This window comes from Hydra vulgaris, chromosome 14 (genome assembly GCF_038396675.1).
Source record: "Hydra vulgaris chromosome 14, alternate assembly HydraT2T_AEP".
In the NCBI taxonomy this organism is placed as follows: Eukaryota; Metazoa; Cnidaria; class Hydrozoa; order Anthoathecata; family Hydridae; genus Hydra; species Hydra vulgaris.
Window position 1 is genome coordinate 31,065,022 of NC_088933.1, and position 118,535 is coordinate 31,183,556.

Sequence of the window (118,535 nt, forward strand, 5' to 3'; positions counted from 1 at the left end):
ATAAGACAAAAAATGTGAAAACACTCCATTAATAACAACAGCAAACAAAAATAAAAACAATTAGCAACAACAGCACAAATAAAAACAAACTTTACGCAAATGAAATGGCAAAACACAAAAACTGCAAAATGAAAATGCAAACACAAAAACTTCTACAAAACAAAATAAAAACAATCTTTAGTTATTTTTGGCGAAAAAAAATGGTGTAATAAAGTTGGTAGCGATAAGCTTTTATTTACAACTTTATATAAGTTATAAAAAGTTGTAAATAAAAGGTTGCTTTTTAAGATTGCCCTAACTAGTTTTTTTATTAAAGTTGATTATAGAATTTGTATTTTTAAGATAAATAGCTTTGTCGTGTCTTAATGCTTCATTTTCACAATTCAAACGCCTTTATTTTATTTCCGTAAAAGATTGTTTTTTAATGAAAGGTTCTCTCTAAAGAAGTCTTCGTTTTGCAAAGGTATCGATGCCTTTCAGACGATACGATTCTTTCAATATTCCTTTTTTTTTTTCTTTTTTTTGTGTGTGTGTGTTTTTGTAAGTTAGGTATTATTATCACCTTCGGTTGTCCATCTTTTTTCAATCTAATTCGGTGAACACAATTTAATAAATTCCATCAACTCGTAGATTTATCTTTGTAATTTATCTTCCAAATTTCGTTTGTTTTTTTCATAATACTTTTTTCATAACTTTTCCCAAATCTTGGTGTGTTCTATTTTTATTTTAAATATTTGTTGTTACAACATCTTTTCAAGATGTAATTGAGAACTTGAAAGTTGTAATTAAGAAAAGTAAGATGTTATTGAGAAATACAACATGTAATTTAGAAGTCGCAATATGTAATTAAGAAACACAACATGTAATAAGGAAATTTTAAAACGTTATTGAGAAACCCAACATGTAAATAAGAAATCGTTATTTGTAATTTGAAAAAAAAAAGTTGTAATATGTAAATGGAATACATTATTTGTAATTGCGAATTCACTGTAAGCCTAAAGGTTATTATAAAAGATCTTCTTGGACAAGCATTTTAATAAGTTAATAATATCAAATTTAGAATTTGTATGCACCAGCAATACAGTAATATAGTAATAGAATTGAAGATCGTTGTGTTATTTGTCAATACACTATGAATAGAAAGTCTATTATTAAATTGAATCCATGCAAGCATTTATTTCACCAAATTTGTTTACAACCACTTCTGGAACAACCAGAACCACCTTGTCCAATTTGTAGACATGAAATACATACAACTAAGAAAGTTGAAAGAAAACATTATGCTTTATCTTCATCAAATGATAGAAGAAGAGTAATTGAATGTGCTGAGCAAAACGACGATTGGATGACTCTTTCGCAAACTTTAGGTGTCAAATATAAGACAGCATACAATTGGGTCCGCAGCGGAAATTCGAATTTTATTTGAAGAGGTGGTTTTACACCAAAAAAATTAACCGATGATCAAATCGAAGAAACACTAACATGGATTGAAAGTGACAGTCAGTTAACATTGGTGGTCATTAAAACAAGGATATTAAAACAATTTAATATTAGCGTCAGCACATCTACAATTGCCAATTATTCAAAAGGCAGACTATTTTCATTTAAAAATATGCACAAGGAGCCTACTACAATGCATAGTAATGAAAATAAACAAAAAAGAGTTTAATATGTTAGAAACGAACACATCACAAGTGGTCATCAGATGGTTTGGTTGGATGAAACAAATTTAAATCTTTTTTGTAGAAAAACGCAAGAACGTGCCAAATAGGGGAAAAGAGCAACAATGAAAATACCTTCTTCAAAAAGTGCAAACATACATTTGATTGCAGCTATATTAACAACAAATGTCGTCATGATAGAAACTCGCAGAGGATCATTTAAAGCAGATTCTTGTAACGAGTGGATGTTGGCTTTGTTTAACCAATGGGTTATATCCGGGAATCGTTTAGAGGATTTGGTTGTCGTTAAAAACAATGCTTCATGTCACGCTCGTTTGGAAAGGGTGTTCACCGGCTCAGTTGTTACGATTAGGACCCTACAGCCCAATGTTAAACACAGTGGAAGCTATCTGGTCCAAAACAAAAATAAACGTTAAAAATGTTGTTCGCATTCCACCTGTATTCGGGGCTGGGATTATGGAACAACGAATAGAAATAATTGTAACTGCGGCAAAAAATACATTAATGGGAGGTAATTGTACACGCGCTGTACAATAGACGGCCACGCATTACGCAACGATTTTAAATATGGAAAACGTCCAAGTTGGTGCTTAACTGAATATTGCAATGATTTTTAATGACGTTGTTTAAATCTAAATTTTAAATTTTTATGTAAATAAATTATTTTTGTTTTATTTATTATTCATCTGAAATCTCAATTCACAAACATTTCACAAAATTTTCACAAACAAAAATAAAAGAAAGTTTTAATTGACACCCAATAGGATTTTTCCAGTTACTGCCTAAACCTCAAATGCCTTTTTCATGACTTTTTACATTTTATTAATATTATATTATTATTTCCAGCCTTAAATTACAAAGTATGTTAGGACTACATAATTCAAAATACAAAGAACTTTGTATTCTTTATACTTTTCTCAATTACAACTTTTATCTTCTCAATTACATCTTACAGTTTCTTATTTACAACTTTCATGATCTAAATTACATCTTACATTTCCCAATTACAACTTTTATGTTCTAAATTACATCTTACGTTTCTTACTTACAACTTTCATCTTCTCAATTACATCTTACGTTTCTTAATTACAACTTTCAAGTTTTCAATTACATCTTGAAAAGGGGTATAAACTTTTTTGATTAGCTTTTCGTTAAAGTTCAAATACCTTCCAACCATTTGTTAGTTCTTTTCTTTCACTTGCATTTTTGTCAATCTCTACTTTGTCCAATCTGTTGTTTTTTATTTAAGCATAAGTGCCATTAAAATCAGTTAACAGTTAACAGTTAGCTCTCGCTTACGGAACATTTTTCCTTTTCAATTCTTTAAATATCTTAACATTCTTTTGATTTCTGGAAGTGATGTCATATATGTTTGATTAATAAAAACTTTTCTTCAAAGTGTAACTGCAAAAAAATAAAAAAAACTATAAAACGTGTTTGTGTTAACTTATTTTTAGCAAAGGTAAATATTTTTGAAAACTACAACTACTCTACATAGTAAAATTGCGTGTGCTCACATGAGCATTGCGTTGAAAATATTTTTTACAAAAGTATTTAAGCTGTCTGGTTGATGCCAGAAAAAGTTTTTAGAGCCTTTATCTTAACTTTAAAAGATTTAAGAGCCTTTATCTTAACTTTATCTGCAAGATAACAAAAATTTTAATCAAAGAAAGATTAAAATAAAACATTTTAATGAATGAAGCCCTTAGTTAAATATTTGTTCTCTATCGTATCGTGAAGTGTTGTATCGTATCGTGAAATGTTCATGAAACGAACAAGTTATTAAAATTGGTTTTATTATAAAAGAGAATTTACAATTTACAATTTTAGTTTGGAATTTTAATTTACAATTTTTATTCTTATATAAATTTACAATGTATACAATTTCAAAATATCAAAATAAAAAAAATAGAAATTAATAAAATGTTTTTAAAAAAGAATTACTTTCTAACTAAATCACGTTGTATAACTTTGTAACAACGAGTCTATTATATTTGCATTTTCTTTTTTAAACGCTCCTGATTCTAATCGAATTCCAAGTTTTATATGGGTTACTATGTATTTGAATAATGAATCCCAAGCCCCTTCTGTTATCATGTCGGTATTTGGGCATATCTGGCTAATAGCAAACACGAAACTTGAACCGAGTGCCTAAATTTATGAATAATTTTTTGAAATATAAAGTATTTATAAAGTATGAAACAAAGTATGGAAAAGTTACAAATAAAATTAATACAAAAATAAACAAAATTTTTGTTAAGAAAATTATATTTTGCTGAAATAATTGCAATACATTATTGTTATTTTTTATTATTTAAACTTTCCAGACATCAAAACGCTTTTAGTTTTTAATTTACCTATTGATTATGAAAATTAAACTAATATTGCTTAAACTAACATTAGTTAAACATTATTTAAACTAACATTACTTTTAGTTTTAATACATTTACATTTTAATATAATTTCTAGCATATGTGAAATAAGAATTTCTTTACCATTTTAGATTTTCTAAAAAAAAGGTTAATTAAAATTATTTTAAAATATTATCAGCATTTCATTAATAGATATCTTTTTTAATTTCTTGTATCTATATTTTTTTCCTCCTCTCAACAGCCTATTCCAAAACAATAAACTATTTTGAAAGACGATACTCGTCGCACAATTCTTGCTATTATATGGTTGTGCAAAAATCGAAAGACAATAGTGCAACCTTTTGGTATATATGGAAATCAACCAAAAGGCGGGTTATTTATCAGTGCCTAACAACATTTGCATGTCAACTATGTTTTTATATAAAAAAACAATAAATCGGTTAAAAATTTAATCTTTTTTAATTTAGTTAACAAACAATTAGCCAATTAACTATCCGTTTTAAAAATATAAATCTTTGGCGTTTTTTGAACAAACAGAAAAATAATAACACGAGTAATTATTTATGGTTAAAAAGTTTCATTTATTTCTATTAGTTAATACACAAAAGTTCTAATGACTAATTAGTTTAACCTTAAGAATGAGTTCATTATTCATTGAGAACGTTTTTATAGGGTGAGCAAGAATCTCTCTGAATGAGGAAGAGTATGGAATGAGAACTTAGAGTAATCTAATTCAAGGCTATCTAAGTAAAACATGCAAAGTTTCAACATTAGCTCAATGGACAGCAACTATTATATCAACTATAACGCTGCTTTGATCAACGTAACATCTAAAACTAAATTCTAACTGCGGCGCAATGTCAACCTAATTACAAAAAAATTACTGATACGTATTAATTAAAATTAATTCATACGTAAAATTTGCTTTAATTAGGTTAACCTAATTAACAGCATGTTCTCCACCGATTGCACCCTCTAACATCGTGTGCAATTTCTGTCCGCTTTTCTTTATGCTATCTTTCTAATCCGACTTCTTCTATCTTTCATTCTAACATATCTTCGTTCTTCCAAAACTCACTCTACTCTTGGCCGTAGAGCGGTAATGACGCTCCCCTACTAGGGGCTGAACATGTCTCTGCGTGCCATGGTATAGTGGTCTCCGTATGGCAATTAGCTGGAGGAGAATAAACCACCATACCAATAGTTCTAACTTTCATTTCAAATTCTTTTAATAAAATGATGTTGTTTTTTCAAAAAAAAATTCAGTTTTGCACTTTTAATATTTTTAGTTTTTTTAGTTTTTATTTCTGTTTTTCTTTTATATATATTTTTATTCTGACTTGAACATTTAATTGATATTTAACTAAATATCATGCTAAGTGTGATTATTCTCACTTGTACAGAACCTCCGATAAGTAATTACTAGAATTTTTAGTATATACTTATCGTATTTATTTACTATCTTTTTTTTATTTCTTTTTTTTTAAATTATAGCAACTAAGATTTGCCAATGCAGCTTATAACCTTTGGACATTTGAATCAGGGTCGAAAAAAAGTTCTTTAAAACTAAAAATCACCTGACTAAAATGTGTCAAATGCCCAAAAAAACTCTAGTTTTTTGGGACAAAATTAAACAATTTTGTAGGTCATAAATTAAAAATTCTGACGAACAAAAATGTTCGTCATAATTATTTAGTTAAGCGATTTTATATTATTTTACAAGTTTATTTAACCAAATTATTAATTATTATAACAATTATTATAAAATTTACCGTAGCATACTTTTGCTCAGCTCCAAATTTATGATGCAATTTTCCGAGCTCTATGAGATACTCTGATAACTCATGACGTTCATCAACTTTTTTAATAATAATTTCAATCAACTCCACCGATTTTCGAATATGAATGCATAAAGATTCGGAAGCCAAAACTTCATCCATTGTTAAATTGTTGCCATAAACTCCGAATTTGCTTTGAATTTCTGGGTATGTTGAAAACCACCTTAATAGTAAAAAATTATTTAAAAGTAAAATTTATTCTTAACTCACATAATATTAGTTACACATAAAGGAGACTAAAATTTACCTGCTAAACGCGCAGGTACATATTTCATTCCAAAATTGTTTAGCTGTTATCCATGATTTTTTAAGAGTTTCAATCTCCTTACAAGAAAGTGGCATTTTTATAAATTTTATTTCCGAGTTAACTAAAACAGGAATAAGTTCTTTTACAGCTGAGCATTGGATGTTTTTTGAAAAACGATTGTGCGCCAAAGAACATCCGTTTCCCATTGCAAATTGAATTTTTGAACGTATTATAAATCCTCTAAAAAAAAAAAGAACAGCAAAATAACTATATTGCTAAGATGCAACAGCAAGCAAAAATTTTTTGTTAAACTCTGAACTATAGAATGTAATTCTTTAAATAACGATGAATGCCCTGTAAACGTTTTATATTAAAAAAATAACTTACTTGAGCTTTGGAACCGTAGCGGGACCTGATGATGAATAAATGAATTTTTAAATGACAAAAATGAAAAAAAAAATCCAATTTAATCAAAAAAAGAATCTGGTTCAAAATTTCTTTGACAAATTCCTTTTTTAATCCATTGTTCAATCTTAATCGCCTCTCCGTGGAGCTCCCAGAGCTTCGTTTGTAACTAAATAAAACAAAAGAGTTAGGACTTCACGCTTGAAACAATATAAATGAATTGCATAATAACTGTGCGCTACGTCATTAATCAAAACTATTTTGTTTTAATTTTATCTATCGCAGTCTTTTTTGCAATGAAATAAGAAAAGTATATTTGAAATTCTTTAATACTGTTATATTAATATATTAAATATTAATTAAATTATTTATAGAAATCACGTACTCCATTATATTTATATAAGCTTAGTTTATCTAGTTTATATAACAATTTTAGTTGTCAGAGTTATATAATAGATTCAATATTTTATGAAGATTAAATAATAAACGTAATCGTGCAGCACTATTCTGTTAAACCGTAACATTTTAAAAAAGTTAATTAATTTTGCTAACAAAGTGTTAACTTTTCAGGGAACGCGGTGACGGTGAATAGAAGAGGGAGTCGGCACTATCTTAGCCCCACTTTCTTCAAAACTTTTAAAATGAAATATAATATAGAAAATAAAAAAGTATTTAAAATTTTTAAAAATCTTTCTTCAGTCCCAGATAAAAATCGGCGCCGCGACACTATCTTTTACTTCATAATTTAATATTTTGTTAAAAACTTATATATAATGGTTATAAATATAAGACTATACATTGTCTGACTATGGACAATGTATAGTCCATAAGCGCAAAAACTTACAAATAGCTTATAGTTAAAAGAATTCTTTTATAGAACTGCGCGCAACTGTTGCAAAGAAATATGCTAATTTTCTTATAAGATTGAAATTTTATTAGTAAGTTATGCAAAATTCTCTCGTTTTCCACGAAACATAAAAAGACTTTATATTTTTTACAAAAAGGTACATCAACATGTGTAAAAAAATAATAATATATTAGAAAAATAGTAATATATTTCTTTTCTTTTCTAATATATAACAATATATATTATATATTAGAAAAGTTCAAAAAACAAGTTTATTATCAAACAAATTATCTTATTTAAAGATTAAAAAACGAAGAATAAAAAAACTACTAATACATAAGTAGCCAGTGGTTACAGTTCTGGCTAAGAACCTAGATGTTCGAGGTTCGATCCCAGCTATGGCCATTTAAGCGACACGCGTAAGGCGTGAACTTCCTGGTTAAAAAAAATGCTCTTTTGCGGTGCTTTGCGATAAGACAAAATGGTCTTTTAAAGGTATTTATGCTAAAATAGCTAATATAAAATCAGCTAAAATAAAAAGGAAAAAAAAGTCAGCTTCATCCACCAACATCCTCCGGTGCCACATTGTATTGAAAATATTTTTAACAAGAAACTTATAATACGAGAAAAGAAATATTAGGGTAGATTAGGGTAATATGAGCACCTTAAGCAAAAATTGGAATAATTTCAAAAATAATTAAGCTGGACCCAAAATTTTTGCGAATAAACAATATTTAGATCTATTATTCGATGCTATATGCTTAATCTTTTTCGCTTCCGAAAAAGATTAAGCATATAGGCTTATGCAAAAGCATTAGAAAATTTTTTTTTTTGGTAAAGTTTTTGAAAAACTTATTTTAAGCTTAAAAAAAAACTCAGCATTTCGAATCAAAACTGTTTAAAAATATATTAGTTTGATGATTAACAACAGTTTAGCATCCGTTAACTTTATCCTGGTCACTCTTTGTGGGCAGGACTTTTTGATGTTTAATGCTTTTGTATTAATTCTAGACTTATGTATATTTATATTATGTTAAATGAGAAAAAAAGTAAATTTTAGCCACCACTACCCCCAAACTTTGATTTAATAAATTTTAGCCACCTCTACCTTAAATATAAGTTTATTGAGTTAACATGCTTTGCATCTTGTACTAAATTTAAACTCATTGACATTTTTAGTAATTTAATAATTTTTTAGTGTTTAAAAATCATGAACATGTAAAGCTTCCATCCTCCCAAAAAGGGGTTGTAAGTTTTACATAGACAAACCAAATTTAATAATTGTTTGCGTCTGACTTATCGTACATATGACATAATTTGAAATATTTATATAATAAGAATAATTTTGGGCTTATTCTTTTTTGAAATGTTTTGATCATTTAAAAGTATTTGTACAAAATATGAAAATAATTAAAAGAAAAATTTGAACTCACATCGCAGTCGATGCAAAACATTGTGCTACCCGCGCCATAGATGCGGTAAAAATATCGCATCTATGGCGCGGTTTTGCAACAAATAGTGCTTTCCGTATTAAGACATTGTTAAGTCAGTTTTTTTTTTTAAATCTTTTGAATATGGGGTCATCCATATTGGACGTCACGATAAGTTTAACTAATGGCTAGAAGAAGGAGAATGCTGGCTCTCGTGCGCAGAGATTTTTAGAGTATTATAGCGTCTTATGTTCAATAAAAATCTCCGCGGAAGGAGAGTCAATAAACTTCTACTTCTGGTTAGTATTCTGAATGACGTCCTTTACGGACGACCGCTATCTTTAGTTTTAGATCCGAATAAAGAAGCCATATTTATAAATTTAAGGTCACTTCAACTAATGTAAAATAAAGATTTGATTTTAAATCGTTTTAAATCGTAGGAAATTTCTAAGTCTTTAATTACTGTAAAACATAATTTAATAATAAATAAAACAAAAATACGTGCGTAAAACGGCGTACGAACTCGCGATATTTTAATCTGTTTTGTAGTGATCGCCATCGCAAGAAAAATAAAATAATTAATTCTTTTTAATTTCAGAAACTCCATCAAAAATTCTATTTAATTTCAAAAACAATATTCTTTTTTGTTTTACTTTACTTCTGATGACGGCCTGTACAAAACAGATTGACATCCCTCTAAAAAATAATTTGAAAGCCGCTGTATTTAATCTTTTAACCTTATTAATTACGACGAGCGAAAAAAGATGTACAGCAATTAATCTTTTTATACTTTTTCTAAGCGCACGAATCGATTTTAAATTCATTTTTAAAGTCATTTTGCAATTTAAAAACCAATTCGCAATTTTACTTCTGACGACGGTCTGAGCTAATCAGACTGAAATATGACTGAAATATCTATGTGATTTCAGTCTGAGCTAATCAGACTGAAATCACATAGATAAATTAAAAATTTGTTATTACTTGGCTCTATTTTAAGTTATTATATATTAAATAAATTAATAAATACTACAAAAAACTTAATTCTAAAATAAATCGAAACAATTTATGAATAAAAGTTTTCGTAATCCCACGTTTCGTAATGTCACGCAACCATTACTTTTACTCTTAAAAAGATGCAGATTCTTATAGTTTAAAACTCAAGCAATGTGAGGATAGGGCTGTTTTAGACCTTTAAATTGAAAACAATTACTTGAGAAACTATTAAAAGAATTAGGGATAAAAATGTTTCAAATAAATAAATTTTTCAACATATTGAGGGGAACATTTTTTTTAACATAAAAACTTATACAAAAATATAAAAATCAACAAATCAAAAGGTATGTTGTTAAAAGAAAAAGAACTAATTCTTTTGCAATTTGACTTTATAGATTTAATTATTACTGCTGCAAAAAATTTTTTATAAAATCCTCATTAAGGCTTTTTTTTTTCCATATAAATTTATTCAAGCCGTAAAACATAATATAAATACAAATAACAGGGGCAAATAGAAGACATAGTTTGTCTTATCACCAAGCCCCTTAGTCTATACCGTAAATACAAAACAACAAAAATTAAAAAACGTAACACTGTGTAGTATAAAACGTTTTTCTAAAGTCTTTATAAATAAAAATCATAGGTCTTTATGTCCTACTTTAACTTTTGGTTTTTGTATTGATTAAGAAAGTTAAAAAAAAAAAAAGAAAAAAAAGGTATTTAGTATAACAAAAACTATATTATTAAGCATGCAAGCAAATATGCATAATACTGAAGCTTTCCTTTTTCACCAGCATATACCTTGAACTATCTAAATAATTCTTGTAAATTATAAATTATTAAAAAGGAAGAATTAAAGCAATAACAAGTGGCACAATCCTTTCTAAGATCGTCAAGCCGATAAAGACAAACCTCTAATTGTTGGGTAAGTTTATCAGTCGAAACCATTAAAACTTCAGAAAAAGCTGAGGGCTATATTGTTCATCAATAGTATTTGCTTCAATTTGTTCTTAAACTTATTAGGTGTAGCAATTGTTTTAAGTTCATAAGTTAATATTTTATTCCATAATTTCGGCCCTCAAGTAGAAATTGAAAATTCAGTCGCCGCAAAATAACTTTTGGGTTGAATATAACTATTATTTGAAAATCTTGTTAAGTATCTGTTCTGATTTATTTTTAATAGCGGATAAAATATTTTAGGAGAAACATTTTTATCAATTTTGAACATAAATATAAGAATTTATTTGGTAGACATTCATTATATTTAAATTAACAAATAATACTTGGGAGTGTATAAAACGACCACATTGGAAATGATTCTGATTACATGCTTTTGTTTATTAAATAGTTTTTTTAATTTATTTTCATTTCTACTGTACCAAGCAATGTTTGCGTAATTAAGATGGCAATGAATAAACGAAAAAAATAAAAGCTTCAACCAAGTTGGATTTAAAAAAGGCTTTACTCTGCAAAGTAGACTTATGTTACTTGAGATTTTATTTTCGACATAATGTATGCGATCTCTTCACGCCACATTTTCATCAAGAAGTACGCCGAGAAATTTTAAAGTGGTTTCTCTTTTTATGTCCTAATTGGTAATACAAAGTTTTAGAAGTTTTAAAGGAATTTAATCTCGGTCATAAAAACGATGGAAAATATTTATATCATTATGTGCATAAAACAGATTTGTGTCATCTGCAAATAAAGTTGTAATTTAGTTCAGTACAAGCTTTGCTTAAATCATTAATATAAATGATAAATAGGAGAGGTCCTAATATAAAACGCTGAGGAACTCCACATTTTATATTCATATTGGTTGTTTTATCTTCATTATAAGAGATGTATTGCTTTCTTTTTGACTAATAGCTTTTAAACCACGCAATATTTGTATGTTTAATACCAAAGTTTTCTAATTTTATTAATAAAATGTAATGGTCGACAGTGTCAAAAATCTTACTGAGATCAATAAATACTTCCAAGGGGTCGTCCATAAATTACGTCATGCTTTAAGGGGGAAGGGGTTTGTGGTTTTTTGACGATTCATACAAAACATGCTACTAATATGTTACGATTTTGTGACAAGGGGGAAGGGAAGGTCAAAAAAGGTCGAAAATTGCGTGACGTAATTTATGGACAACCCCTTAGTTAAATTTATTATCGTCAAATGATTTAAAGATATCATGAACAAGATGAACAATAGCCTGATCGGTAGAGTGTCTTTTTTTAAACCCAAATTGCTTTTTATAGAGAATTTAGATTTATGTAAATTTATGCAAAAGCGGGATTTGAAAATATGGCATTGATTTAGTTATTACATTACTGCTTACATTATCAACTCTATTACCTTTATTTGGGTTGAGTAAGTAAAGTAAGTAAACAAAGAGCTATTAAATCTTACTGAATGGTTTAATGCAAACAAATTATCTCTAAATGTAACCAAAACAAAATATACTTTTTTCCATCGTTTTCATGACCGAGATAAAATTCCCTTGAAACTTCCAAAACTTTGTATTGCCAATCAGGACATAAAAAGAGAAACCACTTTAAAATTTCTCGGCGTGTTTCTTGATGAAAATGTGACGTGGAGAGATCACATACAATATCTCGAAAATACAATCTCAAGAAACATAGGCCTGCTATGCAGAGCTAAGCCTTTTTTAAATCCAACTTGCTTAAAGTTTTTATATTTCTCGTTCATTCATTGCCATCTTAGTTATGCAAATATAGCTTGGTGCAGTACAAATAAAAATAAAATAAAAAAACTATTTAATAAACAAAAGCATGCAATCAGAATCATTTCCAATGTGGGCCGTTATACACACTCCCAAGCATTATTTGTTAATTTAAATATAATGAATGTTTATCAATTAAATGTCTATCAAGTTCTTATATTTATGTTCAAAATTAATAAAAATATATCTCCTAAAATATTTTACCCATTATTCAAAATAAATCAGAATAGATATCTCACCAGATTTTCAAATAACAGTTATATTCAACCCAAAAGTTATTTTGCGGCGACCGAATTTTCAATTTCTACTAGAGGGCCGAAATTATGGAATAAAATATTAACTAATGAACTTAAAACAATTTCTATGCTAAATGAGTTTAAGAATAAATTAAAGCAAAAACTACAGATGATCGACGTAGCGCTCAGCTTTTTCTGAAGTTTTAATGAGGTAAAAAGAAAAAAAAAAAAATGCATTAGGCATGAGATTGAAAAAAATTAGAAGCCGAAACCACTTTTAAATAAATTACTAACACATTAAAAAAAAAAACAATAATAATATTTTAGTCAAGTAACGATAGCATTTGTCAAACAAACAAAAAAAAAGGCTTGTCTAATAGAAAAAGAACTTAAAAGTTTCTTATTTTTTGGTAAAGAAAGTGAAGAAATCTTTTAATTACAATTCTTTCCGAACATTTAAATACCCAAATTGTTTTAACTAACAAAATTCAAAAACACAAACACGGAAACTTTTCACCGAAGTGTTGACAAAAATAAATAAATGCTTTTTGATAGACAATAAAACTTAAATAAGATGTGACTTTAATCAACTTCGTGGTGACAAATATAATACTTCAATTTTCTCGGTGGTGCAAGCAAGTATAAACACCAACTTGTGTGCATATATGGAAAAAATTGCTCTTACGGCAAGCAATTTATAGTTGTGGAAAAAAAAGGCTTTTATGACGTCATCAACTTCGACATCAGAAATTTGCATTGATGTATTATATATACTAGATCTCTAACTTCAATCCGAAATGTGAAGCCACTTTGGCCCTTTTTACAAACAGCGGGTTAAATTTGTTAACAATTTTTTTTTCTTTGTATTATTTAGGTGCTTTCAGAAGTCTTTACGGTCTTACCACAAAACACCCCGGGAGAGCATTTCACGCCTCCTTCTGTACCAATGACGCCTCATCCAGATGATTTGGCATTGAGTTGATTAAATTTTGGTCCCATCTGTTGTTATATTATCCCATGCCCTCATTATAGCTTCTTTCAAATGGTCTTTGCGTCTAAATGCTCGGTCGCCAATTTTTCTATACAAAATATACCACCAATTTTCTATTGGATTCAAGTCCAGACTTTGAGATTGTCATTCCAAAACATTGATGTTGTTTATGTCAAAGTGTAACTTCGTTTTCTTAGCGGTATATTTTGGATTGTTATCCTGCTGGAGTATGAAATCGCTTCCTATTCTCAATTTTTAAGTATATGGTTGCAAGTTAGCTTTGAGAATTTCACAACACATTGAAGCATCCATTTTGTCATCAATAAATGTAAACTTCCCCACTTCTATTCAACTTATACTACCCCAAACCATCACATTTCTTTCTTCATGCATTACACTACCTTGCAAAGAATTCAATTTATAAGCTTCTCCTTTTTTTCGTCACACTTTTTGGACTCCATCCGATGAGACGAGATTGTATTTTGACTCATCTGACCACAAAATTTTTTTCCAATATGATATCAGTATTTTAAAGTACTTCGATCCAAATTCCAATCGACGTTTCATTTGTTTAGAAATTAAAAAAGGTTTATTTCGAACCACCCTACCTCTATATCCAGGTTCTCTTATACAATTTTAAATTGTTTGAGGAGTCACTGTGATGTTATGATCTTTTTGAATTTTTAAAGCTAGTTTAGCTGCTGAAACAAATCTATTTTTCTTACATTAATGATGACATAAATGATATTTCAATTAATTGCACTTGTGGTCTTGTGTTTCCATCCTCTACCAGCCATACTAGCAACGGTTCCAATTAGATTATGCTTCTTAATAATTAAGAAAATGAAGTTACGTTTTGACACAAATAACATCAATGTTTAGGAATGGCAAATCTCAAACTCCGGATTTGAATCCAATTGAAAATTGGTGGTATTTTTTGGACAGAAAAATTGGCAAACGAGCATTAAGACGCAAAGACAACTTGAAAGAAGCGATAATGAGGACATGGGATTATATAACAACAGAAGAGACCCAAAATTTGATCAACTCACTGCCAAATCATCATGAGGCCATCAAGGTTGAAGAAGGCCCCACTCGATACTAATTTTTATGGAATTTGATTAATTTGACATTATTTTTGAACTGTACGATTATTTTTTTTGCAGTCTATTTTATTCATCATTAAATCAATTGTGTAAAATTCAATAGGTTTGAAAAGAAATTCACCAATACACAAATAAGTTCTTAAAAAAATACTTGATAAGATATCTAAATAAAACCTTTTAAATATTTTATCGGACAACTCATTTTTTTGAAGCAATCTTTAAAATTATGATTTTTTTTTAAGTGTGCGATTATTTTTTTTTGCATACTGTATGCTTTTAGCTTATATTCATCCAAAATGTTTACTAAAGTATCATGATGAGATTTTCCAGTAATGTGTTCCATTGGCGGAATGCCAAGAAGCTTTAACTCGCCATCGATATTTACAAGTACAGCAAAAACGATCTCTTTTTTGTTTTGTACTGTTGGTAATATCCTTTAAAATTTTTCCCTCAAAGTGTGCAATTATTGGAAACTTACATTGCCTTGCAGCTTTTATTATATCCTCTCAATAATAAGCTGAACTTGAACTTACTACTTTCTTTTTTGCACGTCTGATGGTGGGTTCAGAAAGCGAAAAACCTGTCAAACTGCACCCAGAAGTAACTACTATGTCAGAGAGCAAGTGCATCATATTTCTAGATGATATGTTTTTAGAAAAACTTGCAGTTGCAACTTCTTTTGTAAATGTTTTTGGTAATACTGTTGAAGTACTAGTACCTGAATTATTTTCGTTTTCTGAATAGTCGGAATCCTGACAGGAAGAGACCTCAATTTGTTCTGATGATAAAAACTCAGTTTTCTCAGTTTGATCCTCTTGTCGCTCAATAAATGTTAAATATCACAATCTTCTTTCTGCTATCTTTTTCATCTTTTGGCAATATGCTAAATCCTTTGAACCAAGTGTCATTTTAAGTTTCGTCATTAAAAATTGCTTATCTGAATTGTATGAATCTAGGTTGTTTTTCATGTTTCTTCCAGAACACGCAATATTTATTGAACTTTTTTCTGATTCCTTTAAAACTTTTTAATGCAGCCTCGTATCCTACATCAATCCACGTTTTATTTAAAGCAAAAAGGATGCAGTTCTGAGGATATATTGCTAAAAATCTCTGCGGAAGGGGTCTCGTGATTTTTTATAGCATCTTTACTTCTTTTTATTTTTGATTTTAAAGTAAAAGTAAATGGCAGTTTATAATAAAAAAAAACATTCTTAGGTTAATTAAAAGTATGGCACGAGTTCGTTTTATAATCTTTACTAATTTTTTTTTGAGAATAATTTTTTTGAAATAGTTCGAAAAATAAAGATTTTTTTTGTTTGTGACAGACGTGAGTTATGTATTACGTGGCAGACGTGAGTGGTATTCTATCGCAAACGTCATTCTATTTAAATATACTTAAATATTATACTTAGTGCATTTTAAGCTATTTTTCTTCGTCTAAATTAGTATTTATTTTTTTCTATGCAAACTTCCCAACTAATTACAAATTAATATTTAGGCCTTTTAGAGTTTATAGAAAACAAAATTGGTGTTTTATTTCAATGTTTAAGGTCCCCGTTTTTCGGTTAAAAAAGAGGGGGTTTTGGGGGCACAAATTGTAAGAGTGAGGACCTTTAAAATGGATTACAAAAATTTTTTTCAGCGTAAAATTATTTTTATACGACTGGTCAACTAACCCAGGGGGTTGGGATTTAATTAGAAAAAATTGTTGAAAAATGACGCACCGTAATGTATACATATATATATATATATATATATATATATATATATATATATATATGTATGTATATATATATTATAAAACTTTGTTACTATAATGAAAGCAATGCTTTATCAGTAAAAAAAATCCTAGATGACTATTTTTTCAATATGATTATTTTTTTATATTCTTTACTTTCACTTGTTATAAATTGCATAAAACAGTTTTAAAAACAATTTAATTAAGTTCAACACTTTAACTTACAACAAAAATGTAAATAAAAAATGCTAATGGGAAATTAAAAAAAACACCAGAAATATGAAACTTATTTAACAGTAAATTACGTATAATTTGTTTATAATTGAAAAGAAATATAGGTTTATTGGTAATTTTTTTTGTTAATTAAGTACATTTTATGAAATATAGTTAGGGAACCTGTAAACTCCATAAGTTACTTGTAGATATTATAAAAACCATAAGAAACTTACAGAGGTCTTTTATTGCCGCCTAATTTAAATATAATTAACTCAAATTAACTATAACATTTACTTGTCTAACTTTTTAAAGTTATGAAAGTATAATAATTTGTTATCAAAATTAACTTTAATTAAATTATTTACTTTTGTTATAAAAAGTTTTAACTAGGGTAGAGCAGGGCTAGTTGAGCATAGGGGCAAGTTGAGAAATTAAAATAGATCGAAAACTACGCATCGCATGACAAAACATTTTTAGGATGAAAGTTTGGGGAAAAGAATGGTAACGCAATGCGCTACAAAAAGACGGCAATCAAATAAGATGTACGAGCACTTTTTTATTATGAACGAAAACGTAAATAAAAAAATTGTTGCCATTTTTCTTTAAGATGCTTATAAATTTTTTTTAATCTGCCATCACTTAAGCATTGATATTTTACCAATTTATCAGGCTTTCGATTAGAAAGGGTCGTCCCCTTTTAATCGAAAGCCTGATAAATTGGTAAAATCTCCCTCTTCCCCTCCGCCCGTACGTACTTTATGGAAGATCCCTTAGTGCGTTGTCCTTAATTTTATCAAAAAAAGACTTGTAGTAGTGAGAAATTGTGAGAAAGATTTACTGGTTTTCTTATAGTATATATATTTATGCATGTATAATATTACATTCACGATCCGTTTATATATTAAGTTAACTTACTGACCTTCACACTTCATTTCGTTTGTATATAACATTATATAAGTACAACTTTTTGCATAATTTTAAGTTTATTGCATAATTTTAAATTTAAATAAGTTAACATATCTACATATCTGTATAAATTTATAATAGTTGTTTATAGCATAGTGCTAAAAACCTTTTGTTCCCCTTTTCTTTCTTTAATAGATGCTGACAGCTCAGTGTCAAAACGCACGAATATTATTATTCTAACTAATAAGTTCAACAGTGTTAGTGTATATTTAAAAATAAAGTTTCATAAATTTTTCAAAAGCAGAATTTCAAAAAATGTCAAAATTTAAAAATCAAGTTTTTCCATATGAATAAGTTCCACATTACCTCATTTCTAACGTGTAGAGCTTCTGTTGTAATATGTGTATTTTTTCAAAACTCCATATACGAGATTGTTATTAAATGCCAAGCAAATAAATTTTTAATTAAATAGCAGTACAAAGTATATAAGGCATTATAATAAGAGTAGTTTTTTGAAATAAAGAGGTTTTTACGCAAAAAGAGCGCAGCTATTTGGTTTTCAATGTAAAAGCTTAAGGCGGTTATTTTCGATTTATATTACGACTTAAGAAGAAATGTTAAAATTTTATTGGATGAGTAAACTTATTTTAACAACACAAATGCATAATTAAAATTTTTACAAAAAAATACTTTCAAACTTGAAAATTTTGACCATCTTGAGGAGGTCAGCGAAGAAATTTGCTCAAGCTTGATTATATCTAACATTAACTTTTATTTTCATATAATTAAATACACGATTAAAAAATTTAAATAAAAAAGACCTTCAAACCTTTGATTAAAAATTTATATAGTTGTTAAATTTTATATTCTTATAAATTCCAATCTCAAGTAGAGTGCCTCAATCCGAAACAAAAAAAAATTTTGTATCAAAATTTGTAATCAAATTTTTTTTTTAACCAACTGAAGTTTTTGTTAATTACAAACATAAAGTTTAATTTACTTTTGAGTGAACTGTAAGAATACATATAGGTCGGTAGTTTGACCTGTTGGTTGGTTGGATTACTGTTGGTTGGTTGGATTACTGTTGGTTTGTTGGATTACTTTTTTCAGACAAGTTATGGTATCAACCATTTTGAAAAAGAAAGTGTTTGCAATTAAAGGTGCTGTTTACATTTATTTTTTTTCTAAACTTTTAGGGTGTTTGATAAAGTAGATTTCAAAGTAGACCTAAACAACGCCTTCCTTACCAATGCTGCTTATATGGCCAGAACTAATTAAGTTCTCACGTCAAAAAAAATAGTTTTGTATTTTTTTTTAAAAATTATGAATTCATTACACAATAGACAAAGGTTCTAGTAAAAAATTCCTCTGAAAAAATCCGCCGGCTAAAAATCTCTGCTCCTCAAAATATACGTATGAAAAAAACAAAAAATTTTAAAATTTTGAAATAAAGTCTCTAAATCAAGATTGTAAGGGGTGGGCAAGGAAATGTTAAAGATGCTAAGAAAATGCTAAAAAAAACTATTTGAAGCTTTTTTTTTTTCAGGAGGATATTTTTCTTGGGAGATTTGTCCAGGAGGATTTTTACCTGCTACCGTAGATAAAACACTTTAAAATATATGTCAAAATATATATTTTTTGACTTATGAAAGTATGACATTTACAATTTAGATAATGTCTTTTAATATTTTTCACCTAAATAAAAAGTGTTGCGAAAAGTTTTTTATTAATACGTTTTTAGATATTTTGTTTCTTATTTTATAAGAATCACAAGTTTACTTTTTACCTTATAAATAACTTCAATGCTATAATGCTAATATTAAAATTTTAAAAAATATTTATTTTCTGTGCATTTTAAAGAAATAATTTTAAAGATACTATAACAAACAAAATCGAGAGAGTTTTTAAAAAAGTTTAAAATTTCAATAAACATCAAAACAGCCGTAGAAATATGTTGCCCATATGTCACGATAGATAGGAGTGAGCAAAACCGGATATCCGGTCCGGTTTCCTAAAATCGGATTCGGATTTTAACTAGGGGTAACTTTAATTAGTCTTTTCCGGATATCCGATTTTGCTCATCCATAGTTGGAAGTTCCAACTACATATTTTTACAAATCGGACCAGATATCCAATCTGATTGTTAAAAGCCGATTTTAAAATTGTACCAAATATCCGGTTTTGCTAAACCCTAACGATAAATTTCTTAGCGCATACTCCTAACGCAAGTAGAAACAATGGTCAACTATGTTCTTTAGATCATGGTGGTTTGACCAGTAACAGGTACCAAGGGTAAAAAAAAAAGGTCTAGTTTCTATTAGCATTTAATAACAGTTAGAACCTAAGATAAAAATTGTAATAAAAAAAAATAAAGTTAAAAAATGGTTTAAATAGCTATTTTGTTTTTTATTTTTATGTTGAACAAAATAGCTATTAAAACTATTTTTTAACTTCATTTTTATTACACTTTTCATCTCTGGTTTATTACACTTTTCATCTAAGGTTTTTGCTAGAAAGTTTTTAGATATACTAACAATATTGCTATTATTAATTACAATTTTTCAAATTTAAAGGGTGTCTGGCAAAGGTTTGCCACCATGATAAGTGGTCTGGGAATGGATGGCATAATTTTTGATTTACTGATTAGCGCCGCAGCAGTTTTATGCCCATTAGGGTTTTTAATTTAATACCTATATTCTAATAAAAATGTATAAAGGGGCTCTATGAAAAGATTGCGATGACGTATTGCCATTTTCATCTTCTTTGAGCCCCTGTCTGTTTAACGCTTTATTTTGTAAAGATCATTGTAAAAAAGAACAAATTTTAGTCATGGAGAAAACCTCAAATGAATTGGGGTTTTCTCCATGACTTCCGAAGTGTTTAAAATTTTACCAAGTTAAAGATTGTGTTATAAATTATTTTATTCATAACTTTAGGTAACTATAGGTAGACAATATGTATAGTGTTTCTACCGCTTAAAAATTTTTTAAAAGTTTTTCTACTTAAAAATATTGAAGTAAGGAATAAGTATAGAAATGGTTGGTGTAGAATAAGCCGGTACCAACACCGGTATTTTATAGGTCCGGACAGCTTAGTTATGTATTATTAAACACCAGTATGATATTAATATTTATGCTGTTATTTATATAAAAATAAACAATGATCGTTTAGGCAACCTCTCGTCATTCTCTGCATCAAAATCTGTATTTTGCAAATTTTGATAATCTGCTATAATGTAGCACTATTTGTTCATGGTTAAATGCCAAAAAGAGTATATATACATGGAATCATACTCATCTTGTCAAATAAAAGTTTTTTTTTCTTTCATTTATAAAACTTTTAACGAACAATCTGTTATTCATCTCTCAACTCATAAAAAGAGAGAGTGGATAAAATGTTTTTGCTTCCTTCTCCTCTAAAGAAATTTTACCCTCCCCCTTCTTTTTAGACTAGGCCTGAGACAGACGCGCCCCCTGCTTTCGCATTCTCGGGGGGGGGGGGGGAATTCTCTAATAAAATCTTCAAGTCATGGTGTTAGATAATAGTGGTGAAAACAAAACAATGGAACCTATAAATATACAAAATTCTCTACTTGTTTAGAACTTGAGCCTAACACCAAATAGGATCTAATAAATATCAGCAACAAAAGTACGTCTGTATCTGGGGAGAAAACATATCATTCTGAAAACGGATTACATCTTGCAATATCAAAGGCATGGAGCACAAAAAGAGAGTTCCGCCTCTTCTTCGGCTTAGCAACTTAATATCAAACTAAATATATTTTTAGTTATTTTTAATTCATATGTAAGTGAAAAAATATCTGTATTTGGGGAGAAAATATACCTTTTTTCAATAGTGATATAACAAGTTGTTTAGCGAAGTCCTTAAGAAAAATTTGAATTAACAATTTTCCTTTTAAGTTTAAGTCTTAAACAAATCTTTTTTTTTTTAAATCACAAAAAAATCTAGCAAAACATGACAGCTCTCCGAGGCTTTGTCGAAATCAGATCTAGAGTCATTACCGTGAATTCGAGCATGATAGTCTGGTAATTTTTAAACATTTGTTAAGTAAAAACAGCTTTTGAATATAAAGTAACTTTATAATCAATGTTTTCTCTGTATTATTTTTTGTCAAATTTCCAATAGTAAATACCATTATCATTTACAGCATTTAAAAAAAAAAATAATGGGAATGTTACCGCAAGTTTGATGTAAAACAACAATAATAATAAATTAAATATAATATATTTATATAAAACAAGCAACAACGAAGGTGTGGAGTACTTTTTAGGGTTCTTTACTGCTTATAACTTTACTGGTTTATGATTTTATTAGACAGGTTTAAGTTTTTATTGACTTGCTAACTAAGCATAAACATAAACTCGCTAACTACAAAGTCAAAGATAATTAATAAATATGAATGATTGAAAAAAAAGATTTTTAAATGTTGATCCGTTAGCATTATGATTCCTTGCGACAGTCATAATTTAAATTTTTTAATAAGTGACTCGATGTATCTTTATGTAATGAATAAATATAAATAGAGAAAAAAAGAATTTTAAATATCAATCTTTTAGCATTATGTATTTTTTGCGGAAGTTTCAAGTGTGTAATAGGTGACTCTGCAGTCTTTATTAAAAGCTATATCAGAAATTAAAAGATGTGATCACAAAACTGTGCAAACAAACAACAATACTAACAGATCTATTAAAAGATTTTATTTGTAACTTCTATTTAATTTGGTGTGACGCACGACGATGGTGTGACGTTCATTTTTAAATCTTGATAAACTAATCTTGATAAAAATCTTTCAATTTTTTATAAACATCAATATGTTATTAATGATAAAAACATCATTCAGAAATGCTTGAATCTAAAAGTTTCCCAAGGCTCCATTCCAGCTTCCCCACTTTTTTTGTTATACAACAATAATCTTTCGAAAGCCTCAATCAAATTAATTATTTAGTACCAAATAATTAATTAGTACCATCTGCGAACATAATGTTCGCAGATGGTACTAATTTACTTGATCAGATGATACTAATTTATTTTATACATCTACTTTTATTGCAGATATTTTTGAAACTACAAGTATTAAAATTGAAAAACATAATACTTGGTTCAAGTCTATCATTTTATCATTGAACTGAGAACTCCGTTCTATTCCATTCCAGTCAAAGAAAAAAAAGCAATCATATTACCATTGCTATAAATAGAAAATAAAATTATCAAAAGAACACAACTACTAAATTTCTAGGAATACTTATCTATGAAAATATTTTATGAATATTTCTTTTGATCAAAATTACGATTACCCCAAACCCATGGTAAACTTTTTCACTTTAAGCGAGATTTTGTATTAAATATATATGATTGTGATTAAAGACAAGTTACATAACAAGTTGAGGTAAAATAAATCAAACAAGAAGACTTCAGAAAATAAAAATAAAGGATAAAGCTATCGCAGAGTGTGCAAAATCTCATCAAGCTCTAATTAAGAGAAAAATCAGAAAGGTTTATCATACTGATGAAAACAAGTTTTCTTAATTAGTTTTTGTAGCAGACTTCACCAGCTTTCTGTTAAGAAATAATCTTTTTTTTTTTTTTTTTGCATAAAATTTTTTTTTTTTAAATCAACAAAAATTTATTTAATCTTAATAAAATTTTATAAAGTTTATTTAAAATTATTTAATAAAATAATTTAATTATTTAATAAAATTATTTAATAAAAATAATTTAAAAAAGTAATTTAATAACATTATTTAATAAAATAATTTAATAATATTTATTTAAAATTATTAAAGTCAGTATTTTTCTTAAATTTTGGACTTGATCTCTAGTTGATCCATAGTTTTCAGATACAACTTTAAAAATAAATTGCCATAACCCTCTTATAAAATCTTTATTTCTTCTTCTTTACAAAGTATAAAATCCGTGATAGAAGAATTTCTACCACTTATTTTTTTGTTTGTTTGAGCTTCCTGGAAATTTCCGGTAAGGTTAGCTTGAACTAAAACATAATGATGAAGGAAAAATGTATAAAAGTAAATCCATTGGAAGCAAGTGTTTAAGCATTTCTTAGACTACAAACTATTATATTTTAAGAATATTTACAACTGTTTGGCCAACTTAGGTATAGTTACACAAAATAGCAACAAATTGATATAAATCATAAAAAATTGTTTAATGGTGTTACCAGAAAACAAAGTTATTCTTACCTCAATGGTGTTGAATTCAATTTTATTACGTAAACTGTTGGTTGTTCATCAAATTTTCTAAATTAAAACCGTATTTCTACAGTAGTTAAATTAAATATAAATAATGAAGTAGGGCAGAACCCTAAGGTCGAACTTAAAAACGAAAAAATAATATAATATAATAAAAAAATATTTTTTAATTTGCATAAAATAAAATGTCCTTTTTATAAAAGTATAAAAGAATCAATACCAGTTTACCTAGAACAAAAGAAATGGTTACAAAAAAACTTAAAAACATATACACGTAATAAAAAATTAATACGCGTAATTTTGGATAAAAAATAAAAATTTTATAACATTACAATATCTTTAAATTAGGCTAAAATGATTATAATATGTTGGTAATAACAATACTAACTGAACTAAGCTCTAGTCTTTTTCCAATTTATGTGTTGCTTTCCTTGATCACCAGAGAACCCAATTTTATCAAAATTTCTCAAATGACATAAAGTGTTATGGTTCTTACCTGCTTCGTTGAATAATCTTTTTGCAGTGTGTTGAAATAATTTTCTACTATTTCTTGTCTGCAAGATCGGCTCTGAGTGATGAAATATTGCCAACGGTTCTGATGCTTAACTTATTCCGTCGGTTGTTGAAAAACTTGTACTAATCTTTCCTTTGTATACCATTAGAAAACAGATAAGATTGACCTAGGTGTTCCAAATACTCGGTAACTAAAGTGATGACGTCATTGAAAGTTATATTAAAGCCCCAATTTTTTGTGATAATTTGATGAGTGTACCTACTAGAGTTGATTTAAAAAGTTAGGTAACATTGTGTTTGAACCACTGCTAATTGTTTCACCTATGCCGTTGGTACGCCTATAAAGAATTGCTACTAGTATTATTACGTATTTCACCCTAAAGAAAAATTAGTTATAAAATGAAATATACGGCTGAATGATTGAGCAACAAAATGATTAAGCGGCTTTGTTTAGCGAAAGTTCGCCACTTTTTATTTTCTTCTTCAGTGTATGCTTTTTTTTTTTTTTTTTTTTTTTTTACGTGCGAGTTTTTATTAAGAAATAATTATTAATAAATACTAGAATTTTCTTTTTTGTAACTATTAAGGTGCTCCGAGAAGTCCTTACGGTCTTATCGCAGAGCATCGCGGAAGGGCGTTTAACAAGGAAGCTTACGCCTCCTTCCTGACCGATGTCGCTTATTAGGCTAAAGCCGGTGTTGAATCTCAAACCTCTGGGTTCTGAGCCAGAACTCTATTCACTGCGCCACGGCTTCACAAAATAGGTTTGATAATAATTGATTTAAAAATCAAAGGAAAAATTTGTTAAGATCCAATGGTCAGTTTAAACAAAATTAATTAATAAAAACCCTTTTTACCAAAAGAATAATCGGTGTATTCCATTCAACACCATAGTTCACTATATTCGTTTTAAACTCCTAACTTTTTAACGGAAATAGCAAATTTAATTTTTTAAGTGACAAATGAAATGGCAGCAAATTTCACTTCCGAGAGTTTTATGCCCACTTTTTTAAAATAACATTACGCGACCGAAAACTGACCGTTCATAGAAAAATTTATTTTGTATTAAAATTTTACCTCATCTTATTCAGAAAAAGATTCTCAATAATATGATTAAAAAATATTTGCAAAATGCTTATTCAATAAATATTTGTTTCTTATTTATATAAACATTTGTTTTATATAAATAAGGAACAAAAATTATTTATATTTATATTTGTTTCTTATTTATATAAACGATCTTCCAAACGCCCCTAATATCTTTAAAACTATAATGTTTGCCAACAATACAAACTTATTTTACTCATCAAAGACAATTGAAGACCTCTTTGAAAAAACAAATGCTGAACCAAAAAAAATTAATATATGGTTTAAATCAAATAAACTGTCACTCAATAAAGAAAAAACTATGGATATACTGTTCCACTCTAATCAACAAATTAAAAAAATACCTCTGAACCTACTAACAATTAATATAGAAAATATAACCATGAAAAGAGCTCTGAATACAAATTTTTTTGGAGTTCTAATTGAGGAACACATCTCCTGGAAACCCCACATAAACTACATAAACACAAAAATATCAAAGAACATAGGTTTACTTTACAAGGCAAGACGATTTTTGTCACAAAAAGTCTAAAACTTTTTTACTTTTCATTCATACATAGCTATCTGATGTATGCCAATATAGCATGGGGCAGTACCCATAAATCTAAATTACAACCACTTTACTTACGTCAAAAACACGCTTCAAGACTAGTATACAACAAAAACAAATTTACTCATGCTCAACCTTTACTGGAACAAATGAACGCACTAAATATATTTCAAATAAATACTTTTTTAAATATACTTTTCATGTTTAAATATAAACTTAATCTAATTCCAGAACATTTTACAGCACACTTTTTTAAAAACAATATAAATAAATACAATGCAAGAGAAACAGGCAACTTTAAGATACCAATTGAAACAACAAGACTCTCAAATTCTCAATTACATATCGTGGTCCTTATTTATTTAACAAATTAGTTTCCAGAAACGAACCATTATTAAACTTAAACAAAGAACACTCTCTGAAAACAAGGCTAAAAACTAAAATAATGGAACTAAACAACTATAAGGATTTTATAGAAATAATTTAAATAAATAAATGTAACTTATCTTTTAATGCAAATCGATATAAAAAAAATAATAATAATATTAATAACAAGGTATATATGTAACACATTCATGCAACCAATTCTTTATGTGTATTACACGTCTCTGAAAAAGGAACTCGATGACAAGACTAACTTAAGTCTTTTGCGAGCTTCCAACCACTACAAACAAGTAATTCTTTTTATCAATCTTACACAATTTTCTTTTTTATCATATTTATACTCTAACATTATTTTGAAATGTGGTAAATAAACTTATAGTGAAACATGTAAACATTCTTCCAAAAATCAGCAGATTTATTTTTATGTATTGAATTTTTTATTTTAATTGGAAGAATATAGAGATATGTTTCTCGGATTATTTTTACGTACACGTTATTATATTGTTGTGATGGGTATTTATTTTAATCATATCTCGAAGTTGTATGCAACTATATTTTTATTTACTTCGTATATTTCGAACTTTATATTTATGATATTTATATTTGTATATCTTTACCGCCAATCTGCGATTGGTTACTTGTAAATATTTTGTAGTTATAAAATAAACATGTATATATAAAAAAAAATGGGCGCAAAAGAATAAACATTGTAACAACTATTTCGTTCTATCCTCTTTTTTATTCTTCCCATTTTACTCTATTAAACAATAGAATTATATATTTTTTCAAAAGAATTTAAGAATCAAAGAAAGTTTGGTATTTCGTTAAATATTAAAAAATATAAACATTTTATTGTTGTCTATATTATTTTTACAGAACAAAATTATCTGTATTATTTCAAAAGTTATTAAAGTTTAACAACACCCCTTGAGTAAATAATTTTAGTAAAAATAACAAGAAGCCGTATGTTCACTTTAAAATACCCGTGGGTTATAATTCAGACATAAATGTGTTTATAAGATATTTTCATGTAACTATTTCAGACATAAGTGTGTTTATTTTCTATCGCTATCGCTCTTTTTTAAATCGCTTTTTTAAATTACTTTTCGAAAATATGGCTTTAGAATATCACAACAAATCAAGTAAACTTTATTTCTATAATTCTTGTGCGTCTTTTCTTCTTGCTTTGTTTATCAAGGTAGTACAAACGTTATACGTACACTAACAGTTATACCCTAATAGTGCATTCTCATTTTGAAGTATTTTATAGGGGAATAGAATAATTCAGGCGGTGGGAATAATCTGCTACAAGGCGCACATAAAATAATTTTCTCTAAAAATGTTATTATAATAAACTCGTTATAAACATAAACTACTTTATGGACAACGCCATAAGGGAAGGCCGAGGGCACGTGCCCACCTACTTTTTTCAAAAAGACTTTTTTTTTTGGCAATTTTTTTATTTGTGTGTAGTTAATTACTTAAAGTTTTCTACAACCAATAAGAAAAAAAATTTTAATTTTTATACCTTAAAAAATATTTAAAAAACTTCTATTAATATTAAAAACAAACCAAAACTGCGTAAAAACAGCCAACCTTAAACCTACATAATAAGATTTTTTTTTTAATTTATAGGAGGTTTCTAGATAGAGAATACATTTTTTAGTTTCATTTTTCACCTGTAGTCTAGAGGGGTGACACTAAAAGTTTACCGCCCTGGGTGACATCAACCTCAGTGACTCCACTGCTTTTTCTTGTTCTTCTTCTTTTTGTTTTCCTAATCTTTAGGTGTCACTCCATAGGCTATATAAATGACATCCAAGTAATTTCTATTAATTAACAATGAATGTCGTAAACTTTATCAATGGTTGTATTAAAAGTAATAATAATAAATCTAAAACATATCGTGTGTAGCGGATATTTTAAAAATAAATTTGAAATGGTACCGGTCAACTCTTACGGTTGGCAACGCCGAATAGGTTATCAACGCTATCCATGGTTACGAAAAACATGTGTCCACTGATTTCTCCGAGGTACCTTTCACGAACAATATTTAATATCCATGAACAATATATGGTAAATTTTTTTTGAATTTGCAATTGTTATATATTAAAATATTCGTAAGGTTTTAATGTGGATATATAAACACAACATTAAAAATAATACTAGTAATGATTATATTATATTATTTTCTATCTTCCTTTTGTATATTAATAATACAACAACAGCACCAACAGCAACAACAGCAACAACAGCAACAACAGCAACAACAGCAACAACAGCAACAACAACAACAACAACAACAACAACAAAAACAACAACAACAGCAACAACAACAGCAGTAATAACCACAAACAAAAACAACAGCAACAACAAAAACAATAAAAAAACAAACAACAATAACAACAGCAACAACAACAGCAGTAACAACCACAACAAAATCAACAGCAACAACAAAAACAATAAAAACAACAAAAACAACTACAATAATAACAACAGTAACAACAACAGCAGTAACAACCACAACACCAACAACAAAAACATTATATTTACCAGAAATATAGATGTTTTACATAAGCATGTAGTAAAAGTAGAAAAAGTAAACGTACAATCTATATTCTGGATGGTTCACTGTCCTATAACCTGCCTAAATAGAAGAGAGCAATTATAAGCTAAAATTAAACAAAAAAACAGACCGAAAACTAGTACACACAAAAGATTCTTATTAGACAACATTTATACTTATATCATATCTCATAAAAATCTTTTATCACCAATAATACTATTAATGTTTCTATTTATCTTGATGTAACAAGTATAATTTTAATTCACTTTTGAGCACATATTTTTCGAAAAAAGATATTGTCTTTAGTTTATTTTGAAGATAATTCCAGTTTGTGTGTAGTTAATTACTTAAAGTTATATAACAACAACCTATAAGAAAAAAAGTTAAATTTTTATACCTTAAAAAACATTTAAATAATCTCTATTAACATTAAAAAACAAACCAAAAAAGCCAAAACATTACAGTGTAAAACTTGCAAAGCTATTACTAAAATGTTATCAATTTTTATTTAGATAAAATACTAATTAACCATGAGCTTTTTTATCTAAATTTTAAAAACGCTCGCAAAATGTTTATTGCTTGCTTTGCCCGCCATATTCTTCATTAGAGATGAGCAAAACACTGCTTGTACTCTCACTTATTCATGTTGAGGCCTTTATTTTATATATATATATATATATATATATATATTTATATATATATAAATATATCTATATATCTATATAAATATATATATATATATAAATATATATACATATATATATATATATACATATATATATATATATATATATATATATATATATATATATATATACATATATATATATATATAAATATATCTATATATCTATATATATAGATATATATATATATATATATATGTATATATATATATATATCTATATATATATATATATATATATATATATATATATATATATATATATGTATATATATGTATATATATGTATATATATATATATATGCATATATATGTATATATATATGTATATATTTATATATATATATATATATATATATATATATACAGTGGTGTGAAAATTATTAAGACCATTGTTGAAAAAGTAAATTTTTTGAATATTTCCTTTAAAGACACGCACACAATGTCATAAAATGGGCATAGTTCAGTATTTTGTGGATGCTCCTCTAGCTGCAATAAGTTTTTCAACCCTCTTAGGCATTCCATCAATCAGTCTTGGACACATGTCTTGTATTTCTGGATCATGTGTCCAAACCTCTATGAGCGCCTCAATCAATGCGACTTTTGTTGTTGGTTTTCTGTCGGCAATTCTCTTTTTGACTATCATCCACAAGTTTTCTATCGGGTTCATATCAGGTGAATTACCAGTCCATGGTAGGATAGGAACATTATTACGATTCAAAAAGTTTGTAACAGAGAGTGCCCGATGACACGGTGCACCGTCTTGTTGGAAGATGAAATCACCATCAGGAAAATGAATTGGAAGTTGAGGTAGAAGGCTTTTCTCTAATATGTTGATGTATTGATGTTGATTCATTCTGCCTTCAACAATTCTAAGGGCTCCTACACCATGGGAACTTATCATTGACCATATCATTACTGAGGTAGGATGCTTGACGGTCTTTACCAGACATTGCGGATGAAATTCTTCCCCAGAACGACGGCGCACGTACTGACATTTATCATCGAGTATCTCGAACATAGACTCGTCACTAAAGCAAACCTAAAAATACAAACACACTGTAAAAGCCTTGAGCTTACATTAGATTAACATCCTGTAATCACTGGTTACATGTTCAATTCATTTTGAATTCATGAAATAAACATAGCCATTGCTACAATGTTCGATACATAAAACAATTGCACTAGTGGGTAATGATATTAAACATCATTATTATATGAAAAAATATGTTACATTTTGCTTCAACTTAAAGTACATGATTGTAAGCTCTTATATAAAAAATGGTAAAGGGTAAAATACCTTTCTCCATTGTTCTGTGGTCCAATCTTTGTGATCCATGGCCCATTGCAGCCGTCGCATTTGTTGAGCATTGGTCAAGAGCGGTTTTTTGCGCGGTCGACGTGCTACAAATCCATCTTGTATCAGCCATCTCCGAACACAACTTGTTGAGACATTGATCTGGTGCTCCTGCAGCACACCCTGGAGCTGCTTGCTGGTCATTCTTCTGTTTTTTCGAACGTTTGCAAGCAGAACCCTTCTTGCACGTGGCGTCATGACTGGTTTTCGTCCTGAAGTGGAACGTCTTGGAGAGGATGTAAAACCAAAGTCCAATCGTTTCTTGATGGTAAAAACTGCTGTTTTACTTAGTCCACATCTCTTGGCAATTTCCCGTTGTGAAAATGTTTCCAACTTTAATAATGCTTCAACTTTGCCTCGCTTTCTGGGACTAGGGTCAGCAACTTTACCCATATTTTGAAAATATAATATAATCTGACAAAAAAAAATGCTTAAATAATCAAAATCACATATTTAAAATCAGAAAAATATTAAACTGTATCACTAACAACAGCAATAATCTAACAAAAATCACTTATAGTTCGTTTGAACCATACATATTCACTTGTCTGCAACTTACATTTCACAAGGCAAAATATACCAAATGTTTACTAAAACACATAACTCTACAATAAAAGTTAATAAATTAAAATTAAAATTAATAATTTCAATACTCAGCCACAGCACGTTTATAATAAAATAAAGTAGTGCTGCAACTTTTTTAGAATCTAAAAAGTGGTATAAACTAAAAAAAAAGCTTTTTTTCTTGGTGGTCTTAATATTTTTCACACCACTGTATATATATAGATATATATATATATATACATATATATATATATATATATATATATATATATATATATATATATATATATATATATATATATATATATATATAGAGAGAGAGAGAGAGAGAGAGAGAGAGAGAGAGAGAGAGAGAGAGAGAGAGAGAGAGAGAGAGAGATTTTTTTACTTACATGTTATTCAAATCATAGGCTACATTCTCTATTGAATTTGAAGCAAAAAAATAAAAACTAAGGGGCCAATTTAGGGATTAAAGAATACCCCTGCTATGTAAAAACAAGGAATGTATTGCTGTTGCTACCGTAAAACCAGGAATGTCAAATTTTTTTGTTTTGAAAATATAAATATGGCCAAAAAAATAATGGTAGATGCACATCCTGAAATTATAAAAAAAACTAGAAAAAGACAAGTAAATGGCAGAAAACGAGATAGTATAAAAAAAGAAATGAAACTTTTAAATCATATAATGGGCAAGTCTTGTAACTGCATTCCTTTAAAGTGTTTTGAAGTCATTAGTTTGCAAGATAGACAAATAATTTTGGACAAGTTTAATCAAAAATCATGTAAAGACCAACAGGATGCTTTTATAAATCAAGAAAGAGATCGATTATAACTCCAATGGAAGTGAGACAAAGAAGACCTAGAATACGAAGTAAAGAGAAAGATTTACACTGTTATTCTTATCATTTATTAATAGCAAAAGACTCCCTTGTAAAAATTCAAATTTGTTATAAAATGTTTCTTTCTATATTTAACATAAGCAAATCTAGACTTGAAAGAATACAGAAGGTCTTAACAACGACTGGTAAGTAGTTGTACATTTTCATAAAGCAAGTAATTTTTTTTTCAAAATATTTTCAGGGTACACACAAACTTATTGGCAAGTTAGTGCAAAAGCAAAGTCAAAACTAATTAAAAAGTTGTCAAGTATATTATTAAATGTTTATTGGATTATGATTAAAAAAATGTTCATAAGTTTTTGGTGTAATATACCACCATAAACCAATGAGCATATATTGGATTTTTATTTGTAATTTATAATAAAATTAAAATAATTTAAAGTTTCAAAGTATAAATATAAAAATGTTTTTCAGCCTAGTAATCGTAATCGTCATATCCATTTTCCACTTTCAGTTTTGGTTTTTTTAGTTTAAGAATTGGTTTGCTCTTTTTTTTTAAATTCTGTTAAAACATATTACTTTTTTTATAGGAATGTCTCCCAAAGATCAAAGAGGGAAACACATGAACCGTTCTCGATGTTTTACAAAAGACAAAAATGAGAGGATCATAAACCATATCCGATCTTTAGAGGGCAGCAGTTTCATTACACTCTCAAAAAATCTATGAAAGTCTACCTTCCTGAAGATCTTGATCTTAGCAAGTTGCATGCAATGTATTTAGAAAGTCACCCAGATGAATCCTGTTCAAGAGAAAGTTATAGGTAGCAAAAAAAAAAAACTTGATTTTTGAGCAATGTTTATAACGTTGTAAACAATTCTTATTTATCTTAATCATATCAAATTTTATTAGTATTATTTTTTTTTTTATATTCAGATGCATATTTAATAAGAAGTTTAACCTTGCCATTGGTTACACAAGAAGAGACACATGTTCGACATGCAATAGATTTAAAATAGATTTGTCAAATAGTCATCTTTATCATGAACTAGAAAAACTTCCAGCTGAGTGAGAGGAAAGGAAAAATTTTTTCTTAAAGGAAAACTGCTGCTGTACACAGTGCACACTCTTTGACCTGGTTTGCTGCAATTGCGTTTGATTTTTGGAAGAATCTTTCTTGCCCTAATATTACAAACAATGACACATATTACAAATGAAAACTTTCTTTGTATACTTTTAACATACATAACCTGGGAGCTAATAAGATTTACCTTTTTTTCCTATGATGAGACAATAGGAAAAAAAGGATTGAATGATGTAGCATCAATGTTGTTGCACTACTTTATTGAAATCCTGTCTAAAGAATATATTCTTGTTATTATTCTTTGAAATATATAAATTCGTTGAATACATATATTTGTATATATATATATATATATATATACATATATGGAATATATATATATATATATATATATATATATATATATATATATATATATATATATATATATATATATATATATATATATATATATATATATATATATATACAATATATAAGAATATATATTATATATTCTTATATACTCTTTTGAATATTCGTTGAAATAAAAAGTAACTTAAAAAAAAAAGATAATATTGGTTTGTGAAAGGATATTTAAGCTTAAATCGCTCAAAGGTAACCCTAGTTTTAAAGAAATGTGTTGTGCAAATCAAAAACAGGGAATGTCATATTTAGAGACAGGTTGCAAAATTCAATAGCAAACCAACAGTTTTTGTAACTATTTGAAAACATTACGTTTTTGCATTCATTTAAAGGTCAATAAAAAATAATAATCAAGATCAAACTTCTTCTTGTAAGTTTAAGGGGGTAAAGGAAGTCTTTGAAAATTGATTTTGAGTTTTCTCAGTTTGCGAAAAACTGACATACCCTGTTTTAACCATGACCCCTTCATATATATATATATATATATATATATATATATATATATATATATATATATATATATATATATATATATATATATATATATATATATATATATATATATATATATATATATATATATGTGTATATATATCAGGGGCTATTCTAGAATGTTTTCGACAGCGCCAACCGTATTTGGGCGTCAATTTGGGCAGTGCCCAAGTTCAACTTAGAGAACCTTATTGTTTTGTTTTTTTACGGGTTTTTTTTTTACATTTTTTCAGCAAATATTGTATGTTTTAAGGGAAATATCTTTACAATGAATGCTGGTCGGGGAGGAGGGTGGGGTTATTGATGACCAAATTTTTTTCCTAAAATAGCCCCCGTATATATATATGTACATTCTGATTTTTAAATTGTTGACTTTATTCTAGATAGATTCTAGAAAATATTCAGACTAAGTAGATCTTTTAATCTTTATTTAATCTACATACTTATATATAATGTGCCTAATTTTTTATTGAAAAATGAAAAAGAGTAATGGTGAAAATATTAATTTTAGACTTGTCTTTTTAATAGTTCTACACTACCTTAATAGTTCTACACTACCTTTTATTACTTGTTTATTTTATTATTTTATTATTATTTTTTAATATTAGTAATATGTTATATTACTTTTTTTTAATTTTGAAGTAAAAATGATATCAGAGTCAGTTGTTAGTAAAGCAAGAGATTATGATAAACTACCCTGTACAGGAGAATGTGATCAGGTATATAATTTTCAGTAATAGAAATGATATATTTTCTAAACAGTATTATTAGTTCCTGATTGTATAAAGTATACTAGATTTTATGATAATAACTCTTTAACTATTTTAATCATGAATTTATTTGCATAATTAGGATTAATTTAGCGTGAAAATGGAGCTAACATGTTCAAATTGTTATTGGTCAGATTTTGTACTTTATAAAATATATGTATTTCAAGAAATAACAAAGAACTTTTTCAATTTTCATGTAATGTAAGTCAACAAAAAAATTTAGTTGAAAAACTTGAGCTTTTTAATAATATATGCGAAAGAATATTAAATGTTATGTTTTTAAATTTAAAGTTTTGAATAATGATACTTAGTTAAAACACATTTTTATTTTAAATTTGTGTAACATAAGTTAAAACTACATGCATTTATTAAAGATCTGGTGCTTTTTCATTAAGTTTTTGTTTACAAAATGAATTATGTCACGTAATTCTTATTTCATCGCGTTGGTTTGACAAGGTTCTAATTAAAACTTTTTATATTAAGAAAATTTAGAAATAAAATCTTATTTAAATGTTAATTAAAATTGTATTGTTTTTTTACTTGTTTATGTATTCCTATTTTGAAATATAAATATACATAAATAAATAAAAATAAGAATTATATTTATATAATTCTATAAAAAAAATTATAAGTATTTTTATTTTGACATTAAACAAAAAAAAAGAAAAGAATAATTTGCTATTCTTCAAATATAAAAAAAATTGGTTAAAACCTTTTTGTATTTTTGTTTTAATAAAACAAATCGTTTGTAGAAGCAATTAAGGGGGGTTATCCATAAAGCCCATCACCCTATATTTTTCAGTTCTTAGCCCCTTTCCTCCTGTCACAAATGATCACATATATCTAAACCCCTTCTCCCTTCTAAACTGTGGTAGCCGTTTTTACATCTAAAATACTTTAAAAGTTTTAAATGTAGTACTTTGCAGCATTATAAAAATTCAACCTACTGAAAGTAATGCATAAATAAAATACACAACAGAATAAAATGCACAAACAAAAATAAAATGCGCAAACAAAAATAAAATGCACAAACATGAGAAGTGTAAGTAAAAACTTTGACAAACCAAAGATTTTCTTATTTAAATGACTTATTATGTACCAATAAAGTTGTCATACTGAAGTAATTTTTTAAAGTTGCTCTTGGTCTTGTGGAAAAAATGTTTTTGATTTGATAACTATCATACCATATAACATTTTGAAGTTACGTCTCAATTGGTTACAATTGGTAACAAGGTTACATTTAATTTTTTTAAATTAAATATTAAATAAATAAACTTGATAATGCAGTAATGGTTTGTTTATCATTGCCGTATCTTTTATTTTATTTTTATTGTAAAATAGCTTTGTCTCAATTGGTTACTTTGTCACAAAAAAACAATAAAGTCTCAGTACCCAATATTATGTAATGTAAGTTAAATATATAGTATCTTGAGACTTGCTAGAAGAGAGCAACAAATCATTGTTTGTTTTTTCAGTAAAAATGAACATTGGTTGGTTGCCCCTCTCAAACAAGTTTTAAAAAACAATCCAAGGGACTCCGATGTCTGACGCTTACTTTGACCCATGTATATATATATATATATATATATATATATATATATATATATATATATATATATATATATATATATATATATATATATTATAAACTATGTTAGTGTATTCTACAAATAGAGTGCTCAATGTTCTAAAATGAACAGAGCAATAATAAATTAAATTAGTAAAAACACTTATCTAAATTTTGATTACTTCAACACTGTGTTTCACCATCAGTAGGTTCATCAGGAAGAATGTCTAAACATAAAAAAAATTTCAAATTATAGAAAAATTAGTTCACAGGAAGTTGGGAATTGTTATAATTTTTAAATCCGCTTTTTTTAAGAGCATCTTCATACACGCGTTTGGAAGAGTTAAAATTATTTTAATTAGAGGAGTTTTGATTAAGTCTATTGCTAAAACTTGACTGCCCTATGAATGGCAAATGCTTACCAAAAAATATTATTTACAAATGCATTGTTTCCTTGCAAAACAACCCTGATAAACATTATATTGGCTTAACCGAGGCTTAAACATATTGGCTTAAACATATTGGCTTAACCGAGGGCAAATGGAAAAATTGCCAATTATGCCAATCACAAACAATCTTTTAAACATAAAAAATACTCAAAAGAGACTATGCTGTCTAAATATATTTGGCAACTAAAAGAAAAAAATATTAATTTTAAATTAAACTGGTCTATCCTAAAAACTGCGCCTGCCTATAACAACATTTCCAAAAAATGTATACTATGTTTACAAGAAAAAATTGAAATTATTACTCATTTAGATCAAGAAAATTTACTGAATAAAAAATCAGAATTAATTTCTAAATGCAGACATGTTCCTTTTAAAAAATTATAAAAACAAATGACCAGTCCAAATTTATCCTAGAGAGATGCAAATTTACAATGATGGGAAAAAGCTCAAGCTTAACGAATAGAGTGGGTCCAACTATGTTTGCAATGCGTTTTTGGACCTTGTCTAGAAGAGAAAGAGCATCATTAAAAGAACCCAAAAATGACAACAATATTCCATTCCAGGGACAAATAAGAAATTTATTTTTAGTTATATTTATAAATGCAATTGGTTGGTATTGAAAGGGTTTATGCAGTTGATATTTTTGAATCTTTTGTAGATTTTATATTGATAGATTAGGTCACCTCTTGCTCCTTGTGTTTCTAAAGACAGTTCCTAAAATTTTTAGCTGGTCCTCATAGCTGTAATTTCTTAACTCATTAATAATTTTTGCCGCTCTTTGTATGTTTTCTATAGTTTAATGTCACCTTTTAAGTATGGACACCTGATAGGCACTGCATATTCCAAATGAGATCTTACTAAAGATAAATACAATTGTCTTATTACGATTCTGTTATTACTTTTGAACATTTTCCTTATTAATCCTAAAAAATGATTTGCTTTATAAGTTTTAGTTGCAATATGTTCCTTCCATTTAAGGACTTTTATGAGAAATACACCCAAGTCTTTTTTCTTTTCAGTTGTTTCCATTTTCATGTTTATTTAGTTCGTAGCTATAATTCTTGTTATTTTGACCAAAATGCATTACATTACATTTTTCCTCATTTAAAGTCACAGACCATTTCTTAGCCCATTTCCATGTTTCATTAACAGCATATTCTAAACTTAAACGGTCTGTTTCATTAAAACAGCAACTAATATCTTTATGTTGTCTGCAAACAATTTGCAGTGACATGTAATATTGTCAAACATATTATTAATGTATAGAACAAATAGAATGGGTCCCAGCATCAAGCCTTGAGGTACTGTGCTAGTTATCTATATCCAATTTGATGTAGAGCCTCCTAATTCAAAATTTGATGTAGAACCACCTAATTCGAAATATGATGTAGAACCTCCTAATTCAAAATTTTTTTTCATAAGTTTTTGTGTATATGTTTGACAAAATCAAGTAAAGATTATGTAAGATCCATTAGAATAGTTTTGGAAACTAATTAAATTTTATCGTTTTTTAAAAAACCACAAAAATGCAACATAATAAGCTAGAATGCTGTTGTTCTTTTTTTTAACTCAGAATGTTTTAATTTTTTTATTTTTGACTGTTTTGGATATTTAATTTTTGTTTGTTTATAATTGTTTTTTTAGTTTTGACATTTTACACAAGGTGTAAGGTTTGTACATTCATTAACTTAAATAGGTAGAACATGCACGTAGAGTGTATAGGTATGTACTGATATAAATAGGTAGATATAAAAAGAAGTATACATACATTGATTGACAATGCATTTGTAAATAATATTTTTTGATAACATTTTCCATTCCTAGAAAAATCAATTTTTTTATTGCTTTTGGAATTTTCAGTTCTCTTTTATTTAAGAAAGTCATTTTTTGTACAGCTATAGCTTACTTTAATACTACTTTTGTTAAAAACTTCGTGCAATTTATTAGAGGTAGGAAAATATTTTTCTAGGGACAGATGTAAAAAATGTCAAATGTAAAATATTGCTAAGGTAAACTTTCTAAAATAAAAAGTCTTGTATGGAAGCTTTTTAAATAAATAATCCCTCTGAATCAACAACAGTTTTTATTCTATATAAAAATCAAATAAGCAGGGAATCGAATAATTCTAGTAAAAAAGCGCTTTTCATAACTTTACTGTGCAGTCACGTCAAAAAATTTTATTTAAAATTTTATGAAAATAAAAATAAAATTTAACCTTCAACTTCTTTAACACCACAAGATTATTCAAAAAGGTAGCTTGTTGGTTGTAAAGAAAGTGTGTGAAGTGAAAAAGCAAATATCTATCAATATTAGATATTTGCTTTTTTATTTCACAATTAAAGTTAATTTTAATTACAGTATTCATTAAAAAGATATGGGATATTTATGATAAAAAGTCAAAGCAAATAAAAAAAAAAGTGCTATGATGATTGCTTTAAATAACCAACCAAATTTAGGTCTCAAATTAAGTGATTGTTAATTGCAAATTAAAAACCGTCAACTCTATTTTTATCACTTAACTCAATAACTTCTATTCATAAAGATATTTATATTGATCTTGAGTTATGATATAAAATCTCATTATAAAACCATCTCTTTATATTAATAGTAAACTTAATGCTGTTTGTAGTATCCTTTCAAGCGTGTTTGACATGGAACTTTTGGAAGCGATTGTAACCAAGGTAATGGCGAGAAAGAGTCACAGCACTTTTTTTATAAGAAAATGTGAACCTAAGTGTATGCAAATATCTAGCTTACGTAAACTTCAAATTATGTAATGTTAAAACACATATCAAGTTTAGGAGTTTTACTTTTATTTAAAAATTGCTTTGTGGCAATATCTCCTCAATTTTAATTTATAACATTTTTTTGCTGCTTTATAAAGTCTTTTGTTTATTAAATACTATTAAAACCTTTGTCATACAATACACCTTAATGGTTGAAGTGGTTAGCTCGTAGCATTTCTAAAGTACTTTTGTGACTTTTAAAATACAAAATAAAACATATTTTAAGTTCTATAAATATTATATACATAACTAGGGTTTACAATACTGGATACCAGGATCCCGTCTTATTTTATAACCCCAAATTCTCGGGATTATTAAAAAAAAAAAATTTTCTACACATCTTCGCTTCCAACAAGGCTGCAAGCAACCACTAATTAAAGTTGGAAGTTACTGAAAGAGAAAAGATGAAGATTGTAGAGATAACGATTGATGGATGACTTAAAGGATTGCAAATTATATGAATCAGGAAAACAAGATGAAGTAAGCAAATTCCAAAGAGCTGATGTTCAAGGAAAAAAACTAGACGAATAAGCGTTTTTGGAGCACTTAGGAACAGTCACAGAAAAAAGATGGCTTAATTGAATGACGAGTAACACCAGAATGAATTTTAGTAGATGGCACAAGAGACGCTAGTTCTTTAGAGCAGTGCCCCTTATAGTATTTGTAGAAAAAAGAAAGAGAAGCAACATTACGACGATGTGATAATGGTTGGAGGTTGGCTGCAAGAGCAGGTCCAACTATGTTTACAATGCGTTTTTGCACCTTGTCTAAAAAAGAAAGGGCATCATTAGAAGATCTGCCCCAGATATGACAACAGTATTCCATACAAGGCCGGATTTGAGATTTATAGAGATAGATAATAGAATCTGAAGTAAGAAAGTGTCGAGCTTGATAAAGAGATGCAACCTTAGTAGATGCTATTTTTGCAACTGATTTGATATATGGTTTCCAAGAAAGATTGGAAGTAAGAGTTATTCCTAGAAGATGAAGAGTAGATGACACATCGAGTACATCACTGTTCATAAATATAGGAAGATCTAACTTATTGCGATAACAATTGGCTGAAAAAGATTGAATTTTATTTGTATTGAAGTTCACCTGCCACTGTGAGTCCCATGCTCTAGCAGAAGTGAGATCCTTTTCAAGCTCAAATGCCCCCTTCAAGCAATCAGAGAGTGTTAATTTCTTATCATGACACGAATAAATGGTAGTACCATCAACAAACAATGCCACCTTAGATGTAAGAATATCTGGAAGATTGTTAATGTAAATTAAAAAGAGGCCAAGAATAGAACCTTGAGGAACCCCTGAAATTACAGAATAAGAAAAAGAGTGCTGTCCATTGAGGACAACTTTTATACTACGATTGGAAAGGAAGGATTCAATAATCTTAAAGATGTTGCCAGATACACCATAAGAAGAAAGCTTATGGATAAGACCAACATGCCAAACTTTATCAAAAAATATCCCAGGATTTAGAAATTATAACACTACAATTAATACCTGTGTTTCCCGGTAATACCTGTGTTTAAATTGCGTTAAAGTAAAACAAAAGTAACAACAAAATTATAAAATTTAGTACCAATGCAATGTAATGTTTTTGTTATTGATTTATAACTTTAAAGTAAGTTTAATCAATCCTATATATTGTGACCATTACTGGCGTGTTTATTAAGAAATAGTAAGAAACTAATTTTAATTATTAAAACTTAATTATAATAATAATAATAATATAAATAATAAAACTTATAATATCAATAACAATAATAATAATAATAATGAAAAAAAATTAAACATTTATTTCTATTGATTTGTATTATATTTTTGTAATAATAGAGTGTATTTATTTAAATTTATTAAACTTTAAAAATTCAACTTTATAAGAAAGTTAAAATAGTTGATAAATTCTAATATTTTCTTTGGTTCATCAAATTAAGATACCATGTCAAATTTTATAGAGTTCAACAGCAAAAGCCCTATATAGGAACATTTTCTGCGCAATAAAGAAAGTGAAGCAACAATGTGTAAACTAAGCCATTGCAAAAAAATATTCAAAATTACTGACGTCATTCACATCTACTTCGGTCACATAGAATAAATTTAAAAGCAGAACTGGCTTGTTATCCGACATAGGAATAAGAACCACAGATTAAAAAAAAATAAAATTAGTTCATATTTTTCATCGAATATGAATAAAGACAGCTTGTCTGAGGTGCTTGCAAGATTAACAGCTAAATATGGGATTTCTTTTAACATAATATGCACTTCTATTGATATATTGATATATGCTGGGCTGGGTATGAGGCGATTTCTCAACATATCTTAATCTCCAAACACTGTTAAAAACAATGGTACTAGATTTCTCTAACAATATAAAGAATGTTATAAAAAATGAATTAGGATAAAAAAATTAACAGTGGAACTAAGTTTTCAAATTTTTGAAATGTAAGTTTAGTAAGGATTGTAGGGACAATGCCAGCTAGAATGTGTGTAATTTTACTTAAAGAAAAACTCTCTGTGTTTGGTTTAAATCTTGAAAATAGTATTGCGTGCATAATGACAGGTGGAGTCAGCATAATGAAAAATAAACTATTACAGATTAATCAAGAGATATGCTTTGCTCACGGTATTTAACTGGATATTATTTCAGTTTTATATAACACGTCAGCATCAAATTCTAGACAGAGACATTTACTCGAGGAAGTTGATGATCACGTTGAAAATTTGGAAAATGAATCTGAGTGAAAGCTGTGAATCAGATAACAATGATGATGGTTATGAGAGTTGCTTTATAGTGGATAATCAAATAATTGAAGATGTAATAATTAAAAACAAAACAATTGGTCTTGTGATTAATAAAATTAGAAAAATTGTGATGGTTTTTAAAAGATCACTAACTAAAAATGATGGCTGTCTTCAAAAATACGTAAAAAATGACTTTAAAAAAAACTTCATTTAATCAAAGATTGTAAAACAAGATGGAGCAGCTTAACATCAATGCTTGAAAGGTTTCATAAGTTAAAAAATTGCTTAAAAAAGGTGCTTGTTCATATCAGTATTAATGATTCTATAAAAATGTCAGATAATGAGTATAAAACTGTTTCTGAACTAGTAAACCTGCTAATTTCAGTAAAAGCAGCAGTGGAAGCGCTTTATCGATGCCGTGAAAATCTTATAACTGCTGATATTGTGTTAGAGTTTATGCTAACTAAGGTAAAAGAACTAAATACTAAAACAAGCTGTCAACTTTTTAATGTATCAGCCTCCAGAATTAAAGAGCGAAGGACTTTTTTTAAAGAATTAAGTAGTCTACTGTACTATCTTCATTACAAAGAAAACATATTAATGCCCATAAGTGAATTTTTTGAAACATCTTTAAATTTTAAAAATAAAAAAGTTATGTTATAACTTCTTAATAGATTAAATGTAACAAATTTAAATCACCCTACAAATTACTTAAACAATTTTGAAAGTTTAGTAAGTAAAGATGATGAAATGCTAAAAAGTGCAGATAATAAAATGGCAAAAACTATTAATGAGCAACTAAATGAAGCCCTAAAAAAAGATTTTCTAGCAACACCCAGAAATTCTTTGTCAAGTTTAAGTGAAACTCTTACTTCTAAATTATCAAAAGAAAGGTCATTGTTTGAAACTGGTTGTACTCAGGGTGATAGTCTTCAGAAAGTTTATGATTTTTTAATGACAATTAAACCAACAAGTGCAGAGGCAGAAAAGGCATTTTCCTCCGCAGGACTATTTTGCAATAAAGTAAGAAGTCGCTTAAGGGATAATAGTTTAGATAGTTTTATCTGCAAGTTTTCTAAAGACAAAATAATTAACTTTATGTACATGTTTTACTCATTTTACTGCAATGTACTTAATTAAATTATGACTTTTCTTTTTGTTTTAAAACATAAAATAATGCCAGGATTTTCCAGGAAATTCCAGGAATTAATTATACAATCCCGAATCCTAGGAGTAGAAATTTTCTGGGTTTTTGCAAACCCTATACATAACATATATAAAGATATTATATACTATAACAAACAGAAGGGAGAGCATTTTTAAAAAAGCTTATTTACCATTTTATAGAGTCTTTTGATTTTCAACTAGTATTAAAACTTTTTTTCGGATAATATGGCTTAGTGGCCAAAGTAGTTAGCTTGCAGCATTTCTGAAATACTTTGCCATGGTTCAAATCCTTGCACTTGCATTTTTTTTTTAAATCTTTTTAAATTTTTGAAAATATAAAATAAAATATTTTTGAAATATATATTATATACACGTTTAAAAAGATATTATATATTATAACAAACGAAAGGGAGAGAATTTTTAAAAAAGCTCAAAATTTCTAATAACATCAAAAGACAAGAAAAAATTTGTTATACATATGTCATGGTACTTATATTACTTATGATAATGATGTTATTATTGTGCTCAGGTAATTACTAATGTGCTCAAGTAAGTCCTAACAAGATGTAGATGGTCTGAAAAATATTAAAGATGCATACAAGGAATAAATTTGGTATGTATAAATACCATTTCTTTAAAGGGGGAGCACTTTTTCAAGAGGCAAAAAAATAAAATAAAAATAAAGGTGCCTATGGGCAATTTTTTTTAGCGTCTATATTCACCTATTTTTTGATAAGATTTTGCATAAATTTAATAAAATGATTATTATTATTACTTTATTTTTTATATTTTCAAGACGTTTTTGCCTTACCCTTTTTTGTGTTGTACTAACAATTTTAAAATATATGTTTAATTTCAATTTTTTAGTGGCCAAAAAGGACAAAGCGCAGGGGAACGCGTCCCCCCCTTGCCTACAGCCTGGTTTAAATGGGTTTTACTAAAAACTTGTTTATTTATTTTAAAATAGCATGTGAAGTAACTAAATTATGGAAAAAATATTAAACAATATTTGCATTTTCAAATATTTTTCATAACAATGAATTGTTTTCAGCAACATGTCATCTTTTTCAATTTTTTCTGCAAATTCTGAGCAGCTATATTTTCTTAAATTAAATTTAACAAACAAAATAGCTGCCAAAGTTTTCATTGTATGTTGAGATTTCCCTTCCGTCCAAATATCATAGGCGATCAAAAACAATTGCTCTACAGAAGCATTTGTACCTGGCAAACATAAAGCAGCTTTCACCAATTTTAACGAATTATTTTTAAGGAATGTGATTATTTTCAAAATGAGAAAAAATTTCAACCTATCGCTTGTCACATTCAACAGACTGTAAGTTCGAAGAAGAAAACTTTTCCTTTGTACAATATAAGTTAGTTCTCCAAATTTCGTTGAACAATTCATTGTCATTGAATTTGATTTTTATTGATTTTTTTTAAAGAAGTTATAGTTTCAATAATTTCAATCCATTCAACTTTATAGTTAAGTAAAGACCATATAAAAACTTCAACCTGATTAAAGTGACGCGTCCACTTATCTATATACTCTAGACAGACACTGTAAAAAATGTCTACTTCTTTCAGAATTTGGAAATGACTACTTTCTTCGGTAACTTGCAAATGCTGTCTTACCATGAAAGGTAGAAATTTTTCTTCTTTTCTAGATTTTATCTGGTCTTTCAAATCCTTTAATACTATGGCAACTTCAGCAGCAGAAATATCATCTTTCTCAATTTTTTTTTACCGTGTTATAAAAAACATTGGCTTGAGTATGAGCAAAAAACAATACTATTTAACCCATTCCATTATTGAAAAAGTCAAATAAAAGTTTCGGACAGTTTTCTAAACTTAAAAAGTATGATCTTAGTGGCTGATATAACTTAAGCACTCTTGCGATAGCTAGAAGTAAGGCCAACCAATGAACTTTTGAGAATCCTAGAAATTTTTGATATTCCACACCAGCCTCATTGCAGAAATTTTTTAAACTAGAAACTCGAACAGTAAAACGGTAAAAAAATAAATAAATTTAAGGAATAATTTTTTCTACAAATAAATAAATTTGAGGAATAATTTTCTCTACATAGATAAACAACCAGATGCAGTGTTTATTGCATTTGATAAAATATGAGCAATGCAACCGATACCAATGATTTCACGGTTTAGCTTAACGATTAACTTTTTATAAATATTGTTATTACCGTTTCGTTTTAAACCTCCGAAATTGGTATTGGTGTTGTCTGCAGAAATAGCCAAAACTTTTGAAGAAATATTGTTAGCACTAATGCATTTAAAGATAACTTCTGATAAAATATCTGATGTTTCTCCATTTACGCAATCCATGTTAATCAGCTGAATCTGCACTCCCTTTTTAACATCAAAATAATGAACCCAAAATTGGATACATTTTAACGTCCTTGTGGTTTGATGCATCAGAAAGAATTGATACATGATGCTTTTAATAAAGCATTTTCTGAGTTAGTTTCACAATATTTTTTGAACACGTTTACAACTATTGCTTCACGTTTTGTACAGGCACAAACAAATCTTAGATTATAAAATTTACTAATTACCTTTGATGTACAATTAGCACTTCTAAACTAATGGTTGTGTTTGATTGTGTGGAATGCAATTGTTATTTCTTGAATGGCTAATATTTTTTCATTTTAACCATAGCTCTGACTCTTCATCATATTTGTAATTTTGTTTGACAATATAGAAGCATCCAATACCATTTTGTGTTTGATAGATTTGCAATGATCTTTAATTGCAGACTGTCCACGACTACTAATGTCAAATAGGCATTGACAAATAGTACATTTGAGGAGCTCATGTTTGGTCTGCGTTAAGGAAGGAAACATTTTCTTTAAATTATCATTAAATATATTTAACCTTCTCTTCTTACTATTCATTTTTTGAATTTGATGTATAAATAGTTATAAAAACCTTCAATTACTTTCTTATGAACATTTATTTTTATGAACTTCTAATTAAAATAAATCGCAAAGTGTTATTTACAATAATTAGAGAGAAAAAAAATTACAAAGCAAGCAAAATTTGCGTTAAGAAAAGTTTTTTTACTTAGGTTTTTTTCCATAAGAACAGAAAATTTTAATGAGTCCTAAAAGAACAAAACAATTGTTTACAATATTGTTTATATACTTATATGTTACTTGTGTTGTTTTAGAAAGAAATTGAGGAACGTTTGAATGACGATATTAATGTTATGTCTGATGGACTTTTCCACCTGGGATACACAGCAGACGGATCAAGTTTAGCATTCCTTAATCTATCATTAAAGGTAAAATATAAATATAAAACAGAAATTTAAGTTATTATATTAAAATACAAATATATTACAAACATAAGTTAAACAAATAGAGTAGTTTTAAAAATCAGTTTAAAAAAAATGTGTGTTCTGTTATTGTTAATTATTGTGTTCCGTTATTATTCCATTATTGTGTTATTTTTTTCCGTTATATTTATTTCCATTATTATTCCGTTATTGGGTTTCCTTTATTGTATTCCGTTATTATGTCTCGTTTATGTGTTGAGTTATTATGTTAAACATTTTTAATTATATTTTTTCTTTTCTATAAACATAAATGCAACCTTATGATTTAATAAAATATATTATGTCAATAATAATGATTTTTGCATTAACAAATATATATGAAATTCTTGATAAGAACAGATAACATATATGAAATTCTTGATAAGAACAGATAACATATATGAAATTCTTGATAAGAACAGATAACATATATGAAATTCTTGATAAGAACAGATAACATATATGAAATTCTTGATAAGAACAGATAACATATATGAAATTCTTGATAAGAACAGATAACATAAGATATTTTTTAGAAATGTTGTACCGTATTATCTGGAAAACATGAAAACAAGAGAGAATAATTATGTATTACTCAAAATAGATTTTTTTAAATATTTGTTGAAAATTCAAGTTAGAGAATAGAACCAGGAGTAAGGAAAAAGGCAAGTACAATAAGCAGAGGCAACTTTAGCAATTGCTAATTTTTTAATTAGAGGTCAGTTATTAAAGATAACACAAAATGATGTGAAGAAGAGGGCTCAATATGTGCATTAGTATAATAATGACTGTTCTAAGCAATTAAAAAGTGATGATATTTTTGTCAAGACTAGAGTATATAACTGTGTTATCATCAAGTATTTTCACTTTAGTGGTTATTAGGTGGACCATTAATTTAGGTGAGAGACAAAACTGGACCGAAGACCGTGGTATCCCTAAAGTTACTAAAAAAAAAGAAGAATGTTGTAATACTGATGTTGGATTTTCCAAGATACATTTCCAGAGCTTATGGAGAAGACCAGCATGCCAAGCTTTTCGACAATTTCTTTGTTTCCATCTGATGCATTATAAAATCTCTGTTTATAAAAGTCCCCGTGAGACATAAGGAAAAAAGTTTTAGCAAGTTATTAAAAGGAGCAAATTCTATCTCATCTTGATTCATTGTTTGATTTAAGATGAGAAGTTTGTTAATCAAAAGCTCAAAGACCTTGCTAATTGAAGATAAAAGTTTTTTTTAAGTAATTTATCTATTTTCAATAATTGCTTTCCAATGTGGATTGGTTAACGTGTTTTAATGGCATATCAGTCCAAAAAATGTATAATATATTTATATTTTACATAAATGCAGTGTATAAACTATACATTCCAATTAAAAAATTAGATATTAATAAAAAAAAGCCAATATTTTGGATAAACGATGATCTTAAAAAGTTAATAAAATTAAAAAAGACCCTTAGATTTTGCAACTGTTCCTCAGGGTGTAAAGTTTCTTCTCTTGTGAATGAATACAAAAATATTTGCAAGAAAAATGAGTCAAGAAAAGCTAGACAAAATTATAAAAAAAACCTGGTCACATTGGCTAAGAAAAATCTAAAGTTAATTTACAAATATGTGAATAGTCAACAACAGATCAATAACTCTTTACATAATAAAAAAAGATAAAAGCTTTACATAATCAAAATGGAATAGTGACAAATGACCTAAATCCGATCATAAGTTTACTAAATAGCAAGTTCCAAGATGTATTTGTCCGTGAGAATGACTTTAATTTGCCAACATTTGCATCTGGAATCAATAAAAATTTGGATTTTGGTATAGTTTCATACAAATTTAGTTTAAATACAGAGAAGTTGTGTGGAGCAGATCTTATTAAACCTTTAATCTTAAAAAATTGCACATATGGAATAGCTCTACTGCTTGCACATATATCTACAGCTTCCATTTTGCTTAGTGAACTACCTGTTTAGTGGAAATCAGCGAATATTAGTCCCCAATTTAAAAAAAGAAGTAAACTTTTGCCGTTGATTTGTTGTTCGATTTCACTCACTTCTGTACCTTGTAAAATTCCAGAAGCAGTTGTGCAAGATTTAGTTATGAATTTTCTAAATGCTAATAATCTTCTTTCAAAAAGTCAACACTACTTTGTTAAAAAAAGATCTTGTTCAACCAACCTTATTGAGATATTAGATGCAATTTCGTATTATTTATCTCAGAATATGTAGATGTAATTTACTTAGACTTTGCAAAGGAATTTGATTCAGTCCACTATAAAAGACTACTGATAAAACTTAAGTGATATGGGATTTCTGGTACATTGTTAAAATGGGTTGAAGCATTTCTAAAAAATAGAAGACAAAGAGTTGTCATGGGAGAAATTGTCTCTTGGAAGGATATATTTAGGGGTGTGCCGCAGAGTTCAGTTATTAGTCCTTTACTATTCATTATTTATATTAATGATTTGCCTGAAAACTTTGTTAATATTTTGAAAATGTATGCTGATGATGTTAAAGTATTATCAAAGGTTGATTGTGAAGCAAGTGTTAATCTATTGCAAAATGACCTAGATAAAGCTGTCAACTGGTCCAACAAATGGCTATTAAAATTTATTTTTGAGAAGTGTGTGATAATGCACTTTGGTTAAAATAACCCCAAAAGAACTTATTTTATGCAAAATATAACTTTAAATACCACTGTCTCTGAAAAAAATCTTGGTGTAGTATTTACCTCTGACTTGAGATGGAAAAATCAAATAACTTTATGTGCAAGTAAAACAAATAAAGTTTTGGGTATGTTGAAGATACATTTTTAAGTTTAAATAATGAGTTACTAAAAATTATATACACAGCTTTTGTAAGACTGTTAATTGAATTTGCTGTATCTGTGTGGTCTCCATATCTTAAAAATGAAATTATTCTCTTAGAAAAGGTACAGCATCGTGCTACAAGAATGATATTGCCACTAAAAAAATTATGTTATGAGAAAAGATTAGATAAAATGTGTCTCACTACTTTGGTTGTAAGGCAGATTCAGGGTGACTTGATTCAATTGTATAAGTTATTCAATGGAGTTGAAAAAGTAAATTTAATTAATGAAATTTTGCAAAGAAGTTATCAATCAGCAAATGTCAACAAATAAAATATAATTGCAAAATAACTAGTTTTTTGCCTCAGCATTATTTTTGAAAAAACAGAGCATCTTTTTACTGGAATTGACTACCTATTGATGTTGTTAATGCTATTTCTGTGAATTCTTTTAAAGTTAAACTTGATATATAGATTTTAAATAATGTAACTATGCTGAATAATGATATAGCTGTCTAAGTGTACTTGATACACTCACCGAATTATCGGTTACAGCTCAAATATATTACTATTACTATTACTAATTGTTAGAAAAGTCAGAGTAATCTCCTGAGTTTTTAAAAGTTGCAACCATTAAAAGTTGCAACCATTAGAAGTTGCAACTATTAAAAGTTGCAACCAATAGAAGTTGCAGCTATTAATACAGATGACAAAGTTAACTGAATCGAATTAAAACTTAATCAAATAATGATTAGGAGTTTTAGTATTTTGCGTTTTAATTATTTTTTTTTAAGTTATCAAGTTAAATTTTGACATAAATTCATATTTATTTTCGCTGTTTTTTGTTGTTAAAAATAGGACCTTTTAGATTGTTACATAAGAAATTAATTAATTATTTTTTTTAATTGCAGACATTATAAATAACAGTTTCATTTTTAATTTGGTTAAATGTTAGAGTGAGGTACATGTGGTTCAAAAGAGCATAATAGTATTATTATTTACTTTTGTAATTTATATATTTTTATGAATAATAATAATAATACTAACACTAACGTTTATTTGCATTAAAAACCATACAAAAAGAGTTTTAATACAAAAAGGTGAGACAGGTAATCACATGATTACGCTTACGTAACACCACTAATATAAAATAATGCATAGATAATTGCAATACAATTAATAAAGCACACAATTACGTTTTAAATCATAAATATTTAAATTTTTGTTGAACATAGATAGTGAAAGAGAATCAACAATGTGAGCTGGTAAGGAATTCCATAATTTTACAGTTCTTTTGCTGAAGAAGAATCTATGAGAATCATTTGTACATATATTGCGTGATATAAATTTTTTGGTGTGACATACACCAAAAAATTTATATCACGCAATATATGTAATATAATTAGTGTTGTTGTGACAGTTGGAAAAGGTAAAGAAATTACATAGAGGTAAATCAACAAGATTGTGTACAGTTTTGTATACCATAAAAAAATAATATTTGACTCTACGATATTCAAGAGAATCGAGATCTAGAAGAATTAGTCTCGATGAATAATCAGAATAAGTAATATGGCATCTTTTACAGGTAATTTTGCTGAAATATCTTTGGACTTTTTCAATACAACAAATATCTTTTAGAAGATAAGGACTTCACGCTGGGCTGCAAGATTCTAAGATAGGTCGTACATAAACTTTGTTGGCTTTTACTAAAAGATGAAGATCGTTACTGATAAAAGTTTTGAAAAGTAAGTAAAGACGAGAGTAGGCTTTTTTATCAATATGAGAACAATGCTTGGAGAATTTTGTATCAAATGATACAGTAATACCAATATCATCAATACAGTTAACTGTGTTTATCGCGGTATCTGTGAAAAATGAGTATGAGGGAACAGGTAATGAAGACTTTCCAAAACATATGTAAAAACATTAATTGAACTCTATTTTTAGTTGCCAATAAGTTAACTAATAGGAAAAGGAATTCGTAAGGTCTGCATTAATGCTTGTGTTTTTATCTCTCACTTGGTATAATTTGCTGTCATCTGCAAACAGCTTTATTCCACAGTCACCCTCAATAATGAAAATCATATTGTTGATAAATATTAAAAATAAATTGGAAGCCAATGCGGTTCCTTGGGGTATTCCACTCCTGACAGGGACATAATTTGAGTAAGACTTACTAATGCAAACACATTGAGAACAGTCGATTAAAAAGTTTGTAATCCGCTATAGAAGTTCATGCCTAATGCCATAAGATTTTAATTTGTGCAATAATTTAGGACGTGAAACAGAGTCGAAGGCCTTTTCAAAATCAATATAGATAATATTAACTATCTTATGCTTGTTAACAGCTGTGGTCCATTCATTTAGAGCAGCTAACATTTGTGTACATATAGATCTGCGTTTTAGGAAGCCAAACTGATGGATAGAGATAAAGTTATTAAGCAGAAGATAAGTTTTTAAGCTTTTGTCGATAATAGACTCCATAACTTTGCAAATGATACAAGTAATTGAAATAGGTCTGTAGTTGGAAGGTAAGGAGGGGTTACCTTTTTTGAAGATTGGATGCACAATAGTGGTTTTCCAAATTTTCGGAATTACACCAGTTAAGATAGATAATTCAAAAAGGATTGAAAACGGAAATGCAATAGTAGTAGCAAGTGATTTCAGAAATATATCCAGAAAACCGTCGGGTGAATTTGATGACTTAGATGGAAGGTTTTGAAGAGCAAATACAACAGAGTCGTAAGAAAAAAAGAACATTATTCAGAGAATTATCATGATGTGGAAGATCTAACACTGGTGTGGTAACGTTGTCGGAGACAAACACTGAAGCAAAATAGTTATTAGGAAGGGTCGATTTTTCAAAATCATCAATACAAAGAAGGCCGTCGGATTTTACAAGAGGCAGAACAGAATTTAGACAGGTTGATTTGGACTTGATGTAGGAGTAAAATTGCATTAAGTTTGCTTGTACTGCAATGTTTTTTCTCCAGCAATACAATTTTTAATAATCACAGCATCGTATAAACAAAGAACAACTCTTGTAATTGGCAAGAACGGAGATATCATGTGATCTTTAATAATGTCTGTACAAAATAGGTTTTTGGACACTAGTTTGCAGATGGCAAGGGGTTGAACATGGTTTGTTTTAGAACAAAGTACTGAACATTATAAGAAATAGAGGAATTCAAGACATAACAAATAGATTGCCAGAAGGATTCAACATCTTGGTTTTGTTTGGCCAACATAAACCAATTTACATTTAGTAAGTCATTTTGAATCGAATTATAATCGGATTTAAAGAAGTTGTGTATACTTGATTTTTTATGGCCTTTAATTTGTTATATGTTTTTAATATTGTTTGTTAAAATGAGGTCTAGCAGATTGTTAAGTCTAGTAGGGTCAGCTATGAGCTGGGTGAGAGCATTTACAGAGCAAGTTTCAACAAAAAAATCATTACACGCATCACCAAAGCTAATTGGAATCGACCAGTTTATGTGTGGTAAGTTGAAATCACCTGTTATTACACAAGTAGAATCACACGTTGACAGAAGAATGCAAAGAAATCTGCAAATGGATTTGGTTTTAAAAATATTTGATGCTGCACAATAGTATATATATATTTTTGTTAATACCTTGTATAAAAAACTTTTTTATAAAAAGATGACAAAAATTGAATCAAGATCACAATATATACAGTTTTCCAAATTGATAAAAACTTGTTTCTGAACTAAAAAATTTATATTATTATCTAGCTACTTATATTTTCTAACAAAACAGCTACATAAAAGTTATAACTTCAGAAGCTCTGCTAAAAGAAATACAATGTACTTTTTATAAAATTGTTAAAAACATCTAGTTATAATTTTTTTCATTTTTATAAAAAATTTTTATTTGTATTAAAGTATTTATTTTTTTATATTTAGAATAAGAATTTGATGGATATTAGTTTTTTGATAAGTTACGTTCATTTGCAGACTGTTGATCTTTCTCACAATAATATTAGTGGTAAATTTATTCAAAATTTTTTATCTAGTAAATTAAATATTAGAAAAAACGGTACGCATCTCTTAATAACTTGATAGAACAACTAAATAAACTAAAACCTTAAATTTGTTAGTATTGAGATTGTTACATATACTATGTTTTATTGTTACATATACTATGAAATTATTTTGCATACATATGTTTACTTAAGCAAAAAAAGGAGTTATATGATAGAGACTATGCTTTACTATAAGCTTATTAAGTGGTGTGTTGTATCAATGATTTATGGCATATTGTATGATATGACTTGATTATTTGTGTTTAGAGTTTGAAATATTTTTAATTAACTGATAATAAATGCAATATATGAAAATTTCAATACTGGAGTGTTGAAATGACATGCAAAATTTGCATGCCGTTTCAATATTTAAATTGGTAGTTATTTAATGCTATAAAACTAACTTTAATGAATAAAAAATATATAAAATATATATAATAGATGGTCGCATATAGGTAAAGTAAATCATGTTTATAAAAAATAAGTCAATTTAAATAATTTGTCTTATCCTTTTTACTTAAAAATCGTATGCATTATTAAGTTACTTAAAAGTTTTCCTAAATTTTTAAAACTGATTTTCAACTAATAACAGCATATGAGCTCTTCAAAATTTATTTTAAGCACTCTGCATATTTATAAATATGTTTAAAATAAAGACTTATTTTTTGTGCTTTTAGATGCTATATAATTTTAGATCTATACTTTTTCAAATGTTTATGTTTAATCTATGTGTCACTCTTTACTTGAGCATGCTGTAATTACATGTAACAATCTCCTTGTCAAACTTTAAAACATTTTGAAAGCATCTGTTCCAAATTAACCAGAATAATAGTTTCATTAACCAATCACTATTTTTTTACTAAGAATTACTAAGAAAACTATGCTCTAAGTTCTTAAAGGGATCCCCAAGTGCTAAGACAAGTTGTGTTCATATTAAAGAAAATGTTTAAAAAAACATTTGGCCTAAATTTTTTTTTGATTAAATCTAAATAATGAATGTATACCAACAAAAATAAAGTTATTGTTTTAGTTGAAGTCTCCATTTTTTTGGTTCTCCAAGTCTGTATAATGTTAGCCCCAATCTCCAGACTTGATAATTTATTTCATGTGTGTTTAATTTATAACTGTTTCGGTGTATGACAACATCAAAGAAATAATTTTTTTTGAAGATATCTTGTTATTTTTTCTGCCGCAATCAGCAAATCGTTTTTATCAGTATAATTTTTTACTGAATCCCAAAAAATAATTGTGAAACAGTTTAAAATAGAATAATATATTTAGTTTTGATACACAGGAGTGTATGTATTAAGCAGGAGTGTAAAGTATGTTCTTTACATTTTGATGCTTCATGTTTTGACATGTCAAAACAACAAATGACAAAAAGAATCATTCCAAAATCAGTGACTACTCTATTTCTTGGTGGAAGTAATTTAGCAGAGTTTGTTCTAATAATTCAAATTTTATTTTCTATCTTTGTCTATCTAAATATTTATATTTTAATTATTTATTATATATAGTTAATATTAATTTAAATTAATTTATATAAAGTAGTAAGTCTATATAAATTCTATATAAAGTATTTATAAAAAACCCTTAAATTTTGGCCTCCACAGCCCTTAACGTGGGAGCAACAACTTTATATAATAATTTCTTTACTGTTTTTATCTAAGTTTATGTTTATTGACAAATTTCAAATTTCATGCAATAATCTCTTAGTGAACGGTTTTTATGACCCTGCAAAGTCTACAGCCCCTTTAAATTGAGAGGTGTTAAAATTTTATATGGTCATAATTTCTAAAAAATAAGAGATTATTGCATGAAAGTTGATATTTGTTGATGAACATAAGTTTTGATAAAAACAGTAAAAAAACTTTATAAACATTTTTTTAATTTTTAATAAACTTAATAACTATTATTTTGAATTTTAAGAAAATTTTATATTTGATTCAAAAATGCTTAAAAATGAACACAGAAAGTGAGTTTTTGTGAAGGGTATTTTTACAAAAATAAGCCACTTTTTTCATATTTTAGACATAAAATATGACGGTAGAGTGCGTCATTTTTTCCTTTTTTTATTAAATTTTTCAAATCAAGGGTGTACAAGTGTAAATTTTTGAAATCAAGGGTGACATTTTTGTGAAGAATTTTATAAGGAATCTGAATGTAGCAAAATATTCAAGTCTCTAAATAATAATTTTTTTGAGTATTAAACACAAATCTTAAACTAATAATTAGACAATCAATTTTTTTTATAAAAAACAATATATTATATACTAATACGTTTATAATATATGTATATAAATATATTATATAGTACTGTTATCTTTTTAAAATTTACATATAATTAACAAATAATGGTTTATTAATTTTATTTAAAATTTGTAAGTCCAGCTAAGTTATATTTAGAATTGTTTTTGCTCATGAAACCTCTGCTGACTTTTTGTGCTCTTATATACAGGGTTTACGGCACTCAGGGAAAAACCTGGAAAACAAGGGAAAAGTTTTTAAATTCTAAAAAGTCAGGGAACACCTGGAAAAGTCAGGGAACTTTTTTTGAAAATCTTTAAAATCATGGAAAACTCAGGGAATGTTTTTTAGTTTTACATATAACTTGAAGTTATTTTGGAATATACAAATTTGAAGTTTTTATTTTTATTGAAAGTTGCTCACTGCAGTTGTTTTATAACTTCTATAAAATATGTTTAGATAAATATTTAATTAAATATATTAATATAAGATATGACTTTAGAAAAGACCTATTTTCAAGAAGATTGATTACAACACCATATTTGTAAAGATTTTTAGGTAAATTCATCAATCTGCTGCAAAGCAGATTGATGAATTTTACTAATCTAAAAATTTACCTTTTAGCTGTTTCTTTGTTAATGGAAAAGAGTTGCAAGCTGAGCCACCAAAAATCAAACAACTATTGATTCCTCAATTAAATCAACTTAATCAACTAACAATGAGATCATTCGAGCACTGAAATCTACATAATAATTCTACTACTCTAATAATCGATGTTGCAAATTTAAACAACTCTTTTAAAAAGATGTTTCCTGACAGCAAGGTAGCAGAAGATACACCATCAGTTCCTCAAAACTATCATACATTGTTACCCATGGGCTAGCGCCATACTTCAAGACACTTTTAAAAGAAGAAATCACAAAATCAGACTGTCACATCATATCTTTTGATGAGACTCTTAACAACATAACTCAAACATGTCAGATGAACCCACTTGTTTGATATTGGGATGTCAACGACAAAGTTAAAGTAAGATATTGGATAATAGCTTTTTTTGGTCATTCTACAGCTTCTGACCTTCTCCCTCATTTTAACGGAAACTTATCAAGATTTGATTCAAGTAAAATTTTTCCAGTTTATATAGATGGACCCTCTACAAATTGGAAATTTCTAGATCATCTAAATAAACATAGAAAGAACAATGAGATGTCACAGCTTATCAATATTGGATGTTGCTCCTTGCATATTAGTCATGGTGCCTTTAAAACAGCTATTAAATCAACCGCATGGAATATTAATAAAACTCTAAAAAGGTGTAGGCAAATTTTTCATGACAGCCTGGCTTGGCGTCAAGATTATGAAACAGTCATGCATGCAAAAATATACCCTCTTTTCTTTTGTGCAACAAAGTGGGTTGAAAACAAATCTGTTGCAGATTGTGGAATTGAAATCTGGCCTAATATATGCAAGTTAGTTGAGTTTTGGGAAAAGTTACCATCTTCAAAGCAACCCAAATCAAAAAGCTTTTTAATTGTCAAAAAATCTGTTAAAGACAAACTTATTCTTTTAAAATTTGAAGTTTTCAGCTTTTTTGCCATCATATTAGAGCCACATTAATTGATGTACCAAACTGACAAGCCAATGATTCCATTTATGTATAGTGACTTAAAAAGACTGTTGATTGTTTGTGAAAAACAAAGACTGAGATTGTTTGTGAAAAACAAAGTTATTGATAATTGGTCTATACCAAAAGTTAATTTTCATAAAAAAGATTATCAAATTAAGGAAATTCAAATCAAACAAGGATTTGCAGCTGAAACAAGATTAGCTTCTTTACAAAAAAAAAGATATAATAACATTTACTGATATTCAAAGTTTCCAAAAAGATTGCACTAACATGCACTTTTGATTAATTAGGGTCTATCATTATATACTATTCTCAGATTTTGAACCCTAATGCATTGATAACTATGACTGCAGAAAACGCTTAGAAGGAGTAAAAATCTTTATTGACCCACTTGATTAGCTTAAATTATCTTTCACCAGTCTTTTCTGATAAAGTTATAAATCATTTTTTAAATTTCTTTAGAGAATCAAGGTTTTATCAAAACAACTTTCATTAATGCAATAGAGATGCAGATAGTTTAGATGACTTCTATTTTTTGAAAGTGCAACCTAAATAAATATAGCAAGTTGGCATCAACTGTCAAATACTTTTGACACTGAGTCATGGAAAAGCTTTAGTTGAGAGAGATTTTAGTATAAATGCTGCAGTACTTGAACAAAATTTGAATGAAAAACACTATTCAGTTTTGAAATTATAATATCCTTCAACTTTAACATTGAAAGTTATATACTTTTTACCACCCGAAATCAGGGAAAAAGTACTTGAAATTGGGTGAAAATCAGGGAACAATCAGGGAAAACTCAGGGAAAATGAATTTTTAAACTGCCATGAACCCTGTATATATCCTTCAAGCTAAATTATTTTGAATGTTTTTATAGGTTGCAGATAACCTATAAAAACATTTAAAATAATTTAGTTATTGAAAACATTTAATAAATTATTATATTCTTATAATTAGATAAAAAAGAAACCTGCTTAACGCAACGTTTGATGGATTGTGAATGGCATGGCCAATCTGGAACAACCATTGGCTTGTAAAAATATTTTCTGAATTCATGGGTTGTGAGGCTTGTGGTAAGAAGTGGTTCGTATACTGAATCTTTCCACTCAATTAGATTGGTCAATTTATCAGCATCAGTAATTATGCATGGGGTTTTGTGACTTCTCACTGAATCATCTCCAAACTGGGTATTTTTATCTCCTTCCCCTCTAATTTCTAGTATCTTTTGCACTCCGAACTTTCGTTCCTCTTCATTGTTGGAACACAAATGAGTCTGAATAATGCATTCACTAAAGGCAAACCATGCAGATCTCTTTACAGTTTTTATTACTATTGCAACAACCTCTTTTTTTTGACATTTTAGTTGTTTCAATTGGAATAAAATATGCCTAGGTCCATCTATCCAGGAATGTTTTACCTTTATTTGAAACCAGCAAGAAAAATATACACCATCTATAAATTCAATAATTAAAGGTAGGTTTCTAAGGTTCTTTTCTGTTAAAAAATGAATTGAAACCCACAATCTACAGAAACGGTTGGCTGTAGTAAGCCATCTTGAAAGAAAAATATGACCTATTTCAAGGTTTATTAAATTTTTAGGTAAAACTCCAGATCTTATTGCTGTTACAATTCTGTATCCGTAAGCTTGATCAGCTGAAAGATCCTTAACTATTTTGTCTGGCAAAGCAATAAGTGGTTTACCTAAAGTTACCCTTCAAAAGTTTTTGTTTACTTCCAGATCTGTAACTGTATCCAGTAGTTTACCTAATTCACTGGACCATTTGTTGTTTGAAAGTGTTTTTCTGTCTAATTCAACTATTAGATGTCTGAGGGGTTGTTCATTAGTATGAAGAGCAGATATTATCCAGTTCAACTTTTTATTAAGTTTTAATTCAACAAATTTTATGACACCTCTTTCCCATCCAGTACTAACATTCGTTGAATCACCGCCCAATGCTTGAATCAATTTGTCAACGCCATTGGCAACTATTTTGGCATGCTTTTTTTCTTCAGTTGTTTTTTGTGGAGTAAAATGAAACAAAAATCTGCCACCTGGTTCCATGCATGTAGTATAATGTTCCTCTTTAATAGATCTGGGAAAAAAACGACTGGATCTTTTTACTTCTATCTTTACTTTTGTAACGTCTTTTCTACTATCAAACAAAATACAATTGATGTTCCCATTGTCTATACATTTTAAAGTTTCATTTTTCAACTCCATCATTACTTTATCTTGAGCTCTTACAATTTTTTTATGGTCAACAATAAATTGTGTATCTTTCTCAGTAGTCAATCCTGCATCAACCCAGGCAGCTGTAGTCAAAGCCACAGCAGTTGAAGAAACTCTGTATCTAAATATATTTACATTTTTTTGTTATATTAAAATGAAGAAAGTTTTTTTTTAATTTAAAATAAAAAATATATATTTTACCTTAGACTATGTATTGCAACATTTCATACACTTTTAGAATTATATTTAGACTTTTTTACTTTCAAAATTGAAGTACTAGGTTCTGTTGAATTCTTCATCAGTGAGTTCATCTTCAGTCATTGAAAAATCATTGTTTAACGTTTTATTTGTTGTTATGCTATCTGCCCTTTTTCTTTTTTTTTTAAAAGCTTCTTTATACGAATGGTTATATAATGTTTTAACTTGTCTGTTGTGTTCAGGCATATCTTTGGAAGATATTTAAAGCAAACCTTTAGCACCAACTTTATCTCTTTCGGTTTTAATATAAAAAATATCTATAATAGGAGTTTTATATTCCTTAGAGCAGTTGCATGTAATGTGGGCTTGTTGTTTACAAATAATTTTGCAACCAAACTCTTTACAACCAGAAATTATACACTTACAATTTAAAATATCAAAAAATTTATCCAATTTCAATGTAAACTTTTTTTTATTTTCTTTATTTTCTCTGTTCACTGATATTAAAAATGCAATGTCCCAAGCTTTTATAATTTTGTACACAATATTCTTTTCAGAATAATTTATAGGAGCTTTAAAATTAGTGTTTGCCTTTTGCCACTGCGTAATAATGTGTACTTATTTCCTATGTACCTATTTTATCTTCTAGACAAACAAAATTAGTTATTTAATACAATTATATCTTGTTATTTATTTTTATGAATTCAGATTCCTTGTGAAGTTATTCACAAAAATAAACTATCTTATTTTTAAAACTTAATAAAAACATGAAAAGACAGCACACAACAGTAATTGTCTGAAAATATAAAAAGTTTCTCCTTAATTTCTCCTTAATTAGCTACACTTTAGTAATTCTTTAGTTGTTTAAAACTAAGCGTGCCCCCTGACTAAAATCTTTAATTTTATTTTTTGATTCTTAAAATTTTATTAAAAAATGAAGAAACGAAACATTCTATCGTCACATTTTATGTTAAAAATATTAAAAAATGGCTTATTTTTGTAAAATTAGCCTTCACAAAAACTCACTTTCTGTGATCATTTTTATGAACTTTTGAACCAAATATAAAATTTTCTTAAAATTCAACATAATAGCTATTAAGTTTTATAAAAATTGAAAAAATATATATTTTTTTAATTATTATTTCTCCTCATTAATTAGTTGTATTTTAGTCATTTTTTTGTTCAAAAAAGTGCTGACCCACCCAGCAAAACATTTTTTTTTTAATTTTTTGCTATTTTGACTTACAAAAAGCAAACCCGCCACTTCTGGTTTGAACTATTACTTAATTAAAAATTCGTTATTTACAATAATCAAGACGATATTTTGTCTGACTTTTTTATCCCATGAACTTTGGGAAGTAAGTTAAGAAAACTTTGGTTTTTGTGCTAAGGAGTCATCCAAAAACTGTCATGCAATTTTCGACTGCTTTTGACTCCCCCCTCCTCTCGCCACAAAATTGTAACACTTTAGTAACAAGTGCTGTACGGAGTCGTCAAAACACCACTAACATCCCCCCTCCCCATCCTTTAGAGCTTGATTTAATTTTTAAACAACCCCTAATGAATTTTACAATCTACCATAACAAATATGCTCCTGCGGCTTTAATTTGATGTTAAAAAAAAACAATATAATATTAGGTTTTTTTTTTGTTTATTTTCTAGCCTTTTAAAAAGGTTTTAATTTTGTTTTAAACAAGGTTTTTACAGTTGCATTATAATAAAAGAAAAAAGATGTTTTAGAATAGGAAACAAATTAAATTTCTTTTTCTTTTTTAACATCTTTGTTTCCAAAAAAGATGCAAGCACCACTATTAGAGTTGGAAATTACTGGAAGAGAAAAAATGAAGTTTGTAGAGCAAGATAACGATTTACAAACAACTTGAAAGATTGCAAATTATATGAATCAGGAAAGCAACATGAAGGAATTCCAAAGAAATGATGTTTGAGGAAAAAAACTAGACAAATAAGAGTTTTTGGAGCACTTAGGAACAGTCACAGAAAAAGGATGAGACTCAATTGAATGACGAGTAACACGAGAATAAATTTTAGTAGATGGCACAAGAGAGGCTAGCTCTTTAGAGCAGTTCCCATTATAGTATTTGTATAAAAGAGAAAGAGAAGCAACGTTACGACGATGTGATAATGGATGGAGGTTAGCTGCAAGAGCAAATCCAACTATGTTTATAATGTGTTTTTGCACCTTGTCTAAAAGAGAAAGGGCATCATTAGAAGATCCGCCCCAGATATGGCAACAGTATTCCATACAAGGCAAGATGTGAGATTTATAGATATAAAGACGAGAATCCAGAGTAAGAAAATGTCGAGCTCGATAAAGAGATGCAACCTTAGCAGATGCTACTTTTGCAACAGATTTGATATATGGTTTCCAAAAAAGATCAGAAGTAAGAGTTAATCCTAGAAGATAAAGCTTAGATGACTCATCGAGTACATTACCGTTCATAAATATAGGAAGATCTAAATTATTGCAATAATGATTGGTTGAAAAAAATTAAGTTTTATCTGAATTGAAGTTCACCAACCACTGTGAGCCCCATGCTGTAGCAGAAGTGAGATCCTTTCAAGCTCAAGTGCTCCTCCAAGCAATCAGAGAGTGTTGGCTTCTTATCATGACAAGAATAAATGGTAGTATCATTAGCAAACAATGCCAACTTAGATGTGAGAATATCTGGAAGATCATTAATGTAAATTAAAAAGAGTATAGGGCCAAGGATTGAACCACGTGGAACCCCTGAAGTTACAAAATATGAAGAAGAGTGCTGTCCATTGAGGACAACTTTTGTACTATGATTGGAAAGAAAGGATTCAATAATCTTAAAGATGTTACCAGATACACATAAGAAAAAAGTTTATGGAGAAGACCAGCATGCCAAACTTTATCAAAAGCTTTAGAAATGTCAAGAGCGATGGCCTTAACCTCTCCACCTTTATCTAATGCACGATAAAACCTATCAGTTATTACTGTCAGCAAATCAGCTGTAGAACGAGAAGATTGAAATCCATATTGATGATCAGAAAGTTATTAAATTCAAGATGAGAGATTAAGTGTTTGCTAATTAAAGATTCAAAAGCCTTGCCTATGATAAGAAGAAGACTAATGGGATGGTAGTTAGGCAAATCAAATAGTTCTCAAGAATTTCTGAAAATAGGGATAACAGATACCGCTTTCCAGCAGGCTGGAAAACAAGACTCTGATAAGCACTTGTTAAATAGTTTTGAAAGTATAGGCGACAGCTCCGGAGAACACTTCTGCAAGACTACAACAGGTATGTTGTCTGGACCACAAACTTTAGAAGAGTCTAAGCTGGAAATCACTTTAGATACAGAAGCTAGATTTATAGGAATGTCAAGCAATGGATCAACCTGTTTGACGTCTATTTCAGGTAGAATGCAACTAGTGGAATCAAATGATGGTATTGATGAAAAGTTCTTAGCAAACAATTCACCTTTGTCTTTAGGTGAGGTGACAAAGTCTGAACCAGACAAGAGAGTTTGAATAACAGATTTGCCCTTATTATTGATACTGTTGAAGACTCTTCAGAAGTCGGGAGAGTCTAATTTTTGTGATGAAGTATGAGCTATAATGACCTGAGAATAGCAAGCTTTGGCGTTCGACAAAACTTTTTTACAATAATTTCAAACAATAGTAAACAGACTTCTGTTTTCTGGAGAATTGTTTTGCTGATAGATATTGAAGTAGCGGTTTTGATTGGAAATTGCAGCATCGCAATGCAAGGAAAACCATGGAGAAGAGTGAGGCTTGACCTGGAATCGTCGAGAGGGAATAAAAGAATTTATGCCAGCCTGATTTTATGAAGTTATGTAAGAAGCAAATTCATCAGTAGGAAGACAAAGGATTTCTACCCAAGGGCCATCATAAAGAAAATCACAGAAAGAGTCCCATTCAGCTTTAAGATAGTTGTAAGAGGTATGATGATAGGGGGATTCAGATGATGAAGAAGAATGAGATAATGGTTTTAGAGAGATCAAATCGTGATCAGAAGCACCTAAGGGTAAATGTGGAGAAACTGAGCACTGACTAGGATCAGAAACAAGACATAAGTCAAGTAGAGAAGGTAAATAATTTGTGTTGTCTGGAGAGCGAGTTAGAAAGTTGACTATTTGAGTTAGAGATTGAGAAAGGCAGAAGTTGAAGGTCTTAATGCCAGCAGAGTCACTGACACTAGAGCCAAGCCATTCAGTGTGATGAGCATTAAAGTCACCAACAACAATGATATTGGCTTATAGATAAAGAGAGAGGGCTTGGCCAATTTTATCAGAAATAACATCGAAAAGAGTTCAGTCTTGAGATGAAGGAGAGTGATATAGAACAAAGAGAAAGGTAATCGAGTGAAGTGGTGCTAAGCAAAAGCACATAAAAGAATAGTCTGTGGATTCAAACCTAGTTTTGCGATAAATGGGTGAATTCTTATGAATGTAAATGTCCAGGCCAAGCATGTGACTATTGGAGTCCTTAAGAATTAAAGAAAGATAACCATCAACACTAAGATCACAAGATTTGACAGCTGAACTCAATAAATCTCACAAAGAGCAAGTAGGTTTGGTGAACTTTGCAAGAGATAAGACTCAACAGAAAAAAAATTACCTCGAAGACCACGAATATTAGTGAATGAAAGGTTTTAAAAACTTGGTGATGACAATGGTTTTTTGTGTTTTATAGTTTTTGTTATTTCATTCATTTTAAATTTTTTATAGAACTTGACTCAAAGCATAGATAGTACTCAGTACACTATTTAATAGTCCAAGCAATCGCCTCATTACTATTAATAAACTCTAAGTTGTAACAAAGGGCCCTAAATGTGGCCTCAACAATGCACATCAAAAGTAAGAAGAGGGACACCATCCATGTGCAACATGACACTGTTAGTACTCTGATATTTTGGCTGTTGATGGAATCGGCCTCTCTGAGAGCTACCACAGAGTTTGGGAAACCTGACTACCAGCCGGCCTCAGTACCATAAAACTGAGTTTTAGAGCTGTACCCTCATTAGGGGATAATAGAATGAGTTGCCTAGTCATAAAAACAGAGATACAAGCAAAATTCATGCATTGAGTGAAGAAGATCCAACATTCAACATATATATCTGTGCCAGCCTAATAGATGGGTTTAACTGAAGCAATTCAAACTAGAAGTGTTCAAGTTTTTAATAACCTTTTGTTAAAATATATACCAAAACAATACCACTTTGAATTTGATCACATGGTAATAAGTGCGCATTTGGCAGCTCTAGATCATAATTTTAATGCTGAACATAATTATAGACTTAATAGTCATGGAGAAATTAATTATCGGATAGCGTACCGAAATACTACCCAAAAGTTTAGCGCTAGAAAAATTAAAGAAGAAAAACATTATGACTACCTCTTGATCATGAAAAAAAGTGTTTTAAAAACAGCGATCATCAGAAAAAAAAGAAAATGTGAAAAACGAGTTATGGTTTCAACATTAACTGCAACCTAAGCTGAAATTATTGAAAGAACAAAAAATTTTGCTAGATTTTAAATTAAAACAAACAATCATAAGTAACTTTTGAATAATGACAATTTGTGTTAATTTATTTGGATTTAAATTAATTTATTATTTTATTTGATTGTTTATTTATTTATTTTTAGTTGGTTTTCAATATGCTATAATATATGCCATAAGCAAAATGTTTTAGAAAATATTATTTCTGGAAATGCAATCGATAAAATCAAATTACTGAGTCCTTTTAAATGATCTACTTTCAGCTGAGATCTCCATTCTACTTTGAAATTATCAAGAAAATTTATTTTTAAATGCAGCTATAAAAATAAACCCATTTATTATTAACTTTTATGTTTGATCTATCAACAGAATCACCACATGCTAGACAGCAACTTAGAAGTTCGTTCAAGTATTTTCAAACAAAAAAAACTTTGCTTCAGTTGTTTGTTATATTTTTTTGTTTTCCTCTATGTCTTCATTGTTTGATTCCAATGTAACATAATCGTTGTATTCCTTGAAGACATTTGCAAGACTGAAACATGTTCTTTATATATTTCATCCTCATTACTTTTTACAACCTCCGCATTATAGATTTGGTTTTAAAGATATGATTTTATTGGTAATGTAAAGACATTACCAATAAAATCATATCTTTAAAACCAAATCTATAATGCGGAGGTTGTAAAAAGTAATGAGGATGAAATATATAAAGAACATTTGAAGAAATTATTTAGCTGCAATGCATTTTTATATGAAATTTATAAATTTTTTATATTTTGCTTTTATGCTTTATTATTGTAGTTGTTACTGTTGTTTACTTTTTTTATTTACTGGTATTTATTTATGCACTTTTATAAACATATTTTTTAGTGGTTTTAGGGAGACAAAATCATTCGATCTTAGCCGTGTTCTTGTTATTATAAATTTGTAACTTAATATTTGATATGTGGTTTTCTATTTATTATTTGATATGAGATATTTTTTTGATATGCAGCTTTACTTTTAATTTTTATAAAAAAATTTATTATGTTCTGCAGAAAGTATTGTAAACAAAAACAAAACAAAAATGTACATTGGTTATAAAAACAAAAAGCTATCTGTTTTCAACTAAAGTCGCAGTAACGGAATATATATGTGTGTATATATATATATATATATATATATATATATATATATATATATATATATATATATATATATATATATATATGTGTGTATAGTTTTGATTTGTACTATTGGGAATAGTGCTTTTAGAATTTGTGGCTATAAAAATAGCTGTTGTTTTATTTTTAGAACTTTTTGGTTATATCTTCCAAATTTACAGTAAGTTAACCATGTAAACTGATGATAAGCAGCATACCTAAATGTTCTTTGAAAACAAAACACATTTTTACAGTAGAACACATTTTAAGTAAAAAAAATAAGTTATATAAATAATAGAAAATTTGCTTAGTATAGTAAGGTGAGATTTTTAACAACGAAATTGTAAATATAAATACTTATTCGAGGTTTCCTCGAACAAATCTAGTACCCACGCTCCTTCCCTGTCACTCAAACTAGCCTTTGATATACATAACGAATATGGTTTAATGCAACCAGTCACAAAACTTCTATGCTTTGTAATGCACTTTTGACCTAAAAAAAAACAAGCTTATTTTTTACTTTATTTAGCCATAATGTACAAAAAAAAGTTGACGTTTCTTATAACTTTTTTTTTAATTTAACAACGCTTTCATAAGTTTATTTATATTTTAATTATCACAATTATTTGTATTACCTGTGCCAATTTTTATTGCCTTTATTTCAACACAACAAAGACATTCTTTTTTAAGTGGCATAGTTTTGCTGTATCCACATTTACACCATTGTTTAATGCTAACACTTAAACGATTTAATTTCAACACTTTAGCCATGTCAAAATTTAAATTTTCATACTCGAAAATTTAAATTTTAGCATTGAAATCATTTTCAACTATTTCGTTTTTTATATCCTTACAGGTTTTCTTCTTTTTTTTTTTTAAAGGTTCTAATTGGTAGGGAGTTACCGACATTTTTAGTTATCAAAATGAAAATGCAAAATATAACATGATCACCTTTTTATCTGTAATCATATTAAAAATTTTAGCAATTTGAACTAAAACATAATGATCAATTATTTCTGAAAAAGAAGTTTAACAATTCTTCAAATACCCCTAATAATTACTCTCCCCTATCCTATTTAGTTATTAACTAAAAAATCATTTTGATAGAAAAAAAAACCAGTGAAAAGCGGCTTTCAAAAATGTAGAAAAAAAATCGCATTACTTAAAAAAAAAAAAGATCCAGAATGTATAATGAACGCGACTTTTTATTTAAAAGTTTGCCATAAAAATCTTATTTAAAAATTTATCTTAATTTTATTCAGCTCTTGCACAAAACAGGAGGAAATTAGTTAACTTAAATATAATATTCTGTAAAAAGGAAATATAACAATATATAATACTTGTACAAAAATCATTCACTCAAAAAATAGCGCCTTTTTCAAAAATCTAAACAACTATATAAAAGATACAATAGTTTAAAATCATCCTGACAATTGTTAAAAACAAGTTGCGCTAATAAAACCAAAAAACAAAATATATTTCTTTATTTTTAATTATCAGAAATATATTTCTGGATTTAGTAAAAAGTTATACAAGTATTTTGTAGGAGAAACAAAAACTTTTATCTTAAAAAAATTAATAATACAGTATCTTAAAAAAAAATTTCTTTGATGACGTCATATACCAAAACTGTTATGAATTAAATACACATGAAATAAATTATCAAGTCTGCAGATTGCGACTAACATTATACAGATTTGGAGCACCAAAAAAAAATGGAGCCAACAAGCTTTGACTAAAATGACAATTTTAATTTTGTTTGTATGCATTTGTTATTTAGTTTTGATAAAAAAATTTAGCCCAAACGTTTTTTTAAAACATTTTCTTTAATATGAACACAACCTGTCTCAACACTTGTGGATCCCTTTAAGGCTTTGAAAATTTTCATAAATATCAAGATATTGTAATTATTTATGAAGAAAATAATAATAATAGCTTTAGAAAATTCAATTAACTCAAATTACTGAAAAGATAATCTACAGGATTACATTATCAAGCCTAAATGCTTCTTTGTAATTGTTCAAAAAGCACATCTAAACTTTTATAACTTTAGTTTAAAACTAGTCTTTTCATTAAATCAATGCTTGAACTATTAAAAAATCTGAAAAAAATTATTTCAATTTTTAAATCTAAACTTTTTTAAGATGTAATTGATAACATGAAAGTTGCAAATAAGAAACTAACCATGTAATTGAGAAAATAAAAGTTGTAAAATGGTTTGGTTTTTAATAATTGTCATTTTTTTTTATGTTCAATTAAGAGCTTGTATAAATAATAAATAAAACATAAATAACTTATTTACAAAAAATATGAGTAATAACATAATACTGCAATATTTAGTTAAATACCAACTTGGTTGTCTTCCGTATTTAGAATTATTACAGAATGTGTGGTCATATTTTGCACAGTATGTGCACAATCACTTCCCATTATTTTATTTTTTGCTGGAGTAATATTATTTTTTAAATACTGCATTTATTGTTCCACAATCCCAGCACAATCAAACGACATGTTTTGTTTATTTATTATATATTACAATTTTTTAACTACAACAATTTATGTTCTCAATTTCATCTTGAAATGGTGTCAGTTTTTTTAAAAACTAATTACTTTTAAAAAACATTTTGTTAAAAAAGTAGTTACTTCTAGTAGATCTAATTTGAAGGAAATCAGACATTGTTTAATCAAGGTTAGCCAACTGCAACTTGGCCAGAACTGTACTTGTAGATCTCCCTAAAGATAAGTCAAAAAATGACCAACAAATAAGATCCAATAAGTCATAACATGAAATAAGATTCAAAATAAATCAAAAGATGTTTAAATGAAGTTTGTTAGAATTTTTATAATTTATATGTGGTAGGAATGATGGCTGTTGTAGATCTAGAATAAATCAAGTTTTGAAGGTATTTCATTAAAGTTTTCATCAAATAACTAGAAAAAACATAAATATCTTGTCACAACCAGGTGCAACCAGAATACCAGTAGCAAGTACAAGTAGAATTGTTAAACATGAGTATGTTAAATATGTATATGTTAAGTAAGAATATTTTCATACTTTATTAATAACTTATATAAAGTTCTAAAAACTTTATGGTAAAAGTTTTTAAAATTGTAAATTAAATCTTTTTAACTGCAGTAATAAAGTTGTTCTTAACGAACAACACTCGTTCATTTCCTGTAACTTCTAGAGTACTGTATCCTGTATAGTTTATATTAATAATCTTCCTGATAAACTTACATCTAAACTTCTTGATAAGCTCACGTCTAAAGTAGCTCTATTTGCTGCTGACATAACTATATATATGGTTTCCATGAGAGCTCAATAGTGAATGATAATCCAAGAACATGTAAAGAAGAGAACTTAGTGAGAAGGTTGTAATTCATTAATATAGGAATGTTGTTATGATAGTTCTTTGCTATGAAAAATGAAAATGCAAAATATAACATGATCACCTTTTTATCTGTAATCATATTAAAAATTTTAGCAATTTGAACTAAAACATAATGATCAATTATTTCTGAAAAAGAAGTTTAACAATTCTTCAAATACCCCTAATAATTACTCTCCCCTATCCTATTTAGTTATTAACTAAAAAATCATTTTGATAGAAAAAAAAACCAGTGAAAAGCGGCTTTCAAAAATGTAGAAAAAAAATCGCATTACTTAAAAAAAAAAAAGATCCAGAATGTATAATGAACGCGACTTTTTATTTAAAAGTTTGCCATAAAAATCTTATTTAAAAATTTATCTTAATTTTATTCAGCTCTTGCACAAAACAGGAGGAAATTAGTTAACTTAAATATAATATTCTGTAAAAAGGAAATATAACAATATATAATACTTGTACAAAAATCATTCACTCAAAAAATAGCGCCTTTTTCAAAAATCTAAACAACTATATAAAAGATACAATAGTTTAAAATCATCCTGACAATTGTTAAAAACAAGTTGCGCTAATAAAACCAAAAAACAAAATATATTTCTTTATTTTTAATTATCAGAAATATATTTCTGGATTTAGTAAAAAGTTATACAAGTATTTTGTAGGAGAAACAAAAACTTTTATCTTAAAAAAATTAATAATACAGTATCTTAAAAAAAAATTTCTTTGATGACGTCATATACCAAAACTGTTATGAATTAAATACACATGAAATAAATTATCAAGTCTGCAGATTGCGACTAACATTATACAGATTTGGAGCACCAAAAAAAAATGGAGCCAACAAGCTTTGACTAAAATGACAATTTTAATTTTGTTTGTATGCATTTGTTATTTAGTTTTGATAAAAAAATTTAGCCCAAACGTTTTTTTAAAACATTTTCTTTAATATGAACACAACCTGTCTCAACACTTGTGGATCCCTTTAAGGCTTTGAAAATTTTCATAAATATCAAGATATTGTAATTATTTATGAAGAAAATAATAATAATAGCTTTAGAAAATTCAATTAACTCAAATTACTGAAAAGATAATCTACAGGATTACATTATCAAGCCTAAATGCTTCTTTGTAATTGTTCAAAAAGCACATCTAAACTTTTATAACTTTAGTTTAAAACTAGTCTTTTCATTAAATCAATGCTTGAACTATTAAAAAATCTGAAAAAAATTATTTCAATTTTTAAATCTAAACTTTTTTAAGATGTAATTGATAACATGAAAGTTGCAAATAAGAAACTAACCATGTAATTGAGAAAATAAAAGTTGTAAAATGGTTTGGTTTTTAATAATTGTCATTTTTTTTTATGTTCAATTAAGAGCTTGTATAAATAATAAATAAAACATAAATAACTTATTTACAAAAAATATGAGTAATAACATAATACTGCAATATTTAGTTAAATACCAACTTGGTTGTCTTCCGTATTTAGAATTATTACAGAATGTGTGGTCATATTTTGCACAGTATGTGCACAATCACTTCCCATTATTTTATTTTTTGCTGGAGTAATATTATTTTTTAAATACTGCATTTATTGTTCCACAATCCCAGCACAATCAAACGACATGTTTTGTTTATTTATTATATATTACAATTTTTTAACTACAACAATTTATGTTCTCAATTTCATCTTGAAATGGTGTCAGTTTTTTTAAAAACTAATTACTTTTAAAAAACATTTTGTTAAAAAAGTAGTTACTTCTAGTAGATCTAATTTGAAGGAAATCAGACATTGTTTAATCAAGGTTAGCCAACTGCAACTTGGCCAGAACTGTACTTGTAGATCTCCCTAAAGATAAGTCAAAAAATGACCAACAAATAAGATCCAATAAGTCATAACATGAAATAAGATTCAAAATAAATCAAAAGATGTTTAAATGAAGTTTGTTAGAATTTTTATAATTTATATGTGGTAGGAATGATGGCTGTTGTAGATCTAGAATAAATCAAGTTTTGAAGGTATTTCATTAAAGTTTTCATCAAATAACTAGAAAAAACATAAATATCTTGTCACAACCAGGTGCAACCAGAATACCAGTAGCAAGTACAAGTAGAATTGTTAAACATGAGTATGTTAAATATGTATATGTTAAGTAAGAATATTTTCATACTTTATTAATAACTTATATAAAGTTCTAAAAACTTTATGGTAAAAGTTTTTAAAATTGTAAATTAAATCTTTTTAACTGCAGTAATAAAGTTGTTCTTAACGAACAACACTCGTTCATTTCCTGTAACTTCTAGAGTACTGTATCCTGTATAGTTTATATTAATAATCTTCCTGATAAACTTACATCTAAACTTCTTGATAAGCTCACGTCTAAAGTAGCTCTATTTGCTGCTGACATAACTATATATATGGTTTCCATGAGAGCTCAATAGTGAATGATAATCCAAGAACATGTAAAGAAGAGAACTTAGTGAGAAGGTTGTAATTCATTAATATAGGAATGTTGTTATGATAGTTCTTTGCTATGAAAGTGTTATGATAGTTCTTTGCTATGAAAGTGTTATGATAGTTCTTTGCAGTAAATAACTAAGTTTTGTTGATGTTAAAATTCACAAGCCATTGCAAGCCCCAAGCTGTTACTGAAGTAAGGTCAGATTCAAGAAAGGCTGCCAAAAGAGCCACTTTAGATATTAAGATTTTCAGGAAGATTATTAATGTAGATAAAAAGCAAAACAAGACTAAAGATAAGAGGTAGTTTAAGGGTCTTCTTCATTTTCAGAAACTTCTGGGGAGCCTTGAGGTACCCCAGAAGTTACTGAAAATGAAGAAGAGTATCAGCCTTCGAGGGTGACTTTAATACTATGGTTAGAAAAAATGGTTTAATAACCTCAAAAACTTTCTTAGATACATGGTATGAAGCAAGCTTATGGAGAAGACCAGCATGTCAAACTTTATTGAAAGCTTAGATGTGTCAAAAGCAATATCCTTTGTCTTTCCATGCCTATCTAATGCCTGATAGAATTTTTCAGTTAAAGCAGTTTTCAAATCATCTGTAAAACAAGAAGATCAAAAGCTATATTGATTGTCAGAAAGTAAGTTGTTAGACTCAAGATAGGATGTTTAGAAATTTGTTGAATAAGAACTCAAAGACCTTGCTAATAATAGAAAGAAGGCTGATCGTATAATAGTTGAGGGGATCAAAATGCTCTCCAGAGTGTTTAAAATTTAGAACCACAGATGCCATTTTCCAGTTGTTTTCCGGGCAAAACAAGATTCAGTTGAGCACTTAATAGTTTAGAGAGAATTAAAGAGAGTTCACTTTTGTTAGACTATGATAGAGATGTTATCTGGACCACAAAAAGCCGTAGAAGAGTTTAATTGAGAAATGATTTTAGTCAGAGTGATTCAGATGTTTAACTATTAGTTAACCTGTTTAACTGAAATGGCAGTAACAGTATTGCCATAAGATTTAATAGTAGAATTAGAGGAAAAGTTCTTTGCAAATGGTTCTGCCTTATCCTTGGAAAAAGTTAGAGGTTAAAGGGGCAGGATGTGGCAGGATGCCATCCCATCTTCTGTTTATAAAATGTAAACCATTCTGCCACCTTTTTATACATCTCTTTATATAACAATGATTAGGTGGAATGGTATTTTTAATTTACGGAATACCATTCCATTACTTTTTTTCTCCACTTTGAGCACGGCATATATATATATATATATATATATATATACACACATACATATATAGTAGTAATCTAGAATAGAAGATGAATTATGCGTTTTAAAAGAGTTCTTAAGACTACAACTTCAAACACCTTTATCTTTTTTTCATTATCTTAAATAATATCAGTTTTTATAAAGTTTGGAAAGATATTTAATTGAAACTTGTTATTATTATTTTCACTTGTTATTTAAATAATAAACTTTTTTGTTGTTGTTATTGCAGTTATAGTCACTATTTTTTTGTTTGTTTATTATTATTATACTTTGCAAATTTTAATTTTTATATGTTTATTTTTTAAATGTATGTTCTATGTCTATTTATTATTTGTATTACAGCTCTTTGATTAGCTTTCTGTAGAAGTAACACCATACTTATAATTTGTTAACTTATTGTTATCTCTATATACTAATGCTAAACTTTGTGAGATTAGTAGTTGTGCCCATTCATGTGTTTTTACACAGAATTACAAGTCTTTTTTTTTTAAATTATTTTGTTTTGTATTTAAAAAACAACAAGATTGAAAAAACACCATAAAATTTTTTTATTGTGCATCAATACAAGGTCATACTCATGAATTAGAGATAGAGTGTTCCACTTTATGTTGTTAATGATATTGTTGAAGGTTTTCAAGAAGTCTTCAAAGCCTTATTTCTAGACATCCAATTCAAGCATGTGACTATTGGTGTGGATCTAATGATAGTAGCTATCAATAGTGAGATCTGAAGAAGAAGTCATATTCAAATTAGTCTCACAAAGAGTAAGTTTAATGAATTTTGCAAGAGGTAAGTTTCAACTGATAGAAAGTTGCTTCAAAGACCATTAAACTGAGTTATGGAGCTGAACCCGTAGAAAATGAGTTCAATAAGATAGCAACCTATTCCATAGGTTGCTCTGGATTACATGTTTCCAATAGCAGGGTGATCATGATGACCATTGCTTCACTATTTATTTTATGCTGTACATTAGGGTGTCTTAAAAAAAAATTTTTTGCATCTACCTTTTTTTTCCAATCTGTGGTGTCACCTGAGGCCTCAATTTCTGCAATATCAAAAATTAAAAAATATCAATTTTTTAAATTTTTGATAAAATATGAGGTATTTACAATTTTTTAGATGCAAACTACACAATTTTATATTTTTGTTGAAAGATGATTTGGTAAATGAATGTTTTTAGGCTAGTTGGAAATTAGGTGATCTGACTGGTCTGATACAGACTATTCAGAGAATAGTCTGTAGCAGGCTATCCTCTGAAATATTTGCTCTTATTTTGTTTTAAGTGCTTCTTATCTATTGTTTAAATTTGACGGCTTTTTGTAATATATTTTAAAACTGTGTTATTAGTGAAAAGACTATTAAACTAAAAAAAGACTATTAAATGCGGTAGTGGTGTAGTGGTAAAGCGCTCGCTTCATAAGCGAGAGGTTCCGAGTTCGATCCCCACCACGTCCCTGGTAGTACCGCGCTCAACTTGTTTCTCCGCGCAGCGGCCTTGTTCCTCAAGGTTCGTGTTTCGGAGTTATAGAGTTGAGAGAGGGTTGTAACCACTATTAAGTAGCCTCCTCACCTGTAGTGGCCTTCTCGGCCTTGAGGAGGTGAATAAAAAAAAAAAAAAAAAAAAAAAAAAACTGATTTTTTTTGAAAGAGGGAGAAGAGAAAGTACACACAATACTAAAAGTAAACAGTGTACTTTTAATATAGTTTCTAAGTAAGAAAGTATACCAAATCAAAGAGGTTGCTCCCCCTCCTGAAGTACGCAATTAATGAACTCCCAACAAACAGCTGCCAACTATAAAAAATATTCCTGGGAGATTTTAGAAAGTTATATTAACTTTCTAAAATCTCCCAGGTTGAACTAAAACGATTCGCTAAATAATGCATTATAAAAGTGATTTTATCAGGCATTTATTTGTGAATTTTATTCAACAAGATTTTATCAGATCTTCCCTTTCCACTCTAAAAATCAAAAAATGAGACACCATATATAGCAAAATATATAAGAACAACAGTAACAGGAGATAAGCAAAAATTGAAAAACCCAAGTTACCAATCATTTGAGCCCACTAAACTTTGGAACTGGTCCTGAAAGTTGGATCCTGTTTAAAATTTTAGTTGCCCCTGATGGTGAAGTATAAAAGTGGAGGAAGGAAGAAGCCCCTAAGTTATTATATTATATTATCATTTATATTTTATTCTATTGTTTTTGTTATTTTTGTTAAAATCTTCATTTATATTTTGTTATGCATATTTAATTTATTATATATATATATATATATATATATATATATATATATATATATATATATATATATATATATATATATATATACATATATATATATATATATATATATATATATATATATATATATATATATATATATATATATATATATATATATATATATATATATATATATAATATTTTAGTTTAATTTTGTTATAGTATTTGGCATTGAATTCACATCTGTCACTATCATTTTTTCTTTTTATTATTTCTTCAAAAATATTAGTTCTTGTAGTGAAGTCTTTTTTTACCGCAGTATAGAGCAGGCATAACTGCAGGGTAAAGCATAAACGGCAATGATGTTTATCTGATAAGATAAACTAGGTATTGGTGTCCTGTTTTGTTTTAGGTATACTTTAGTGATAAAATTACTGTTGACTATGTTTTGTGTATAAGCTTGTTCTTCTTAAAATAAATCTGTTTTTATTTTGAACTCTGTTTGTTTTTCTTTGTTTTCATTACTTATCCTCCTTTATATAAAAAGTTTTTTTAATAGAAATGTTTCATATTTCTCTCTGGGCTTTCATTTTTCAGTAGGTTAAGCACCGCAGGTTACCTGTATAAAACATATCCAAAAAAAATCTATTTTATGTTATATTAATCTAAATAGAAATACATTTAAATGGTGGAAAAGAATTTTTAATTGATTGATAAAAGTAATTCAAACTCTTTGCAGGTTTTAGTATGACAAGTAATATATATATATATATATATATATATATATATATATATATATATATATATATATATATATATATATATATATATATATATATTATACAGGCCTCAGCATGAGTAAAAGTATGTAAGAGCATAGAAAAGCTCTCCTAAGATAAAAAAGGCAAACTGCTTCTCTAAACAGCTTCTTATAAGATCTTTTTGTTTTTGGGCAAGCTATCTGTTTGTTCATTTCAAAAATTGCCTATTAAATACAAAATTTGGTTTTATGCACTTTACAAGCATATCTCTGTAACGTTAATGTTACAATACATAATTACAATATACATTTACAAGCATAACTTTTCTTACGTTATACATAACATATACATAACAATCGTCTTTAAATGAGCATTGGCTTTAGGTTTTTACACTGGCTGTTCATTTATTAACAACATGACTTATTGATAAAAAATTTATAAACAACATTACTTATTTGATAAAAAGTTTGACAAATTTATCAACAACATTACTTATTTGATAAAAATTTTGACAAACTTATCAACACCATTACTTATTTGATAAAAAGTTTGACAAATTTATCAACAACATTACTTATTTGATAAAAAGTTTGATAAATTTATCAACAACATTACTTATTTGATAAAAAATTTGATAAATTTATCAACAACATTACTTATTTGATAAATACATTGATAAATTTATCAACAACATTACTTATTTGATGAAAAATTTGATAAATTTATCAACAACATTACTTATTTGATAAAAAGTTTGACAAATTTATCAACACCATTATTTATTTGATAAAAAGTTTGACAAATTTATCAACAACATTACTTATTTGATAAAAAGTTCGACAAATTTATCAACAACATTACTTATTTGATAAAAAGTTTGACAAATTTATCAACAACATTACTTATTTGATAAAAAGTTCGACAAATTTATCAACAACATTACTTATTTGATAAAAATTTTGACAAATTTATCAACAACATTACTTATTTGATAAAAAGTTCGACAAATTTATCAACAACATTACTTATTTGATAAAAAGTTTGACAAATTTATCAACAACATTACTTATTTGATAAAAAGTTTGACAAATTTATCAACAACATTACTTATTTGATAAAAATTTTGACAAATTTATCAACAACATTACTTATTTGATAAAAAGTTCGACAAATTTATCAACAACATTACTTATTTGATAAAAAGTTTGACAAATTTATCAACAACATTACTTATTTGATAAAAAGTTTGACAAATTTATCAACAACATTACTTATTTGATAAAAATTTTGACAAATTTATCAACAACATTACTTATTTGATAAAAAGTTCGACAAATTTATCAACAACATTACTTATTTGATAAAAATTTTGACAAATTTATCAACAACATTACTTATTTGATAAAAAATTTGACAAATAGCTATAAAAGTTTTTACTGCTTATAAAAAATGTTTTGTATTTTCTTATTGTAATAGAATGCAGGCATTCTACGAATTATTACAATTAAAAATTCCACAATAAAAATAATATATCAAATTAATTAACATATAATATATATAATTTATTACATAAATTAAAAGTTATAATACAACAATTTAGAGTGTAATAATTTTTATCAGTTAAATAATTTTATGTTTTATTAATATAATGTAGAATATAATAATTTTATATTTATCCATTAGTTCAAATCTAATCAAAAACATTTGCCTTTCAATTAATGCTCTTTTTTTATTTTATTTTTTTGCACCAACTATGCTTTTTTAAAAAGCACTGCAGTTTATTGTGCCATTATTTTATTTTTATTTTTTTTAAATGACTTTGCATTTTTCATTTTATTTACAATGATAATTCTTTTCTTTTATAAACAACTTTGTGAACTTGACTATATTGTCATTAATGTTATAGTTATATTAGACAGTATTTTACAAGGTTTTTTGGAAAAGAAATTTCTCTACACTGCATATATGTTTAAAAAAAAGTCTTTTTTTACTATATAATATACAACTTTGTATTATGCTTATGTAATACTTATATTCGCATTTATAATACTAAAATTCTGCTCTACTAAAAACAAAAAAATTGTTGCAGTATAAAATAGCTTATATTGTAAAGTTGATAAATATAGTTAACATACAATCTCAAAGACTACAAAAAAATCAGTTGTTACACAAACAAAGTAAACTCATTTTTTAAGCAAATTTCATTTTGTAAGCAAAAAAACTCAATCTGAAACTCAGACTTTGTCTTTTTTATTTAAATTATTTTTTACGGCTCTTGAAAAAATTATACTTTTTCGAGAGCCGTAAATTGCTCTTTTAAACCATTTTAGGGGAGTGTGGACAACAGCCCACTAAAATTCCCTATACATATAAGTTAACAATTGAATATCATTTTTAATGTTTATAAAAAAATTAATTGCCTTAATAAAAAGTGATATAAATATGTACTTTTTCTAATTATATATTTTTTTAGATTTAAGCGCGTTATTGTCTCTTCATTATTTAATATCATTAAATGTATCACACAACAAATTGGAAAAAGTTTTTAATCATAATGGGTCGAGTGCAATAAGGGTATTATTTTCAAAGTGCTTTTTACTACCTTCTGAATTTTTGTTAAATTAATTTTTTTTTTCAAAGTTATGATTTAAAAAATTGTTAAAATATAAAACAAATGATATACATTAAAATGTAATACCATGTTATAAATTATATATTAAATAAAGTGCAGTTATATAAAGTATACAACTTCGTACAAATCTTGCTATATTGCACTTTATATAATTTAAAAACTTGCATTATATTTTAATGTATATTATTTGTTTTATATCTTTTTATCCTTAATTCAATTATGGGTTTCATTTTGATATTTTTTAAACATTGTTTAATATTGTTTTTATTATTTTTATTTATTTTAACATCTTCTTTTTATTATGTTTCCTGTTTATTAAATGTAAACCATCCTGCAACCTTTTTATAAATCTCTTTATATAAAAATGATTAGGCGGAATGGTATTTTTAATTTATGGAATACTATTCTGTTACTTTTTTTTCTCCACTTTGAGCACTGCGTATATATGTATATATATATATATATACATATATATATATATATATATATATATATATATATATATATATATATATATATATATATATATATATATGTATATATATATATATATATATATATATATATATATATATATATATATTTATATATATATACACACACACACACATACATATATAGTAGTAATCTAGAATAGAAGATGAATTATGCGTTTTAAAAGAGTTCTTAAGACGACAATTTCAAACATCTTTATCTTTTTTTCATTATCTTAAATAATATTATCTTAAATTATCTTATAATTATATAAAATAATATTATCTTAAAAACATCTTTATTATCTTAAATAATATCAGTTTTTATAAAGTTCGGAAAGATATTTAATTGAAACTTATTATTATTATTATTTTCACTTGTTATTTAAATAATAAACTTATTTGTTGTTGTTATTGCAGTTATAGTCACTATTTTTTTGCTTGTTTATTATTATTATACTTAACAAATTTTAATTTCTATATGTTTATTTTTTAAATGTATGTTCTATGTCTATTTATTATTTGTATTATAATTCTTTTGATTAGATTTCTGTAGGAGTACACCATAGTTATAAATCATTCACTTATTGTTATCTCTATATACTAATGCTGAACTTTGTAATGTTAGTAGTTGTGCCCATTCATGTGTTTTTACACAGAATTACAAGTCATTTTTTCTTAAATTATTTTGTTTTGTGTTTAAAAAACTACAAGATTGAAAAAACACCAAAAATTTTTTTTACTGTACGTCAAATTTGAATCTTCATTAATAGTCGAATCAGGAGAACTTTACCACTAAGCTGCTTAAGGTAAAGAATGACAAAAATAATAAACATTTAATAAATTATTTTGACAATCGTATTTAGTTAACACTTTACAAGCGGGTACGGTTTGTAAGCACAACTATATTGTATAGCAGGTACATTTGTTTAAAAAAAAATTAATTTTTGTACTAGAAAAAGTACAAAAACTACATTTTTTGAATAGAATTAAGTTTTTTTGTAATTTTTTGTAAATAAAATAAAGAGCGACATTGGAACACATCATTTATTTTAAATTTCTTTAAAATTTAGATATTTTAATAAAAATATTTTTATTAAAAATTATTTTTCTAAAAAGAAATAAAGAGCTATGAATAAAATGATCTCATTGTTTCAATTAAGTTGGAGGCAAACGTTTCAGTTTTAAAGAAATTCCAAGTTTTTTTTTTTTTTAATTGTGGTTCTTTATTATTTTATGTTTTTTGATTTGCTAAAAATTATGTTACAATTTAATAATCAGCCGAAACTGGTTCTATAAACAGCTTACTTATTTTATGCATGTTGAGTATTAGTGCCCGTTTTGAGCAAATAATTATTTATCAGAAGGTCTTTTACAGACCTTGAGCATTTAAATTCTTAAAAATTCACCCATTTGTTGGGATACACTCATTTGTCTAGGTTTGAATCCACAGACTATTCTTTTATGTGGTTTTGTTTAGCACCACTTCACTCTATCACTTTTCTCTTTGGTCTATATCACTCTCCTTCATCTCAAGACTACACTCTTTTGAATGTTATTTCTGATCAAATTGACCATGCTCTTTTTCTTTATCCTTCAGCCAATATTGTTATTGTTGGTGACTTTAATGCATCACACTGATTGGCTTGGTTTTAGTACACTGAATATGAGATTTTATTACCTCACCTAAAGACAAAACTGAATTGTTTGCTAACTTGATCTAACTTGTCTAAATACAGTCCCATTAGTCTTCTTCATTGTCCAGGTTTTTGATTCTTTAATTTACAAACTTTTTTTTTTTTTCTTGAACCTAATAACTAACTTTTTGAGCATCAATACGGATTTTGATCTTCTCATTCTACTGCTGATTTATTAAGGGTTATAAATTAGTAGGTTTTATCATGCATTAGTTATATGTGGAGAGGCTGTGGCTATCACTTTTCACATTTCTAAAGCCTTTAATAAAGTTTGGCATGCTGGTCTTCTCCATAAGCTTTCTTCTTATGGAGTAAAATATGGGTCTTGGGAATTTATTCCACACCGTCCTTTTCTATACTTAATCCTTACAGCAATATTTTTTAGTAAGAGGTAAAAAAATAACTATATACATTTAGAAAAATTATACTTATTATTTACTTTTTAAAGCGATAAAAAAAAAATTATATTATAAATAACTTTAAAAAACTTTAAACATTTTGGTATACGTTGCTATTTATCAAAAGATTGAATATTAGTACCAGTCTAAATAATATTTAGAATACCTGCTTGAAATGTGTTAATTAATTACTATTGGTATAAAAAGTTTTCAAAAAACAAAAAAGACATTTATTAATTAAACTTTATAAAACAGCATATAAATGCTATAAATCATAATTAAGGAGATATTGCCGCAATAAAATTTTCAAGTAAAAGTAAATCTGTAAAATTTGATATAATTTTAAATAATTTACATAACTTGAAGTTTATGTTACAGGGTGCCTGCCAATATTTAAAGGTGGATTTTCCTGATTTTTTCCCTAATCGTCTATCTGTTTTCCCTGGATTCTTTTGGAAAAAGTCTCTTAAATAGCAAAAATGTAAACAATAAGACAACCCGCATTTGAAGTATTAAGATTATAAAACTATTTGCTAAAAGTTTATAAAACTATTTGCTGAATAAAATTTTATATTACGTGTACAATATAAAACTTACTTAAATTACATAGGTTTGATGAAAAGCAATTTTCCCTAATTTCTTCCTGATTTTTTCAAAATTTAACCTAATTTCTCTGATTATTCCCTGATTTTTTTTGCAGGTTTCTAAATTCCCTTATCTGGCAGACAGCCTGTGATAGATATTTGCATAGAATTTTGTTCACATAGATAAAATACGAATCATTACGGCATGTGGTTTCAAAAAAATGCCTAATAGCTTTGTAAAATTAAAGTTATTTTTATTTACACATTTAAAAAATTAACAAAACAACAATTTTTAATAGTTCTTAATTGTATGTTTTTATTGAACACTCTGATTAATCTAAACAAAGTAAACGAATTAAAAAAAGGAAAAAATACACCACATGTATCAACTGGAAATCAATTTATTTATACATAATAACAAAACAAAATATGCAAAGAAAAGTATTTATTTACAAAAAAGGTTTAACTAAATTTGCATTATCTATTACCAATTGGTAGATTAACCAACTACATATAAATACTATACAACTACAAATAAATACTAATTATAGATACAGCGGTTTTTTTCCCACCACTCTCTCTCCTCATACTTTACTTTCTACAGGATCCACACTCTATATTAAAAAAGTATAACGGAGGGGGAAGCTTTTGCCCTAAATTTAAGCCTACACTTTATGTGTCTTATGAGATGTGGGCCGTCTATTTGTTCTGCAAAATGTTGAAAAAGCATTGTAAGATATGTCTAAAATGAAAGGAAAAAAAAAATTATGACACGTAAAAGAAGCAAAATTATTAAAGATTAACACTGCAAACTAATTTACCTGTTGCTGATGTTTTTTCGAGAGCATTGTTAAAAATAATCAAAATCTGTAAGAAAAGACATTTTTTGCATAGACAATTAGCTATTACACAAAATAACAAAAACATAATAGTGAGTGGTGCAAACAAATTTTGTAATTCAACCAAAAAATAAAATTATTTTTACCTTGATTGCAAAAAACTAATTTCTTTTAAAACTATTAGCTAAGGTTCAACATAGTAAATTTAAAGTAATTAAAGTTTACTAAGTTAAAACCATATTTTAACAGTAAACTAAGTAAACATGGTAGTTGGTGGAGCACCAAAGTAGAACTAAAGAAATAGAACAACAACTAAATTTAAAATGTTTGTAATACATAATATTTGCAGTTAAACATGAAAAATAACTCTACTATCAGGAGATAATAAAGGTAAAGTTATATAAACAAGCAAAAAATAAAATAAAAATAAAAATAAAATGTTAATTTTTTTATAATTTGTAGATGTAGTTAAGTATTTTCTAATTTCTCATACTTCACTTTTGGTAAGGGTAATTCCCTCTAATAAATTAAGGAAAAATCTTATTGCCTATTCTAGATATAGAGTTCTTTTTTGAGAAATTGACAATTGTGCCCCTCCACTTTAAAACTTGTGTCATTGGTCATGACAGAAAAATATAAACTTCACAACAACTTAGAAAATCAAACCCATTTTATTTAAACAGCCCTTAAGTAAATGTATAACTTTATTATATTAAGATAAATACAAACTTTAAAACTGAAGATAACGATAAAATAGAATTTATGTGATAAGCTATGGCACTAAAATTAGAATAACAATCAAAATATTGTTATTAATTTTTAAACATTTTGTACAAAAAAATTTGTTGAATTAGAAACTAAAAAAAAAAATGCAAATGTAAGTTTTTTAAAAAGTAAATTTGAAAGATTCTTTAAAGTAAATTTGCTTTTATAAAATCTAACGTGAATATCACCACCAGACAATAACACTGTACTAAATAATTAGATTCATATAAAACATGATTGAATATCTAACAAAAATAACAACAATAAAAAATAAATGAGTACTTACTTGTATCTAAAATAAGGTCATCTTCAGTTTAAAATTAAAAGCTTGTTGAATACAATTTCAATACATCACCTACTAAACTGAACATGGTTCATTAATTAAAACACTAAAAAATTAAACTTTAGTAACTTTAAAAACAGTTTAAAAAATGACAAAATATACATACTATAAAACATACATAAATAATTTCAATAGTTATAAAATTTATGATAATGATAATAGAGATTCAAAGATATTTCAGAGATTTATGAAAGTTAAATAAGAAATTCAAATACATACCGCGTGCACATCTACAATGCCTCGTGCCTTATAAGTTAAAAGTGTCCGGGTTGACTCTTCCAATACTATACGGAGTATAATACTATTTTGATGGTTTTCTAAATTCTGTCATTATTGCGCACTTGGTTTAGAATGTTTAATGGGGGTGTGGTAAAATAGTTGTAACACTTTAAATCTTCCTTATTACCTTTATATTGGGTAATTTATCATTTTTTTAATTTTAAATAAAATAATTTTAATAAAATGATTTGTTTTAAATATAAAGTTAGAATTTTTATTTATGTTTTTCATACAAACACACTTTTTAAAACCCCCTTACTGGTTTTGAAAAAGTTTAGAGGGCTGCTTGGCAAGTTTAAATCATCAGCTTGGTTTTTTTAAATTGTTATTTAGAATGCAATGCAAAACAATTTTATAGTTATTGTATTCTAAATATATAAAATATTACATTCCCATTTTCTTTAAGCAAACTAAATTTATTTGTAGAAAACTTCAAAACTAAAAGTGTAAACCTTTAAGAAATTTTACTTTTTCCATATCTTGAAATTTACATGAGTTAGATATTTGCATAGACTTTTGTTCAAATTTTCCTATAAAAAAGTGTGGAGAAACCCTTTCTCTCTATTGTCTTGGATTCAATGACTGCTGCAGGTTTCGTGTAAACATGCACAAATGAGCATTAATGCTACTACTATTAAGTTCAGCTATAATATATAGTGATAAAAAATGTTTCTAATAAACATATAACATATTACTCTTATAAATATAACTTATTACTCTTAATTATAATAAAATATAACTTGTATTACTATAATTAATTTTGTGATCTTATTAAATTTTTATAGTTATAGTTATAAATGGTAGCACTAATTTAGTAATAATTTTCTAATAAATAACAATTTTTTAAAAACTTTTTAACAACGTGTTTTATCAATAAAAATTGACATTATCAGGTATTTAAAAAAAAAAAATCATTACAATTTCTGTATATAAATATTTTTTTTGCTACATCAAAATGAATAACTGATGAAAATTTAAATTGAATAAATGAATAAAATTTTTTAATGTAGTAAAAAAATATTTATATACAGAAATTGTAACGAATTTTTTTTTAAACTTGATGATGTCAAGTATTATTGATGAAACATGTTGTTAAAATGTTTTTAAAAAAATGTTATTTATTTTATATTATTATTTCTATTTTATGTTATTATTTATGGGGTAGTGGTGTAGTGATAGAGGAGCAGATTTTTAAGCAAGAGATTTCGAGTTTGATCCCCACCACGTCCCTGGTAGTACCGTGCTCAACTTGTTTCTCCGTGCAGCAGCCTTCTTTGTCAAGGTTCGTGTTTCGGAGTTATAGAGTTGAAAGAGGGTTATAACCACAATTAAGCAGCCTCCTTATCTTTAGTGGCCTTCTTGACCTTGGGGTGATTTACCATTTTAAAAAATTTGAAAATTATAGTTTTATATTATTATTAATATAGTTATTTTTATTGTTTCTGCTTTTATTATTGTTATTATTATTATTATTATAATTACTGTTGTATTTTTTATTATTAATTTTATTGTTTTTGTTACTGTTATATTGTATTGTTGTATTATAAAATAAATATTAATGAAAAATAAATAGCTTATTGTTGTTGTTGCTTTTGTTGTTGTTTAATTTACAGATCTGTTAATTTTTATTTGTACAAGTTTAAATTCACTTATTTTAATTTGATTTTATTTTAGATAATTGATTGCACATTTAACTTTATAAATGAAATTAATGATTTATCTTGTCATCCATTATTAGAAACGCTATTGCTGGATTGTATCTTTTTTCCATACTTGTATTTTTGTTTTACTTTTTTTATGCCTTATTTTGTTTTTTTGGTAAAACTTAAATATTAAAAAAGCAAGGAAAATAGAAGCTCCTTAGCTGTGATAAAAGCAACTTACCTAAAAGTTATATTTAAATAAGAAAATAACATTATAGTTTAAATCACACAAGTGTAGAACCAAGTGTGCATTATAGTTTAAATCAATACAAGTGTAACTTTAAAAATATACCTGCATATGCCAGTTTAAATCAGCTCTCTACTATATATATTCAAATGCTGGCTTGTCTACATACCTATTTGCATTTGTTTCTTCTCACTTTTCAAGAAGATGTTATGCTTAGAAATTTGTTTCGCATAACAAATTAAATAATAACACATTGAGGTATTGCTTCTATAAAAGAATCATTAAAATATGGAGTTATTTATCTGATCATATGACATACTTATCTACTTTATATATGCATACATTAAAACTAAACTTTCAGTATTCAACACCATTCTAGTGTGGTGACACTCTAAAGTGGTGTTGAATACTTTTAGTATTCGTCACCACTCTAGGCCATAATAATCTGTTTTACCAGGTGCTATATCATAGTAATTTAAATACTACCTGTATATGCTACATCATAGTAATTTAAATACTACCTGTAAGAACATTTTTTATTATTGTTGTTATTAAAAGTTGAACAATATTATTAAAAGTAAGGAATATTTTATTATAAGTAGTTACCATATAAGACTATTAAATATAGTTATCTCCAATAAAATGATATTTATTAGTTTTAGAATTTAAGTGTTTTAGTTGACTTTTAGGTTTATTGTAATTGAATGCTGAACTATCAAATTTTTACAAAACAAAGTTGTTTTCAAATCAAAAAAGCAAACTTTTGTTTGATATTAAGTTTATTTTTGAAAATGTTGATGATAATCACAGTAGGTTTCCAATCCTTTAACAAACTGCACAGTTTCCTGTTGACCTTGGTAAATGGTGTTTAATTTTAAACACATGTTAATGATAATGGTTGGTGGCTAAATAAATCAGTATCGTTAGAGAATGGGAACAAAAAAATCCTTAAATTATAACCCTAACCTAATATCAAACCAGATCAAAAACTATTCTCAAATTTTGTTAAAATTGACAGCTGTCAATATAAACTTCCCTATTTGAAAGCTGTCAATATAAATAAACATATAAAACATTTCTATAGAATAGTAGATTTGTATTAATAGAATTTAGTCAGGAATTTATGTCGCCCTAATTTTTATGGTGACATAATGTCAGCTAAAAGGCCTTTAATGTTCAGTATATTTTGCGTAAACTTTCGTGATTATAAGTGAAAGATGAATATCAATACACCTTCTGCGTCAAGTAGAGTAGTGTTACTTCAGCTAAGCCTTTCGATTCCAACTTTAATTGATTTTAGCAAAATTTTTATTGCATTCATTTCCACATAATCTTCTTCAAAAATATTAGAAATTTTTTTAACATGCATGTGTATATATATATATATATATATATATATATATATATATATATATATATATATATATATATGCACACACACATTCTTTAACATGAGAAAGTTAATCAAATTGCTAAAATTGATGGTCTAGCTAAGTGCACACAACTTTCCGAATTAAGTTTATCTCATAACAAAATCGAAAATACATTTGGATTAGAACATTTAAAGTTTCTTACAACACTAGACCTGGTAAGTTGACTTATTGTTAGTTTATTAGTAATGTTTAAATTAATTTTTAGTTATCATAAGCAAACATTTTCAAGGTAAGTAAAAGTTGCTGTGTTTGCATATATAGTTTGATTTTATTTTATGTGATCTATACACATAATTCATTTTTGCTTTTTCTAAGAATGTCAGGGTAAATTGTGGTTTACTCAAACTTTTTTTGGTTAACTATTGTTATTGGGGTCTTTTTTTTTTTTTTTTGTTATTCACCTCCTCAGTGCCAAGAGGGCCAAATTTTTTTTATTGTTAGAACTTTCTCTCAACTCTTGAACTCTAAAACACAAATCTTGATGGATAAGATTTGATGAACAAGACTGTTGCACGGAGAAACATGTTGAAGGTGGTACTACCAGGAGCATAATTGGGATTAAACTCTGAACTTCTTGCCAACAAAGCAAGCGCTCTACCACTACACCACTACCAACTTTGGTGAAGAGTTTTAATTTTTAAATTTAATATCTAAATTTTTTATGTTTTGTTTAGATTTTAAAACAATTTTTAAAATCTAAACTAAACATAAAAAATTTAGATATGAATAATAATCAAAACTTTTAACTCATGTTTTAATGTACCAGTTTTAAAAGTTTTGAAATTTTTAATAAAGATTTTTCTGTTTTAAGGACCATATACATTATTTAATGGCAAAATTAATGAATCTGCTTACCTTGTGTTTTCTGCATGTTGCTAAAACTATTGCCACCAATTTAAATAAAAAAACTCAATTTTTTTAAATTCTCAAAAAACTCAATTTTTTAAAATTTTTTTAAATAGATTGTATTTGACAAAATATGTGCAAATAGCAACAAACCAATAAATCTAATAAAATGTATGTTATAAAATAATGATTTCCAACACTCCAAACAACAGTTAAAGATATTGTATTTTTGATTATTCATCAGGATTAGGTTTATTCATCAGGCTTCATATGGTTTAGATGAAACTTGGGTTGTGGAAATCCCAAAGGATAATAATTTATACAACTGTTAAAAACTTCAATATTATTTTGCACTGATGTGTCTCTTGGCTGCTTGCTGTTCATTTGTTTGTTTACTTTTCACTAATTCTATCAAAATAGTATGCAAATGCTACTATGACTAATTTTTCAACTTGAAGCTGAGTATTTTAGAGTCAATTTAAGTTTTATGTAAAGTTTTTTGAGACATTATAAAGTGCTTATTTAAAGTTTTATGTAAATTTTTTTAAGACAGTATAAAGTGCTTAAGTAAATTTTATGTAAAGTGTTTTGATTTTTTATTCCTCTTTAGAAAAACATTGTTTTTTAGTTAGTTTTAAAAGATCTTTAAATTTTTGCAACATTTTGCTAACTGGCACTAGGATCTTTACTTAATTTTTGTCGGACACATTGTACACTAATTTTTTGTTAATAAATTGGTTAATATGTTCACAAAAATGTTAATTTAATGTAAATTTGTTGAATGGGTAGTAACATTTTTATAGTTTTTCATTTCTTAGGCTCGATACTTCTATCAATAAAAATAAATAAAGCCCAATATAGTCTAATAGTGTTCTCATTTATGATATTACTCTCACAATCTATTCTATAATTCCAAATTAAATTGGCATTGATAATAAATCCTACACTTAACCTGAAATTATTTTAAAAATACATTGAGGATGGTCTTCCATGGTTTCTGAACCTTAAACAAACAAAAAAAATGACATTTTAAATCATTAACATCCTGCTATACAGTATACAGTTGAAGTTAAAAACAAAACAAAAATGCTTAATTTTCTTGATATAGCTCCCAATTTTCTTGATATAGCACCCAATTTTCTTGATATATCACCCAATTTTCTTGATATAGCACCCAATTTTCTTGATATAGCACCCAATTTTCTTGATATAGCACCCAATTTTCTTGATATAGCCAAAATATGAGTAAAAAGTATATTGTAAAGAGCCAATAACAAACATTCAAACTATGTTCAGAATATTTTAATCACTTTATTTAAAGTATTTCTCCACAGAGATTACTTAATCTGTAGTAAACTTGCCTGATAAAAGATTTCTCCACAGAGATTACTCAATATAAAGATAGATGCTAGAATGTAAAGACCACCTAATACAATATTATTCCCTATATAATGTAAAACATAGTTAAATAAATAATAATCATTAAGCATAGAATAAAAAATAGTTAAATAATGAAACAGTATAATAAATAGTAATAATTAAACAGTTAATCAATTAAACAAAAAAAATTATAGTAAACCAAAATTTAGGCTGGCGGTCTCAGAAGAGCACAGCAAATTATTTCATACTTTTCTGAAATAAAATGTTTGTTTTTTTGCAACATAACCAATGACTATTGGATACGTTGCAAAGTTTATTTTAAAGAATTAAATTGATTATAAAATTGATTAAGCTTTTAGCGCACCAATAGTTGGTTTTGATTTACTATATTAGTTTCAGTGTAGTCAGGTTGGTTTTGATTTGCTATATTAGTTCCAGTGTCGTCAAGTTGGTTTTGATTTACTATATTAGTTTCAGTGTAGTCAAGTTAGTTTTGATTTACTATATTAGTTTCAGTGTAGTCAAGTTGGTTTTGTTTGCTATATTAGTTTCAGTGTAGTCAAGTTGGTTTTGATTTACTATGGTAGTTTTGGTTTACCAATTATGAATTTTTTAAATTTAATTTTTTTTTTTTTTTTGTGTAATTGTGTTATTTATTTGCTTATCTTTTACTAAATATTAAAATCTCAAGTCATAAGTTCCCATTGCACAACAGGGGCACTTTTTGTAGTTGTTGAAAAATATTTAGGAAAATGACAACTGACAAGTTTGCAAAAAAAAAAAAATTTTTAATGGGTAAACAAACTCTTTTCAAAAATCAGTTAAAATGACTACTTTTTCCATTTAAAACTTTTTTCTAGTTTTCTTTTTGTTCACTTCTAATTCAAAAAACAAACATTTTTTTATAAATAGGTAACAGTACTACATCCTCTGATAGTATGTAAATTCACAATAGTGGATTCATATACTATCAGGGGATGTAGTACATATGATATTAGTAAATATGTTTAATTATATTTTTTCAAGAAATTATTAACTTTAGAGTAACAATCAAATTACAGACATAATGGGTCTTGAAAATCTTCAAAAGCTGCAGGTTTGAATTGGACAAATAATGTTTTTTTTTTGAAATATGATGGCTTCTATAATATTTTAGTTTAAAATATGCAGAATTTTTCAATTGTTTATAGATGTTTTTGTTTTAAAAGTTTACAGTTTAACAAATAAAGTAAGTTTAACCCTTATAATGTTTAACTGCCAATTTAAAGTTAAACCATATAATGTTTATTTATAAAGTTAACATAAATAAATTTAACCATTATCAAGTTAAATAAAATAATGACAATCACATTATCACCAGTAGAATGATTTAATGTTTCAGATGAATTTGCATTAGTAAAAGTTGATCACTAATTAAAAGTAACAGGAAATTTGATAATTAAAAGTTAATACTTAGCTAAATAAAGCATTAAAAACATAAATTCTGTTGCATAAAACCAAGAAAATAGGCATACAATAATAATACTACAAAAATAAGCATTGTTATTAGTATTATTATGTTGTTGTTCTTGCTTTCATTATTATTGTTGTAAATATATAAACTTTTTTTCCAGCATTTAAATATGTCTTCAAATAAAATCAGTTCTTTAAATGGCTTAACTGGACTCATTATGCTTAGAAAATTAAATTTACAGAACAATCAGGTATAATTTTTTTCTTAGAAAAAAACTAGTTATAATTAAAACACATACATAAGATATGATATATGTATAAAATAATGTGTGTATGTGTGTGTGTGTATATATATATATATATATATAATATATATATATATATATAATATATATATATATACATATATAATATATATATATATACATATATAATATATATATATATATATATATATATATATATATATATATATATATATATATATATATATATATATATATATATATATATATATATATATATATATACTAGGGTTATGAATTTTTGACTTTTAAAAAAAAAATTATTTCCTGTCATAAATCGATGATCTTTTGTTAGAAAACATAGAAAACATGTTCAATTCCTCTAGGTTGTAAAAAAAGGTCACCCCGGAATTAAAATTATGAATCGTCTTTTATCTTTAATCTTGTTACTGCTACTACTTTTATTTAATCTTGTTACTGCTACTACTAATACGTCTGGCTTTGCTGAAAATTATTTAAAACTTGTATAGATTAGAAGTGTTTAGAACTTTAGAACATTATGGAAAAATCCAGAATATTTTAGACGACTTTAGAACATTCTGGAACAATTAAGAATATTCTAGAACAATTTAGAATATTCTAGAACAATTTAGAACATTCTGGAACAATTTAGAACATTCTGGAACAATTTAGAACATTCTGGAACAATTTAGAACATTCTGGAACAATTTAGAACATTCTGGAATAATTAAGAATATTCTATAATAATTTAGAATATTCTAGAACAATTTAGAACATTCTGGAACAATTTAGTATATTCTAGAATAATTTATACTGTGTATATATAGCTGCTTATCTAATTTTATATTATTACGGAAGCAACAAATGGCGATGTACAAGCCTAGCAATAGTAGCATTCAAAAGAACATAGATGTCGGGACTAATAACCTGGTAAAATTTGAAGACTCTCATAAAAGAAGAAGAATGGTCCCTTTGGAAGAATATTCGCTGGAAGAAAAGTGCAGAATGCCTCTCCAAAAGCAAATTATCAGACGCTACCATTTCCTTGGACCAAAAATCAAAGGAAGAAAGGAGCGAATAGCTGAAGTTTCCAAAGAAGTCACCAAATTGCGGAAGAATAAACTGAATTTTTCCCATATATCTGATTGGGTTACATGAGCAAAGCTTGATAAAATACTGAAATGTTATGATGACTATGCCAAGCGGGGGAGCTACGAACCCCTTGATGAAATTTTGATATTTCTAAAGTGGATGGAACAAAGTTATGTTCTGAGGACAAGCAACTGTACTATCTCCAAGTGGAAAGCAAAGGAACAGTGGGATACTCTACAGGCCAAGCGGCCAGTAAAGAAACAATTCATCCCTCTAAAAGACAAAAACTTTCTAATAGGTCATCCAACTCATCATCTTACTATCCTCGTTTTTAGTGGTTCTGACTGAGGCTGGCGACAGTGAATATGAAAATTATGAAGAAGAAGATGAGATTACTCCTACACCAAGCAGAAAACATCATTAAAGCAAAATTGCAGGCAACTTGGTGACCTACACAAGAGTATCAACAAACAAAGCTGCTAACATATGTAAGCAATTGGCTCGTGAAGGCATTGACATCCCAACTCCATGTCAATCAGCTATTTACAAGTCAACAGTCAAAGAGGCAATCAAGCTGAAAAAAGAAATGATTGAAAAGTTGCATATGGAAAGTTGGTCCTTACGCTTTGATGACAAGCACATTAACGGAATCGATTATCAAGTGGTCGTCCTTAAAAATGAAAGAGAAATCAAATTTGATGTCCTGGGCTTGGTAGATGGCAGGGGAAAAACTATTTCTCAAGGAATTTCTCAAGTCCTTGATAAATTTCACCTATGGAATTCAATACAAATGATTGTTGCAATCAATACAAATAATTGTTGATACCACCAGCGTTAACACTTGAAAAAAGAATGGTGTTGTTGTAATATTGCAACGAATGTTTATAGAGAAATGCATCAACAAATCTCAGTTTATCAGTTGTCAACACCATGTATTAGATAGAATCCTCTGTTTGGTGATGGATGAAGAACTTGGAAGTAAAACACAATCACCAAACATCAAATATTCATTTGTATCCCAACTGTTGAAGGAGTACGAACAACTGAAAATACAGTTTGATAATGGAATAGAAGTAATTCTCAAAACATCAGGCTGGAGAGATAATATGAAATTTTTATTTCATCTCACTTGAGTGTTCCGCTTTTTTTATGTAAAGGGACATTTTCCATTGATCAGGTTTCAGAAATTACCCAACACCAGCAATGCAAGGTGGAATTCCAGAGGTATACAAGCGATCATGGCCTTATTTTAATTCCTTTTTCAGAACAGTTCTGCAGAGAGTCAATTTATATTGTATGGCTGGGCAAACCATTGGTTTACAGATCAGTTAATTGTACAATGAAAATGACTTTAATAACTTGGCTGAAGTACTGAATCCATACAAAAAGGCTTTAAGTTCTTTGAAAAATCACTTAAAGCAAGAGCCATCCATACTACAGATCCTCAGAAGTAATCAATGCAAAGAGCGCGCAATCAAAGTAATGATGGAAATGTATTTGTCATGCAAAAATAAAGACAAATTGCACCTTCTTTTCCTTCTATGCAACAAGCAAGAGCAAGGTCAACGGTCTGAGTCATTGTTGGATTAAATATTTATTGTATTACATGGCTATGACATTCTAAATACATTTGAATACGTAGCAGTACTTATGTTAAAATTGATTTTTCAATGGCGGGTAAACTTTTTTTAAAAGATATGCAAATAGTTAATTTCATGCTTTTTAGGTAAAAGTTCATCTACAGTATAGTATAACTACAGTAAAGTACAACTACAGTACAGGAGCATGGGGTTGAAAAAAGCCAAACCCTAATGTATATATATACATGGTGTAAACCAGGATTAAATTTGATACAGCATTTTGACAAAATTGGAATCTGTCAAAATATTTCTTAATCTTAAATTCTAAAAGACTTACCGTAATACTTGCATTGAGCAAAATTTATCTGACGCAAATAGCTTCTCAATATTTTGAATAAACTTATTTGGCAAAACAGATGTACTACTTGAAATAGAGTTTGCAATAAGACTTAATAAGCAGGGCCAACAACACCAGGCAGGAAGCTAGGGGGCAGGAGCTCACCACCACCACTTTTTTTCTAAAGGACTTTTTTTTTTTTTAGAAAATTCTAGATATATTGGACTTTTTTCAGAACTTGATAGTTGTGCCCCTCCATTTTGAAACCCATGTCATCGGCCATGATAAGTTATTTACTTCTCTTTCTCTTTTCTAAAAATATTATTATGGACACTGCTCCAAAGAGCTAGCTTCTCTTGTGCCATCTACTAAAATTAATTCTCATGTTACTTGTCATTCAATTAAGTCTCATCCTTTTTCTGTGACTGTTCCTAAGTGCTCCAAAAACTCTTATTTGTCTAGTTTTTTTCCTTGACATCAGTTCTTTGGAATTTGCTTCCTTCATCTTGCTTACCTGATTCATATAATTTACAATCTTTTAAGTCGGCTGTCAATCGTTATCTTGTTCTACAAACTTCATCTTTTCTTTTCCAGTAACTTCCAACTCTAATTAGTAGTTGCTTGCAGCCTTGTTAGAAGTGAAGATTATTAAAAAAAAAAAATTTGAATTTTCAGCCAAAATAGGCAAAACTTTTAAAGAAATAGCATTTGCAGATGTTAAAAGCAAACATATTTGTTATTTTTTTAGATCGTACCTTATTTCTTGCTAATTTTTTTTATATAATATTTGCTGTTGTTGGAAGGCATTGCAAAGAATTATGAGCAAATTTTGAGAAATGAATTTTACAAATAAGTTGCTGAGAAAACCCCTAAAATTGCTGGGAAAACCCCAACTCTCAAGAAGTTTCCACTCTTCAACAGAAATGGGATAGGAAAGGGAAAAATAATCAAGTAAGCATGCATAGTTTCCTTTGGACAAATTAAAATTTATAATGCACATGCCCACGTGATTATTTTTCCCTTCCAATTCCGGTGAAAAAACTATTATTCTATTAGCATCTAATAACAATTAATATATTTTGAGAATTATTAAATTTCAATTTATGAATTACCAAACTTTGTTAGGAGAGTGGGATTTTTTAAATTGGGAATTTTAATTTTATGAGCATTTGGGAATACTGTGTTTGACAGGACTCCACAAGGCTAGTTTAAACCCTTATATATATATATATATATATATATATATATATATATATATATATATATATATATATATATATATATATATATATATATATATATATATATATATATATATATATATATATATATATATATATATAACCCTTATATATATATATATATAACCCTTATATATATTTATATAACCCTTATATATATATATATAACCCTTATATATATATATATATATATATATAGATAGATAGATAGATATATAGATATATAGATCACTTCAAAATCTATTATGACTTAATGTACAAGCAAATAAAAAATGTTCTAGTACTTCTTTACTATGACTGTGGCATAAAAATATCCATAAACAGTTGGCGACCTCTTTTTAAATAAAATATTTAAAAAAATGAAAACTTTAATATATTGTTTATATATATTTATATTATACATAATGTTTATTTTACACTGTTATGTAATCTTTAGATTAATTTTCATTATTATGTAATACATTTTATCTTACTATGTAACAAAGCAAACTATGTATATGAGGGTGCATTGAAAAACAGAATTTTTTAAAAATAATCTTGTAATAGCTCTAAATATATGCAATATAATAAAATATCTAACTAGATTAACAAAACATTTCGAAAAAAAAATATTTTTAGAAGTGCTCCAAGTCTCTAGAAGATTTATAGGGCCCCTCATGTTCTGGGGGAAAAAATTCTTCAAAAGTAGGTCCACCTGGTACTCAAAAGAAGTGAAATTTTATAAAAAGTTTGAAAATAATTATTGTTTTATGAAAAAACATATAAAAAAAAAATATTATTTAAAAACTTGTAAAAATACACTTTTTTTATTTTTAGTTAAAAAACCATAGATACAATGCAATAAAATTCCAAATAATAATTTTGGCATGAAACAAATTTTTTTTTGAAACAAATTATTTTTGAACTTTTTATAAAACATGAAACAAATTATTTTTTTTAAACATGTAATAAATCATTTCATGAACATGAAACAAATTATTTTTGTAAAACATGTAATAAATCATTTCATGAACATGAAAGAAATTATTTTTAAACTTCTGAGTACCAGGTTGACCTACTTTTGTAAAACTTTTTTTTCAAAAATTTTAGGGACCCTGTAAATGTTTAATGGACTTGGGGCACCTCTAAAAATATTTTTTATTCTGAAAATTTTTTAAATCCAGTGATAATTTATTATTTTGCATATATTTGGAGCTATTACAAGACAGTTTTGAAAAATTTCTGTTTTTCAATGCACCCTAATATATATATATATATATATATATATATATATATATATATGTATATATATATATATATATATATATAGATCTATAGTTTGTTGTCTGAAAGTTTTCTTCCATATTTTGTTGACAAAAAGTAAAAGTTAAAATGCAAGACCGGATTTTTTTTTTATTATTAATTGATAGACTGCCTGCCCCAACCAAACCCTCAGTCGATGTAGCAGTACTCCCTTGCGGGTCAGGCTAAAAGATAGTAGATGTAGCAGCACTTCGTTGCAAGTCAGGCTATTTGTCAGTCGATGTAGCAGCATTCCATAGCGAGTCAGGCTATAAGAAAGTCGTTGTAGCAACACTCCGCGCATGATTTACAGTAAAAAAAATTAAAATAAAAACATTTTATTAAAAAAATTAAAAATAAAAACGTTTTAATAAAAAAAATAAAAATAAAAACATTATTTATATTGTTAAAAACATTCAGAATGTTTTAAAAAACATTCTGGTCAATTAAATTTGCGATTAATTAAGCGATTAATTTGTAATTAAATTAATGGTTTTTACTTTCTGACAACACGCAAATGTTGGACGAAAGTCAAAAGTAACTAAAAGTGATGTATGTGTTGGCATAAGAATCACTTTTTTCCTTTTGCTCTTCCCAAAGACAACAAACTATAGATCTATATATATATATATATATATATATACATATATTAGGGTGCATTGAAAAACAGAATTTTTTTTAAAATTGCCTTGTAATAGCTCTAAATATATGCTATATAATAAAATATCACTGAATTAACAAAAAATTTCCAAATTAAAATATTTTTAGAGTTATTTCTAGTCCCTTGAACATTTTAGGGCCCCTAATATTCTGGGAAAAAAAAATTCTTCAAAAGTAGATCAACCTGGTACTCAAAAGAAGCAAAATTTTATAAAATGTTTTAAAATAATATTTGTTTTATGTAAAAATTATTATTTTGAATTTCATTGCATAATAACTATAGTTTTTCAACTAAAAATAAAAAAAGTGCATTTTTACAGGTTTTTCGGTAATTTTTTTTTTTTTAAGTTTTTTTATAAAACAACTTTAAGTTTAATTTTCCTGTGAGCATATATTCAGCAAGAGTGCTCAATGAATGATATTAGAGCTATATAATTGATTTTTTGATGAGATTTAATAAAAATAACTACATAATTTTTACTACTAAAAGTTTCATGTGTTTAGCAATCATCATGTAAAAAATACATTGTTTTTTTCGTTAAAAAATATGCTCTTAATAAACATCGTGACGTTCAAAAACAATTATAAAACTGTTACTATTTGCGAGCGTTTTGGTTTGGTTTTTTAATCTTTGGGCTCGTGGTTGTCAAGCAAGAACTTGTTATCGTGACGGCATTTAGATATTATTTCTGTTTTTTTATTTAATAATTCTTGCGTACCTTTGTATGATATTATGCAATGGCAAAGCAAGCATTTTTTTGTTATGTTGCTGTAGGCGGGGACTTGTTTAATTGTTGACCAGGTTAATTGAGGTATTATTTTTAAGTTTTCTTTTATCTGCCATATATACTTTGAAAGGGTGGTTGAATTTTTCATCTTTTTGTTTGAAATGAAATGCATGAAACTTTTAGTAGTAAAAGTTATGTAGTTATTTTTATTTAATCTTGCCAAAAAATCAATTATATATATATATGTGTGTGTGTGACTAAGTTGTGTGTGTGTGTGTATATATATATATATATATATATATATATATATATATATATTATATATATATATATATATATATATATATATATATATATATATATATATATTTATATATATTTATATATATATATATATATATATATATATATTTATATATATTTATTATATATATTTATATATATATATATATATATATATATATATATATATATATATATATATATATATATAATCGTTATTATAGTTGCTAGTATTATTATTAAATAAATACTTTTTTGGTTAATTTAGATTTGCGATCTATCTCAATTGGATTATATTAAACAGTTAAAAATGCTTCTATACCTAAATTTTATTGATAATCCAATCCAGGTTATAAGATCACTTTTTATTTAATTTTATGGTTAATTTTTCATTGTAACTAATTCTGTGCCCTTTTTAATTTGGCAATTCTTTTTGTGATATAAAAAAGCTATATCAATTATCTTTGTATTTTCATATATATAATATTGTTTTTCTATATATAATAACGTCTGTTCACAAAAATTCTGGAATGAAAAATTGTTCTTAATTGAATACAAAATTAATCGATTTTTGACAAAAATTTTAACTAAAATGAGTGACTGGACATTGTTAACTATTTTATAACCGAAAGTGGTCCTAAATCAGCGGCTTTTCGAACTTTAGTTTTGACTGAATCCATTAGGTTGAAAAAGTAGTTTGGATCAAACTCTTTCAACTTTAATCGAATTCTATTCTTAAGGTGGTCAAGATTTTTCGCAGTAAATCCATTTCCATAAACTTTTGCTTTTAAATGTGCCCAAAGATTTTCAATTGGCCTTAACTGCGGTACATTTGGGGGGTTAACTTTAGCGTCGACAAAGTTAATACCTAAAGTGTTGTAAGTTTCTAATGTGTGTTTTGCATAATGACATCTCGCTCCGTCAGGCCAAAATAAAATTTTCATGTTTTGATGCTTGGAATTTATAAATGGAAGAAGTCTTTTTGTAATACATTCTTTAGAATAAGTTTTTGCATCCAGTGCACAGTTTTTTACAGCAAAATAAGGCGATGAATGACCAAAACGACTGATTGCAATCCAAACGAGAACTTTCTCGTCAAATTTTTTTTTGAAGTTGAATTTAATGTTAGGATCGGTTTGAGAACTATCCTTTGTATAGTAGCCAGAGTTTTGTGAACAATTTGCACCATTTACACAGAAATAAGATTCATCGTCCATGATGATTTCAAACTCATTTGATGGCTTGAAAAAAGTTTTTGAAAGTTTTAATAAGTTTTTCTTTTGTTTAATTTCTTGCTTTTCTGTTGTTTTTGGTGCATTTTTTCTTTTGGTATACTTTAGTCCATGCATACTTAATAATCTATTTACGTATGAAACGCTTATCTTATATTTTAGTGCCAATTTTCTTTGCGAAATCCCGATTCTCTCTTCTGCTCTTGCAATCATGGACTCTCTCTTTTCTGGTGTAATTTTAAAAGGTTTTCTGCCGCAACCGATTTTTCTATTCATTGGCAAATTATTTTCAGACCTTTTAATTATGTCATAAATTGTAGATTTAGCGATTCCCATTTTCTTAAAATGATCCACTGTAAATTTCTTTCCACTGTTTATGTTTTGTTTATAAAAATTTCCAATCACATTTCTAACATCGTTCTCTTTTAGATGCTCCATGTTTATTTGAATTAATTATTTAAACTCAATTTTGCCACAAAATGAAACTGTTGTTGTTGACCGATTAAATTTAAAAATTTCGAATCGAAAATTTGAAATTTAGAACAATTTGTGTACATTTGAAATCAGTCCGGATTTTTTGTGAACAGACGTTAGTAAAAGTTAAATAATTTTATTTTTGAAATAAATACGATTTTAAATTTCTTTAATGTTTATAAAGGCATCAAAAAATTATCGGCTATCAGTTTTGTTTAAAATTCAAACACTTTCTGAGTTAGACCTGGAAGCAATATCTACTGAGGAAAAGGTTTTTCTAATTTTTTTTAATTTTGTAACTTTTGTAGTTAAATTGTCTAATATTTCAGTTTCTATTAAAGTTATTATGCAATAAGTTAAAGTTATTATGCAATAAGTTAAAGTTGTTATGCAATAAGTTTAAGCTATTATGCAATTTGTTAAAGTTATTATACAATAAGTTATCATCTCAAAAATAGTTTGTGTGAAGTTATAAATCTGTCAACAAATTTTTTTTTAAATGGTAAAATAAAATTTGTTTTTAAATAGTATAAAGAATTTTAATACAAGCAATTTTATAATATAAAAAGTTATTTAAAACGAAATATTAAGAATAGTTTAGTTTAAAATGCTGATAAAGATTTTATTGTTTTTAATTTAGAGGAATCAGAAACTTTTTATAAAGAAAATCAATCAATAAATAATTATATCTTGTTTATACTAATTGTTATAATTATTCTAATACAGTTGATTCTTGATACCTCGAGCTCTCAGGGGACCAGGAAAATTTATTTAATATACCAAGAGTTCAAAATATTAAGAAAATAAAATTACCCGACTTTTACTAAAAACACCTTATCTGACAAATATTACTAACAACAAAAGCTACAACTTTTTGAAAAAATCTGTTACCTGGCATTGCTTTGAATTACCTATCTTTTCCATCTTAGATCATTAAGTCTCATTGCTAGAGATATTTTGGGCTTTTTCAAAATCATCTTCTAATTAAATATCAGATTGGCATGGTAAGAATTTATTGTCTATACCTTAGTTAACACTATCTTCAACTTCGTCATAATTGTTTTCCAAAGATCTTTTAATCTTAGTAATATCAGTATCAGTAATTAGTGAACAAGTGATTACTACATTGCAACCTAAGCCAATGAAATGGACCTAATTCTTGCAAATTGTCTAGTTCTTATGCCCAAAATTTCCATCAATCATCATTAGCTTCTGCCATCTGCCAGTTTGTGTTGCTAATACCAGATTTTTAAAACAATTGGTGACAGTCTCCTTCAACACAGCATTTCAAGAAGAAAAGATCTTTCATTGCTTGAATAATTGAAATTTTTACAGGGTTTGATTATTATTGACAGCCTTGATACACAGATGCAAAATTTTGCAACAATCAGCTTGAAGAATTCAAGCTAATTGTTGCAAAATAGCAAGAGAATATTGTCCAAAGACCAAAAATATTGCTTGAGAAACAAAAAGATTGAAATATTCAGGTTCAAAATATCAAGCAAAAAAAATATCAAGCAGAAAATATATCAAGAAGATTTTATAGCTAATGAGTAATGTTCAAAGACAGATATACACAAAGTTTGATATACACTAAAGTTTGCAATGTCAAGTATTCAGGATATCAAGAGTCATCTGTACTCAGTTAATCTTTTTCATTCAACGATACCTATTGTATTCTAAATCTACTCAGTTTTCTGTTGTGTTTATATTATAAAATATAAATTTTATTTTTACAACAATATTGCTGATAAATTTATTTATTAATTTATGCATAAATATCAACAAATTAATTTATGCATAGATATTAACAATTTAATTATGCACAGATATTAATTAATTCATACATTGGTATAACTATGATATAAAAAAAATTTAATCCTAAAAAAAATTAAGTTTGGATACAATTACACTTGTATAAAAATGATATATGTTTATAACTAAAAATGCAAATGATTAACTACATTTATACCCTGAACAAATAAACAAAAATTGAGTTAACCATAATAGATGGTATTGATATTCTAATAGAGCTGTTCAAGTTGTAAAGACCTTTTTAGTTTTTACTTTTTTAAGGTGAATGCTTCTAATTTTTTCAAACCAAGCAAAATGTTATTGGCGGCATTAGATCATTCATATAATACAATGCAAAGCTATTGCCAAGATGTTTTCTTATTGCACAGGTCAATTTAACATTAGTGTTATTTTTATCTAGTTGCTTTTTAACCAACTTTTGTTTTGTTTTTTTTAATTGTTTTAAATGCAAGACATAATTTTTTTCAGTGTTTTATCAAGTGGTCTTCCTTACCCAATTCTTGTTTTAGCTGGTCAAAAGGGTCTTAGAAAAAAATCATTAGCAAGAACACTCTACAAAGATTATCCTAAATGTTTTGGGCTTGGGTAGGAATGGAGAAAAAAAGTATTAATTATCTCATTGAATTTTCTAAGTATTATTTTTAGTTATTTTTTATCTTTTTATTTCTAGATTAACTCATTCAACCAAACCAATCATTCGTAGAATTGATAAAGAACAGCCATACCATTATGTTAGTGAAGAACAGTTTTATAACAAAAAATTAAAGGTTAGCCTTTTTTTTTGAGCTTTGGATTCTGTGAAAATTATAGTTAAATTTGGGTCCTGTGTCTTCCTCACAAGTCTCAAAAGTCGTTTTCGATTGTTTGTTTTTAATATAATGAAATAACTCGAAAGAATTATTGAAAAAGATAAAGTTTGGTAATGTTTGAATAGAGGCCTTTAAGTTATTGGTGCATTGATTAATATTTATATTTGTATATATAAATCTGTGTTTATATGTGTGTGTGTCCAATTATTAAATTTATATATGTATATATATATGTGTGTGTGATCAATTGTTATATTCATATGTATAATGTGTGGGTGTAGATTTATATATGTATGTATTATGAGTATATATGTATGTATTAAGAGTATATATGTATGTGTGTATAAATATATATATATATATATATATATATATATATATATATATATATATATATATATATATATATATATATATATATATATATATATATATATATATACATACACACACACACATACAGGCAGGGGTAAATGAGTTCGAGAACAGAGAAAAGCTCTCTTAAAACAATCATGGCGAGCCATGCGAGCTAATCTAAACAGCTTGTTATGATAACTTTCGGTTCTTGCACAAGCTGTTTAATTATTAAATAAATTGCTTATTAAATACAAAATTTGATTTTATACTTGTTATAAGAATATTATCAATTTATTTTTTCTTAATAGGATTTTTATGAGAAACTGATTTTTTATTTAAGAAACCAATTAGTTAGTCAAATCTAATTTAAAATATTTGCATTTCAATTGGCGCTCTTTTTTAATTTTTTTTTTTTTTGCAATAACAGTGCCTTTAAAAAACATTGCATTTTATTATGCAGTTTATTTTTAAAATGACTAGTTCATCTTAGTTACAAAAACAACTTTTCTTTTGTAAACAACTCTTATAAACAGTATTTCACACAAAGGATTTTAGGGAAAAAAATGTCTCTGCACTGAATATCTTTGTTTAAAAAGAAAAAAAAATTCCTACTACAACTTTACATCATAGTTGTGCAATATTTATATTCACATTTATAATACTAAAAAGCTCTATTAAAAACAAAGCAATTGTAAAATAACATATATTGTAAAGTCAACAAGTTGTTTACTTGTTAAAATATAATCTGCACTGCAAAAAAAATCAGAAACTGTTATGCAAAATAAATAAGCTATCGCAATTTGCAAGCAAAAAAAGTCAATCTGAAACTCAAAATTTGTCTTTTTTATTATTTGTTGTTTGCACAAATATTTTTTATTTTTTCTAATCAATATCTAAAAAAAAGAGAATAAAAGAATGTGGTTTATATTTATGAAAAATTTTAACTTTTGCAAGAGCCATAAATTCTCAGCTCAATAAAAGCTCTTGCTTTCCACCGAGGCCTGCATATTTACATATATATGTGTGTGTGTGTGTGTGTGTGTGTGTGTGTGTGTGTGTGTGTGTGTGTATCTTTATATATATGTGTGTGTGTGTGTGTGTATATATATATTATATATATATATATATATATATATATATATATATATATATATATATATATATATATACAGCTATGCACAAAAGTTTAATCGAGATTAAACTTTTTGTGTTTAAACAAAAGTTTAATCAAGATTTTTTCATAACTACGTTCCAGTTGTTCTAACATTAAAGTTTAAAGGATATAAATTTTAAGTTTATTATTTTTGTATTTTGCTATTTATGTTTGTATCGATAGAATAGACAAAAAAAATATTCACACATACTACACTACTTCCGTGAAACTAATTAAATGTTATACAATGTATTTTACTGATGGCAAAAGTTTAATCGAGTTAATTAATTATACATTTTTCACACTCGGTAACTAATTATTATTCTTAATTACCACTATAAATTATAAATATAAAGAGTTCTCATGAATAAAAATAATAATTTTAAAATTACAAAAAAATATTTTAATTGCAAAATCTAAAAAATAACTGCAATATTTTAAATTTCAATTCGCTTGCAAATGGGTAGAAAAGCAGTGTCAGAGAGCATTAAATGGCAAGTTATTTGACTGGTCAAATCAAAGAATCATAACAACCTTGAAATTAGTAAACTTTTGGGTGTTTCTGATTTTTGCGTGCAAAAAATATTGAAAACCTGGGAGCTAACTGGTAATACCGTTGACATGCCTCGTTCTGGAAGACCACTGAAGCTTATTGACCGTGACAAAAGTAGTATATTCAGAACCAGTAGAAAAAATTTTAGGCTCAGCGATAAAAAGCTAACTCAAATACTCGACCAATCCTTTTCTAATCAAAATGTAAGCACAGAACTTGTTAGAAGAATATTAGCAAAAAAAGGTATTGGGTCTTAATAATGGACCGACTCAAAAGGCAAAAATGGTGCAAAGAACGTTTGCATTGGGCAGTTGAAGATTGGGCAAAAGTGATTTGGACCAATGAGTCAAATTTTCAGATTGTGAACCACAATGGAAGAATATAAGTTAAAAGATTTGCAACTGAGAAATATTGCAAGCGCTATTTACAAGCAAGGTGACGAGGTGGTGGAAGCTTAGTAGGCATATGAGGATATTTTTTTCACAAAGGCCTTGGTTTTTGTTAGCTGTATAATGGCCGTATCAAACAATATACCTACAAAAACACACTTGAAATACATTTGATTCCATCGACAAGGTAATTGTACGGCAGAAGCAAGCAATACATCTTCTAGCTAGATGCTCAAAAAGATCCAATAATGCGGTAGTGGTGTAGTGGTAGAGCACTCATTTCATAAGCGAGAGGTTCCAAATTCGATTCCCCCCACATCTCTGGTAGTACTACGCTCAACTTGTTTCTCCGCTCAGCGGCCTTGTTCTTAGAGGAGATGGCACAAGAGAAGCTAGCTCTTTCGAGCAGTGTCCATTATAGTATTTGTAAAGATCAGAAGTAAGAGTTAATATAATAATTTCCAAGAAAGATCAGATGTAAGAGGATGATGGATAGATGACTCATCGAGTACATTACCGCTCATAAATATAGGAAGATCTAAGTTATTGCGATAACAATTGGCTGAAAAAAATTGATTTTATCTGAGTTAGAGTTCACCAGCCATTGTGAGCCCCATGCTGTAGCAGAAGTGAGATCCTTTCAAGCTCAAATGCCCCCTCCAAGCAATCAGAGAGTGTTGGTTTCTTATCATGACAAGAATAAATGGTAGTATCATCAGTAAAAAATGCCACCTTAGATGTGAGAATATCTGGAAGATCGTTAATGTAAATTAAAAAGAGTATAGGGAAAAGGATAGAACCATGAGGAATCCCTGAAGTTACAGAATAAGAAGAAGAGTGCTGTCCATCCAGGAAAACTTTTATACTATGACTGGAAAGGAAGAATTCAATAATCTTAAAGATGTTACAAGATACACCATAAGAAGAAAGCTTATGCAGAAGACCAACATGCCAAACTTTATCAAAAGCTTTAGAAATGTCAAGAACGATAACCTTAACCTCTCCACCTTTACCTAATGCACAATAACAGGTATGTTGTCCGAGCCACAAGCTGTAGAAGAATCTTAGCAAGAAGTCACTTTAAATACAGAAACTCGAGTGATACGAGCAATGGATCAACCTGTTTGACAGCTATATCAGGTAGAATGCAATTAGTGGAATCAAGAGATGATATTGATGAAAAGTTCTTAGCATACAATTCAGCTTTGTCTTTAGAAAAGGTGACAAAGTCTGAACCATACAAGAGAGGCGAAATAACAGATTTGCCCTTATTATTGATACTATTAAAGATTATTTACTATTAAATATGTCACGAGAGCCAAGTTTTTGTGATGAAATACGAGATTTTATGACCTGAGAATAGCGGGAATAGATATGGAAGTAACAGTTTTGATTGGCAATTGCAGCAGCACAATACAAAGAAAACCATGGAGAAGAGTAAGGCTTGACCTGGATTTGTAGAGAGGGAATAAAAGATTCCATGCCAGCCTGAATCCACGAAGTTATGTAAGAAGCACATTTGTCAACAGGAAGATGAAAGATTTCTACCCAATGGCCATCCCGAAGAAAATCACAGAAAAAGTCCCAGTCAGCTTTAAGAGAGTTGTAAGAGGTACGATGATAGGGGGATTCAGATGATGAAGAAGAATGAGGTAATAGTTTTAGAGAGATTAAACTGTGATCAGAAGCACCTATCCAAGTCACTGTGATCAGAAGCACCTATCCAAGTCAGTGCTCAGTTTCTCCACATTCACCTAAGGGTGAATGTAGAGAAACTAAGCAATGACTTGGATCAGAAACAAGACATAAGTCGAGTAGAGAAGATGAATGATTCGGGTTGTCTGGAAAGCGATTTGGAAGGTTGACTATTTGAGTTAGGGATTGAGAAAGGCTAAAGTTGTGGGCTTTAATGCCTGCAGAGTCACTGACACTAGAGCCAAGCCATTCTTTGTGATGGCCATTAAAGTCACCAACAACAACGATATTGGCTGATGGATAAAGAGAGAGGGCTCGGTTAATTTGATTAGAAATAACATCGAAAAGAGTGCAGTCTTGAGATGAAGGAGAATAAAGAGAAAGGCAATAGAGTGAAGTGGTGCTAAACGAAAGCATATAAAAGAATAGTCTGTTGATTCAAACCTAGTTTCATAATAAATGTGTGAGTTCTTATGAATGTAAATGCCCAGGCCAAACATGTGACTATTGGAGTCTTTACAAATTAAAGTAAGTTAACCATCAACACTTAGATCACAAGATGAGACAGCTGAACTCAAATTAGTTTCACAAAGAGCAAGTAGGTCTGGTGAACTTTGCTGGAGATAAGACTCAACAGAAGAAAAGTTACTTCAAAGACCACGAATATTAGTGAATGAGAACTTGGTGATGATGATGGTTTTTTGTGTTTTACAGTTTTTGTTACTTTAGTCATTTTAAATTTTTTAAAGAACTTGACTCAAAGCATAGATAATACTCAGTACACTGTTTAATAGCCCAACCAATTGCCTCATTACTATTTATAAGCCCTAAGCCGTAACAAAGGACTCCAAATATGGCCTCAACAATGCACATCTAAAGTACGAACAGGGACAACATCCATGCGCAACATGGCACTGTTAATACTTTGATATTTTTCAGCTGTTGATGGAATCAGCCCCTCTGAGAGCTACCACAGAGTTTGGGAAACCTGACTACCAGCCGGCCTCAGAATCATAAAACTGAGTTTTAGAGCTGTACCCTCACATTAGGAGATAATAGAATAAGTTGCCTAGTCATAAAAATAGAGACACAAGCAAATCCCATGCATTGAGTCAAAAAGATCCAGCATTTAACATCCTAAACTGGAAACAATGTATTATAAATACATCTGCGCCAGCCTAATAGATGAAGAAGGGGTGCTAGGTTGGTCAACAGATAGAATCTGTTTACCCCTTAATTCTTTGCCTAGGAGGCCTTATACAAGACAGTAGCCAGATGCATTTAATATCTGCCCAAGAAGTGTGTTTTTATTGAGACACCAACTCTAGCCTTTACTCAACTAAGAGTCCCAAGGCTGATGGTTGAGTAAAGTGTTTTAAGTCGGAGTTGGCATCTCCTAGCCTTTGCCTAAAAAGGCGTATCCTACAAGGCAGCAGGATATGAAGCAGGTTGTACTGGGTTACATGTTGCCAGTAGCAGGATAACCTGACATGACAATAGCAGTAGCAGGAAAACCTGATCTGACTACATACTCTTAAATTTTTCTTAGTTTTTTTTTTTAATATAATTTGTTGTTATTTTTTGTTTTTAGTGTTTTTACAAATATATTAAAAGAAAAAAACCTAAAAACATTATGTTTTTTTTCACTTGTTTTTGTCGTGTTTTTTTGTTTTTTTTTACTTCCAGCTTGGCTGCAAGCAACCTCTATTAGAGTTACTGTTACTGGAACAGAAAAAGTTGCTGGGAGAGAAAAATATGAGGTTTATAGAGCAAGATAACAATTGACAGGCAACTTAAAGTATTGTAAATTATATGAATCAGGAAAACAAGATAAAGGAAGCATATTCCAAAGAACTGATGTTCAAGGAAAAAACTGAACGAATGAGAATTTTTAGAGCACTTAGGAACAGTCACAGTAAAAGGATGAGACCTAATAGAATGACGAGTAACACAATTTTAGAATATGGCACAAGAGATGCTAGCCCTTTAGAGCAGTGCCCATTATAGTAAGATCTAATTAATTTGACCTAAGATCTGTACATATATATACATATAAATATATACATACATATATATATATATACATATATATATATATGTTTATATATTTATATTTAGACATATTTTTATATTTATATATGTATATATATATACATATATATACATATATGTATATACATATACATATATATATATATAAATATATATATATATATATATATATATATATTTATATATGTATATATATATATACACATATATATATATATATATATATATATATATACATATATATGTATATATATATATGTGTGTGTGTGTATATATATGTATGTATATATTTGTGTCTATATATATGTATGTATATATTTGTGTGTATGTATATGTATGTATATATTTGTATGTATATATATATATGTAAAGTCAAATTAACTAGATCTTTTATATGTATTATTACATAAATGGTTAATGTTTATCCGGGTTTTTCCTATATGAACTCCTTGCAGCTGGGGATATACTTACAATATGAAATTTATTTTTAATAGGCTTGTTATATGAAAAGTTATTAAGTCAACAGTTTTTTTATTTACTCTATTTAAATGAAAATTGTATAGAATTAATGTTTTAAAAGTATACAAACAATTATATATATTATTGCCTCATAAATAGCATATAATAATAAATAATAAAGTAGGTTTAATCACAAATGAACTCATTGTTTGTTTAGGGTGATTTTATACAAACCTGTTTAATTGATGGTTATTCTTTTGGTACATCATTAAGTGAAATTGAAAATATAGCAAAGGATCATCTTATTTGCATCCTCACATTATCTTTAGAGGTAAATAAGTTTTTACAAGTTTGGTTCTATTGTTGCTTGGTTTAACTTAGTTTGCGTTTCAAGATTTTATTTTGGTAAACACAAACGTTGTTTATTTTTTCTAGCAGATTCAAATTAATTTTAGGGTGTTTTTGGCTTTAAATATTCTCAATTTCAGCCAAGATACATTCTGTTATTACCTGATGATCAAGTAAAGGTTTTTTTTTCCTTTATTATTAATTGATATTAGAGTTACTAAGTGAACGTAAACTTTTGAATATACATAATACATCAGATTTTGATTAATTAGAGGCTCAAAAAGATTGCTAATAAAAGTAAGAGAATTTATTGGGTGGAAGTTGTAAGGATTAGTGTGGTATCGACAGTTTTTAAAAATTATAAGTGACATATGATGTTTTAGCAGGTGGGGGAAAGTGAATCAGACTTGTTAAACTATTATGAGTAAAGAACACTGTTTATTTTGAGAGGTTTTTAAATCTTTTTTTTTTCTAGTTAGATTGACATAAGATTAAAAACGTTGAGAAGGAATTAATAACCCCAATTTATTTTTAATTTAAAACATAATTATGATCCTATTTAAAGTAAAATATTTTTTTTTTTTTTAATTAACTTTTCTCTGCCACAATATGTTTTTATGGTATTTTTGTTTCTGTGCTCTGATGATCATATTTTGCAAAATATTTTTTGATGAATATGCGCAAAAAAAATACGGAAAAATTGTGTTGCAATTATTTTGTACTTGATGGAATCCTATTTTAAATGCAAAAAAATATTTTGTCTCCATTGACACACAGGTGCATAAATTTTAATTTAAAAATTCAAACAAAATCTTTTACATACTATTATTACTATAAACATATTTGAAATAATATATTTCACATATTTGAAATAATATATACATTAAAAGGTATTGTTTTCTTTAATACATTAAAAGGTATTGTATTCTTTCAATATAAATATATTTCAATAATAATAACTCTTAATTTACCTAGACATTTATAGACAATTTTTATCTTTGAAGCATTAACAAAAAGGATCTTCTGCTTCTGGAAATGCAATCTGGTTATGCTTTTAATCAAATAAAATCCTTGCAAATACATCATTTTTAAAAAGATAGGTTCAGAGGTTTTAAACAGTTGTCTTTTTTTTTTTTTTTTTTTTTGCAAAAGGAATTAATTCCAGGACTTACTATTTGACTGCATTTGATAGTGTTTAAGCAAAACAAATTTCTCGTTTTTTTTAATGATTCCTAACTACATCTTTATAGGAAGATTTAGAAAAAGTTCCTGTTGCAGGCAAAAAATAGTACAGAAGCAATTACCATCTTTATTTTTTTCCAACTTTTTAACTTGATGATTTAACTAGGAATTCTATATAGCTTTGTTGATAGCCTTATTTTTCTGATTAAAAATAGATTTATTTTGCAGTCTTCACAAATTCCAGTTGGATAAGAATTTATTTCCTGAATCCAAGGTCCACAATCCTAAATCTAAAGTTCAAAACTTATTATATTAGTTGTACCAATAATCTATTCTTCTCCGGAGATCATTTGCAATAAACTACCCAGCCGTCAAAAAACGTTGAAATAACGTTGAAATAACGTTGAACTTACGTTGAAACCTAACGTTGAATTTACGCTGATTTAACGTTTAGAATGAAAGTTTTTTTCAACTTTTGTTTATCAACGTTAAATCAACGTTAGGTTCAAATTATCAGGCTATTGATGTATTTTGTAGAGATTTATATATGTCTAAACTTAGATGTATTTATACTAATCATTTCCAATTAACTTCATAAAAGATCATTACTTATAATCAGATTATGAAAAAATACAAATTTCTTTCAAGCATTTTTTTTTTTTCTTTTTTGGAGCTGTTCCAACACTGTAGCAAAAAAAATTTTTTGGGTCACAAACTGTAGAACAGTCTATTGAGAAATAAGTTCGAAACAATAGTGCTCTAATAAGGGATCGTCCATAAAGTACGTACGCTCGGGTGGAGAAGTGGGGGTCTGCAAATGGCGTATATGAGATGGGATGGCAATGGGTCAATTATGAAAGAAAGGAGACACTAAATTAAAAAAAAATATCATAAAATGTTAGATAAATAGGTTAAAAGCGTCGATACCTTTAGGGAGGTGGACGGTACTCAAAGAAGCGTATTGCAAAATGCGGGGGGGGGGGGACGAAAAAAAAGCGCACGTACTTTATGGACGATTCCTAATGGTTTAACTTGTTTGGCAAGGATGTCAGGAATTACAATTAATTAAAGGATGCTGTGGTTCGATGTCGGCTCTTGCCAGATAAGCGATATTGTTAGGAAAGGAGGCGTGGACGTCCCAGTTATATGATCTCCCACGAAAATGATCTCCCCCGGTGCTCTGTGAAAAAACTGTAAAGATTTCTTGGAGCACTTTAAATACCATAAAAATGCCACAAAAAACACAGGAAATTTTTTTGCAAACAGTTTAGACTTGGAGAGTTAATAAGATTTAGAACAAAAGAATAATAATGATGGAAGAATGATGAATCCAAGAGAGTTTGATTTTTAAATGAACTTTTATTAATAGTTAAATATTTCTAAAAATCTCTGAAGCCTAACTTCTGAAATGAAATATGAGATTTGATATACTAACTATAGTGAAGTTTAGTACTAGACGTTATCTTTTGAAAAAAGTGGAAAAATTAATTACAATTGAAAATATCTGCTGCACTGGACAGAAAATCATGGAGAAAAATCAGGCTAAAATCGGAGTTTATGAGAAGGAATAAAATTGTGTGTTTTTCCGAAATTAAGAGGTGATATAAGAAGTTCATTTGCATATGGATAAAAGACTATAACTTAGGGATCGTCATTGAGAAAATCATAAAAAATTAGCTTTAGTATGAAGTACAACAGTAAGGAGATTCTTTAGTTGTAGAATAAGATGACAATGTAGTTAAAGCTCGAACTATCTGAAGAATAATTGAAAGTAATTGAACACAAGCTCGGTTAGAAAAAGCCACATATCAATCATGATTCTTGTTAAACTTTAAAAAATCTTCTGTAGCCTAACTACAAAACACTTTCGTCTACTTTACACGTCATACCTTGATTTTATCAAAGAGGCTCCACATCTTTGCCAAGATGCACAGTCTCTATGATGTAAGCTCTCGTCATATTACAAGTTTACATTTAAGGGTCCGCATTATACTAGTTTGATCCTCATATTACAAGTTTGCATTTAAGGGTTAAGCTTTCGTCATATTACAATTTTACATTTAAGGGTCCGCATTATACCAACTTGAACCTGAAGTGGTTAAATATTATATTGAAAGGGAATACCTCTTTACTAACGAAATCGCTACTGTGTCAGCTATTAACTTAAATAAATTCAAGAAAAAGTTAACAAACAATCTGCTGTAAATGCTACAGCAGAATTTGGCAAAGAAGGACCTGGCATGTCCTACTTGAGCAGAATAACTACCTAAACATATTCCCAGACTATTTTTAACAATCACTATTTTGTTTTTATTTTCAGCTAAGTTATCAAATTTGAAAAAAACTCAAAACTTGTTTATTATATATTTCAGACCTGTTATAATTTTCAATTTTTATATTTCTTTAAATCTTAGTTATTATAATTTATATTGCAAATCATGCTTTTTGCATGATTGCAATATAAATTTTATAAATATTTATTTTTTTATTGTTTAGAAACGCAACTCAATTTTGCATGACACAAATTTAGAATATAGCGAATTGTCCTTGCAACAATCTGATGATTATATAGAATTTTACCAAAACCATCCAGGGTTTTTTGATACAGTTATTGTTACAGGTGTTCATATCTTTTCTAAAAAATACAATAAAATATAATTAAACGTGTAATTATAAAGTTTTTTTTTTTTAATTTATTTTATATCTCGTTAGCAAACGTGGTAGAGTATAACTGGAGTATTATACTTCGTACAGATCTAAATTTAGTACAAATTTATCATTTATTTTTATAGCAATTTACGAAGAACAACTTATTTACTAAGTTGTACTTTTTTCTAAAACGCAAAAAAAAATTTGTAGGAAAAAATAAAAGAACTTGAGAGCACATTTTTTACGAAATAGAGTAAGATTTAAAAAATAACAAATTTTTTTTCCAATTTTGATTATATCGTAAAATATAATAGTTGCTAAAGAAAAAGAAAAAACTTACGTTGTTAATTTCCTGCACGAAATGCAGTTCGTAATAAAGATAAAAAAAAGCAACTGAAAAAAGATGACTGCAGACAACAAGCAGTTTGATCTTCGAGGTTAGATTGGCAAAACTCGGATCTACCCGGAAATAAACGAGACTAATACTGCGGTCTTAAATAATAAGAAATTTCGCTACAAACTCAAAGTTTGTTATCAGGTGTTAATTGCAATTATGTGAAAGCAGTTTTTAATGCTGAAAATATTTAAATACATTGACAAAAGCAACAGCTGAATATTTTTGTTAAAATCGGATGTAAATAATTTGTAATTAAGTTTGCTTTAAAATATTTATTACAGTAAACAATGTCACATAAATATATAAAGTATACTTTTGTTCTAAAGATTGTTTTGCTATTTATGATAAAAGTAACAATATTATAAGCTGATTTATTTTAAAAACACCTTGCATTCATCATATGTTCACACTTTTATATTTATATATTTAAATATATAATATTTTTTGCAAAAAATTAAAAACATAGATAATTGAATGCAAAATAAAATATAGTCCCCCAGCTGTATCTTTTGTACGAAATATAGTTCCTCAGCTGTATCTTTTGTAGGAAATATAGTTCCCCAGCTGTATCTATTGTATGAAATATAGTTCCGCAGCTGCATTTCTTTGCACAACAATATTAGTTGATAAATGTAATGATTTTATTTTAGATGATTTTAATGAACGTTACCGTCTACTAAAAAGTGCAGTTTGTGAATTGTTTGAGCTAGATTTTGCAAGTAACGCTCCATTAGGAAAGACTCTTTCCAAGGAAATTGATTGCAACAAAACAGCTTTCTAATAATAAATCTTGTTGTGTACTTTTTTGTTGATTGAAAAAGAAGAATATATTAGCAACGTAATTTGTTCAGACTACGCTATGTTTGTATATATATATATATGTGTGTATATATGTATATATATGTGCGTGTGTGTGTATATATATATATGTATATACTTGTGTGTGTGTGTGTGTGTGTGTGTGTTTATATATATATATATATCTATATATATATATATATATATATATATATATATATATATATATAACGCTACTTAAAATTTGTTTGGTAATAAAATTATTTAAAATAGTGACCCAAAAATTTTTAACTTCTTTAACTTCTATCTGATTTTCTTGTTTATTTTTGTAACTATTTCTTATGTTAAAAAATCTGTTTGACGAAACATTTTAACTTGTATGATTTATTTAGCTAATGTATTACATTATAATATCTTCGAGTTTCCTCTCAATACATTTTGCATTAAGGTTATCAACAGTTTTTTTAAATTTACTTTAATATACTGTAATTTTGGATACAATTTTTTGAAGTCAAATAATGTATGTTTTATAAACTACCACGAAACTTCACACTCCTCTCATGTGGAAACAACCACTCGTTATAATTGTTAAATCCAAATATTAGATCGAATTTAGATTGTAACATATTGAACGTCGACATTTAGATTGTTACATACTGAACGCTAACATTTAGATTGTTACATATTGATCGCCAACATTCAGATTATTACATATTGCAACTTTAACATAAACGATATATTACAGCTCAAAGTTTAAAAGCAGACAACAGCTCCGCGACAATACTTTTATAGTGGCGATTTCCAATAAAGTTAAGTTACTTTTATAATAAATTACCATGCTGATTTTTCCAAATCAGCATGGATGTTTTTCTATAGATCATCTTTCATTAATTGACTGATTTGAGGACATACAAGTATGCCCCATTAATTTTTGTCTCACTCAGGAAAATTTTTCTTTCAATTATAAATAACCCTCACAGCTTCTATCTTAACCTTTCACGAAGTTATTCATGATATTATGAACTTATATTATAAGTTTTATGCGTAAAGAATAGGGTTTATCGAAAAACATCTTTTTTTGAATTTGAAATTTGAATAGAGCGGAAAAGTTGCATAATGCTATAAAATGTAATTGCGGCAAATTTTTTTGTATTTTTTTTTTCGTTTTCAGTTTGCTCTAGGGTTTTATTTTTCTTACAAAAACACATTTTTTGACCTATTTTACAAAATAAAAATAACAAATTTATGCATGAGTTGTAAAAGAGTTTAAACATTACACTATGTCTAAGTTAGAAATGGTTACAATTTACAAGAAAGTATTTTAATGTCTTCAGTTGTCGCTAGAGGGCTGAGTTTTTACAAAAAAACAATGTTTCATGAGTTTCTGGCAAACAAGCTTTGCAGTCCATAATGTAAATTAAAGTTTTAATAGAGTGGAAAATGTTTAAATTTTAGCTGTAATAAAGTTCAACTATTTGATTAATTTAGATCTGTCTCAAACTGTCTTTTTGTGTTGAATAAAGGCATTATTTTTCGCGATCCAAGTCTTTTACGAATAAAGCCGTCTTTACTAGGCAAACCACAAACTTGATCTGAAGCTTCGGTTACAAACTGATGCATCTCTCTACTCCTTGAATATGGCATGGAAAATGCTGCACATCTGGAAGATAAACATTTGTTAACGTTTCTATTAGATTTTTATCTGAAATAAGAGTGGTAATCGAAGGTTCATTTAGTTCATATTTTTTCCAATCAATTAGGTCTGTATACTCTTTTTCTTCAATATTGATTTCTGGTATAGCGAACTTTCAAACATTTTTTGTTTTCATCGATCTCGCTTTCATTATTTGTTGTAATGTCAATTTCCTCACATTTGGGCTAGTATCTGATATCATAGCAAGAAACATGTTTTCTGAATGCGCAAAAAAAGCATTCTTTTGTATAACTGGATCGATGATAATTTTTATTTTACTACTGGCATACCCGGATAAATTGATGGTTAGCCATAAATGTCTAGCACCTTCCGTGCATGAGGGATTATATCTTATATTGAACTGCATTTGGCAGTAAACTTTAATAACGAACTTAACTATTTCTCTCAGCCTGTGTGACGGTTCGTTACATCCAGCATAATACCTCAATATTCTATTTGCATTGGTCATCCACCTAGCATGGTAAAGTTTTCCATGATTTCGGCTAGCCAAAGCGTGTGGAAAATAACCTGTAGATATTGCTTTGCAAATATTAAGTAAGTATTTTTGGTCAGAATTTTGAGATACTTTGTCTATTTTTGGCAATACGACACAGACAGGAATGTAGTTGACTATTGGCAAGGTATCACACAATTTAATTTATCTTTCGATTAGTCTGGACCATCCGTTAGGTCCTGATGTAGGTCCATCAAGTTTTTGATTTAGATGCCGTAGAGGTAGTTCATTAGCATCTATTTGACACATAAACCAGTGGACA

General features: G+C 27.5%; 2 protein-coding genes across 14 annotated transcripts; one reads left to right on the forward strand and one right to left on the reverse strand.

Moving 5' to 3' along the window:
- Positions 1-3,461: 3,461 nt before the first annotated feature.
- LOC100205225 (uncharacterized) lies at positions 3,462-6,794 on the reverse strand. 2 transcript variants are annotated; one of them, XM_065817129.1, is made up of 4 exons: positions 6,527-6,794; positions 6,140-6,379; positions 5,827-6,055; positions 3,462-3,833 (listed from the first exon to the last, which is right to left on the reverse strand). In XM_065817129.1, exons 2-4 carry the CDS (start codon positions 6,343-6,345, stop codon positions 3,639-3,641), a joined length of 630 nt encoding a protein of 209 aa, XP_065673201.1. In that variant the 5' UTR covers positions 6,346-6,379; positions 6,527-6,794; the 3' UTR covers positions 3,462-3,638. The 2 variants fall into 2 exon arrangements, with proteins under 2 accessions (XP_065673201.1, XP_065673202.1); XM_065817130.1 differs by having other exon boundaries at positions 5,837-6,055; positions 6,527-6,792.
- Positions 6,795-28,283: 21,489 nt separating this feature from the next.
- Positions 28,284-116,105, forward strand: LOC101235714 (leucine-rich repeat and guanylate kinase domain-containing protein). 12 transcript variants are annotated; one of them, XM_065817248.1, is made up of 18 exons: positions 28,284-28,596; positions 35,153-35,229; positions 47,179-47,292; positions 54,053-54,134; positions 79,700-79,800; positions 86,911-86,992; positions 88,587-88,714; positions 91,828-91,881; positions 92,399-92,488; positions 99,973-100,053; positions 101,595-101,681; positions 103,487-103,593; positions 103,694-103,810; positions 103,896-103,992; positions 110,910-111,023; positions 111,148-111,219; positions 114,719-114,842; positions 115,919-116,105. In XM_065817248.1, the coding sequence occupies exons 2-18, from the start codon at positions 35,158-35,160 to the stop codon at positions 116,047-116,049; spliced, it is 1,653 nt and encodes a 550-aa protein (XP_065673320.1). In that variant the 5' UTR covers positions 28,284-28,596; positions 35,153-35,157; the 3' UTR covers positions 116,050-116,105. The 12 variants fall into 12 exon arrangements, with proteins under 12 accessions (XP_065673320.1, XP_065673321.1, XP_065673329.1 ...); XM_065817249.1 differs by having other exon boundaries at positions 111,148-111,213; XM_065817257.1 differs by lacking the exon at positions 114,719-114,842 and having other exon boundaries at positions 111,148-111,213.
- Positions 116,106-118,535: the final 2,430 nt, after the last annotated feature.

What these genes read in the sequence shown, in the direction of transcription:
- LOC100205225 (XM_065817129.1), bottom strand. Translation starts at nt 6,345, where the DNA reads ATGGGAAACGGATGTTCTTTGGCGCACAATCGTTTTTCAAAAAACATC. An exon ending in TGTACCTGCGCGTTTAGCAG is followed by an intron (nt 6,056 to 6,139) that starts GTAAATTTTAGT and finishes TTTACTATTAAG; the next exon opens with GTGGTTTTCAACATACCCAG. An exon ending in CTGAGCAAAAGTATGCTACG is followed by an intron (nt 3,834 to 5,826) that starts GTAAATTTTATA and finishes TCATAAATTTAG; the next exon opens with GCACTCGGTTCAAGTTTCGT.
- LOC101235714 (XM_065817246.1), top strand. Translation starts at nt 28,516, where the DNA reads ATGGTTACGAAAAACATGTGTCCACTGATTTCTCCGAGGTACCTTTCA. An exon ending in AAAATCTTCAAAAGCTGCAG is followed by an intron (nt 91,882 to 92,398) that starts GTTTGAATTGGA and finishes CTTTTTTTCCAG; the next exon opens with CATTTAAATATGTCTTCAAA. An exon ending in GATGTTTTCTTATTGCACAG is followed by an intron (nt 103,594 to 103,693) that starts GTCAATTTAACA and finishes AATTTTTTTCAG; the next exon opens with TGTTTTATCAAGTGGTCTTC.